At 35.2% G+C, this 144,179-nt stretch overlaps 1 protein-coding gene across 2 annotated transcripts; it reads left to right on the top strand.

The window, feature by feature from the left end:
* Positions 1 to 23,456: 23,456 nt before the first annotated feature.
* LOC149779811 (sal-like protein 3) lies at positions 23,457 to 132,817 on the top strand. Of its 2 annotated transcripts, XM_089936475.1 has the most exons (5): positions 23,457 to 23,584; positions 44,179 to 44,259; positions 74,699 to 75,760; positions 106,644 to 106,760; positions 121,793 to 132,817. In XM_089936475.1, the coding sequence occupies exons 1-5, from the start codon at positions 23,512 to 23,514 to the stop codon at positions 125,023 to 125,025; spliced, it is 4,566 nt and encodes a 1,521-aa protein (XP_089792601.1). In that variant the 5' UTR covers positions 23,457 to 23,511; the 3' UTR covers positions 125,026 to 132,817. The 2 variants fall into 2 exon arrangements, with proteins under 2 accessions (XP_089792601.1, XP_089792602.1); XM_089936476.1 differs by lacking the exon at positions 106,644 to 106,760.
* Positions 132,818 to 144,179: the final 11,362 nt, after the last annotated feature.

The raw sequence follows: 144,179 nt of genomic DNA, 5'->3' as shown, positions 1-144,179 counted from the left end.
GGCCTCGGTTTACCTCAAACATCAGTCGCCATATTGTCTTGATGCAAACAAAGTTGCTCAACCATAAAATATATTTATAAGAAAGATAAGCACCAATTATTTCCTGACTAATACAAACTTATTCCGACAAAGTCAACTGAAGTCGAAATAGCCAATAAATCGCTTAATTGTATGTAGTTCAGTCTCTTCATTTTCTTCAGTCTGTATGTCGGTTGATCATTTTGTTAAGAATTGTTCGTTTATATGCCGATGTTACAATTAGGGGTCGATTTTATGACTTTTGTCCATATGAACATTTGTCTAGTGAATCATGTTGTTTGAGGTATCTCTTCGTTTGATATGTCTGTGAATTTATGTAGATTTGTATAACTTTAAAGTATTGAAAAATTCTAAACATTCCTCCATTGTGGATTTCATTACAGAGAAAAGATGCTAACTAAACACCTGTAGGTTCATAAACAAAATCTTACCCTTCTTATCTTTGTTATTAATTTCTTTGTGCAAGTCATTGAATGGGAATTTGATAGTCTTTTTATAGCAATGAGTATTCGGTAATGTCAGAATTGTATCTTATTTAAATGAGAAACATATTATCGAGCTTAAACTTTGTGTAATATAAGTCTAGTAATCAACGCAAGCTTACGATCACTACGTTATTATGGTATGAATCAGAAATGTCACCCCAGAGTCGAAACTTCACAATTTATTCCAATAATACCCATACAGAGAAACAGTGATTCACACAACAAAGAGAAAAGTGTTCAGGATTTTATTGCATTTAGGATGAAACGTAATAGAATGCTATGTTTAATAATCCGATTTTCCCATGGAGAGAAAAAGGCCGCGTCTTTATTCCAGTTCAATGGCAGAAAGATTTATTAGAGCTGTCACATAATTCGATGTGCTGCATCTTATTATGACAACAAACTCTTTGGCGTCCCAGCAATGACACTGAACCCTTTTAGGCGTCCCAGCAATGACACTAAACCCTTTTAGGCGACCACAGCAATGACACTGAACCCTTTTAGGCGTCCCAGCAATGACACTGAACCCTTTTAGGCGTCCCAGCAATGACAATGAACCCCTTTAGGCGTTTCAGCAATGACAGAACCCTTTTAGGCGTCCCAACAACGACAATGAACCATTTTAGGCGTTTCAGCAATGAAACTGAACCCTTTTAGGCGACCACAGCAATAACACTGAACCCTTTTAGGCGTCCCAGCAATGACAGAACCCTTTTAGGCGTCCCAGCAACGACACTGAACCATTTTAGGCGTTCCAGCAATGACAGAACCCTTTTAGGCGTTCCAACAATGACACTGAACCCTTTATGGCGATCACAGCAACGATAATACACTCTTTTAGTCTACAGCATTGACGATGAACTCTTTTGGGTCCACATCAGTGACAATGAACTCTGCAGAGTCTACAAATGATAATTATTTGGGGCAAACGGCAATGACAATGAACTCTTTAGGGTCTACAAATGATAGTGAACTCTTTGGAGTCCACATCCATCAGATGAACTCTTTAGGGTCTGCCGTGACATGAAAAACCTCTTTAGGTTCTGCCATGACAATGAAAGCATTGGGGTCTACCATGATATGAACTCTTTGGCGTCCACATCTATGAGATGATCTCTTTATGGTCTACCACGACAATGAACTCGTTATGGTCTACCATGACATGAATTCTTTGGGGTCTACCGTGACATGAACTCTTTAGGGTCTACCATGACAATGCATTTTTTAGAGTCTTCCATGACAATTAATTCTTTAGGGTCTACCATGACATGAGCTATTTATAGCCAACCATGACAATGAATTCTTATAGTCAACCATGACATGAACTCTTTAGAGTATACCATGACAATTAACTCTTTGGCATTCACATTAATGACAATGAAATCTTTTGACGCCCATTGATTTGTTTGCAGAGAACGTGAGAAACATACAAAAAATGTATGGATCAATATGTTTGAAGCTTCAGGAAAAGTGTAATAATGTGAAATTAAGTGGTTTTCATCCATTTTTTGTTGTGTACTTCTTTTCATACAAATTAAATAGCATATTGGTCCATATTGCACATGTTGCTATTAAAGTATAAAATCTCACATTTTGAATTTAAAATATATCAGTAAGATTTAGACAAGTCACTGTGAATTTAAAATATATAAGTCGCATTAAGACAAGTCACAGTTTGAATTTAAAATATATCAGTAAGATTTAGACAAGTCACAGTGTGAATTTAAAATATATAATTCGTCTTAAGGCATGTCACAGTATGAATTTAAAATATATCAATCGCATTAAGACAAGTCACATTTTGAATTTAAATTATATCAGTCTCATTAAGACAAGTCACAGTACGAATTTAAAATATATCAGTCGCATTAAGACAAGTCACAGTTTGAATTTAAAATATATCAGTAATATTTAGACAAGTCACAGTGTGAATTTAAAATATATAAGTCGCATTAAGTCAAGTCACATTTTGAATTTAAATTATATCAATCGCATTAAGACAAGTCACATTTTGAATTTAAATTATATCAGTCTCATTAAGACAAGTCACAGTACGAATTTAAAATATATCAGTCGCATTAAGACAAGTCACAGTCTCAATTTAAAATATATCAATCGCATTAAGGCAAGTCACAGTATTAAGGTCTAATTGCCACGTTTCTTTAAACTTTGCATTTGTTGCAAGCCTCGCTGAATCGAAAAGAATAATTTATTATAGTAGTGTTACCATTCTATGAAATACAGTTGTGTAATCTGTGATTGACAGAGTGACAAAATGAGATCGAGATAAATAAAGCACAAACATAAGTACGTATCTTTATTTTCAAACATATTTTATTCACATTCTATAAAGTGAATGACTTTTTTGTGATAATTGTATAGGTATTAAAAGTATTTTAAAACTTGTTATCTTCTTTCTGCTCTTAGATTGTGAGAGAAACGCAAGAACAACAAAAAAACACACATTGAATAATATACACGTGGAACGCATCTGAAGGTACGGGTAAATTACTTAATGACAAATTAATTAGCGATAATATAATCTACCGAGATATGTTTTGTGTAGAGTTATCTCCTCTTGCAGACAACGCTAACGGCACCGTTAAGTACGGTGTGTACGCTGAGAGATTACGCATCAATTTACATCCAACGTTTAGTTTAAACACGGATAATGGATACATTATATTAAAACAGGGTGGTCCAACATCTTCAACAATGCGGGCCACAGGGACCAAAAATGCAACCTTCGTGGCCATACATGATATATATAATATTAATTATACTTTAATTACAGAACAGACTTTTTGTATTAACGCGGGCCACACACAAATCGACGCACTGGCCTGTAGTTGAACAACTCTGGGATAAAGTACGAAATGTCTCTGGATGCAACTCGTGCAAGAAAGTAAATACTAGCCCCTATTAGAAACAATACAAAGATGTTCGTTTGTTTATTTAATCGTGTGTATTTCAGACGTGATTTATTTAGTACTCGCAATCTTATTTTTATTTTATTTTATATTTGTAACTTTTATAACTAGGCTAATTAGACTTTCGGTTTTCAACCAATCGTTAATTTTTTGTCACACCAAACATATACAGTCAAACAGTAGTTACTGCTGGTGATAATGGAGGTGTTGGTGGCAATTGTGGTAGTAGTTGTTTTATTTTTTGTTGTTGCTTGTTATTTTTGCCAATTACTTATTTGATAAAACCTTTATCGGTGAGCTATACTTGAAGTTAATCGTACGAATGAGGTAAAGGGTCTATTGATTTTGTTGAATTCAACAGATTAAGTCAGTATGCGAGGTAAAAACTACATTTAATCTTTTTTATTCCCTGTTCAAAATCATATGATGTGGAAATATATATTTTACAGTAAAGAATTTGCCGACATTATAACAGTTATATTCCACGAAATGTTTTGCACATCATTTTTATACCCGCTTTATACGTGATAATACGATTAAATTGGGCCTTGGATTCCTTTTGTTAATCCTATGCTAATAAGAAAGCCATGCAAAGATAATCTATTTATAAATGACATATCAAATAACTTGATCCATACATTTATAAGACTCTCTCTCTCTCTCTCTCTCTCTCTCTCTCTCACACACACACACACACACACACACACACATGCAACAGTTTTTGTTACTACGGCATTTCGTCACCGGGACCACTAATTTATATGCAACCCAGTTTCCTTCCATAAATTAAAATTTTTATACCCATTCATAAGCAATATCGAATTTTTCAAATAGCCGTATTATTTGCAACTCCTCGCCTTTCCATGGAAGAAGTTTTGAAATAAGTGATGAATAGTGGTTTTTTTTTTTTTTACTGCTATCTACCTTGTTATACATTTTGCCTACTTCTTTCTTCGTTTAGAAGCACAAAAAGATGAAATTTAAGTACATTCTTTAGATGCGACTATATGGTCGAAAACTTTGGTATACGATCCCGTCACATATTGGCGCGTGGTATAAGTCGTTTTACGTTGCGCATCGAGATGTGCATGAACAAGTTACCAGACACGGGGATTGTCATTATTTTTCTTTCCTCATAGTGTGATTGTATGGTATCTTACATCGAATACTTATGACGATAAAATCATGTTATTACTCTAAGTCTTAAAATATGTAACAAAAAGAAGTGAGACGAATAATTCAACTAAACTCAATATTTTTTTCTCTACATTAAAAATTGAAAATTCTAGGGACACTTACAGCATTGTTCATTAAATCCAACAACATAAATGTCCTATCATAGAGTCAAAAGTATAGAATGCACCGAATGAATTCGAATAGTCTTAAATGTCCTGATGTAACACAATGATGTCATCCAGGATGTCTTTGAACGATCTCACAATAATTCCAAAGTAGTCTGTATAAATCCAAAAGTGAATGAGCACTTTAGTGATTCCCATGAATATTTTAAATAAATAATTCATCTCGAATTATATCAGACAGACTGATCTAAAACATGAATAAATTATGTGAATATCATATCCCTATTTATACACACTTTCACTTGACCTCTGTGTGAATCAATTCAACCGAAAATCCACTCTAATTATAGACTAACCTAGAAAGGTCTGAACTCCAGTGCTATGTAAACAGTCTAAAGAGTTCATGGCTTGAACTTAAAACATTACGTTCATTGAGTGGTAATTATTATTTTTCTTTGATTAAAGTAGCTGTTGTGAAAAACAAGCATTCGCTGAATTGAATGACTTGATTAAATTTAGCAACTTGTCTGAATAAAACGAAATATTCAAGCACCGTCAAATATATTACTTTTCAGTATGTATGTATGTATGTATGTATGTATATGTATGTATGTATGTATGTATGTATGTATGTATGTATGTATGTATGTATGTATGTATGTATGTATGTGGGATAGATAAGCAGTAATCGTGTCTAAGTACATGCAGGTCGTAAGATATCTATCGGATGTTGATTGCCTGTTTATCACATTTGCTACAAGACCCTAATGGATGTGTCAATTACCCCCACAATAGCGCCATTGACAGGAACATGTCCCGGACAATAAAATCTGTTAATTAGCTTTTCTGTCCTGCAGAGAGGTCGGCAATTTAGAAAGAAAATACAAGTAAAACCCTATCTATATTTCCCATTATTTCCCATCCCCCTACCGGTTTTGACGAGGATAAATCACAAAATGTAGCTTTATGCCTCTGTATTTTCTACTTAATACGACAGAAGGCGCAACCCTGGCTTCCCTATAAACTGTCCAGGAATAGCATTCAAGAGTCAAGAGGGTGATGTATTTTGACCATTCTTGAAATAATTTTCCTTCCATAATTACAGGAGATATAAATCACGTTTCCTTAGCACGCAAACGTGCCGATCTCTTGAATTATTTCTGTTGTTTTAATTATAAAACTGCCTCCATGGCTTGATCTGTTATAATACACATTTTAGCATCGTTCTGCAATAATAAAACCCATCTTTCGTTCTTGTTCCAAGACAATTGTCTTTGATCATGCACTGGACAGATTTTAAGTTTTATGAATTCGTGCCATTATAGCCATTCCGTGCCTGATTGCAACTCTGTCGTCCTTCCGGTGAAAGTCAACGCAAAACATTTAATTCGTCTAGTAAATAATTTAGATTCCAGTTATTTCATATACAGAAAATCAAGAATAAAATTAGCAATTATCGTGCACTGACGTCCATCCGTTCGGAAAAATTGATTAGTTAAAGAGTAAACCGCCTATGAGACGAATAAACGTATGAAATATATTATAAACAATATATATATATATATATATATATATATATATATATATATATATATATATATATATATATATATATATATATATATATATAATCTAAAAACAAGAAAATATTTCTCATTTGTGTGCATTCTGATGAAGTCAGCCTGTGTACACGTCTATTCTATTGTACAAGATAATGTTCATTTCATTCGAAATACACGGATAGACTGATTGTGTACAAATCAATTATTCCCTCAAATTTGCAGTAATTTTCTTGTTATAATGCTTTTTTTGTAAGTAAACGAGAAATATTAATAATTAAGTAATTGAGTAATAATTATTTTATTTCAAAAGAACGGCAAGGGTATCAACTGGTATTACAATGTGGATGCCAGAAACAAAAGAGAAGAAAAAAAGACAAATCATATAGGCAGAAATTATTTGTTAGTAATAGCTATCATTGTACATGAAGTACAAGACATTTTCACGATCTTGTTTAAACTGTTAAAACTTATTTTTGCTGATGTGTTTGAACATAGTTAACTTAAAATTGACGTTTGAACATAGTTGACCTGAATTGGTGTTTGAACATATTGACTTGAAATTTGATATGTTTGCCAGGTTGTTAGTTTATTTGCTTGGAATAATGGGACTATGATATCTATGAACTTCTTCTTTAAAGTGCAAATATAAATAAAAAATACAAAGAAAATGCTTCTCTTTCATTCGGACGACGGAAAGACAATGTTCGGAACACCTTCGTCCACGGAATAAGTACAAAGACATTTTTAAACTAATGTTAACGTACGCGGCGTAATGGTCTCATGTACAAATTATGAAGCCACAAGATGTGATTTTATATATATATATATATATATATATATATATATATATATATATATATATATATATATATATATATGGAGCTTAGACATATATTGATATATATATATATATATATATATATATATATATATATATATATATATATATATATATATATATATATATATATATATATCAAACTCTTACTGAAAATTCGTGCAAATACAGGAAGTACTGTGTTTGTTTGTTTAAGCAAATGAGAGGTTATAACCCTTTGAGCCATGAAAAGTAAAGCACATTGGTCAGAGACATATCATACCGGCCGCTCCAGCCTGGTCTCGACATGACTTCATTACCACGCATCACCGCATCGCCATAATTTTAACTGGAAGACGAATTTTCCAACATGAGCTCCACATGACTATGTTTTTCTCATACGCCCAAGAGTGTACTAATGGGGGGTGGGTGCGGAGACGGGGCATTCCGCTCTCGGTGTCAGAGTTACTGGGGCGCCAGAACCCCTTTGGGCCTTCATAGTCGCCACAGGCCCCATTTACCCTTCGTATGCCACTACATGTGCCCTTGCAGTAATGTATCTCCTACACTAACCCACCCCCTTTGTATCTGACTTGTAAATTTTGAAAAATAACTTTATAGCTGAGGCCGCCTCCGCCGTCACCGCGGGGAAAGTGCTAACTATGTCTGACAATTCTTACCAATTCTTACGCAATTGGACAAAGATAGTTTTGTAGAGAAATGGTCTCGCCAATTAGTTCTTCTTCACGCTTTGTAAGAGACAGTATCTTCCTTGCATAATTCAGCACAATATAGCATCATTTTGAATGGCACGCCAATGAAAGTATAGACATTTCAAGCATTGTAATAATTAGATTTAAAACTAAAGAGTATAAATTTAACAAGTGGAGGGACAGCTATTATGATCATTTGGTTTTTTGGTTTAGTGTGCAGTTGGCAATATTCTTCGTTGCTGCAATTTTTCCTAAAATGTAACTTCTCTCTTTTATCAGTTTTATAATACACTTTGTAAAAAAGATATATATATATATATATATATATATATATATATATATATATATATATATATATATATATATATATATATATATATATATATATGTATATATATTGAGGAATGTCTAAGCTCCATTAAAAATTAAAAAGACACAATAATGACTTAGAGGAGGGCGGGGTGTAAAACTTTTCTTCTTTCATATTTGTTTCTTAATTAAATCTTACGTGATGTTATTTAAATTGTCTTAAGGCTGATACAAGAGGTATCTGATGAGAGAGAGAGAGAGAGAGTTTAATATTTATTCCTTTTTCTTCATAATATAATTCCATTTTATTTCCAATTGACACATGGAATGACTGTGCTATCAAACAAATTAAGGTTTAAGTGTGTGTGTGTGTGTGTGTGTGTGTGTGTGTGTGTGTGTGTTAGACTTTGCAAAGAGACACCAAAAGGAAATGTTTAAACGCACTTTAAAATTCTTTATTTTTAGGGGTAAAGATTGATTGATTGATTTATTGATCGATCGATTGATCGATTGATTGATTGATTGATTTGTCTTTAACATATGCATACATGTACAAATGTACGTGTATGTATGTATGTATGTATGTATGTATGCATGTATGTATGTATGTATGTATGTATGTATGTATGTATGTATGTATGTATGTATACATGTATGTATGTATGTGCATGTATGTATGTATGTATGTATGTATGTATGTATGTATGTATGTATGTATGTATGTACTTACGTATGTATGTTACAGGCTAGCTAGGAAGTTGTGAACCTATGTATGCATTAAAACAAGTCGGTTCACTAATCGGAATTATCCACTGTGTCCACTGCAAAAAATAATTTGTCAATCATTACAGTAGAAGTACTACACGATGGTGTACTTATGACGAAATTAATGAAATGGTAATACAAATAATTTGAGAATGACTGGTCTGATATCAAACACATAGCTCTAAATCTAAATGCTAATGGCGGACAACTATCCAATTATCCAAAATGACTGACCTGTCACAAAAATTAAACAGAATGGGTGTGAACCTTTTGCTGTTAGCCTGTAAATGTTATTAGGGAAGGTCTTTTTGTTATTGTTTAGAAATTAACCTCATGTAAATGAATGGAGACTGCAGTCATGTCATTAATTCGTATCCACGGCGCCATGGTTTCATAAAGATCGGATAATACTCTGTATCAATGAAACGGGCAAATCTAGATTGGAGATATTTGCATTTAAACAGATTGTCAGAATTTTTGTTTCTTCAGCCCACCTCCCTCTGCTTCATTGCTAAAAGTAGAATTTAGATATCCTGCTCCGAGTTACAATGATATATTTATTTTGATAGAGGCATAAAATAAAGTTAAGGAATCCAGAATCAAGACGTGAAAACTGCGTGATGTCATTACCTTTGTTTGTTACACGATAATCAGTTCCCCGTCGTGACTGTCTCCCTTTGTACTTGGACTTTGCGTCTTTCGTTATTTTTATGCCTTTACGTGGATTAAGGATGATCAAGCGTCAGTAAGAAGAATGTAGCAATTAAATTTATAAATGTTTGCATTGCAGTATAATGTCCTTCAGAACACAACTGGAAAGAAATATTTGGACACAAAAGTCAATGTATACTGTTTCATAAATCCATCTTTGTGCATCAGAATACAGATTTGTTTATAACATTCTTCTTTGTTAGGCATGGAAAAGAAACAGTTCATAAGATAAAAGATTACAGAAAGTTTCCTCAACAATAATCTGTATAGTTGGTTCTCTGAAAAATTAAATAAAACCGGCGAATAAAGTGCAATTTATCTGCTCCAGGTGACAAATAACGCCATAAAAAAGTAGATATGCATAGAACAAATTCACAATGCATCCTCCCCGGCACTGTTGCCTAAAACAGTTGACACTGTTTGTTTTCACAGGCATGCGTTGAAACAATGAACTAAATAATCTTTATTTTCTTTTTCTTTTTCGTTGTTGACAGTAGATGGATTTGTACCCGAATATGCGCATTATTGTTGTTGCTGTTGTTTTTGTTGTTATTGAAAGTGGTGGTGGTGTTTTTTAAATTTTTCTGATATATATATATATATATATATATATATATATATATATATATATATATATATATATATATATATATCTCCCCTCGAGGTCTGGTTCTCACCTTCTGGTACCATTTTTAATATGCTGACTGTGTGCAATAAAGACCTACACCGTTGTAAGACAAGGGAGATAACTTTGAGCTTTAATTATCGAGACCGAACTAGTGCTGTGCCAAAAGATTTATAGAGTTTCAAGCGTGTTTATCTAGCTTTCAGAGCTTATTTTAATGGCAGATCTCGTATCGAAATCTTGTAAATGAGCTTCGGTTAATACGGGGTAGTGTCAACCGTGCAGTCAACACGATGGCAATAGAAAACTGCGTATATTCACGATGGCAATAGAAAACTGCGTATATTCACGATGGCAATAGAAAACTGCGTATATTTTGTCGCACGACCATCTACACTTGTGGGCGAAATGACAACTCCTAGTCATCAAAATGTGAAAAAGGTTCGGCCAGTTAAAATTAAATATTTTATTTCAAATCTGTTTGAAAAGGTATGGTTTTTTTTTTTGGTTTTTTTTTTAATTCACGTGCTCAGTGTAGTGTCTTTGAGTCTCTCAATTAACTCTAAAAACTTTGTTTCATTTTCTTATAATTACGAAGCAGACGTAATCAGACTTCGAACGTACACGAACTAAATTACCCCGTCATCATCACGTTGCAACAGCAAACTTTAAATTACGTTTGACGGGTTGACCAGGAAGTTGACCAAGAATATACTTGGTTGTCCAAAACATAAGATATTAACGTAAATGCTATGAGTCGATGGTTTTTTTTAAAAAAATCAGATGTACCTGTGTGCATTGATTTATGAAACAAAATTAACTAATTTATATTTTGAAACTTCCAGTTTCCCATCTGAGCCTTTTAGTGCATTTCTTTGTTGATGTTTTTTTTCTTCCCTTGGTTTTTAATTTTTTTAGATTCAATAAACTCGTCAGGTTTAAATTTAATACCTCTTCTTAAATCTGTCTTAATCATTACGGTTATAAATATGTGTCAGTTTTGACACTTACATCCCATACATTATAACATATATACTTTATTCCCTTTGTATATAAACTATGGGCTGAACTTTTTCAATCTGTAGGAAAGTCATAAATCGTAAAATGGCAGATTTGATCTCCAGTTTAGCCCATCCCATATCCTGGGTCAGGACTCAAGGGGGAGATTTTTCCCCAGTTTTCGACAGTTATAATAGCGGGCTTTCCAATGTACCTGAGGGATCGGTTACAATTACAAATGCAGACTTGCTACATAAATTATTTTCGTTATTAAGAGCTCGCCTCAGCTCGTTAATGTGGGCCCTATCAGTTTACCTCAAGCTTCGTCCATCTTGTATTAGTATTTTGTCAAGTTGCCGTATGCACAAGGATTCTGAGAGCCAAGAACTAACATACCCAACAGAAATTAAGATAGTTAGGGATGAATGGACTTTGATCTGATTCAGTGTATAGATAGGAGGAAGACTGGCGGAAAAAGGACCGATGCATACGAACACACAAACAGCTATTGCAAACAGCTATATGCATATCTCCATCTATTTATCCATACACACGCATAAAAAAGACAGACGGATAAGTAACCTCACACACACACACACATATATATATTCAGATGTGGTCCGACAAACACAGCTGTCCGGTACGTTTCTCACCTATATGCTCGGCTAAAGTAGAAAAGTTCAAACCGGTGTCAAAATAAAAACCGGCAAATATTATGAAATAGATACTGGTACAGGCTTTTCACCTATTCAATTGGAAAGAAACTATACGTTTGTTTAAACATTAATTTACAAAAATGACTCATCTCGCAGGTGTTTGTATTATGTGATATACACGCTTATCGGTCTCTTCTCGCTTTCATCCTTCAAGAAATGAGGTCACGAACAACGGAATAAGTTGCAAGAAACATCTTACAAGCATCAAGAATGGTACATGAAACACTAACACCACTGCAACAAAGAGAATATATACCTTCCACCTTAGTACGATGAAATGATAACCGGAAACAATGGAAGCGGTATTATTTTAGGCACAACAACAGCAACAACCATCGTCGTCGTCGTATAAAAATAATCATTGCCGTTGTCATCGTCGTCATCATCACTTGTTAAAATTCCACACCCCGTCAGAATATTACGGGAAATGCAGCGATCATTTTAAACCCAACACGTCTGCTATGAGCGACCTTAATTACTACTAAACTTTACCTGACACGGCGTCATTAAAATATATATCTCTTTCAGTATATCATGCCGAGTACTTGTCTTTCATCGACTGCTTTCCAATTAGCGCAGGGAACTCTTCCAAGCGCCTATCTCCTTCTCTTGACCCCTGTTCCGCGGGCTGTAACCCAACTGTCCATCTGAAAATTGTGATAAATGCAAAAGAAACAGGAATTAAATTAGCATAAACTATTCTGCATATAGGTACCTCATCAGCATCTGGTGCTAAATGTGAAAAAGTACCATGTCCAGTTCTTGACATTTTTATACCTTTACTCGCACTGGAAAAAATTTGATAAATTTTGAAGTTTCATTGCTGTCCCTGATTTATAGAAATGCGTCACTTTAAGAAATGCTTCACTTTAAATAAATTGAAAAGGTGCTGATGTTAATGTTGCATTCAATACGGGGACATTTCAAGGTCCCTTTTTCCATGCATTAAATAATAAAATGACGTCTTTGAAGGATTTAACGTTCCATGTGATTTTGAGTTTTTAATTGAAAATTATTATTAATTACAACAAAAACAATGGATAAATTACTTCACATACACATACACACACACACACACACGCACACGCACACACACACGCGCACGCACGCACATATGTATATAAATGAAACACGAAATATATGTCCATACAGGTCAAAACTGAATCATGACACCTACATGTGACCATAACAAATTAGATAAAGTTCCATGACTCTGTGTGAAATACGTTTAGTACGACCCTACTGAAATACACTGAGGAATGACTTCAATATTTTAAAGTCTGAAAGGGCCATAACTTTACTAAGAGACTATTGCGCAATCCATGAGAACATATAATAGGATCATCAATATATGACCATAAAAGGTTTGCAAACTTTCACCTCTCTAAATTAAATAAAATGTCTGTGATTTCGATGAAAAATACATATACACGTCATTGGAACATTCTGCGTACAAAGAGCTATAACCTCTTTACAAGTAGTGAAACACATATGCAGATTTAATGAAATTAGATAATTTTCAAACGTGTATTACTATTATGCATATATATTGCTCTAAACTCATTAGTTTTTGTGCTATCGGGCTAAATGGATTTTGGAAGGACACCCAGACATCCGGACGGACAGCAGCAAAACGTTATGTCCCCTTCTGCTTTCCGCAGTGGTGGCATGCAAAAATACAAACAACAAACATATGCACAATCAAAATGTATCTCGAATCAGTGAGTGGATTGACTACAGTAGTTAAAGTTATCCGCTTTCAACAGAGTGACATACCTGAATATACCTGATTAGTTAATGTGTGTTCTTTTTGTCTTTTCAGTTTACCTTTTTATTAGACTGAAACTTTGTAAATTTTCAGTCTTTGGTCTACAATAAGAATACTAAAAGTCAACGTCATAAAAAAAATAAAAAATAAATCATGTTGATAAGTCTGAAAATGAATGAAATACCAATTCATCAAACAGTTCAGGACTGATTTATAAATAAAGATCAGATATAGGTTGTAAAAAAACTCTATCAATGAAGTAAATATAGTATAATTTAAATCGTAAAAACAGTTAAATTTGGATACTTGCAGGTTGGAAGATGAAGCTTGATGGAAAGGATGATAAAAAAGGCAAGGACAGAGCGGAGAATAATACGCTATAACAAAATGTATGTTGACGATAAAAGACAAGTGTACAAAAAGTATTTGGGATTATTGTTTGGACTTTCTGCCATTTACTGGATTTGCGTTGGTGAATAGCTATGGTTTTGCATGATTGGTGAATAGCCATGTTTTCACATGATTGGTGAATAGCCATGTTTTTACATGATTGGTGAATAGCCATGTTTTTACATGAAGCCATGCTTTTACATGACTGGTGAATAGCCATGTTTTTACATGATTGGTGAATAGCCATGTTTTTACATGATTGGTGAATAGCCATGTTTTTACATGATTGGTGAATAGCCATGTTTTACATGATTGGTGAATAACCATGTTTTTACATGATTGGTTAATAGCCATGCTTTTACATGATTGGTGAATAGCACGTTTTTATATAATTGGCGAAATCTCTAACTGTAAACTTTGAAAACTGAAAAAAAATAATAAAAAAAATAAAAACAGAAAAGAAAGACGGCAAAGTCTATTGCATTTTCCTGACGTGACTGACATGAGACATATAATTGTCTGATACTGAAACACGATCGACCTCGTGGCGAAAAATTTCGTATCACAGGGTGGGGTTTTGTGTGCTTTTTAAAAAAAAAAATATTTGGGGGGTCGGGTGAGGGTAGGAAATAATGAACCCAGGAGGCCTGCTCAAAAACAACTTTCCTCCGACCTCAGCAAATAAATGAAGTAATGTGCCCAAGAAGCAATTTTTCAACACCGACTCCAGCCATAGAATACAGGAATTAAAACTAATTTTCTCTTTTTAGCTGGTTTCTTTCATGTCCAACCACCCTCATTTTGTAGTTATAGTGTAATGTCATACCAGTTCGTTTGAATGGAAATTTATTATCATATTTATTTGGAAAAAACAAACTTTAATATCCCATCCTCCCGCCCCCCCCCCTTTCTCTCTCTCTCTCTCTCTCTCTCTCTCTCTCTCTCTCTCTCTCTCTCTCTCTCTCAGCTCTGTAATATGTTATGTTATTTATTTTTTAAGGAAAGAAACACCCAGACTTGAAATCTTTCTCGGCTGTCCCTAATCACCATAACATATAAAGACAGACAAAAATGAAATATATTTTGACTGGTATGTGTAATACATACATACATACATACATACATACATACATACATACATACATACATACATACATACATAGTTAACTTTCGATGGGGACACTTCTGCCAAAATCCTTGAATTTTCAGGCTCAAGCGTGTCAGCTGTATTACCCGTCGGCATGTCTAAATTGCTTGCTCAGGTGCAAAGGACAGAAATAATTTCCATACATTATAGATGTCCTTTGCATTTCACAATTGTTTTTGCTCTCAAGAAAAGATTAAATAAATCATGCACTTCAGTCCGGATCATAAATATGTGTTCACTTGGTTACAGAGAATTACCAAAGATTTGGGTAACAAAGCGCAATGCTGATTTATTCCTCGAGGTATTATTTAAGCATTCAAGTAAATGTTTACTTTTCGTCTTCCTTTTGAGAAGAAACTCCCGCTATATCATTACTACGTGAGGTTTCATCGAGCCCTATATAACTAAACATTCATAAATTGGATTATGCAAGTTGTAACAAATGCCGTCTAGCTATGGTATAAATACATTTGTAACAATAAATTGGACATTATTCTTAAGAATTTTGGCCATTTAGTTTGAGTCAACAATAGGCTCCGTGTATTAATATTGAAAGCAAACATTTAAACGTCTCTCAGAGACTTTGCGCAATCGTAATAAAAAGACCACAGGGGTAGGAAAATGACAAATTATGGGCGCACTGGTTTGACATTGAGTTATAATTGCTCGAGTAAACTAGGTTTTCTCTACGGCAAGCCGGGCACGATATCTACATGGTTTATTGATAATATTCAATATGTATCAGTAACAAGTCCCGACAGGGTAATCTAAACAGAAAATATGAAGTTAAAATGCCTGATAGTTGTCATGTTCTGTGTAAGTGATAGCGACTGTAAGTACAATCGTACGTAAAATCCCAGCCCCCTTTATTCACCTTATTCACATACTGACTGGCCATACTATAAATTTACACAAAGTTCATGGCATTTATTTTTTAATAATAATAATAATAATAATAATAATGATGCGTGTAAGATGATGATGATGATGATGACGACGACGATGATAATGATAACTGTATCAATGTGGAAACAACAAAAGACGTGGTGTAAAATCTTGTGTGCTCTTATTGTTTGCTTTTTAGAAGTATTAGCAGGAGCTTGTTTATAAGGTAGATGACATTGGTAATAATGTTGTGGATGACATTGGTAATAATAATGTATATGACATTGGTAATAATGCTGAAACTTGTAATTATATGTGTTATCACAACTTTCATTATCAGATCACTGCAGTAGCAAACATTATTGGTGTCATCATTATCTGCGTTATCGTCGCCATATCTTCTTCTTCTTCCTCCCTTTTCTTGATATTCTTCTTTAATATGTTAGCAGTTGAAATCTTTCAAAGCATTTTATAATTTAAAAAATGATTAATCATAGTTATATTACTAACAATAATCGCTTTTCTTATTCTTACTATTGTCGTCGAAATTGTCGTCGTCGTCATCATCGTCATCATCATCATCATCATCATCATCATTTAAAATAAATTAATTGACTTAACATTACCGCACACTAGATCTTATTAAAACGTCATGAGAATAATCGGTCAATTCTCATCTACTATATGGACAGTTAGGAAGTAAATAAAGGCATAGTTTTAAAAAAAATATTACGAGCAAAAATGAAGTGGATCTAATTCCATTGTGTTTACAAGGCTCATAAACCACACACTTGTATTCGTCGTAATGGACAGGTTTTCATTTCAAACCGCAAAGCTGTTACATGTGATCGAAGGTAAGAGAACCAGGTATCGCAATGATGGCCTCGCGTTGCTCCACTTTGTAACTTGCCCTGTTGCCGACTACAGCGGTATGGACCCAGGGGTGAAGTAAACGGGGATGGCGTGGAAGTTAAGGTGCAGACCAGCTGATCCAAATTTTACTCTTCCCTACACCCATCATAGTCACCAGTTTCAATCCCCTTAAATTAACTTAATATAGAGTGTGAGGTCAGGTGCTGAACCCCAACCCTTTTTGATGACGCAGTTTGTCATGGTTCTTCTGACTCCTGTCCAAACTCCCTTAAAATTCCAATCAGACACGATTATGTTTAGGTCAATTTCGGGGGGGGGGAGGGCACTGGAACGGTTAATAGACCAAATATAACATGATTTATTTTTTAAGTTAGAACGAGACGTAATATAAAAAATAACATATCCAAGAACAGGTTCGGTAATATAACAATCATAAGAAATATTTAAATTTGATAGAACAGCGACTCCCTTGAACTCGTGTCAATTCGTGTGACATAGTTACATGAGGATATGCATTTCTCGATTTCAACAATATATCGTATGCGTATGAATTTTAAGTTAAATATCGATACAATTTATACACAATGAACGATTTCCGTTACAATTAATGATACATATTATTCAAATCATCCGTTGGTTATACAGGAAGTTCTAAAATGACTTGTAACGTTTGCGCTGAACGGCTCAGACGTCATGCTTTTAAAAATGTAGGGGGCCAGGTAACCGAGAATTGGAATGAAAACATTCAAGCTTTGATGGGCGGCAACACGTCCTTGGGTTCACTGGCACCCAGAATCGAACATGCGTTCTCGTGGATGCAATTGAGTGCGTTATAGCTGCATCATCCATATCTTTGTCAACTGTGTATTTTATTTGGAAGCAAAAACCCACTCTCCACCCACACAAAACCCCCAACATAAAAGACAAACTCATCTCGATTCGATTTTTAGAATGTCGATATTGAGCAGAAATTTGTTCAGTTTCAGCTCAGATTTTCCAAATTTTAGAGACCTCTCCTGGCTCTCCGTAAGTGGTTATATTTGGTGCAATACAAAAATGACTCCTATTTGCCAGAAATGTATATACCATATTCTTTGGTAGTAAATATCAAATACTTCCCTATATAATAATTTTCCTCAAGAAAACTCGTTTGTACACACATGCAGATCAAAAAAAACAAAACAATATTGATCCGCTTTTTATTGTTTTTCTATTTTAATTTCTTCGTTTCTTGAAATGTGTCATAAATCTATAAATCTAAAACGCCAAGCTAAAGCTTCTAAATAAAACTGTATTGCCTTGACCCGTTATGCAAAATAAACAACGAAAATACAATGACAGTTAAGATGCTTCAAATGCATATTGGACATAGGTATATTTGACGTAAATGTAATAAATATTCTAAATTTCTCTTTAAATTTGTTTGATGTTTCACAATCGCATCTACACACACACAGCAAAATTTGGTACTTCAAATATTACTAAAATAGTCGCTGTTTGTCTGTCTGTCTGTGGTATTATAAACCATGGTTAGTTATAATTAATAACACTCACAACTGTATTAGGAAGGAAATATGAAAACAAAATTTGTTTTTGTTTAATAAAAGAAGTATGTTTATGTGGATAAAATCATTAATTTTGTATGTGCATATATTTATCCTCAAAATACGTAATTTGTTCAATGAAAACGTCTAATACGACATGTCACGGTGTTGCATTTAAAATATATAACTGTGGGATTGGATGAACTGATAAAGAAAATAAAAAGATCTGAATGTGATTGCCATTATGAAGTTCTATATCATCTGGTGATATGAATTCCTAAAACGAGTATTCTCCCTTGACATACATCTCTCTCTCTCTCTCTCTCTCTCTCTCTCTCTCTCTCTCTCGTAGTAGTAGTAGTAGTAGTAGTAGTAGTATTACTAATAGTAGTAGTACTACCAGCAATGTTGATGGTGGTGAATGTAGGAACTGCAACAAAAACAATGACAACAACAATACAACAATACAAACTAAAACTACTACTACTTCAAAAATAAACAAATAAATACATAGATAAATAAATAAATATATAAATAAACTGACGAGGATGATGCAAACATTCAGAACACCCTTTGAATCTAGGTAATCACCGTCAGAAAAGAATTTCTCATCAACAAGGAAGGCGCCAAATTATGATGTATTGATTCGCTTTACAATTAAGCTGTTATTAATAATTCAGCAAATATTTCGTGACATCCGAGTTATCAAATTAACAGGAAATAATGAAATTATGTTATTGCCCTTTGTCTCGTATCCCTGCGTGATGCATCCCATGTGCACGTGACTTTGACATTAGTAAAAGCTAAGAAGCACGTGCGCTCATATAGAAAGACGGTCCAAGTAACAAAAGACCATGAACTAAATGAAATAAACATTAGATTTTACAAGAAACACATATTTAATTAATTTACGTTCTGTTCCTGCATTCCAGCTTTTTATCTCTTCGATCTGCATAAAAATGAAAATGTAAAGTTCATGATATACTCACTAGGTCGTAATTCTTTAAATTCCCACTCCCAAATTTTCCTTCATATTTTGAAGAAGAATCGGATACAATTTTGCATCCATCACCACCACCACAACCATTATTATTATTATTATTACTAATATCGTCGTCGTTGTTGTCCAAACCATACATTTTGTGAAATAAAGACGCATACAACTGGTCGTTTTCCCCCAAATTGTTGTTGTTGTTGTTGTTGTGGGGTTTAACGCCATTTTTTAGCACACGATAGGCTATACATGGCGGCCAGTATTAAAGGTGGAGGAAGAACCCGGGAAAACCCCGGAAAGAACCACCGACTTACGAGAAGCTACTGGCAAGCTTTCTCACATACCCACAATGGTTCCCCCAAATATTTGTATTGTTAACTTACTTTTGTGAGGTTTTCATGTAGAACTTAAAAGGAAATGTTACTGATATAATGTATTTTAAATTAAGTCAGGAACAATCAGCAGCTTTTGGCAATTATAAATCTCCATTTCTCTACTTTGTTTTCCTAAACACGTTCCATATCACGCCACATTTATATTAAATAGAATTTGGGAAAACTTATGAGTGCTATCAACTGATTCAATCTGAATTATTCAGATGTGTTTCCGGCACGTTTACAGTACCTTTCCCCATCCTACCGGTAACTGACCCTGAAAATAAACATTAACAACTTTCTAACGATGAAATATTTTGGTTTTAATTTATTTCGATGTTATGTTAAGCATGAATTCCTTTGAGCACATATTTACAAGTATAAAACGTAGACTATATATATATATGTATATATATATATATATATATATATATATATATATATATATATATATATATATATATATATATATATATATATATATATATATATATGTGTGTGTGTGTGTGTGTGTGTGTGTGTGTGTGTGTGTGTGTGACTTCTACACATTGATAATACCCAAATTATATAAATTATTTACATATTCATGTCAGTATATCAGTCCGTCTGTCTGTCAGTACATAAACACATTCAAGGTAATAATCTAAGTGTGCTAACTAAACTATGTGGACATTTATACATTAAGTAGAAAGTAACAAAAATAGAAGTAAATGCAACACTGAATTTGTTGTTTTGGATTTAAAGCAAATTCTCAGCACAAGATATGTTATACATGGAGGCCAGTATAACAGATGGCGAAAGAACGCGGGAGAACACTTAAAGCAATCACCTATCTACAAGAAGCTACCATAAGCTTTTTAACATAACCACATTGGCCGAACCTGTGACTCGAACCCATGGAGACAGAGGTGACGTCGCAATAATTGCTAAAGGCAAACGCTTTAGACCATTCCGGCCCCCGCCCTTCCCCCCCCCATCCCCCCACCCCCCGCAATATTGTACAATAACGACCGACAATACCAGGTAACGTGAACAAAAATAGAGACAATTGGTCAGTTTAAAAAAGGTCAGAAAATAGCACAAGCCATTTTGTGTTCTTTTTAAGTTATAAATTGAAGAAAAAAAAACAAATGGCGATCTGAGTTTGACAGAAGTGACCTTCCTTTCACTACCCCCCCCCCCCCCGTATGTGATAGTTTTCTCTCTGCGGCCTTCCCTGTTTATTACAGTTCCGATTCGTTACTCTGAATGTCATAAGAGATAACTAATGGAGGCAGGAGCCAAGTTGGCTCAGTGGTTTGTGTGATAGACTCGAGACCGAAAGCGTGCCGGTTTGAATCCTACTGCCTGGTTAGCCCGAGTCAGCAAACATGGTTTCACGTTCTTTGTTACTATTTCCTATTTGCGCGTTGAAAACGCATAGTTAGTACAATACGGGATTTCGCTACCGTACACCTCTGCAGCGTGTGTTGATAGATTAAATTATATCATTTTGGGCTTAATTTTTTCCACACTTTTTTTTTTTTTTTACAAATAACTTACTTTCGGAATTGTATTTTATCATTTTATCTAATCACATCTCATACACTTTGGTGTTTACAGACTTATATTGAGGTCATATTTCTCATACGGAATTGTATCATTTCCTTTCATCTCATATTATATCACATCACTATATATCATGCCATATCACACAAATTATATCAAAGAATCTTTCTTTCTTATGTTCAGCTCTTTTTATACAACAAATCCCGCCCCCCGGGCATCCAAGCAAATATGAACTTCAAAGGTGTTTAATTTACTGTTTTTACCCCCATCCACTTCTCAGTCCAATCAAGCAAATGTGTCATTTTAATGACATCGGAAAAAATTAATGAATAATTGCCGAGAGCCTATTTAATGTCGCTGTTATGCGTTTTTCTTCGCACCTTTAGAAAGTGTCTTATATAACAGTTTAGATAAGTTGTACCTTACTCTGTATTTATTCGCCACAAGACGGGTGAGACGGACAATAGTTTAACACTCGCTCTGCCCTAGGCTGATGTCACAGCCATAATAATTTCTCCTTCTAATACCTTTTATTCCCCCGGGCTTAGATGAGTCTTTTGACTGAAGACGGAGAGAAATAGATAGCAAAATCCTGGTATATAATAAAGAAAATTCATCCCGGTGGAAATGAATAGGTACTAGAATTTCTGACCGCCGTATGATAGGTGGATAATTATATAGTTCCGCCCGTATCGTACCGGGTTCCTAAAATTGAGCCCATATCATAGATGAGCGATGGGAACCTATCCGATATATGTGCCTAAAGACATTAATCGCCTAAATAATAATAATAATAATAATAATAACAACATCGTCGTTATAATCATATTCGTAGCCGTCCTCATCGGTTACTAGGCTCTGAGAATTTCAGTTCGCTTGTTTTTGACATATGAAAGACTGATGTAAATAATACTCATATTTTTTTTAATTTAAAAAAAAAGATATGCCATTCTCGTAACAGTGTTAAAGATAACCTATGAGGAAAACCTTGATAGTTCATTCTTACAAATATCTTAGTATGTGTTCAGAAGTCCCATTTTTAACGTCTTTAAGACACTGATCAATTGTAGATTATATTTTCTCAAATTGCCCTGGATGTTTAAAGAATTTGTTTTACACTGTTTCACACCACTACCGCTTTTGATCTAATTTCGAGCATCTTTCTCAATTGTTTCACTAAATACATCTTTGTGCCGTTTCCATTCAGTAAGCTTGTATTCTCAGTTACATTGCATACAAAAGCGGTTTATTCTCTACCCTAAATCTCTGGCGGCGGACCCACATCACTCGACAAGAACTCACATAAATCGTATTTTAATTATGACAAACGTTTCCAGGTGAGTGGCGGAGGCGAAGCTTTGACAAATTCGCTGCACAACGTCTTCTAAAGATTGGATACATATTTCATATTTTCTTTTTCTTTCCCCGATGACTCAGGCGATAAACTTGGCTCACATATCGTGTTGCGAGTGCTCGTTTTAAGTCGGGATAGAAAATCATTTATAAAAATTCAGCCCGCGAGGCGATTAGCTTCTTTCCATCTAAACCCTAAATCTAGATGTAATATCTTTAGTTATTGATAGTGTTTGCACACTTCGTTGAGCACAGGGCCGTTTTCATCCTGGAGGGTTACGTAACGGCGGATCTTGGGGTTATACCCTGCTATCAAAGCCGTGAGAGTCTATACTACGCTATAACTACAGCGCGGCTGGACCGCTCATATTTGATATAGGAACGAATTACAATATGTTTTTATTCTGTTTGAATAGCCAAGGCAGTGAGTTGAAATCGCGGAGCTATTTCATCCTCTAGCTGTCAGCTGACACAGGCATTCAGGGCCCTAATTGGCACATTGGATCAAACCCAATCAGAACGCTTGTTACAATTTGATTATGATAATCAAGCAGCATTATTGATAATCATATTTGTGACATGCGCAGAGGGGCACGGAGTGAATAAATCAGAAATTTGCTTCTCGCGAACTTGTGTCATTGTACACACAGACTTTTCATAAGGATGTCTCGGCGAAAACAAGCACGGCCCAGACACTTGGATGCAGAAAATGACCTTACTTCTTCACTTCAGAATGGTAAGTAGGTTTAACCTCGCCCATAAAGTGAAAGTAACACTTCGCTATGGGAGATGTGGTACTTTTTGTAACAGTGGTGGGTACAGCGGAATTTGACAAGTTGTGGAAACATTATGTGGAAGTTCTCGTAAAGTAAACACACCGCACCGAGGATGGGTTTTGATTTAGTTTGGAATTTACCAGAGAAGTAAACAGTATTTGGGAATATTTTCCAAGGTGGGTATCGGAATGTATTGAAAATCAACAGTGATAAGGTAGGCTTCTCTGTGATGAATCGTATTCAATACATGTATAACATAATCACGCACATGTCGAAACCACTTACCTATTTTTCTATATTGATTTATCCTTCCAGATATTGCATTGGAATGTAGACGGGATAAATATTTGTGCTGCAAAATGACTTTTGGGGCATTTTTTTCCCTTCATTTCTCAATGAGCAAATTATCTCTTCAATGATATCGATTTTCTGCTGGAGCGACAGTAGTTTTACTAAAACATTTGATTCCAGTTTTATCAAAGGACTATTGAGACTGAAGTGTTCCAATCGGACCGTTTAAACACTCCAAGATACCTCAAGTAGCACTATCTACAACACTGCACGCTTGTTCGTTTCACCTTGTACATTTCCTGATAGATTTCTGTGCGTGATTTGAACAACTCGTACGCTAGCACGTGATAGACTTTTTAAGAATGAAAGGGGGAAAAAAAAACATTATGGGAAGATTTAGGTTTTATCTTTTGTGGTATTATTGACAAGGAACTTAATTTTCACTTGGGCATTACGTTGAATGTGTCACAACACATCAACGACAGTGGTTACAAACATGCATTTGTTTAGTGATATTGACACACACATTATATATATATATATATATATATATATATATATATATATATATATATATATATATATATATATATATATATATAGTGTTACTTATGTATAGATATTAAATAATTATTAAAACTATTATCATCTCTGAACTTCTCCTTCCTGGACCACGTCTCATAAGAACCACACTCACTTCGGCAATGAATATCCAAGTATATTCCTTGAACCGACCACCTCTAAATTGTTATACACCCCTTGAAAATCTCGTGCTCTTCATATTTACCTAAATTATCTTCTTTTTGGTGTTATACTAATACATTATTGTTATTATTATTATTATTCCGTTTCCACCCGTATGCTTCCTGAAAAAAAAATGTGACGTATATACACATTCCATGATTTTTAGCTAATTGGGATACGTTTGCAACAGCTAGATGTAATTACAAAGTCAGAACTGGCCGTTGAGCCAATTTTCTATTCCTTTGTTTGGTAGTTAGCCAGGGGAATATCTCTAACTTACTTGATAAAAGCAGAGATGTTTGTTCAAGGACTAGGGGATCAGGCTTCACGTCATTGTATCCATTGTCTTGTTTTCCCCGTGTGACTCGTAGCTAAACAAACATCTTTTCTACTGGGCTTATTGATATCAGGGTAGAGGTAATACATGCCCCCGGGATGTTGTTGCTACCTGTTCTTAGGGGATGAAATTTTAATATTAAGAAATCCCAGAAGTAGCTTAGAGAAACACTGAATACTTAACAACAATCTCAGTGTCAACTTTGACACACAAGTATTATTTTCTAAGTTTAAATTCCTATTAAAATAACCTGAAATCTTTGTTATCGAGTGAGATTTTATATTTTAACATTTGTAATGCCGAACTTAAGTTACGCAAACGTTAATTGACGGCAGTATTAATTTCTTTTCACTACAAAACAAACAATATTTAAGCTAAGAAACAGGTATTTTGTGTGCATTTTTGCTCTTTTTTATAGTTAAAACTTGCAGAAAGTTGACATTGTCTTGTACATGTTTTTTTTTTTTTTTTTGAGTTTTCTTTACGGGTGTTTGGTACTCTGGAGGAAAAAAAAAACATCCCCCCAAAACAACCTTTTGCGTGAGGGAAAACTCTTATTTGTGAAATTTTAATTTTGTTAGCACGGCAACTGGAATGTTTACTGACGGTTTTAAATCCACAAGGTCCATCTTTTAAGAAAAGATTAAAACAATCACCTGGAAATAGACGCACTTTAAGTATCTTCATTTGTTTAGAACATTGATGATATCAGTTTCACTACCTGTCAGTCAGTACACACATGACAAGCCAGCCCTTAAGGACAGATAAAGTGAATTCGTTGATTCTGGTACAATGGACTCGTAGGTTTCGCAAGGAAACACGACGTAGAAGTAATTTTAAATGTCAACCGATTTTATTTTCAGATATCCGAATGTTACTTGATTTTCATTTTTAGGTATAAAAACTTGTATATGTAAACTTTTTCGTAATACTCATTCTTTTATAAATGGAAATAAAATTACAAGTTACATGAGTGTGTGTATATATATATATATATATATATATATATATATATATATATATATATATATATATATATATATATATGTAGACATTATCTTATCAAACTATACAATTGCTTTGAATCGTTTTTTTAAAGGAAACATGTTTTCTGAGAGATTGATAACTTAATGAATTTTATATATATTTAAACTAAACATGTTTTATGAGAGATTGATAACTTAATGAATTTTATATATATTTAAACTAATATACTAAAAATTAATATTAAATGCAAAGTAGGAAATGATTATAAAATGAAACAAGATCACATAATCATAGTGCATATCAATCAACTAGTTTACACAGCTGACTTTAAAGTGAAATTCTATCCCAATGTAATAACAAGTAAATACATGAGGCATGTTAAACTGGTAATTAGCAACTAAAATACACTCTTCGATATAGCTAGCTGTAAATCAGTCATTAATGGTGGGTTGGATTAAAAGTAGAAAATGGACCATCTTTAAGATGAACAAATGTCAAACAATTAGCTGATTAAGCTAAACTCATATTTTCATATTATATTTTTTAAATTATAGCCCAACATATGTTCCACTGATTTTGCCAGCAATATGCAATATACATGTATAATTTACTTATGTAAGTAATTAATATGGTGTGGCAGAAAGATTAAATTTTCATTAAAACTTGGAGTAGATTAAATTTAATCTCCACTTCTGTTTCACACACACACACACACATATGTATATATATATATATATATATATATATATATATATATATATATATATATATATAAGCCTAATTCTTTTTGTTGTTGTTTTAAAATGATTCACATAATCAAAATATTTGTCATATTCATTGTGTCCATATTATTAAGAAGGTAGGCAAGGATAAACTGGGGGGTGGGTGGGCATGGATAGATTAATAGTTAAAATATACCTGGAAGGGTTGACAAAAGCATGCAGTTACCTTTTGAGCGAGTGTTTTAGTAGAGGCTGCAAAATGTGGGAAGGTTGTTCTTATTGTCATTGTTTCTCATTTCAAACTATTATGGTTGGAATGCCAGGAAGAGACCTAAAGGCTTGGAGATAAGAAGAGAGATTGCTTTGTGATCTATGAAGGGAACAATCTTCCATTCCTGCAATGGAAAATACTAACAGCTGTTCTAGCTATAGAAATTTAAATTTTTTGACAGATTCAATTTACAAGGAGCTCCAAATGCCAGAGCCAATTTTATAAGTTCATTTGATGCTATATCAAGGTGAAATGTTAGCCTAGGTTATGTATGAGAGAATGCATTTAAAAAAAAACATGGAGTTCAGGAGAAAATGAGGAATTTTTACAATTCTTTGGCATATGTATGTTCTATTATTTCAGTCTCAGGAAGAAAGTAACAAAAAGTCATAAACAAAATAACAAATTCAGAAAGGTTTATCTTTGTCCAAGTCAGAAAGCAGCATTTGTTTTTTTAGTGAAAATTCTGGCCTCACTAAACAAAACCTGGAAAAGGTCTTATTTAGTCAACAGCTTTATCCACTATTCTATATTTCTCAGCATTTTTGTGATGACTTGAAAATGAACTTCAATGAAAATAAGAGAACTTTGGAAATGGATCTGTTATCATTGTTAATGAGTATAAAGACAAATGCATCCAGGAGTTTGAATTTTAATCCATTGACTGGGTATGAAACACAAAACAGACAGACTGACTGCCATTATTGATGTGATTTCCATTATAACTCACATGTATCTGATTTTCTTTACATAGAGCCGCAATCAGATGATAACATGGAAAGGACATTAATTTTTGACAAACGACTGCCGTTTATATTTTCCTCCCTTGTTCCTGAAAAAAAATATCCAGATGTTTTATGATTTGATTGTCAGTAGTTTTGTTAGATTTATAACCTGAACGGTAAAATGGAATTTCCAGCTTTTATATCAGCAGTAATCTTAGACTTTAACTACAGATGCATTTGACGATATATCATTATTAGCAGTTCTTATTACCTTTTTTTGGGCTAATAATCAACATTTCAGACATTGAATATTATGTGACACATTCATTTCTTCAAGCTTACACTTCCACGGATAGCTAGAAAAAAGTTAATAAAATAACAGGTGAAATTCCAATTAGCCACATTCTTTTAAGGTGTGTTTATAATCATTATGGATGAGGAAATATCTATTCAGGAAGATAAGTTGTTAGATTTAATCAAAATTATATCCAGTTTTTAGACATTTAGATAATATGTAATTTAGTATAATAGCAAGTAAAGACAGTAAAGAAATATAAATTGAATTTTTTACCTGAGGATATAAAACTAGGTTCCAGCTTTGACATATGCCTGAAGTTACACAGCTAAATGTACATCATATCTGCATTATTTCAGGATGCCAAATTTATTAAACGGTTGTACAAAGGCATTTGCAGTTTTTTACACCCTCGGGTTACATCATGACTAAACCATTATAACTGCAAAGTGCATATAAATCATGGCCTTGCCCTTGGGATGGGAAAGGGTGGGGTGACCATGAATAAATAAGTAATGTTTATACCATAAGTGGAAACTGTCAAATTAAGTGCAAAATATTTGTTAATTAATTAAGAAAAACGTGTTGATGTACCACTGAGTCAACTGAAATAAAGTCAAGATTAAAGATGTATATCAAAAACATGTCCACTACAAGGGTTGTTATAAGCCAGACCATGTAAAAAAAAAATCATCCAATCTTTTTATTTTTTGACAATCAACTCATACCTTGACCCTGAAGGTCATATTTCCTATGAATTACAATGTATAACTAATGACCTGCCATACTACCCAGACTAATGTAACACAAATAATCTGTCATACTAGGACACTCTAGGAACTAATGTCACACCAATAAGCTCTAACAGTAGAGTCCCTACCGGAAATAATGTAACACCAGTAAGCTGCCATGCTGGGACTTGACCCAAACTAATGTAACACCATTAAACTGTAACTGAAGTCACACTGTTAAGCTGTCATACAACAACTCTATGAGACCAAGTGTCATGCCAATAAGTTGCCATAGTAGGACTAGACTACTGTAACACCAATAAGTTGTCATACAAGGACTCTACTGATGGCACAACAATATCAGCTGTGTATGCAGATGTAAAAATGTTGCCTAAAATGGCAACTGATGTATAATGACAAATATATGGAAGCAGAGGTTGATATTAATAGTTATACAGCTTTACCTTTTATTGATTTTTTTTTATTAAGTATATATCAGAAATTAGGTTTAAAAATACTGTCAATTTTTTAGCAACATAATGTTGGAGTTTCCTCCCTTCTATGCAGGATTTGCTAAAAGACAGCAGTATTAATCCATTTCTGCAGAATCAGTTAAGACACTTATTCAAGGATATATATTACCTTTGTAAGTCACAAGGTACTGATATGGTTTAGTATTAAGTTGAACCAAGTTTAGCATCATCACTGTGCTTTTTAAATATATGTTACATCAGTCTGTCTATAAAACTTTTATCATAGGATTTTTAATGCTGGTAACTATGGTAACATGTAGAGGACACATGTTCTTTAAAGCTGTGCCACTCTTTGCACAGTAGTGTTTATTCAAACTGCCCAATTTCTCAAGCAAGTGGCATTAATTTACATTTAATATAATCAAGTGTCAAATTTCTTCTCTCTTGTAGATTTTGTAAATAAAACTTATTACATTGTAAGTGTCGGATTCTCATTGCAAGATCTAATTTCATAAACAGTGACATCCTTGCATATTTTTAGGAGTAATTGGAAGTAAATATGTATGCAGTGAATAATATTGTATCAATTAGCTTTCTACAGACTAGATAAATATTATATACATGGTGTTAACTTTGACACATTGCCTTATACTGATTGATGAGCAGTTTGTAGTAATTTGATTATAATAACGAGTATTTATATAGTTGGTGTGTATACATAAACACACACACACATACACACACACACACACACATATATATATATATATATATATATATATATATATATATATATATATATATATATATATATATATATATATATTGATGAAAGACTGTCTGTGCATGATTGATATATTTTAGGTGCATGTTTGACTTTGAAAGGAGTAGATCCAAATCTTTTTAATCTGTTAGATCATCAATTATTTTGATGTATATAGATGCTTAAAGTTAGTTATATATATATGTGTGCCCAAACCATGTGCAGACTGTATTGATTCTGATCTGTCACATAATGTGCAGGCAGATCTGGATCTCTGCAGTGCGTTACAAGTAATCAGTACAGCATATGGTAGATCAAGGTTGACGTTGTTTGCTGTTAGATCCATCTTGTAAGTATTTATGTATTGTAGGTTTACAATCATGCGTGGTATAATTGAAACTGACCCATAAAAGTCATGTTTTTCAAGAAGCAGTGTACGTGTTTTTGTTATAAAAGCAAAAATCTTCGATCTTGTGTAAGAGCCACATATGGGAGATAAGACCAGGCGATGGGCTTTTCTTTTAGTGTTCTGTGTATTTTTACTACCATAATGGAATATTTCTGTACCATTTCAGTTTTTTTTCTTCAGTTATTCATTTCTTTGATATTTACTGCTCAGCTGTGTTTGTCAGAGGTTTGTTTATACTTTATAATTGGATGTTCTTAAGTCCTGCAAATAACAAATTGGATTTTGGCTGCAGATGGGTTGAAGTGTTTATACAGTTTAGTTGATTATATGAAAAATCGAGCATGCTACTTTGGTTTCCAAGGTAATTAAGGGGAAGGGATTTCTGGGAAATATCATAATTATAATAGTTAGGGATCCAGAATAAACAAGCCAGATTGGTTTTTCAAGAAAAATGTATCCAATTTGCAATATGTTTTGTGATTGTACCGACTTTTGCAGCATTATCAATTAATCAGTGCATGAGGAGTTTGTACAGCAGCAAGTTCTTGATGCCAATACAGACTGATCTGATATACACCCAGAATTTTGTAATTTGAAGTGTTGTGTATGGAACTTAGTTCAAGGTGTGCCAGTGGTACAAATTATTTTTTTTTTTATTGATTTCTTTTGAGTTGAAGAGCAATGATAACAACAATAACAACAACAACAATAATAATAACAATAATTTAATATTGGATCAGAACACACTTTTATTCAAGTAATAATTATTGGTCACGTCAAAGGTGGCATAGTAAATAATAATAACAATAGCAGTAAAACCAGTCTTGAGTGACCACCCTTCTGTCTCAGGACAGTTTGTCTCCCAGCATATGTTTGCTCATTATATGTTGTTGTTTTTTATTATTAAGGTTATTATTATTATTATTGTTATTATTATTATTAAAAGTGTAATAATCTATTTTAGCTACAGTCAGACCTTCAGTTAATTATTGGACTTGGATAATTGTGTTATTGTATTTTCTCATATCAAAAGCTGAATCAAACTTTAAGGATGAAATGTAATGGCATTGCTTTATTGCTTGGTTTTAGGTCGCTAATTATCTCTTCTAATCACAGAATTGATGTTAAAAAGTTCTGGTCTGTGTCAAGTTATTGTGTTTACAGGGAAGGATCTCCTTTACTGAACAACCTTTCCTTTCAAGTTTTAATCCATCATTAAAAATGCACAGTATTTCCTGTGTTGTGGTTCATGATAAACAAATTAATCCCATAGACAGCTGATAAGTGAACCAACTTCAATGCTGGCACTAGATTTATGTGTAAATTAAATGTGATTAATTTGAACACTCAGGCTATGTAATATTTCCTCCCAGATGGAAACAGGATGGGAGTTGCATCAGCTTGAGCAAATTTGAATGGTTCCAACCACTTTTTATCTTTTAGACACTGATGAGAGATATTAAATGAAACATATACACAGTCCAAGGAATTAATGGCATTGCAAATATTGACCAAGATGTAAGTGTTAAGGGTATTTCAAGATGTTCCTTGTTGAAACAGCAAAACTTGTATAAACTGGAAACTGTTTGGACCCAAATTTGTGCATTTTATAGAGGTGTCCAAAATAGAAAGACTTGAATAATATAAAAACTGTTTTACTGGGACAAAAATAATAAGCAGCCAGTATTTGAAGGATGTAGATTACAAGATTAGGAAGTTCAGGGAAGTTTGTATTTACAAATTAAAGAAAGTGTGGAACAAGTATCATTCATAGCCAAATGAGTATTCAGGGCTAGATGAGATTGATGGCAAGATGAGTATTCATTACTAGCTGAGTATTAATGGCTGAATAAGTATTCATGCCAATATGAGTATTCATGGTCAAATGTGACTAGATGAGTATTCATGGTCAAATGTGGCTAGATGAGTATTCATGGTCAAATGTGGCTAGATGAGTATTGATGGTCAAATGAATTCATAGTCAGATGAGTATTCGTGCTTAGATGATTGTTCATGACAAGATGAGTATTCATGACCACATGAGAATTTATGGCATGATGAGATTTATGGCAGAATGAGTATTGATGGCTAAACGAGTATTCAATGGCAAGATGAGCATTCATGGCTAAACAAGGATTCATGGCCAAATGAATTTTCATGGTCAGATGAGTCTGCAAGATAAGGACTCATGGCTGGATGAGTATTAATGGCCGAATGAGTATGTGTGGCAAGATGAGTATTAATGGATGGATGAGTATTAATGGCCAAATGAGTATTCATTGTCAGATGAGTCTGCAAGATGATCATTCATGGCTCAGTGAGTATTCATGGATGGATGAGTATTAATGGCAGAATGAGTATTTGTGGATAGATGAGTATTCATGGATAGATGAGCATTCATGGCCAGATAAGCATTATTCTAGCATTAATTGCAAAATGTGTAATTATAGCTCTCATTTCATGGTGCTAGTCCTTTTCTCAGGATTTTCATCAACAGAAACACTGTTACGATTATTTTCAAGATTTATGCTTTTAAAATAATGTACATAAAATGTTTCTGTTAATTGTTGATACAGCTAAATGTTCTGACTTTCAAGAACAGCAATACTAATGCAAGTTTTAGATGTAAACTGTTAATATACATGGTACAGGTGATTGCATATCTCAGCATCGTTAGTTTGGCAAAAACAACATTTTGTTTACTTTGCACATGTAATGGGAGAATGGTACAAGTGTTGTGGCATTAGTGATTTGGCTGATATATATATATTTTTAAAAATTATATATATGATCATTTGTTTGAGAGACCGATGTATAACTTTGAAAGCTTTAAGGTGTGTCCTTACCTTTCTTGTTATTAATAATCATATTTAAACACAAAGAAATGTTAGTCACAGGTCCCCAGGGCATTACTTCTCATGACATATGTATTGGAATGTAGCAAGCCTTAAGTCCTAAGCTAAAATGCATCAATTTACTAACATCAGATATCATGTATCATTTACTATCTTTTCAGTCCTGTATGAATTATTTTAAGGGGCTTCTCACCTCTAAAAGTCAGCTTATCAAAGCCCTTTTATTCGAAATCATGTAAACCATCATTTTTCTCTCTCTGCTAATCAAATAATAATTGCAGGTAATTATTTGTGGCAGGTGATACTGATATCTAGGTTTGTTTTTTTTTTTTTTTTTTTTTTTAGGCCAAGGTCTTAATATAGTATCAGTTCATTGTTTATGATAAATCTGCAAGGAGATTTCATTATTTTCCTGATACAAGTTGTTGTTGCTGACATTTTGCAGTACGGTCATAATTCAGTGATATTTTAATACATACATAAAGATCTGACTGGTGCATTACACTTAATTTATAGAGTTGAATAGTCATGTACATTTATTCTTTGTAGCAAACTCTTTTCGTGATATTAAACAACCAAGGAGACAAACTAAAAAAAAATCTTAGATTTTATCAGTTAAAACAAGAACGTCCTCTAATCCCTTCATTTAACATTTACCGATACCTTAGAAATTAGTTATCGGATATAATTTTTGGTATACTGTTTTACGCTTGCACTGCATATTAGTGTGTCACGTATAATTGTGTTACGTGGGGATTAAATTGTTGTCTTTTTTACGCCTACTAACTTCAAAATGAAGTAAAAATGGCGCCAAAAGACAAACTTAGACCTGCCTAAAGGCACAGGGGCTCGTTACAAAGAAAATCAAGGGATGGCGGGTTCTAATCTGTAATAATATTACAGGTTAGAACCCCCATCCCTTGATTTTCTTTGTAACGAGCCCCTGTGCCTAAAGGAGGTGGGGAAACTAAACCGTGTAAGTGTACCTCAGTGCCAGTGGTTCCTAAAGGGTCCCCATAATTTTGTTGTTGTTGTTATGGGGTTTAACGCCATTTTTCAGCACAAGATAGACTATATACGACGGCCATTGTCATTGGTGGAGGAAGAGCCCATGAATACCGCAGAAAGAACCACCGACCCACGAGATGCAAGAAAGCTTTCTCATGTACACACATTGGCTGAGCTCGAGACTCGATCCCATACAGACAGGTAAGATGGCAGTGATCCGTAACGGTGAGTGCTTTAGACCACTCGACCACTCATTCCCCCCCCCCCCCCCCACCGAAACGGGGTCGTGAGGAACAGACTTTTTTTAGGGTCACGAAAAAAAAAAGGTCTGGGAACTACTGTTCTGTGATTTACATTTTCAAACACGCATCATTTTGATTAATGATTTATGCTGCATGACAATAATCCAGTTTTTGCTATCTTGCGCTGTTTTGGGGGCCAACCGTCTCACACCTCCGCTTTAGGCAAGTTTCGGGTCCTGCCTCTATTGTATGTGAATTCAATTTTTAATGCCATGAATGCATTCTACTGGACTTATATGTATTTTAAGCATCATCACTCTCTGAGCAAGGCTTCGGCTAAATAATAAATTATATTGCTATAATATATTTTACATATTTGAATTAAAAGGAGACATCAGTACCACTGCTTGAATGAAAACTGTCATATTGATGTCATGCTTTATCTATCTGTGGTAACTACTTTAATATCTTGCAGGATGATGGATTAGAAAGGTGATAATGATGACCAGGATATTTCCTATTATGAATCAGATTGATCAGCATTTTAGCAACCCTGTCACCTTTCAGAAATAAATAATCATCTGGACAAAAAATAATATCAATCTGGGTTATATACTGTTTCCATTTTCCCCATCAGTTGCGAAAAATGAACTGATAAGGAGATAAGGTTAGAAAATTAACAGATAAATTTAATAATATAAATTATAAATTTACATATACTTAAGATATAAATTATTAAGAAGGTCAGGGTGACTTTGCTTATATGTCAACTCTGATCATCTACTGCATTAGACATTATTTCTGTTTGGTAAGAAAACGTGGCAGTTTTAAAAGTTCTTTTTGACGTGTAAATTTTAATATAAAAATATAGTTTTTTTTAAAGTTTTGTCAGGAAAGTTGAATTTTTTTTAATTGACATTTTTAAAGAAAAAGTTTGAACTTCCTTGTGACTGAGTTTTGATGTGCCATCGTGAAGGCATGTATGTACATGTTTGTGTTAGGCAAAAATTAATATGTTTTCTATTGCACTGGTTTTCAAATTAGGATTGGTATATTTTTTCTTCTTCAAAAATATAAATATTATAATAATTATATATATATATATATATATATATATATATATATATATATATATATATATATATATATATATATATATATATATATATTAATTTGATTAGTATATACTGTAAAACTGGCAAAACTGTCTCAGATGCAAAAACGGCTTTTGGGAATTTTTTTTTTGTTTACTAAGTTGGAAAAAGGTGCTAGGGTCGGAAATGAGAAACAGGGATGGTCAGCCAATCATAAATTCTTTTTGGCTTTATTTCCCTTTTTTTGTAATCTGTATATCTATAATGATTCTAAATGAGATTCTGAAAGTCAGTTTGTCAAGTTGGCAGTACTGATTTTAAAATTTCTGGTAAAGGACTTTTTTTTATGCTAAATAAAGTGATTATTTATTTAGCCCATTTTAAAATCTTGTGGTTTGAAGGGGTAGCATGTTGAAGTTTGACTGATATGACATGCATTTTGTTAAGTTTAAAGATTGAGTAACATTTGGTATTCTTTGGCATTATTAAGTAAAAGGAATCATGGGTCAGCATAACACATATTTTCCTATTGGCCAGCATGGTCAGCTCACATGGAAATCAAATGGCCCTGCAGAAATTCATGTTGCCCTCCCAATCAGTTTTAATAGTTACCTCTAAAATTTGACTGACCTTCTGGTCTTGCAGCTAGAGTATTAACTTGCCCTCTTCAGAAGTCCATGGGATGGCAGAACATCAGTTAAATTGACCCCATGGAATGATGTAAAGTAACATTTCATAGGTATTTGTCTTGAATCTAAAATTTGGTGGTTTTGTAGAAAAATGAGATTTTAATTTAAACAATTTATATTTTATCAATTTTTAATCTTGAGGAGTAAAAATTATGGTAAATGTTGAATTTGAATGCAGGTTGTGTTTGGTATCACTCTGTAAACATTAAATCAGTACAATGTATGGAGAGCTGAATAATTGTAATCAGTCAGTATACATGTAAATATTTTGATAGGAATACAAAATAAATTGCATAATGATGTCCGTCCTGGCTGCCAAAATGTTAAATTATGAATGTCTGACGACGCAACGGTCCATCAGAACAATTATTAGTAATTTTCCTTCCTCAGAGCATAAATATCTTTTGACATTTTTGGCAATATCACACTGCCTTCATCAGCATCTAATGTTAATCATGTGACTTATAAGGGTCATGTGATACAAGGAGACTGGTATAGATGGGTGGTACTTGAAAGCCCTCGTCCCTGTTTAGTGTTGTCCTTCACTGTAATGTTTTGATTGCCACTTAATGATCATGAACTATCATGAAAGCATCTTATTCAGTTTAGTCCATGAGAAGTACGAGATGAACACTGTCATGAATGCATGACATAAAGATGCAATTTTTGCCCCATTAGTGAAATTTACATTAACACAATTTGAACTTCCTTGATGTTTTGTTTTCCATATTATTCCAATCAAATGGTTTGAATAAAACTGTATAATTAAGAAGAAAAATGTTTTTGATGGAGATGATTCACCAGAAAAAAATGATAATATTGTAAACATTGTTCCAAACAAGGAAGTGAAGCAAATAGGCATCCCAATCATGTCTTTGCATATCTTCTAATTGTAGAATATCATAAATGCATATAGGCGATGTTTAGTACCATTTATTTTACACAAGAATACTATAAAGATAGTCAGAAGGGATTTTAGTGAAGAAAAAAAGACCATTAACATTTTGATAGACATAATGTAAATTTGATCAAACCTCTATTCACATGTACCTCGATCAGAGATCCCTCATTTATGCACATACCTCTGTTTCACACATACCTCAATTATGCATATACCTCTGTCACACATATACGTATATCAAGGGTCATTACGTGAAGCAGGTGATATGGGTAACTGCTTGAGAAACAAATTTGAGAATTATTAATTGCAAAATTTATAAACAATAAATTTTTTTAAAAATGCGCCCCCTGAAATCAGTGCCCTAGGCAGCTGCCTAGTTTGCCTATATGGTAGTGCCAGCCCTGGTAGTGGACAATGAGTGCCCAGGACAGTTTTGTCAACATCAAATTTGCGATAGCTGTGCCTCTATCACATGCACCTCGATTCAGTATGAAAAATATATCAATGCTCTTGATCAGTTTTATCTCCTTAGAAAAAAAACAACATTTTATCAATTGTAGCCAAAATAATTTATAATCGGACAGGAAAAAACAAAACAAGTGGTAGATAAAAGTAATGTTACGTAAGGTATATTTAACGATGACAGTTACACAACATGTGGTCCCAGTATCTAACTTCAGTAAGTACTTAGTACTGTCAGTAGTTAAAGGGAATTTTGAGTTGTCTGTGTGGATTAGAAAACTTCAATGTAAGATCATTATCTTTGGACCGTTTGATTATAGCTGATTTGTAGATTTTACAATGATTGGTGTTGTGAATCAGGATCATGACTTAGTCATATATAAGACACTAGGCCATCCATTTTATTAGGTGTTTTTTTTTTAGTTACATACGAATATTTGGACTTCTAATTTCCTGAACTAAATGAGTGATTCCTTATTGGGTTGTCTAATCTTGTGTGTGTGTAAAGGAATGGTACAATATATAATAGCAGATCGCGCAGGCAAATGCACCGTAAATAGTATGTTGTGCAGAACAATATTGGACTGTCTTTTACAAATGGAGGCAAACTGAGATTGTAACTGCAAATAGTGTAAGAATATCACGATTTAAAAAACACTTTTATATACCACCCACATTTTTAATGATATTCCCCCTTTCACTATTGTAGAAGGGGACACAATACATGTCCTTTGCTTTAAATAGATTGGTCTTTTTTGCTTCATGCACATACTTCAGTCAGATGTGAATTTTATAGTGTCTTCATAACTGCATTGGACACATTATAGGGCCATCTGAAAATCTAGATTGACATTAATTTTTATTTTTATTGTTAGTAGCTAAAATTAGGGGTGACACTTTGATGAGCTGTGTTTTTATATATCATAAATTTGATTAGATTTTGTTTTATCATGTATAATTCAGATCGACAGAAGATAATGAAACTTGGATTTTGTTCTGTGTAAGGGTAAAAAATGACATTAAAAGACTGACAAGTGTAGACATATGTAGGGGTTTCTCCATCTGATGGTAGAGCATGACTACAAGTAACATGGTCAAATCAGTGTGTAGCCTGGGATGAAAGTAGTAGTACGTAGAGATGCTGTCACATTTGTTTCTGTGATAGCAGAAAATAAATATTGCAGTCGTCACTTTGGATGAAATCTTTTTAATGCACCCTTATATATTCTCAATGAAGTGAAGCAGTTTTGGACTGCATTTGTAAGATCAGTAGATAAAGCTAGTAATCTTTTGTGTAATGGGGACATGGGAGTCAATAAATCTGTTGTGTACTTGGGACATGGGAGTCAGTAAATCTTTTGTGTAATGGGGACATGGGAGTCAATAAATCTGTTGTGTAATGGGGACATGGGAGTCAATAAATCTGTTATCTAATGGGGACATGGGAGTCAATAAATATGTGTATTGGGGACAATGGAGTCAATATATCTGGTGTGTAATGGGGACATGGGAGTCAATAAATCTTTTGTGTAATGGGGACATGGGAGTCAGTACATCTGTTATGATCTACTGTTATCTCTCAAGTTAACACATAAAATGTAAATTGTAGTTGTAGTGACCAACTTTTGGTAAAATGGCTATGCCAAGTTGTTGGATTACAGATAAAGCAAGTAAGACATAAGACAGCATTCAACAAAATTTACTGTTGGTTCCATTCTTAGGATAGGCTTTTAAATATGTGTCTAATTATAAGCATGAAAGGGGTGACAAATTATTTGGTTTGAAATTATATTTCATGCAATATTTCACTCATTCCTGATGAGTTGGATAGGGGGATCAGACAGATGGTATAAATGTGTATAATCTTGGGACTATTTCCTAGATTTTTTGGGTCCTTGGTAGCTCCTTTAGTAGACTGTCAGAAGTATGATCCAAGGGTTGCGGGTTCAATGCCCACCCGGGCCAGCCAGGTGAGCTTCCTTGGTGTGTTCTTGGGAAGAGCACTCAGCTCTTGTTTATTCAGCATGGTATGTCAGTTTTTTGTCAGAAGATACTATTTAAACCAGCATGGCAAACTATTGCATTTTTTTTTTATGTCTTCTTAATAAAAATAACTGTTTAAATTTGAATGCATTCTTGTCTTATAATTGCTGTAACCACACTGCTGCTGCAAACAACTGGTGAGATTTTTTTAATGTACTCAAAGATATATATTTTTATAATAAGGCACATTTGTCAGTTTCATGATCCCTGTAGGGGAGAACATAGAAATATCTTTGTAGCTAGGAACTATAAGGCTTTGGCATTTGGGATTTTTCCTTGCTTTGCAAATGTATTTTTGAAGTTGTCAAAGACACAAAAGAAATTGATATATTCGATTTGATTTGGACCACCAGACTTCCAAGGTTTGATCTATGGTTTGCGAGTTGTCAGTTTAGCTTTAAGAAATATAAATGTCCAGATTAAATATAATGGCAGGACTGATATGGATTATTTGGATTGAAGTGATGTATGTTTCGCACCCTATAATGGCCGATTTTGGGCGTTATGTGGATTTAATTTTATGTGAAAAATAGGAAGAAAATTGTAGCATGTTTGAGGAACTTATCGTAAATTTTATCAGGGAATATCATAACACAGTCAGTGGAAAGTGAAAAATGAATGCTTGCATAGTGTAGCTGGGGTGTTTTTTTTTTTAATCCAGGGATTTAGAGGAATTAAGAACATTATTATTAAATGGGTATTTTCATATCCACCGTGTTATAGATCCAAGTTCAGTTGCATTGTAAAGGTTGGTTGCATTGGCTTAAGGCAGAGACCAAGGCCAATGGGTCACAATGACTGATGACCTAATTATAGGTTCAATGTGAAAACACCCATTTCATGACATTTTTATTAATTAACTTGCATCATCCTATGCTGTGTTAAATCCCATGAACTCAGTACAATGTACCAATACAATCATCTTTATTGTTGTCATATAACTATCAAATTAAAGATTTATTATGACCATTTATGAAAATGAATAGAGAAAGGTTGTAGTTTTTACAATATATGTTCATGTTTGCAGGTGTGGATATCAATATTTCTATGCATTTTACTCGTAACTCTCAATGTCCTGAGTTGGAAACATGCTGAAATGTATAAAGTAGACAGACATTTATTTAATGAAATTGTATTTCTGAATTATGTACAATGTTTCGAAACTGAAATTATATTTAGTTGTAATTAACTGTAAAACAGGTATGTTTGGCAACACAGTCTGTATAAATGACTTTATATGGGGCCTTATACAGGGCCTTTATAGTTCTATCGTTTTAACATGAACATATAGGGCCTGTATATGGTGGAGGGGTGGTGGTAATGCAGCCTTATATAGTGCCTATATAGTTCTATCTACTGTTTTGAAGGAGTCGTATGGGGGGGCTTTATGAGTGCTTATACAGGATCTATCTATATCAGGATTCAGCAGCCTATTTTACATAGCGTGCCACTTTTTTCTGGAATAATTACAAAATGAATGAGCATGTGCCATCAGTAGGAGAGTAACACTGTTAAAACTGAGATATTTGGCTGCCCTTCATGAGCCACACAACACATCTTGATGTGCCACCTTGTGGCATACATACCATAGGTTGCCGACCCCTGATCTGTATAGTTCTATTAACTGTTTTAGGAGTCATATAGGCCCTGCATATAGGGGACATTATGGGGCCAAAAAGACCGATAGGATTCTGTCAAATATCCTTTTATCTGTTTTGCCGTAATTTGGTATGGGCAGTTTTAAATGTACTTTGTGTAACTGATTAATAATAAATTGCACATGCACCAAGGGGCACATTGGTAGGGTCAGAGTCCATGTAATGGAAAAGTTTGTACACATGCCAAATCTAAAGTAACGAAATCATATGACTGCCCAATATCGATATGTATTGCTATGCACAGTCTACAATATAATAAATACCAGTATCACAGTGTGTTACACATAAAGAATATGGAGACATTGGCTAATAATTATTAATGGTTGAAGATAAATAACATTTATATGGCAAGCATCATTTTGTATCTATTCTCCATCTTTAGTATTGATGTTGATTATTCAAACAGCAAAATTAATGATACACTGTACATTCTTTTACCCCTAATAACATTTTGGGCCCTAATAACGTTTTGGGCCCCTAATAACATTTTGGGCCAGCTGTAATATTTAATATTCTTCATTAGCAGTTGACATGTTTGAAATTTGAAGATGTTTTGTTTACAATTAGAAATTTCTCGAAAAGGGGCATGCTCATGTCATATACATGTATGGAGATGTAGGATTTCACACTCTAGGTTGAGAATTAGACTGAAGTATCGTTAAGTGATGAATTTAGATTTTATCAATGGTCATAGGATTTAAATTGTATTGCAGTGGTGTATCTGACAATTCACAAAAGGACAAGTATTATTATACTTAGTGTCACTTCCCATTCTTCTTCTACCCACCCCCTCTTCAGTCTCCACTGGAACACCCTTTTCTAAATTCTAGTTCCATGGATTGCATTGGGAACAATTCAGCAGGATGACATATATCCTAAATTTATTGCTTGCAAATGCATTTGGATAACCATGACTTTTTCTTGTTAGCAGAACGGGGATTGTTTAACTTTGGCGTGACAACGGCGTTTGCATTGAAAAGTGGTTGTAATCTTATTAGGCTGGCAGCAAGTTCATACTTGTGGAAAAATATCTCTTGTATTCACATCAGCTAATATTTCCTAATTTCCACATTAGTCTGGTCTTTCAGATTAATTATGAAAGGCAGATTTTGTGAATGTAGGCATAGATTTATAATTGCATTGAAAGAAGAAATTCAGGGAAAAAAGCCACTGGAAAAAAATGATATAAACGTTATAGGATAAAAAGGCAAAATTATAAAGTACAGTTATATTAATTTTTGTTTAATGGAAGCTAAATAATGCACTTTAGTAGCATTTTTGCTCCCCAAAAAACTGTTTTGCAAACTACATGAAGGAAGAAAAAACTTTCTGTCATTAATCAACATGACTACATTAATTATAATAAAAACAAATAAAATACTAGGTAGTGTTTATTGAGTAACTGTGGAAAATTTGCTTAATCAGTTATAATTTGTCAATTATAGGTTGTGATTGTGCTTTTAACATGTTATTATAAAAAAAGAAGAAATTAGAATTGACAATGTCTGCCCTGCAATTACATTATGAGTAATAAAGGCAAATTTTCTAATATTTTGTGACTTGTTATTTATTTCTTGTACTTTAACACTTGTCATTATAATTTATATTTATTAATAAACTAGTTCTTTGTATATAATTTAGCAAGGATTACTTGAAGTTTTTTGCTAGATTGGGAGTAATTAACTTATTATCAATTCAAGAACAGTACATAAAACAGAATTTGTATTTCTATTTGTTGTGAAGTCATGCTTGGTCATCTATGTTGTACCAGTACTGTAAATGTATACAACTAAGCTGATGTTCTTACATGTGTTAATACATTGTATTTACAAGTCTGACATAACCCAGATAAAATAACCCTGCCTTCCACACCAGATATCTACATTCCAAAATTTCAGAACACAAAGAAAAGTTAATTTCCTGTATATTGATGAGAAAATGTAGGGCTTTTTATTTCTGTAATCTATTCATGCTTGAAAATTAGTCCTTATAAACCTTGCCCCTTGTAAAGCATTTTTGTTACATAATCAACATAAATGAGTGACCAATTAGCACTGTTTAGTTGATAAATCTTTGTCTGGGGCTATCAAAAGAGGACAAAAGAATACTTTCATTTGTTTAGATAGGGCAAAGAAATGGTGCCTCCTGATATATAGCCCCCAACTAAAAAAAGAATTCTTCAGGGCTTAGTTATAAAAACTTGCATTGAAATGAAAGGGAGTGGGTAAATACAGGAAAAATTTGGCAGTTCTCTGGTGAGATTTCATCGCAGATATGTAAATATGTTATATTCCACTGAAGTGACACTATAGTAGGAGGATATGTTTGAATAAAATTCCATATATTAAGATAAATTGGCTTAGACCAGGGCAAGCAAGAAACTTATTGTTGAAGAATGTTTGCATTTAATATTTTTAAGCTTCTATTTACCTTGTTAAATATGATCCCCCACATGACAAGACCAATCTTTGTAGGTGGTGGGCAAACTGTTGCACAAGTACCAAGTATCAGCTATTAAAATGCAAGAAATTATTCAAATTTAAGATCTGTTTCAATATGGTTTTCATCCTTGTTACCTTAGTTAAACAGATCCCATTATTTACTGTTATACATTTGAAAATACCAATCTATAGAACAGTATTGCACATTTTGGAAAAAGGTATGAAGTTTGATTTCTGTGTTCATTTCATGAAATTTAAATAAAATTCCATATATTAAGATATATCACTGAAGGATTTCTTGTTTTTAAAATGTCAGAAAGTCTTCCTAGTTTATACCTTGAAAGAGTTTTACAATATATCCATTGATCTTGCAATCTTTGCTTTTTGAGGAATAACTTTATTTTTATTATTAGGTGCATTGTTAACAACAGCAACAGAAACTGCAACAACAACAACAACAGCAACAGCACCCAAGCAACCAATCAAGTATACAGGTAATGTTTGTAACAAAACAAATTAAAGTATGGAGTATGTTCAGGAATTTCCCATTTCCCCTAGGTAACCTCCTTCAGATTGTCCAGCACTGATGGAGTAAAGTTCCAGTCATAAACTTCCCACACTGACACATTTCAGTAACCCAACCCTAGCATTAAACATGTCCTTTTTCTGGCCAAGAATGAAAATAACCAACTAGAAAATAGATATAGATGAAACATCTCCCAGCCTTCATCTGTGACCTTTGACCTTAAGGCCTGGGTGGCCTCTGTCATGGGAAGAAAACACAATGCAGTGTAATTGATAACAGGAATTGGTAGATGAAAATAAGGGACTTATCAGTGGAAATGGGCTGGAAAATTACTCCCTATAAATCAATTTTGGGATTGACATAGTTTCCTCCAGCAGTTGGGCCAGTTAGGTTCAAGTTCCCAGTTGGCATGGAAGGAAAAAAGGGATCAGAAGGGGTTATGGGTCACTTGGGCTCTTGTTGGGGTAAGATGGCTAATTAGATGTGTTATTTGATACCACATTCAAATGTCTTAATTTATTTAATTATTCAGTTCAGATTAAGAAATTTGTTTTACCAGTTTGCATGTAAGGTGGAGCATATAACTGAAAAAGAAGTGTCAGGGTAGTAAGTAAATAAATTTTGTATGCAGTTTATATACTAATGCATTGAGAATCTTTCCAGATTTAAGTTAAAAAAAACACAAAAAGCAACCCATTAACCTGTTATGCCACAGTAGTTAATAGGTGTCAGTGCAGTAATTATACTGGCACTTGTGTTTCATTTATTAAAGATAGAGGCTACATTTAATAAAGTTTGGTGATGAATTGTAAAAAAGGGTTATTGTGTGTTCATTAGGATAGTAACTACAGTTGTTAAAAAAGGGTTATTGTGTGTTCATTAGGATAGTAACTACAGTTGTTAAAAAGGGGTTATTGTGTGTTCATTAGGATAGTAACTACAGTTGTTAAAAAAGGGTTATTGTGTGTTCATTAGGATAGTAACTACAGTTGTTAAAAAGGGGTTATTGTGTGTTCATTAGGATAGTAACTACAGTTGTTAAAAAAGGGTTATTGTGTGTTCATTAGGATAGTAACTACAGTTGTTAAAAAGGGGTTATTGTGTGTTCATTAGGATAGTAACTACAGTTGTTAAAAAGGGGTTATTGTGTGTTCATTAGGATAGTAACTACAGTTGTTAAAAAGGGGTTATTGTGTTCATTAGGATAGTAACTACAGTTGTTAAAAATGGGTTATTGTGTGTTCATTAGGATAGTAACTAAAGTTATTAAAAAGGGGTTATTGTGTGTTCATTAGGATAGTAACTACAGTTATTAAAAAGGGGTTATTGTGTGTTCATTAGGATAGTAACTACAGTTATTAAAAAGGGGTTATTGTGTGTTCATTAGGATAGTAACTACAGTTATTAAAAAGGGGTTATTGTGTGTTCATTAGGATAGTAACTACCGTTGTTAAAAAGGGGTTTTTATGCGTTCATTAGGATAGTAACTACAGTTGTTCAAGTTTGCAATCGTACATTACTTATATTTCATGAGTCATTTTATATAATATATATGTATTTATTTTCTCATTGCAAGAAATGTAATGTATAAATTAGAATGTTTTACATAATAGGTAGACAGACATAAAATAAATGTTCATTGAAGGGTTGCTTCCATCATATAGAAGAAACTGGAGATAAGTAATGTGCAAAATGCATATAGTGCACACATACCCATGCAGCTTGGTCCGAGATGAAAATAGTGTTGATCCAATATGGTTTGCATGTTAGAAATCATAAATATCTTAGTTGCCACTCCTCCTGAACAGAATGTCAGAGACATGGGGTTTCACCAGAAGACTAATTATGATGTCTGTCTAGTTGTCCAATAGGAAAATGTTGCTGCTTGGAAATGGGAGTCTTGAAAATCTTGTTATTGTTGTTTCTCCAGAATGGATCTTCATATCAACATGGGATTTTCACTGAAGGATTTCTTCTAGCTTTAATATTGTGTTAGCACTACTTCTGAATGAATTTTCTTATCGGCATGGAGTTGTCACTGAATCATGTCTGCTTGATCCTAAATGAAAATGGTGCAGATCTGACTTCTGATATGACCGCCACAATGGCCATAATGAGAATCTTGTTATAGCTGCATCTCCTACGTGGCTTGTATTACTAATATTGTGCTTTCACAAAAAAACAACTTGTAATGTCTAGTAGTTATCAAATGGAAATGGTGCCAATCTGATATCCATGGCAGCCATCTTGAAATCTTGTTATTGTTACTTATATGTAACAGAATATCATATCACCCTGGGTTTCCAGCCAGAATACTTCTTATTACAATGCCTATTTGGCACTATGGGATGTCTGATCTGTCCATAATGAAAATGATGTAAATTTGATATCAGTATATATATATATATATATATATATATATATATATATATATATATATATATATATATATATACAACATCAGTTAGTTTGAAAATCTTGCTGTCAATGAATAACACCAGAAATGGTGTCAACTACTTGGCAGTTAAAAGTAAGAAATGGTCTTGTCTTGAATTCCAGAAATTTCTTTTCATCCTTTAGAGTGCTACAGTCCCATCACGGTACTCCTTTTAGTAGATTTAGTGAAATGTTTTGCATGTTATGGTTGTCAGTAGAAGGTATACATGTTGACTATTAATTATAATCACAATGTTTTCAGAAGAGTTATACCCTTTTTTGACTACGCACTTAACTCAGTGGTACTGGGGTGAGATTTAAGAGAGGTTGTGTATATTTGTGTCAGCAAATATCTTACGATTCCTCTCATTTATTTTTGGGCATCTACCAAATATGTTATGTAGTTTGATACTAATGACACCTAGATTGTCAGCTTTCTATGTTCTTCATTATCAGAGTTGTAACCCCTTATTGTCCGACCCACTGATTTGGTTTTGAAACTGCTAAAAATACTGTTTGCCAGAAGGGCCAAAACAAATAGAAGCTGCTAAAAATACTGTATGCCAGAAGGGCCAAAACAAATGGAAAATGCAGTGCCATCATGAGAGTTGTAGACCACACAATGAAAGTGATTGAAAAGAAAGAGAGAAAACAAAGATTTAATTTGTTTGCAACACATTTGTTAATTGTTGCTGGTAATCATTAGCAGGCATGGAAAAAAGAAAAACATGTCATATTTATCGTTCTGATTCGGTAGTTTGATGACTTTCGTTATTGAATAAAGCACATGTATCAGATGAATGGGGATGTTAGGATAAAATGATATGCACATTTTTGGTGTTTGCACATCCAGTGCTTAAGACAAAAAACAGAAAATGTCAGAATTTAAAATCTTCAATTTAATTTAATTGAAATACAGTTTTTAAGCACAGGATTAGACAGAAGGACCTGAGCACCATGTCTATGGGCTGAAGGCAATTTGCATACCGACACCCACTGTCATTAATGCAGCATAATTTCAGTAATTGTTAGTGCATTTTAACCAGAATTGGTCTGCAGCTTCATGTTGAAGAAACCATAGCCAAGTTTGATTGTCAGTTTTTTGCATCACCATTTATTGAGGTTATATCCACATACATTCAGAGCCACACATTTTGCCTCTGCACAGTAACTCAGTATTATTATTGTATATCAAACAGAATTTGGTTTGCAGCTTAAATGTTATGACACTTTGGTCAAGTCTAAATATCCATGTTTGTCATCAGTTATAAATATTGACTGTCAGATCAACTGCATCATGATATGGGTAATTATTAGATTTCAGCCAGATTGTATGTTGATTTGTTTTCTTGGGGATTTTGGATGAGTTCTGTTATCAGTGTTCTGCATCATTTAGCAGATTTGATTTACAGACCCACTCACTTTCCTTTCCACACAAACACTGGATGATGGTCAGACAACTCCTTAAATTTATAGCTCCTGATGGGTAGACAACTTGCATCCAAAGTCCCCACTGGTGGTCAATTTTAGGATCTGATTGTAACCAGAGTTTGGTTGATGGCTTCATATAGATTGGACAATGTATGAGGTACACTATTTTATGTTTTAATTCATTAGAGTTATTGCTCCTGGTTTTCAGAATGATTCTTTTCAATTTCTACAGAGTAACTCCATTTTAATTGGATTTTAACTAAATATGGTGTTCAGTTGAATGTTGGTAAGACTTTTGGATGGGTTTTGTTGTCATTTGGCACCAACTTTGTTTTATCACATAAATTACACCCTTATTGGTTTCTAAACACAATTAGGAGGCACCTTGATATTAAGGACACCTCATTTATGTTTTTTATGGGTGGGGGGGCTATTGGTGCATGTTCAACACGTAACATCTTTTAGCAAAATTATAGTTGTTCTTTGTCCAAAGATGCCAACTTTCCTTCCTGTCTAATAATTCTGTTGGTTGTGAAACTTTATGTTCATGACAAATCAGCTTGGTTTGATATTTCATCATTTTATCTGCTTGAACATTTAGCAGAAATGTGGTAACTGATTGTTGGACCTACCCCCTTTTGTGTCCACACAGTAATCAATTTAATTAATACATGTATATGGAATTGAAGAAAATGTTATATTAGCAGCTCTGTGTCAGCATAATGTGTCATCCTTTATTGGCCTTACTGCCAATGAATGTTGGACCTAGATTTTGTGTATGACAATATATGGTTGAGAAGTCCGCTGTCAGTGTTTTGCATCATCACTAGTGTTTTCCATTTGAAATGTGCTAGAGCTCATTTAGTGTATGACCAATGTAACCTAACACTGCAACTTCCAGTGAAAAATTGGGGACTTCAGTTCCTGCAGTTTGCTTGTTACACATCAAATCTTTTGTCTTACATTTGATTTTTTATAATATGATGGAATTGAGGTTTGGTTTTGCGGGTTTAACTGCATTTTTCAACACATGAGAGGGCTATACATGGTGGCCCGTATAGAGTGGAGAAAGAACCTGGGAACACCCCAGGAAAAACCACAGACCCACATCAGAACCTATTGTCAAGCTTTTTCATATATCCATATTGACCAAGCCAAGACTCCAAGGCACACTGACAGAGGTGAGAATTGAATGGTCTGTAAAGGTGGACATCTGACCACTTTACCAGCTGGGATGGGTATTGAGACCTAGAGCCCATTGTTAAGGGGAATGCTTATGGTGAATTGTTTCTGCAATTAAAATCATTAACATCGCACCACTAACATTAGTAATTTTTGTAAAGTCTGTCATGGTGACAGGTCTTAGTGATCATTTTATTTGTTCGCACACCTGACCATCTTTACGTCTATGAGTCCATACATCCATCGACATCGAACATTAAGCAAAGTGTTTTTAATTTTATTAAAAATTAAATATTAAAGTTTTTAACTTTCAAACAAATTAAAAGGTAGATAGGACAAAGAGAGGCTGTCTTCTAAAATGCATAAATTTCTCAGTTGCACAGAAATGATTTTATACTTGAATACTGGGCTATTTTGGCCTCCAAGGACTGCTAAAAATGTAATATACAAACTACTATGTCCTGAATCCAGAGGTTATGTACACGTGTTCACAGTTTCATTTGATGAATCAGAACATTTATTCATTTAGAACTGAAATAAAATCATATAAATTTGTTGATAATATATTTGTTTGATTACTCATTGTGACTGAAGTAATATTTATGATTTAGACATGTTTAAGGTGGATTAGGGTATGCTGCTTGTATAATATTTAAGATAAGCTTTAAATATAGATGTATATAGATTAGAGAGTTTACAAATTGTCTGGGTGGTCCTTTTTAACACAGGAAGTTAAACATTTGGAATACCTTCATATCTAACAAAGTAACTCTGCTTCACTTGTCTAAACTGGTTTTGAAATCTGATAAATTGCTTAAACAGGAAATTGTTTTGATGTATTGAAAATTGGAAAGAAACTTCAAGTTGGTGTGCATTAAAATTCCAAAATATCTGTCTGCTCAGAGCTGATGGGAAAGTTTATTATCAGGTTTTACTAAACTGGAGGGCAGGACAGGGATAAAATTGACCTGTAAATGTTTTTTAAACAGTTGTATTCTGATGTGATGGAAGTGAGCAGTAAATTCATAGGAAAAGAGAAGAGTCACAGGTGTTACATGTTGCTCTATGCACAGTCCATTCATTTAGTTCTAAATGGCAGACTTTAATTTGTTTTTATTTGAAGGTTATTTTTTTCTACACATGTTGAAGCTATCAACATTGTGCATATTTTGTTAGTCAAAGATGGGAAAAGCAGTGTATTAATGCATTTTTAAAAAAATTAAATAAACTCTGAACTCCAATAGACCAGCCTAAAACAGGCATGGGCTACTTAGACTACGTATTTTCATAAAGAATTTTTTCTTTCTTTCTGAGCCTTTCCCCTACCAGTTGCACTACCTTTTTGCATGGCCATGGAGTCACATTAGGTTTTTAAGTATTATGTCATGTTCTGTCTTACCTGCAGCCCCCCCCCCATCTCTCGTCTCTCTTTATATATATATAAATGCATAGATTTTTCTAACAAGTCACCTTTTAATCTATGGGTCATGTGACTGATACCTGCCTAGGTCAGCGGCCATAATGTGGCTTTGGGAAGGGCATTTATCTTAGTTTTGATGTGTGGAGGGTGCTGTCAAGAACCAACCACCCAGCTTCTCTGATGGCACTCCAGTCAGATTGCATGTTTAGCAAGTTTAGTTTTACCTTGGTTCCTTTGTACACTAAATGCACACTCAAAGACAGGGAAACGAACCCTTGGAAATTGTCACATCATCTCAGTGACAGATTAAAATGAAAGGAGGCTTAATAATTTTGGACAATATTTATATGAACAAGTGGCAGCCATGGTGGTTTTTTAGGGGTTAGTGTGCCAAAAACTTGTGACTAGAAGGGTATGTGTTTGAATCCTGCCCAGACCACATTGACTCAGCAGCTGTGATATCGCCCCAGTGTTACTTCATTCTAATTAGCCTGGACTTGATACAGTGATACAATAGTCCTGTTTGTATTGTTGATAAATGAGCTGATGACTCGTGCAGCAATCCTGTATTTCTGGATGGTCTGTTATGTAAGTTGTGCAGTTTCACATGAGCTTTGTTATCATAGGTGGCCCTGTCATAGGTGGCTCTGTTCCCTACCATAGGTGGTCATGTCATAGGTGGCTTTTGCTCCCTATCACTGGTGGCCATGTCATAGGTATATGGCATGCCCCATTTTAATGTTCTGCCCAGTGGGAGAATATGGCCTTTTCACATGTGGTAAAAGTAACCATCCTGTATAAAGTTAGATCATTGCTAGCTGTGTATTGTTCAACTTGTATTACTGATGACCTGTTTACAGTGTTTTCACCAACAGGCATCTCTATGCCTTTTGGATGCTTGGTTAATAATGTCATTATTATAACTTCATACATTAATTATTAAATCATGAAAAATAAACAATATTTATGGGTTTTATCACATATGTAAATGAAGTGCTTTGGCACATTTTTTTTTTTTGGTATGTGTGTGTGAATACCTGCGCTAATACGGGTAATTAAATTTTCCCTCCATATTGTAGTAGTCACATCAGTGCATACTCAAATGTTCTTGTCATTCCCCTGCCTTTTGGAAGAAGCAGGAAATGAGAGGCACAGTATCAGTACTTCTGCCATTCTTCCCTGCTGTCATTAAAACCCCTTCCTCAGTATAAATTTAAAATAATCTGGTATTAAGGGATAAAACTTAGTATACTTAGCAACAGAAGATGAGTTGCATGCTACATTGAGGGGAGGGGGCTATCATCAGGGTTAAGCTTGTGACACAGAATTTTATATTTTGCCATCACACTCTCCTGTCCACTTTTCCCCATTCAGGACATCAGAAGAAAACCTGGCATACTTGTATGTTAACACTTGAAGGTGTGTTGTATTCCACATTGGGAGTCCTGTCATCAGTTAAGTCATTGCTCAATATTTTTAATTTGCATCCCAGTCCTTCTGTTGTACGACTTTAAAGTTGCATGTAAATTAAGGGTTGAAACTTCGTATACTTTTACATCATCACAAGAAGGTGTGTCACATTCCTGTATTCAAGGTCAAGATCACAACGTTATGTTTTCGTCATAATTTCTCTTCACTGTATTTAACTTAAAGCCATTTGAGATTGTGGGACAAAACTTGTTGTACTTGCATATCATTGCTTCAAGCAGTTTCAGTTACCACATTGGGGATCCTCTCTTTAAGGTCAGGCTTAATTTTTTTCAGGTTTTCAACTTAATTTCACTTCTGCTGTATAACATTAAAGCCGTTTGAGATTTAGGGAGGAAACTTGGTATACTTATACATGATCAGTAGAAGGCACATCACATACCAACTTGGGGATCCCATCATTAAGGTCAAGGTGACAGATCAGAATTACCATATCACATTTTCAGTTCTGCTAATAATTTAAGATTAAAGGTTGAAACTTGGTATGCATATACGTCATCATTAGAAGTTATATTGAATATGACATATGGTCAAGGTCACAGATCAAGATTTTACATTTTCATGAAGCTTTCCCCCTCTACCCCATAACTTTAAAGTCATTTTAAATTTAGAAACGAAACTTTTGGTATACTTGTACGTCATACTATGTTTTGTACTAAATTCAAGGGTTTTATTTCCAAGGTTAAGGTCACTGATTAGTTTTTTGCCCCTATCTTGAAGGTTGTCTGTGGAGAAAGAAACTTGATTACTAACTGATGTCTGTCCAGTTTAGTTTGGCCAATGCGGGTATGTGAGAAAGCTTGCCAGTAGCTTCTTGAGGGTCGGTGGTTCTTTCTGGGGTTTTCCCAGGTTCTTCCTCCACCATTAATACTGGCCGCCATGTATAGCCTATCGTGTGCTGAAAAATGGTGTGAAACCCTACAAAGACAACAACAACAACTGTCCAGTTTAGTCTTAAAGGTTATAATGAGATTTCATTTTTGGCAAGGGGCAAGGGGCAAAAAATTCACTCTGTTAAAGGATATCCTCAGATCATGATTTTATCTTTCCCTTTATTAATACAATTTTTGTGAAATCAGTGCCCATTAGCCAGGCCTAGTTGTCTATATATTCCCAGTTCCAAAGCTTTAGTGTATGTACCACACAGCTAGAACATTCTAAGTATGGAACCTATCTTCCCTAAAGATTTGTTGGCTTTTCATCAATCTTTTACTTAACTATCTTGTTATTTTTCTCATGTCTCTTTCCATCTCTACCATTGCTATTTGAGCAGGCTAAGTGATTTCATCAATTTATGTTGGAATCTGTGAGCATCACAGCTGGTTAATAAACAAATTTGTCAAACCCCTAGCCAGCCCATAGTTTCCTGCTGTTAAACTGCTGAGACCCAGTTGGCCTCAATATGATCTACAGCTATGGAGCATTGTAGTGATTCTGGAAAATTTCATCAACATCTTATCAGGGCTACAGCCCTTTTATCACATTCATTTCTCCATCAGTTATCAAATTCTGTTATGTTTATCAAATTCTGGCCTGCACATGTTGAGAAACATACAGGGGTGTTTGCATCTTCTATCAATGATAGGTCAGGGGAGAAAAATAATGCAGTTATTGCCCACAATACTAGATGATAGTTGTGATTTTCATACTTGACAGCCTCCATATTGGAGATTGTCTTATAAACAGCAGTGCCTGTTATCCCACACAGCTCTGGAATTGGCTAGATTTCTGATAGTGCCTCCACTCTTGTTAGAGCCTTGTGATACAAACATACACAAAGATATATATATATATATATATATATATATATATATATATATATATATATATATATATATATATATATGCACTGACATTTAAGCATTGAAAGAGATTTATTCAAGAATTGTTAGGTTCTAAATAATCTTTCTTTTCTGAGAACAAAATGAAAGGGAGCTCTTAATGCTTAATGTTATTTTCTATTAAGTTAAAATAATAAATTGTGATTTTTTTTCTTTGCTTTAAGCATTCTACAGTACAGTTTGATAACATGCTTTTTGTCTGTGAAAAATAAATTCTTTATAATACAGAGAGAATCATTTTAAAAACTGAATATTACTATTTCAGATCAAGGTTTTGAAAGCCACATATTCCTGATGAACCTGTTACTTAGGGTAATAACAGAACCATTCTTGCAAATTCAGAGTATTATATCCATGTAGGCTATATATTTTGATACCATTTTTGTGTTCCTAATTCTTTCTTCTTTAGCCTGAGGTTTTGGATGGGGCATTGATATTTGACTAACTGGGTTCTTAACCTGCTATGTTGTGGCCATTTGTAAGATGGGTATAATGTATGTGCTTCTGCCCAAGTGTCAGTGGTAAAAGGTCAGAGGTCAAGTATATGACATTTGAATTTACAATTAAATTTGCAAATATTTTTATGCACAGTTTAGCAGGTCAATGCACTTGTCAATAGACATAACAAATTGTAGGTCATGGTCAATAAAAAAGGAGGGGAGAGGGTTGGGAATAGGTTCAAAAACATCTTTTAATCTAGTTAAGTGTTTTTCAAAAAAATCTAATCAAGTTTTTTAACATCTGTCACAAGTCATATATCATTAGTTTATATAACCTCAAGATATGTACTCTTGCACTAAATATCCTGCAATGCTATTGATTTTTATTTTTAATACTCAGGTAGGAACAAAGAATAGATATCATAATTTATATCGCAGCCACTTATTCAGGGCCATAGATCTTATGAGCAAATCTTTTGATCGACACAAAATTATTTTTTCTAAAAGAAATGATCAAGGCTAAACTTGGCAAATGCATGGATTTATTGTACAGATTTTTTACCCCCATTCTTTGAATGGGTTGACCTTGCAAAGGTTATCAAATACATGTCAAATATTGGGAACTTTGAAGAATAAGGTGCCTCTGTGAGGTCCTGTGTAGTTACAATGTTGCAAAATTAGTTTTCCTTAGGACATTTGTATTATTTTGTTTGGTCATTTCTTTTGAAAGTAAAAAGATTTTTTTTCTTTCTCTTAATGCTTCATCATCTAAGTGGGTATGTCTTCAAAAACTTATATTTGGCAAATGTTAATGGAAAGTTGAAGGACATGAGCATATTAAAGGGGGGAAAAATCCTCAATAGATTTGATGCAACATTTTACAAATTAAAATATTTGTACTTGCATAGTCAATGAGGTTATTTCTCTCTCTCTCCCCCCCCCCTCTCTCTCTCTCTCTCTCTCTCTCTCTCTATAATTTTTCTAGACCGTGCTTTCTTTTGGTCACCTTCAGCTTATGAACCTCTGTATAGTCCATGAATTGTATTAAGAGGACACTTCAGCACTTTTGCTTTTGTTTCACAATAAACTATAACATGAATAATATTGCAAAATTAGATTTCCAAACTTTGCAGGTACATGCACCAACCTCCATGCTTCTTTATTACTTGTAATAATGTGAAGAACTCCCATGGACAGGTTCTCTAAAAAAAAAACCTCATCAACATTATGACTATCAGATCAGTTTCAGATTAAAATCATGGGGGTGGGGAACCTTTACATTTCATGGAATGTCCTGAGAATATTGAACAGGTTCTAAAATATCATCAGAAGAATGAAATTATGTATCATTCAATAGCCACAGTAATTTGCTTCAGGTCATTTGTAAAGAAATTTGATAGTTTTGAATACAGCTGAGAAATCATAACCACTTTTTATTTGTTTCTTCAAAACTGAACGAAAAGAAGGAATCCCCAGTCTCCAGAGCTACAGTATCAGTCCTTTTGTAATATAAGAAAACTGATTTTGTTCATTCTGAATGCAGCCATGGCACTTTTCATGGGTAATTCCATTCATTATAGAAATGTAATGCAAAACTATTCACTCATTTTGTGGGAACATTATAATTAATGCCACCAGAGTCTCAGGCTTCAGCACCTGAAACAAGTGGAGTTCCCTTTTTGAACATCCTTTTATTTTGTACTTGTCTCCATTGGTCTTACTGGTTTTCAACCTGGAGAACAGGGGGTGGGGGTGGGGTGGGCTGGAGCTGACGTGTTTTCTAGAAATGTGTGTGTGTGAACCGATGATGCAGGTAGTTGTTGTTTCTTATTTAGAGTATGAAACTCAAGCTTTTTATAGGGCTTAGTTAAAACCTTGACCTTTGTAAGCCTGAATAACCTATGGATGTTTTATTTGAATATCAATCAGCAAGTTAGACCTATTGATACCTTAAACAATTCAGCCATGGATGCTTATTGTGTTAATTCCACACTCTTATTGCTTGCGGCTACAGTGGTCTCTCACAATATTGCCCTTCTTTTTACCACTACCCCTTTTTTTAAAAGCACTGCCCAATGTTAAATGAGATTGTCAGGAATCCCTTTAAATTGGTCACATTTCGTTATATCAGTATTACTTTATTTCACTACGCTTTATGTTCTTGGTTTGTGAAACCAATTATAATGGAGCCTTCATAATTTTAAATCTGTATTTTTGTTTGAATGTGCTCTCAGTACACAGACTTCTTGGAACATGTCTTAATACAAAGAAACCTCAGTTATAAGGCAGGTCACTTTTAGTACTAACTCCATATTTGGTACCCTCACTTGTAAAGAAGGTTACTTGTATGGCTCCCTCAGAACAAGGAAATCTCAGTTATATGACCATCGCTGTTTAAGGTACTCTTTCTTATAATTTACCACTTGAGGATTCCCTCTCTATAAGGTGCCCTCATTTCTAAGACATGTCACTTTTATGACTTCTACGAACATTATTATAAAGAGGGTCATCACCCTTACTTATAAGGCAGCACAGTGTATAAGGCCCCCTCATTTATAAGACAGGTCACTTTTATGGTCTCTTTTGATCATCATTGTGGAGAGGGTCATCACTGTAATTGCTTTTTTAAATTTACCCTTATTGGAAGCATTTGGTGTGTACTTGTGGATTGGATCTGGATTGAATCTAGACTGGGTCTAGTTTTAGAAATCGTAGGCTGATAAAATTCACTCCATGACAGTCTAGAAGAAATGCATTTTAGTTCTAGGTAAATGTGTTTCTTTTCCATACTTAGAAAAAGTACTAGAAAGTCAATTTGAAATATGCAGAATGCATTGTTCAGTGGTAATAATGCCAGTAGGCAAGGTAATTCTTTATTTTCCTGGGAAAGGCCATTGCACATTTTGTCAGTTTAATCAGAATTCAGATGTAAAATAGTATGCAATTTTTTTTGTAATGATGTATAATCCATCTTTGAAACAGTGGTCATGGATGGAATATAGTTTTCCTTTGTCATTGTTGGCAAACGGTACTGAGAACTGTTCTTAAGTAACGTGTCTTGTTGGTATATCCGAGTATTCAGAAAAAAGTAATTAATGATGTGAAATTGTTAAAATTGGCTCTCAGGAGCCCAGCACTAAAATAAAGCGAAATAAATGAAGTAGCAGTAATGAAACCAAATTGAACCAATTTAATAGGATCTTTGAGGGGTGGGGTTAATAAGGAACCACTACATGCCATTTCATAAAGTATATTGCTATATGCAAAGATAATAAAACATTCACTAGCATTAATCTGATGAAATTAATAGAGAAAATTGCAGATAATAAAATTAATAAATCTTAACTGGCTGGGAAGTTCATGTTTTGAGAGCAGTACTAAAAAAAATGTAAAAACACAAATGTGCAAAAACTTGTTGCCTTTCAGACTGTTCTCATTGCTGTCCAGGTGTAAGTATTGACATAAAAATTGGTGACATTTATTAGGAGGGGGTTGGTGTAGAAGCCATTAAAAAATATTTATATTGGGTTTTGCGTACTTACCTTGCAGATATTCACCCTCCTAATATTGTTCACGATAAGCTATACGATTTGACAAAGCAATTTATGAGCCTGTATATCATGTCAAGAAATACAATGTAATTCACTGATTTTCAAGTTATAAGTCTGGTGTAGCTGTAAATCTAATGCACCATTTTGTGCGTTGTAATTGATACATTGTAATTCAATGCTCCTCTTATGCATGCTATATACTAGACTGGTCTGCAGTATTATTTTACATATCCAAAATGTATTTATTGTGAAATATTCTGTCAATATGGTTATAGTTCATAAAAAGGTCCCCAACAGTATTATTCTGTGATGGTTGAAATTAATATGCCAATATAATTACTTTGTGAAATACTTAATGCAGAATTCATGTAAAGTTGATGACTTCATGTCAAACAAAATATTATGTGTGTTCAGTGCTTATCAAAACCATCTAGAAGTTAGAAATTTAATACTCAGTAAATAAGAAACTATTAAGTTTTAAATATCTGCACCATTTTGGTATATATTATAAAATATATGAACTTATCTAGCCTTCATGATTTTAAGCTTGATGTAGTATATATTTAACTCCACTCAAAATTTGTAAAATATCTGTATTTTGTAAGTTTTAGCTTGTCAGGTTTCATTTTCAGAAATTTGACTAGAACCTGAGCAAGCTTGGTTAGAAAAACTTAAAGATTCAAGTTTGTAAGAAGTTCTGAAATCTTAAGTAATTACAAATTTGTGGCCATATTTGGAATATTGTGCATATTCAGCACTTGCAAAACAAAAGAAAAATAGACATGGGGACAAAAATTACTTGCTGATAATTGAATTTAGTATCCACTTTATTTCATATAAACAAATTCATGTTCCGTTCCTTTGCCCTCGAGGACTCCATGCCCTTCTCCAACCCCAAATATTCTTTACACATTATACAGGTTGAAAGTTTGGTTTTAGTTACTTAAAGTTAGGATATTGTGATGTAACGTCTGGGAAATTAAAAAGACAGTTTGAATTAATCTGTAATTTCTGAATGGTTCTTATAAAAAGTAATTAGTGTTTAATAACAGATACATGGATACAAGTCAGTTTCAGCAGGCCTTGCATTCCAGTGGACACCTTTTCCTAATCTTGGCAGGAAGCGCTTGCTACAGTAACAAATTAAATTATAATGGATTCCTCTAAACATTATCACAAGCAACATTCAGATGTAAAGATTATGAATGATCTTAGTCAAAGTTTAATAGGGCATTCTGTCATAAAGATCTTATCTGTTATTATACCTGGCATTTTATTTGAGTTTTGAACCTGTAACAACCACAGTGTTTATAATTTTCCTCTTTATCCCTGACAAAGCCAACCATTTTCATGACCTAGCATACCTAATCAGTCCTAAAGAGGGGCAGTCAGGTGGAAATGAAGAACAAAATATCACTTTTTGAATGTTTGGTATGGGATTTATCAGTCACAATGTTTGCTAGTCTCAGGTTTAAATTTATGTTTTGAATATACTGTATCCATTATAACATGAGTAAAAACTTGCTGTATATGGCATTGATTGCAATATACAGTTAAACCTGCTTCAGCGACCACCTGTATATAATGACCACCTTTGTGTAAAGGTTGTATCCCATAGGTCCTATTTAGGAATAACACATATTTATATTTATTGAAAGACCACTTGCTCTTTTAAAGACCACTTCATGGTTTATTCATTGTGTGTGTGTGTGTGTGTGTGTGTGTGTGTGTGTATTTTCATTAATGCATTGTATAAATTTGTAGGCTTATTGGGGGAAATTTACATCAACATAATTCTGGCCTGATGGAGCATAGCACCTGTTAATTTATTAATAATGGTAAAAGTAAAAACTTGCTAAAATTCTTTATGAAGCTCATCCATTTCAAATAAACCTGTATTCTTATCAGATAAAATTATATCCTAAGGGTGTAAAAATTTGTCTCAAATTCACCTGTAATGAAATTTAAAGGTAAAAAAAATTAGATTCCATAAAATATATTTCTTTCAAACAGATGGGCAATAATTGTTTAATCCAGAGATCTGAATCTAGTAAATTATGATTGTTTTCTATTCTGAAAGTAGCCAGTGTTTGGCTTGCATTTTATTTTGTTATTTATATATATATATATATATATATATATATATTTCTGTATAAACAATGTAAAATAAAATCAATAAAGACCAGGTGGATTGGATAGAGAGAAATAATCATATCCTCCATTTTTCTTATCACTGATTAGATTATATATAAAAAAAACTTTTTTGTTTGTGCTATTTTCTCAGTGCAAAAATTTTTGTTTTTTAAAAGTCTTTTGTTTCTCATTAGGATAAGTGAATGGGAATCAGTGTCAGATGATTGTAAAACTTGTATAGCAATTAAATATGATACTTCCTTGATAGGAGTTGTCTCGCTTTCCATAAATAGTAAAATGCCGCAGGTGTTAAATAATTGTGCTCAAATTACTCAGATATCATAGGAAGGGTACAGGCTTCTATAAAAATCATTTTCATGTCAGGTTTGTGATGGTCAGAGTAAGTTCATTACTTTTTAGCAAAGATAACATCCTTCACTAGGGAGTCAAAAGTTCACAGATATTCTAAAACTTGAATCAGGCCTCCATTGGGATATTAATATCAGTGATGATGTCACAGTCTGGGGTAAATATTTCAGTAGTAGGGTGGCCCACACACTTGGTGTCAGAACAGAAAACTGTCCAGTTCATTGTTAACAATTCTGAAGTTAATTTGACCCTCCACCTCTGCCCTTTAAATTACTCCTTTATTTGTTGATTTGCACCTTGGTAGCTTGCCAATTGTTGATGGACAAATTGGTGTCCATTTGATTGCCTTGATTTGAGCCAAAATGTACAAACTCCAGACTGAACACATGATGTATAGGTACATGTATTTATCAAGAAAAGTGTTAGTGTATTTTGAAAATCAATAAAAGACTATTTAGCCAGAACACAATTAGCTTTACCTCTGTCCTTTCCTTAAGTTAGTGAGATCCCAAATCTCGGTCTGTTAGAGACAACTGACTCGAACCCATAATCTACAAATAAGCATATTGGAAAGCAGAATATTCATGGAACAGTTACTAAAACAACCACAAAAAATTATGCAAGATTTTTAATTGTAAATGTTATTCAGTTATAACCAAGAGCAGATGTAGATGGTGTGGTTAGATGTAGATGGTGTGGTTAGATGAAATGTTTGGGCCATTTTAGTAGTTTCTCAATTTTTTTAAAGATTTAAACTCTTTGGACAAAAACTGTTTACTCAACGTTAAGCAAGAATCACTTGAAGTAGACAAATTAAACTTGGTAAACTTACTTATACTGTATGTATCCTGGTTAGACGTTTAGGCTATTACAGCCTTTTTCCCCATATTTTTAGTAAATACACATTGTTTAACTTTCTTCAGAAGCCTTTTGGAAGAATTTGTGTAACTAATTGAGGTAGATGGTTGAAATTTGACAGATTTATTTGCAGGCATATTTAGGTAACTATTTGACTTTTGTACCATTATAACAACTTCTATAATTTTAGTTTTACACCTTTTTGGTCATCGATGTTTTAATTTTGAACAAGATTTTTTTACACTATTGTTGCACTGCTGCTGGACAGTTTACTGACTTGACCTATCTGTACAAAGCATTCAGTATATTAAATAAATTGACTGAATTGTTTCTGTTATGAATCCACATATACTCACCTGTCTGGTTCAACTACAAACAACACAAACCATGATCTGCTGTCACTTAATGCACCATCGGATGAGGTTTCAGTGTTGTTTGTTGTACTGATTAATCCTAACAGACTATATAGACCCAAATCTGTAGGTGCATTATGCAGTGGTTTGTCAGGATCTATGCCATTTGCAGATGGTTCCTATTTGTATTAGGAAATATATGGTATTTGTATCAAAATTTAATTTTATTTGCCTTAATTTTGAATTTCCTTCTGTCAAATGTCAATTGCTGTAAATGATGGGGGGGGGGGGGTTTTAAAAATAAATTTCTTCAAGTGTTTTTCGGGCCAACTTTTTTGTGGAACTTTAAAGAATCTCTGTACATTAATGTGTTATTTGTCCCCTGTAGCACCTTTCTCTTGATATAATTTCCAAATGATTAATTAAGAGCAATTTATATTTCTTTTTCTCATGTAATGCTGATCTGTAACATCATAAAAGCTGCCACACTATAATTTCTTTGCCAGAGATGACTGATGTTCTTACATCTATCACTTAAGGTACATGGAAAATTTATGACAATGTCTGGCACAGGTAGGTATTAAGTCCAACCATGGAGGTTGCTATCAGGTCAATCTACTCTGTCAGCTATCAGTTTTCATCTTTAATTCATTTTTGTTGAAAGAAGATTATAGTTTGTTCAAGTCTTGACATAAAACATTTTGACTTGGATTGAAGGGCCCCAATAAAGAGTTGTCCAGGTGTGCTGTGTTGGAGATTTAATAATGGGGACTGAAATTGTTTATAATTCTATTAATTAACAAGTACTAGAATATCTTATATTACCAAATGTTTTTAAAGTGATACTTAGCTGTTTCATTTGAATTATTATTTTTATAATTGATATTTGTGGTCAGGCATGCCTAAATAAAGCTATCCCTATAATTTCGTTAAAAAATAAAGATTCCAGATAAATTTAAGGCTAGATATGAGTGACCTTTGCCCTAAATGATAACTGTTTGCCGTAAAGAAAACATGATCATAGGTTCACTTTCAAGCTTTTGAGTAAAATTGATTTATATTTGGACAGTATTGTCTTTTATGTATAACATCGACAGGAAAGCCTTTTATTGGTCAAAAATTTCCAATCTCATTGCATATGTATTATGTTGATAGAGAACTTCATACCATCTTGCTCCATCTAATGATCTTGGTGCAAGCTGGCAAATGTGAATTATTTAATTAGAAATTTCTCCATTGCACAGAGCATAATGAAATACAAAGTTTCTAAAGACCATTTAAGATAAGGAAGTACCCTGTAGATGGAAGTATGACTGCTCACTACGTTATATGTACTTGTATTATGTACTTGTATATAGATAGGTTTTAACGTGTTTATTGCTCAGTTTTTCAATTTTGCTTGGTTGACAGCAACAAAAATCTACACCGAACGAACATTCAACAGGCATCAAGAATTTAAAGACATCTTACAGTTTTCTGATTTGAGTGTTTTCATATCCACTGAGAATCTGAAGATTTCATGAATTCTTCAACTATTTTTGTTAAGATAACAATATTTCCACTTACGAACTTTTACACTACAGAGTTGTGAAATTATACACATTAGAGTTATTTCTAATCACCTTTGACAGAAGTTCAACATTTTAAACTCAGATGTTATCATGAACAAGATAATGTAAAATCTCTATTTTAACGGAGGATTTTGACAATTTTAATGAAACACGGGCCTGATAATACAGTTCAATAAAACCTGTCTTGAAAGACCACCCCTTCTGCCATAAAATTATTCTCTCAAGACAGGTGGTCTCTCAACAGGTCATAACACTAAGTAATCATTTCATTTGTGCATTGAGAATATGGTCTCTCAAGACAGGTGGTCTCACATTTCATTGGTCTTTCAAGACAGGTTTTACAGAATACGAAAATGTGCAGATACAAACTTGAATGTCATGTGTTAAAATATATATTTGCTTACCCTCTTGTTTGTTTGTACCCCCTGTCACCACGCTGATTTAAAAATGAAAAACACAAAATGATATACAAAATATACACAAAACTTAGTCATTTCATTCATTAATTTATAATTTCTAGCCTATCACCATGGGATCCCACTCTCGACATCTTGACGTTTCAAACCAAACAAGAATTTCTTTAATAACATGGTAGCCATATTTGCATGGCGCTTTTTTTTCTCTCCATGCAAGAGAGTTTCAAGAGAGCTGTGAATACTTTGGTAAATTTCTTTAACTTTGGTAGTTTCACCGATTTGAACCCTAACCCTAACCCTTTCATTTGTTCAGTTTTTAAAAATAGACATATTAAAACTAAACATTGCAAATAATGGATGCAGAGGACAATGTTTGCTGAAATTGATTGTTTTAGAAACAGAAAAGTACAGTGAGCAGTCTGTCTGGTTGTTTATGTCCAGCATGTGCAACTCCCTCTTGGGCACAGACTGGATAAGTGATTTTTAAACCACACCCTAAAGGGGTTGGGGAGGTGGATAAAACAGGAGTGTAAGCGAATACATTATCCACAGTCCACCTGTAAAAAAATGTGCTTTAGCATAGAAACATTTAAACCAATTTTTATGTAATCTTTCTTTAGTGGAATTTGAATCTTGCAGATGAGTGTTGCACCACATTCAGTATAGCAGCTATCTCATTTAAATTTCCCCAAAAGAGCCCCAGGTGAGCTACTCAAGGGAGGAATTTTCCCAGGTAGCATCATAGGGTATATCATCTTCAACTATTATTATGAGATGATCAAATATGAAGTTTAATCCATTGGAATTTGCTGATAAATTCATTCCTTACAGAGAGGCAGGGGCTATTTTCTTGAGCTACATATTTTGTAAAAGTATCGAATTTTGCAACCTTAGATGGATGTTGTGTGGTTTTGTGACTAATAGGCATATTTAAGTCTGTTAGAATGACATTCACTTGATCTTCCTGGGCATTCAGTCTAGAGTAATATGAAAATGATGTGACCCTGGACAAAGCTTCTATTCATCTCTTGAAGAATTGTGAAATTTAATAAGCAGGTACCCTGATAGGATGGATACCTGTCATATAAAACAACAATGGATTGCTCTTTTATTTTTTTAATTTTTTTTTGTGGAAAACTTGTGGATGTAATTTTTTGTATCATGGCTTGACATTTGGAGGTATTTCCCATATTTTCAAGAACTACACTTGAAACTGCACATTTTCTTCAGTTGCTCTAATTTTTCGTTTGTATTCTGTTTCATACCTTCATACAAGCTGATTTTACAACTATTTCCCTTGTGTGTTAACTCCAGATCACAGCTTTGCTTTAGAAGTTCCTTTTATTTTTCTTTTGATCTTTGAACAATGTGTTTGATGTTCAACCCCTGCACCAGGCATATAAATTATTTATGTCTGAAAATCTTCCCCATAAGCATATCATATGTTACAGTCATATGATTCATAGAGGCCTTAATCCAAAGTAGTACATTATCTCCTCAGTTGTGTGACGTTGCCATGTTAGAAATTGTAGACTTAGATCTCATTTTAAGGCCATGTCTCCAGGTGGGTCATCAGTCGAATACTCCATGTTATGGTGTGTCATTTTTGTTACGAGTTTGACGCCATTTTTCAGCACATGATAGGCAGCCAGTATATTTGATGAAGGAGGAACTCAGTGAAAACCCTAAGAAAGTACCACCATCCTACACGAAGCTGATGGCAAGCTTTCTCATGTACCCATGTTTGCAGAGCCTGAGACTTGAACCCACATATACAAATGTTAGATGTCAGTGATTGTTAAAGGCCAGCGCCTTAGACCACTTGACCAACCAGGGGCGGATGTCATGGTGTAACAAAGCATGTTGTGATGGAAACTGATGCACAGACTCGTATCGTTGCTTAAAATTGACCTGTCATACATGTACTATATAATAACTAATAATAACAAATAGTTATTATATAGTTCATTTATGACAGGTCAGTTTTAAGCAACGATACGAGCCCCTGTGAGATGATGGGGGTAGAAAAGTGAATATTTAGAATTGTCAGTGATATAACAAACATTATTCAATCAGATGTACTCATTAGAGTGTTAATCTGTATCATGAGGTGATCTGATTGCAGAGGGCGAATTAGCAATTGTACAGAATAAATGGGAATGAAAATATATTGCTGTTGTCAGGGAGTGGTCTCATTTTGGTAGTGTTTTCAAGGAGTTTACGTTATATATTTTCCAATCTCAGCCTATCCTTGTCCATTACTCTGATATGTTTACACAGGTGGTAAATTTTAAAAAAAATTGACATAATGGCTGATGGAGGAAAAGAAGAACTAAAACATGAGATGCTTCAGTTAAACAAAAGAGATTAATTGAAATTGATATTTCACAGTTGGGAATAGCTATTACATTAAATAAGTATTATATTGAATGGAGAACAGCACAGCCTGGGCAGCACCTGTATCAGCTTTGTTATTATGGGGTTAAAGCAAACACATCCTTGGGTTGCTGCTGTTGCCACAGATGCTGAAGCAGTCTGGTATTGCTGCTATTGCCACAGATGCTGAAGCAGTCTGGTATTGCTGCTATTGCCACAGATGCTGAAGCGGTCTGGTATTGCTGCTATTGCCAAAGATGCTGAATATAATGATCTTGATTTCTTGATCTTGTGGGTTTTTTTTGACAAAATATAGGCGATCTTGTGTCATTACTTGCAGGAAGTAGGGTTGAATGAAATCTTGAGCCCTTATTTACATTAAGGAATATGATTATTTTAGACTTTTACATACTTAAAATTGTAGTGCAGTGGACAGGTGTACATATATGTAAACATGCATTCATGCATACATACATTATTAATCTAGGGTTAAACATTTCATACAATTTTCAATACTGTTTGTGCATGAGACAGGAAACTTAGAAGTATATGCATCTTAACAAATACGGACTTTGTTTGGTTGGTGATAACTGTACAGTAAGTAGGTAATTGAGTAAAGTATCTTGTCCAAGGACAGATTGCAGACCTGGACTGGTCCTGTAGGACTTTTCAGATGCGATTTCATCATGTTAACCACTGAGCCACTGCAGCTCTTCAAATACAGAACCTGGTCCCTGGTTCCCCCCCTCCCATTATGCCAGACAGCCTGTTTCATACTTAATCTGCAAAGGAAAGTAAATACATGTAACATAAGCTGATAATACCGCCATGAGGTATTTGCATTTCAGTCTACAAGTAAAGCATTGTTATCAGCTGTATTACTTAGCATACACACACACACACACACACTGTACAAATGTGTAACTTTGCTTGTGAATGTTCTCAGTGTTAATGTCAACACAGTTTAATCAGTGTGATTTGTACAGATGCCTGGCATCAGACAACTAAATGAGACATCCATTTTGCTTTCATTTTAAGTTGATTTTATGGATCAATTTTATAATGTGTATTAGCTCTCTGGTCATAAATCATAAAAACTTATAAAAACATCTGCTTGTTGTCTGTCCATTGTCCGTCATCCATCCATCCATCCATCCATCCATGTGTTGTTGGTCATACTTGGAAATGGTGCCAATCTCTGAATCTGAATCTGACAGCCAGTATGGTCACCAAAGCAGCCATATTGAAAATCTTGCTTTTGTTATCACTACTCCTCACTGGAATGTTGTACATGTATTTACATGGGGTTTTCACCAAAATACTTCATATGATGTCCAAATGATCAGATATTGGAGTGCTTGGCACTAGTGACATCTATTGGTTTGAGGAGTTTACTCCCGTAGCAAGTAATGCCACCTAACCAATAGCGTGGAACTGGCAACAGAAAATGGTGGAGACTATTGACTTAAAAAGGATACTTTGTAAATTTAATATAAAAAAATCTGACTACATATCAGAAAGAAGCCATTACATATGTATTTGAGGAAAAGGATGTTTTTATGCAGATATGGATGAGCAGTGGAAAAGGACTTATTTGAGTCCATTCCAGTTGTGTGCACCCCTTGTCTTGATCTTGGATGAACAGTGTTCAGATTTGAACAACTTGATTTTGATTGTATGCAATAGCTTGTCACTGCATCAAATGAAATTTATAGACCCGAAACACTGAAATATCTGATTGAGCGACTAACATATCAGAACCTTGGGTATCAAAGATGGGTGTTTTCATCAAAAGAGACCTTATGGTGCCAAGTTAGGCCTGTGGTAAATGAAAATGACTTCACCTCAATGGTGGCTGTCATGAAATTATTATTATTTTTACTCCTCCCAAACTGATGGCTTTGTCAATATGTGGTTTTCCCCTAAGACTTCTTATGGTACCTAGATAATGAATGGTACCAGTCTCATAAAGCCAATATGGCTGACACACGATAGTCTTAACAAATTAATCCCTTGTGACGAGTTCACATGGCAGGAGGTAGTAGCCTATTGCATCAAGGTTATGTATGAAACACTAAAGTGGGTGGTATTATAGAAAGGTAGACAGATGTAGCTCTACAATGATACCAAATAATCTGGAAGTTCTAGACGTTTTTCCACCCAAACTTCGCACATGGTCGGAATCTGATTTTGTGTTTGGATTTTAGACTTTTTGGTCTCAGGTCTAAGGCAGACTGGTGTGAACTGCAAACATACAGATGAACCTTTGCAAAAAGTAGGATAAGATGGGGATTTGGAATAAAGAGTGGTCTTGATACAAAAATAATGGGTCTGTTAAGCAAAAAAAACACAAAAAAAACTCCAACTTGTACCCTTCTGCTCATGCGCAATGAAAATGTGCCTAACACAACTAGGCTTTAGGTTATTGGAAGTTAATGTATTAGGATGTATTCAGAAATAGCTTTCAAAATGTGTTTCCTACTTGAATTTCAGGCGAAAACCACAAAAACCTCCAGGGGTTAATGTGTTAAAATCTTTCTGTCACCATTCAACCTAAATGGATGATCATTATAACTTGGGGCCAAAAGACTTCCAATGATGTTTACTTTGTCTGAAATGAAAATGGTAACAAGCTTATGTCCAATACATGCTCCACTGCAGCTAATTTTTGAAAATCTTGTTATCACTGAAGAATATCAGAGATAGTTCAGACACTCAGCACTTAAAAATAAGAAATGGATTCCTGGAAGTTCTTTTTGTCCAGTTGAGCATCAATCCCTTCAAAGAGTTCTTGTTATTATAAAATATGGGATAAGGGACTAAATTTGTGCAATAGTGACTTCAAATGTCTTTTTAAAATATTAAAATTTCTTTGTTACAAATTTAATATTTTTAAATGATTCATTATCAATCATACAAATTGTACCAAGTTATCTGAGTTTAATTAAGAGATTTATTAACTTGAATTTATTAGAGATCTAACCTTTTCATAAATCTTTCAGAATAAATGATAATATTAGCTTTTGAAAGAACTAATAAACTCGCAATCGTTATTAAAGCTGATGTACACTGATTTCTATAGTCCAGGGGTGCACAACCTCTTTGTCCAAGGGCCAGATTGCATTTTCTAAGACCACTCGAGGGCCGCAAGCACTAATTTCTTTAACATAATTACTGTTCACGGGCCAGATTTGTTTTAATTTGCCCTGAGGGCCGGACAGAACAGGTTTGTTGTGCACCCATGCTATATATAGTCTAAAAGTTATGAGTTTTGCTACACTCAAAAAATAAATATTATATGAATGAATTAGAATAAAAGGAGAATTTAAAAATTTACAATGATTTAATAGGAATATATGTAATTTTCTCCTGTCAACTTTCATTTTCAATTTTTTTTTCTTTTATATAATCATGATCTGTAATCCTAAAGTCTTCAATTTATACTCTCTTGTTACTGCTAGTTTTAATTATTCATCTGAATTGGGATGGTTTTATTGCATTTATTTTTCAAAAAAAGTATCTTTTGTATTGTCTGATTTATATTTGCCAACATATGCATGGTGTCAACCTTGAAAACAACCCAGAAATGATATTGCATCATTTGCATTATATCATCAATTTTTATTTTATTAGTTTTGAATGAAAGAAATTTTGTGAGAGACTTGATGTAATGACTTAAAATGAGATCTACTTTTTAAAAAGGTTTTGGTTTTGGTTTGGTGTTTTACAGTACAACATCACAAGTAGGTTATTTTGTGCTGAAGCAATTGGAGTAAAGTGCCTTGTTCAATGACACACCCAGACCCAGACTGATCCTGGGGTAGGATCTGCACCCCATCAGTCACAATTCCGGTATGCTAATCACAGAGCTACCATAGCTCTTAAATCCATTAATTGATATGACTTCACTTTTTACCCTAGGTATATTGTAGCACTATGAACTCTTAGAGAGATTCAGTGTTTCCCCTAGGGGTACAAGACTAAGAGTAAAAATCCCCTTGGTGTCAAAGTTGGGAGTCAGATAGAGTAAAAAAACAAACCTTGGTGGCAGAACTTGGGCTCTTAAAATCTTGGGGATCTCTGATGTGCAGATGTGGGTAAATGGTAACACTGAAAAGAAAAATGCTTATAGTTTCCAAATTGTAATGCCAGTCCTGTGAAAGAAAATAATAAAGTTAATGAAAAGTATATAAGATCTTGGGGAAATATTGGGCAATACATGATCTGTGGTAAATTGACAGCCCAGGCTTTTGATTGCAGAAAATGAATGCCATCTCATTAATTGTGTCATAATAAAAAATTTGAATCAACAACATACTCATTTCCTTAGAATTTGATTAGAGGAGTTGAGGATCTCAACCTGTGTTAGTTTTTAAATATTTATTGAGCTATTTATTTGTGAAGAATTATTCACATCATTCTTTTCTCAAGATTAGCTCAAGAAACTTTGTTACTTAATAATTAATAGGGGTGAATAATCCACTAACATTGGCTCAAGAAAATGCACACCGTCTTTTAATTTTGTTTTTATGATTTGGGATTTCTTTGTATCATTAAATATGTAAAAGTATCAACTTCTTAAATGTTAAAGTACTCAAACATTTCAAAAGCTGTCGTGATACAAAATAATTGTTGTTAAGTCTCTTTTAGGACATCACTCTTTATCAGTATATTAATATATTTAAATTAATGAATGTAGGTGTTTACAAAGAAAAGATTCTTATCGACCAGCAGTATTCAAATGGTGGGAGTGAGTTGGAGGAGGGGAGGGGTTTATTAAATGGAAGAAAATTTAAAAAAAAGAAACATTTTTGGACCCAAAAAGTCATTTGTGGGCTTATCAGGGGAGAATTACTGTATATTTATAACTAATTTAGCTGTACCCCCCCCCCCCATTCTCCTTGTTTATACTTATTTAGAGATATTTCCCATTTAAATTTCATAAATGACCCTGTTTATATCAGCTGCAATAGGTGACAAGACAGATGTCTGTTTCCAGGGACATGACAAGATAGATGTCTGTTTCCAGGGACATGACTTGACAGATGTCTGTTTCCAGAGACCAGTATATCATCAGCATCAATATTGTGTTGATTATTTTAAAACTGTGAACCATGCATCATGTGCAGTGCAGACTTTTTCCAGTGGATACCCATTTTCCTAAAAACAGCTATTTTGGAGTTTCTTTATAGCCAGGAAGACTAATAGATTGAGAAATTCACTAATTCTGAGTCTCTACTAGTCCTTAACTAGCTGGCTGGCATCGACTGAAATTTTACTTGACATTCTACTACTGAAATTATAAAACTACTTGTCCAAGAGGAAATGTACTAGTTTCAGGCTAGCAGACTACTGGGTTCCTCTAGTTCTATGATATACTAAAAATCAAATTTACTCCACGAAAAATCTCCTTATGATATAACAGTATTAGCCACAATCGGTCAGTAACTGTGATCTGTCAAAATAATTTATTTCAAGCTTTTGACATTAGAAGTGAACTCCATGTGAAATCTGAACTGATGATAATTGATGCAGGATTTCAGTATCTTGTTGGGAGTTCATGTGGCATCCATCAATGATAGAGCCCTCTGATATGAGAATTATTAAATTAATCATCTTAAAATACATAGAGGGCAGATTTTCCTGGCCAGGAAGAACCAGAGTGACAGACATGATAAAGAATTAATGAAATCGCTGATCTATATGAATGGGGATCAATAAGGTTGACTTGGACTTGTTATTCTGTCAGCATTATTATTTCCTTCATAATCAAAGATACTGCTTCAGTGTTGTACAGCTAGACTGGAACATAAGCTTCAGATACAAATGAGATTTGCAAAGGCATGCCTGGTTCTCACTTGCATTCAAGTCGGAATATTAAATCAATTTGTCATATCAGCTTGTCAATAAAACCATATAAAAATGAATTGTAGCTGGAGATATTACGTTGTAATTTGGCTTTCAAATTACAAACTTTGCGGAGAGATGCAGCTTGGTGATAGATTTGCACTGTACGATTTAACACCTTCAGTAACAGGTTTGAAGAAAAACATGTGGGCAGTATATTGACATTTTCTACCTGTATGACAAGGATATAAAAATTTCCAAGAAACTCTCCATTTTCCCTTTCAAATGCAGTGTAACATCCATTATCTGACTCCACAATCAGAGTTCATCAGGGGATACAAGCAAGGTTTGTATGAATAATGGGGGGGGGGGAGCATTGAATAATGGTGTAACTATTTGTATCTATAACAGGATTCCTGTACAAGTTTGTGTTGCGCTGAATCACATGATATTGTGTAATAATTCATCATATAGCATTGATGGCATTGTTTACTATGACAATTATAACATTAGATGTGTGGCATCAGACAGAAAATTTAACATCAGCACAATCCTAGCATACATAGTACTGAGTAAAGTTTTGAATTATCCCATGAAAGACATACAAAACAAAATAATAAGGAAAAAACGGTAAACGAATTAAAGTACAATGCCATATTCTCTCAATGCATGCCTTTAAGAAGTCTCAGACCTTCACAAGACATTTTCCAGGGCAAATAAGTTTGCCTTGTAACCAGACACCTAACAGCATAAAGGTTTCCTCCATTTGGTCTCCTTACAACATGCAAAGTGGTACATAAAGCCTATTCTACTTCCCAGAGCTGGAGGGGATATGTATGGGGGTGGGGCAGGAACAAATCTTTTAATAAAACTGGTAAAATGTAAAAGATCTGCGTTTTGTTAAGCAGTGTAACAAGTCATGACCCATTTTGCTGCGGTGTCAATGAAATTTTGTGAACAAGGAAGTCCATCACCTTGACCTCAACTTCACACATCATTTATTGGTCATTTACAAGTTATCTACACACATTATTTACCTTAACAAAGGACTGTTGTATAGTCCTGGATTTGTTTGAATGCACACAATATTAATTTGGTGAATACAGATGCTCAGTAACTTAGATTAAGGCAGTGGAAACGCTACTGTACTAATTCTGTGGAAACAGTCTACTGTACTTATTAATTGGAAAGTCTTAACTATACTGCTGCACTTATTTAGTGAAACTCAGCTGCATTTGTACAGTGGATACAAATAACGATACATGTTCTGTCATAAAACTCCACTATAGTTGTACAATGGAAACACCACTGTTCTTCTTTAGTGGAAACACTCCATAGTACTTGTTCTGTGGAAACATTTGTAGTGGAAACACTCCATTGTGCTTGTTCAGTGGAAACATTTGTACAGTGGAAACACTACATAGTACTTGTTCAGTGGAAACATTTGTACAGTGGAAACACTACATAGTACTTGTTCTGTGGAAACATTTGTTCAGTGGAAACACTCCATTGTGCTTGTTCTGTGGAAACAGTTGTACAGTGGAAACAACACTGTTCTTCTTTAGTGGAAACATTCCATAGTACTTGTTCTGTGGAAACATTTGTAGTGGAAACACTCCATTGTGCTTGTTCAGTGGAAACATTTGTACAGTGGAAACACTACATAGTACTTGTTCTGTGGAAACATTTGTTCAGTGGAAACACTCCATTGTGCTTATTCTGTGGAAACACTTGTACAGTGGAAACACTCCATTGTGCTTGTTCAGTGGAAGCTCTCTATTGTACTTGTTCAACAAAAACACTTTCCTGTAAGTGTGCCAGTGAATAATATTTCCCTTCCAATTTTATATTGGAAAGCAAACTTCTGTACTGACAATTACTGAATCTGTATTGCTGTGTTATTTAAGGTTGTTAACAGTTTAATACAGGTTATAATCAGCTGTATGAAAGTTAATACAACTGAAAGCATTTAATTTATCCAGCACAGATTAGACACATGTTGTTTAGATTTAAAATGTTTATTGATCTCTCGATGTCCTGACTAAACTTATGTTTAATGATCTCTCGATGTCCTTCATAAACTTCCTGATAAGTGTTGTTTTATTGGGGGGGTGGGGAATAACCCAGGAAAACCCTGGTAAGAACCACCAACCCACAGGAAGCTACTGGCAAGCTTTCTCACATACCCACATTGGCTAAGTCAGAAACTTGAACCTATACAGAGTTGAGATGGTAGTGATCCTTAAAGGGGGACTACTCAGCAACCTGGGCCTTTCCTAATTAGTGTAATTTCTTGGTGACACATTTTCATAAATTGACCTTTATATATAAAATTATAAATCAAAAGAAGTTAGCTGAAATCTTTTATTGAAGCAATGTAAAGAATAATTTTATGTGCATTAGTAATTTTTGCAAGGTACATTGATGATAATGTCCCTGCATCTTGTCACTTGATGCTGGAGCAACCTCCCACAGTAATGCAGCAAATATATAATTTATTCCTCCATCCCAATCGGTGATTATTTCTGGCCAGTTGTATCACCCCCACCCCACCCCCATTGTGACCATTGTTGATTGATTTTTCCTTTCAAGATAACTTGGTTTTTCATCAAAAATGTGTTTGTCTAAAAAAACAAAAAGCAAATAAGGTTGCCAGTTCTTAGATATGGCAGTAATTCTTATTTGCCTCTTGCAGGAGAACAGACAGAGGCCCCATCTGAGGTGGTAGAGAACAGGGATGACAATGTTTGTGGAAAGTGTCAGCAAAAATTCATGGACTTTCAGAACTTCCTCATGCATAAAACCGTGTGTAATAATAAATATGACAGTGTTGTGATAGAAGAATCAGGTGATGTACAAAACCATTCAGATGAGTTAAATGGCACAAGTTCTCAATCATCACAGATTTCTGATGTAGACAGTATAGAGGCAATGTCCCAAAATGGTGGCTCTGATGGGGAGCAAGAGTTTGAGAATTTAGATGAAGAAAATGAAGAAGTGGATGAGGATTATGGAGATTGTGGACTTGATGACATCAAAGATGCTTACAACTTTCAGGATCTAAAGTCAGTAAATTCTGTGAGCAATGGAGAAATTGAGGCAGAGGAAGACCTGAAGGATGAGGATGATACACAGGACAGTGGAAGTGTTTCTTTCCAAAAAATGAAATTGGAGACAAGTTCCAGCCAATTGACACCTTACATGCTTCCGTTTGCAAATCTTTTCCATGATACAAGTTTAAATAACCTAATTCCTGGATCAAATAACGTTATGCTGGAACCTCTTGCAGCTACAAAAGCTGCAGTGGCCCAGTTTGCAGAGAATAATCTGCCATCATCAGACTTGTCCGTGCTACACACCACATTGTACAACCTTCAACAACAGCAGATTATGCAGCTCCAGTTAATTCACCAACTTCAGCAGCAGCTAATGAAGGGTATGACCTCTCCAACCAGTCAGACTACCCCAACATCTCAGGACACCACCTCCCTCCCTGCCTCAAGTGAGGGTTCACTACCTCCTTCCAAAGTTACCTCGACCCCTCCTTCAACCATCTTGAGTGAAGAGGAAAAGGAAGGGGATAAAGAGGCAGTTACCATAGCAACAAGTACAGCAAAGAAAGATTTGGATATGACCTCCTTAACATTATCTTCCACCTCTCATACACCATCAACCACTAGTACCTTCTCCTTGCAGGGAGGAATACCAGCAACCTTGATGACCTCTGTATCTTCAGATCACAACAGGACACCAAAAGGTTAGTTTTTATATTAAAATAGATCAATATTTGCTAACCAGAGGTTAAATCAGCGGCTACTACTGTTTGGAGCTGGATAAATATTTTTGAATCCCATTAATGTCAGCTTCTTAGGCTTTGTATGAACAAACCTCATCAAATTAATGTTGCTGTTGTTGTTGTTGTGGGGTTTAACGCCATTTTTCAGCACGATAGGCTATACATGGCGGCCAGTATTAATGGTGGAGGAAGAACCCGGAAAACCCCGGAAAGAACCACCGACCCTCGAGAAGCTACTGGCAAGCTTTCTCACATGCCCACATTGGCTGAATCTTAGACTCGAACCGCCGCAGACAGAGGTGAGATGGCAGTGATCCGTAAGGAAGAGCGCTTTAGACCACTCGGCCACTCAGGGCCCCAAATTAATGTTGCAAAAACAAATATGTCTAGCTTGCCTTCATAAAAACACAGGATGGTTCATGTTATGCCAGTGGTCATTGTTGTTGTTGTTGTTAACATTATTCCCATGCAGTTTGGGGGAAGAAAGAGGCCATGTCATCCTGGCCATCTGTTATTCTGTTTATAATTTATGCAGTGTGTCTTTTACACAGAACAAATACAGATGTGAAATTTGAGATACGATTTATAGGGGTGGGTGCAGGTCTTTAGTTGTACATAATGGTTTTAAAATTGGAGGTGTGGGGACGATTTATAAAACATTCAAACTATTTGTTAAAAACACTCGATTTAGATTGGAAAATTGGTGTTGTGTATCATCATTGATACTGGGGCTGTAAGATGTGTTATAGGGCTTTTGGATTACACCCTTGGTTTTTTTGCACCAAAATCATTCCAGCTTTTTAACCTGAATTGAATGTAAATATTATTTTAGCCACTGCTTTGAGTTGCCATGGAAATAGCTTGCTCAGTACAACATTTTTTAGTTCAAATTTTAAAAAAATGATGACCATAAATATAATTAATTTTCCAAGATATAATTGTTTCATTCAAGCATATGCTTGGCAGAATCTAGACACCATGTCTGGTATACCATGTACAGAATTTGAAAGCAGGTTTTGACTCATCTGGCAATCTAGTCGATGTTGGAATCGATGGTAATTCTACCTTGGCTTGTCCTTGTGTGAATTCTAGAATATGTGCATACATGATACTGTGTTTTGAAAGCACAAATATGAACACAGCATTTAGAAATTGTGGGGCCCCAGGTGGCCAAGTGGTCTGAGGCTCATGCTTTGCAGATCCTTGACATCTCAACTAGGTCTTCAAGGTTTGAGCCTTTGGCTTGGCCAATGTGGGTATGTGAGACAGCTTGTCATTATCTTCCTGTTGGTCAGTAGTTTTCACTGGGGTTTTACCCAGGTTCTTTCTCCACTAGATATACTGGCTTTCATGTAGAACCAATCTTGTGCTAAAAAAAATGTTGTCAAACCCACAAAGAACACAATTCAGAAAATGCTATTTCAAAATTACCAGAAACAGAAGAGCAAGTGTGGCTAAGTCTAAATTATAGAATAGTGCCTGTCCTGGAATTCTGCCATACTCCTTAAAGTTTATGTTGAAAAATCTTTTTATTGACAATTTTTCACTATCCAGCAAAAATTATTTTTCATTATTTCATTTAAAATTATATTAATATTGGCAGTAAACTTATAATTTTATTTATTCTTTATTACAGAAAAACATATGTGTGTGTGTATATATTACTACATAACTGTTTGCAATCTCCAAACCTTAATATAAAAAACAAACAAGAGATTTTGAATAGATTCTGCACCTAGAATGCTGAAGGATAAATAATGTTCCTACCAAATATAGAGTGGACTTGCCCTTGATTTGTAACTACGAATTTGTTGAGATCCCGACTCTAAACTGTGTGCAGATTTCGTATAGCGACCGAATTGAAGATATATTCCAATACACACTCTGGGTTGTGCTTATAACTTTGGATATTTGCCCTTGGGCCATAACGTTTTGAGATTGAGATTATGTAAACATATAAGGGTTTTAAGGGCATGAGCAGGTTCCAGTCTAGGTTGTATTTTTGTTGCATTTTTTGGCTGGTTGCCAAAACGTTGTTGATGGTGCACCTAGATATAAAATATATGTCCACACTGGATGGTGCAAAAGGCAGACTGTTTACTGACAGTTTTCGTTTGCCATGTTGTTTGTACATGGCTTTAACTAAACAATGATAAACTTTTGAAGAGTTTATAAAGAGAAAATTTTGATCATTGATATTCAGTTAAGTAAAATCATAATTGAAATCCCAGTCATTTGAATTTTTGAAATGTTTTTAGTCATTTTGATTAGTCTTGGCTATGTTAGTGAAACTACTTACGTCACAGACATTCGATGAAAAATGGTCTACATTAAAAAATCTAAGTGATAATATCTAATTAAACATATCAGAAGAAGCTTCCATCTCCTCATCTAATACAGAACTGATGAAAACTGAAATTTTGGAAAAGAAATGATAGCATTATTAAAACCCGCAGTATCAACATGGTGGCTTACAAGGAACATACCAAGTATGCGGTCGAGTTTTAGTTTGTACGCATTCCTTGATCTGGATAATCATAGGTTAATGATGTATTGGTAATTTTTAAAAATTATCACTTTACATAGATACACGGGATGTTATTTCTTAACCGTTAATGTCTTAAAAGTGCCATTAAAACCAAGATTCCTAACCATTTCCTGTCATGTTATGTAAAATGGACTCGGGTTATTCAGAACACATCAGCACTGTATTAATGACATTAGCGTACTAGCTAACACAAGAGTAAATCAGATTAATCAGCTTGAGAAACTTTTGACTTTTCTTCATTAGGTCTGACTGTGTTTTACAGTAAATCGATCGTAAACATTTGACTTTGCTGTGAATTGAATGGATTGCATGTTTGAAGAGTGCAGATAATGTATCACAAAGAATTGACTAGAGTGAAAAATTAATGTGTAGCATTCATCTATTTCTATTAAATATTATAAATGGCATAGTTTGAAATTACCAAAAATGGAAATACATAATTTTTAAGAAAAAATAAAAACCATACAAATTACTAGCCTTAAATTAGTCCTTCAAAACCTTACGTGATGCCTTCATAAATAACAAGGGGCCATTGATGCCATGGCTTCAAATCGCATCCTGCATGTGGAGACAAAATCAGACACATCCACTTCAAGCTGTCATCATGCCATGATGGTAGGGTATTTGCATATGGAATATAACTTTGAAACTGTTAGGATCCCTACCATGTTCTATGCATGGATAATGGACACAAGGAGATAAATAAACTTCTATGGCCAACATGGGCCCTGCTCCAGGAGTTGGGGACTTGCCCCATCTTTGAACCATATAAAAACAAACCAGACATTGAGGGGAAAATCCATAGTATTGCAACATAAGCCCTTGGGTCAGGCCTTAGCCCTTGTTGGAATACCTTACAAGTATGAGGATATGCATTTGTATACTATAGACCTCCTTTTAATTAGACCACTTCATTGGCCTAGTAGTTAGAGCATCTTCCTCAGATATGGGAGGTTGTGGGTTCGAACCTGGGCCGAGTCATACCAGAGACTTATAAAAATTGTGCTAATAGCTGCATCACTAGGCACTCAGCATTAAGAGGTTAGTGTTAGGACTGGTAGGCCTGGTGTCAGGATAATGTGACTGGGTGGGACATGATGCTACATGTCTGCGGCAATATGCCTGAGTGCTAGACATCACTACAAACTGACACACTGCAGACATCATAGCAATATGACTGAAAAATTGTTAAAGCTACGTTAAAAATCAAAATCACTTTTCCAAATCATTTTAATTAACGTTTCATATTTAGGTTAGGTTATTTGTACAACCATATACATTTTGGATATACCTTAGGATAAACTAAACAACCCAAATTAGGTAATTCTCACCAGTTTTACATGGTTCATAAAATACTGGTATGTCCTGTTTTTTTTTCCAGTTCAGGTCAGTCACTCAAACACGCTTGTATGATCATCAAACTTGATACATGTATGTGTGGGCGTTTTCAGATGTACACCACTAGACCTAAAGTAGGTCATTGTGACTGCCTGTTGACACTTGAGGCAATAACTCAGCCTTTTGTGTCATGGTCACTTTCTTGGACACTGGCACATTTACATTTGCTAAGCTTGGTATACATCTGTATGGTATGATCTACATCACTGTCACAAAGTGTCCACTGTATACCTAATATTTTGTTATGCCTGTGACAGATGTGATCAGAACCAATGCTTAACATGTTGTCTTTCCATCTGTCTTTTGAATATCCATCTGTGTAGCATCAGCTGTTGTTGTTTTGTTGTTTTTTTAGTCTTTGTTGGGGGGTGGGGATAAGTTGGTAAATATGCAATATCTTGTATTTGTATTAGTGTATTTATCACCAAGCTTTGTTTACACCGGCATGATCTCAAAAGGGAAAGCACATCCAGATATTATCAGCTTATGAGGTGAAAGGTCATGGTCATAGGAGCCATTAAAGGTGTGGGGGTGTCTGTGCTTGAGGTTGCTTTATCAGGCTGTTTCTCCTGTTTCCATGAATAAACCAACATCACACATTTCACAGGAGTTGGCCATGTGACATTTTGTTTTCTTCATGGCATTTCAAAAGAAATAATGGCAGAAGTCAAGGTCATACCTGGCAGTTTGAGTTATTTAAAGCTTTACAAGTAAACAATCTCTTGTTTTCATGGATAGGTTGTTACCAATTGGCAAACATTAATAATAAATTGATTTATGTGGGGAGCAGTGATTGACATTGGAGTTAAATGTTTTTAAACATGAACAAAAGCTTTGATGTGACCAAGTGCATAATTAGGCATTTATAGTTTAAATATATCGGTCTTGGTGATTCACCCCTGGAGACTCGTTGCATTATATTTTAAATTGTTGTCCAGGATAGAAAATGTTTTATTAAGCTAGACGTTTCAAAGTGCAAAAGTATACTTTTATGTGGAGCTTAACTTGACAGCCATAAATCAGCCAAAATTTTAATATGTGGCATTTATATTTAAGATAAACTCTGAAAGAAGGAGCAATAATTCTGTATTTGAATGCTTTGCCATTAATATGTTTGAAAGAGTGGAAATTTGTCAGTGAGTAAACAAAGCAGGGATAGAATTGGACAAGAAGGAGGCACAATAGTCAATAGAAGTAGATGGATATTAAATTTGGTTACAGCTTGAAAGCTATATGTGCACTTGATTGTCATATCCGTGTTTGTCTGGTTGTCAGGTTGTAGTTGATTTGCAAATGTTATATGAAATGGAGAACTTTGTTTAGACCAGCCTTAGTTTTTCCCCTGATCAAATTATGTTTGTCTAAGCAATGCATTAATCATTCTCTCTGTTGCCAAAGTTGTCATAAGCTGTTTGAGCTAGAAAGAGGGTTATCTATTACAAAGGAATCTAGTATGAAGTGTGAAAGAATTCCACTATGTAGGACCTGAAATATGATTCATACCCACATCAGATCAAAATTTATCGTAGCTGCAAAATTGCATCCTGCAGGCAAAAACTAAACATTTCCACAGCACGGTGTCAAAACCATGTCTACAGAAGAATTAGAACTTGCTTTATTTGTTGTTTAATGACACAGCAGCACAAGAAAGGCAGTGGAGTAAAGTCTCTTGCACTGGTCACTTCATATATTGTACCTCATGTTCTGTGATATAACAGTGCATTAATTGGTCACTTCATCTATTGTACCTCATGTTCTGTGATATAATAGTGCATTCATTGGTCACTTCATCTATTGTACCTCATGTTCCGTGATATAATAGTGCATTCATTGGTCTCTTATTGTCATGCACACAAGTGTGACAGATTCCCCAATATAAGCGTATTAATTTGTCCATCACTCTGGATACACCTCAAAGAGCATTTTCCCTAATATTTTGAGTATTCAGTGGTCGCTTACTCTTGATGCCCCTCAGAGAGCATGTTTCCTAATATTACAGTGTGTTTAGTGGTCCATCACTCTTGATGCACCTAAAAGAACATATTCTCTAATATAACATTGTATTCATTGGTCCATCACTCTGGATACACATCAAAGAGCATATTCCCAGATATTGCTTTGTATTCAGTGGTCCATCACTCTGGATACACATCAAAGAGCATATTCCCAGATATTACTTTCTATTCAGTGGTCCATCACTCTGGATACACATCAAAGAGCATATTCCCTGACATTACTTTGTATTCAGTGGACCATCACTAGTACACCTCAAAGAGCATATTCCATAATATTAAAGTGTATTCAGTGGTCCATCTTAATATGCCTCAAATAACATATTCCCAAATATTACATTGCATCTTTTGTACCTTGCTATAACACACCTCAAATTAGCACATTTCCTATTATAACACCAGTATGGTCATGGTCATGGATTGCATTATATTGTTTTTATTAGCTCTACAGGCCATACACCAAGAGAGCTTATTGCAGTTCCCAACCTTTTTTGGCCATGACCCTAAACAATATTTCTGAGCCTAAATAAAACTGGAGGTACAAGGACATCCAATACTTTCAACTTGAAAGATTGCCATGAGTATTAAACACATTCATCGATGGTCTACTTGGACCTGAATAAAACTGAAGGTACAAGGACATCCAATACTTTCAACTTGAAAGCTTGCCATGAGTATTAAACACATTCATCCATGGTCTACTTGGACCTGAATAAAACTGAAGGTACATGGACATCCAATACTTTCAATTTGAAAGCTTGCCATGAGTATTAAACACATTCATCCATGGTCTATTGGGACCTAAATAAAACTGAAGGTACATGGACATCCAAAATGGTCACCACACGATCCTCTTAAAAACCTTTTTGTTGCCATTTTTGAATTTAAAGTCATTGACATGAGGCTTTCACCAGAAGACTTCATATGATGTTTTGTTGGTCCTAAATGATAATGGTGCCAAACAGATGTTCAGCATGGTTGCCTCAATGGCTGTCATGAAAATCTAATTGTTACTACTCCAAAATGGTTGGTAATATCAACAGTGAGTTTTCACTACAAGGCTACTTATAATGTTTAGTTGTTTCTAATTGGGAATGATGTCAGCAAGATGGCTATTATGGCCACCAATGAATCAATCTTGAAAATCTTTTGGCTCTTCCTGAACAAAAGTTAAATTAATATGGCATTTTCATTCAAAGACCTAGTATGATGCTTGGTTGATTCAGAATCAGAACTGGTGACAATTATATGTCCAAACCTACTTCCACACCATCCATCTTGAAAAGGCTTATAATGTGTTCCACAATATAACAAAGTGGTCTCTAACTATAAAGTTTATCACTGCTTCTCTTGGATCTTGTTATATTGGTTCTTTTAGCTCCACAGGTCATATACTGTAGACTGGTCATACTAACATTTTACAGGCCATTTGCCGTAGACCTGGTCATACTAAAATTTTACAGATCATATACTGTAGACTGGTCATACTAACATTTTACTGAAAGACTTTTTATGACATTTTGTTGTTTGCAAAGTAAAATTATGCCAGTCGGACCTCCAATATGACTGCCACAATGGCCATCTTGAAAATATTGTTAGTGCTGCTTTTCCTAGACAGCTGGTCGTATTGACACTGTTTTCAGCAAAAAGGCTTCTGATGATATATAATAGCTGGCCACAAATGAAAATGATGCCAATCTGATAACCAACATGGCCACCATGACAGTTATCTTGAAAATAAAAGGTCTTCTTAAGATGTCTTCTTGGTTCTAAATAAAAATGGTGCTGATTTGACCACCATGATGGTCATCTTGAAAATCTTTTTATTGCTGCGATGAGTTTTTCATGAAATGTGTTTTTACGATGCCTAGTTTGTTCTAAATGAAAATGATGCAAACTGACTCTCAGTTTGCCCACTGGGATGATCATATCTTGTCAAGGACATGCCAAGTTCGCCTACGGGATTAAGTGTCTGTTGCGGTATCCAATTGAGTCATCACAGCAACCCGACAGAAAAGAAAACTTGCTTTAAAAAGTGGCTGACTTTGCTGTGGTTGCTTGAATGTTACCTTTGATCATCTGTCAGCAAATGCAGCCAAGACACAAATTTTAACTAAGATGATTTTGATGTGCAATTCATAATTATTGGGAGGTCTCTTTACAGCAACATCAGTTTCATTGATTTGCGGATGTAGGTGGGGTCTTAACTAAAAGAAATAGTTGGGGAATGGATGTTGTGGGAGAAGCATACAGTGTTTGAATTGTAACTATTTTTTTTACACACAAATTTGTGCAGTTGTAGCTGATGATAAATAGGACCATGGGTTTCTGGGTGTCACCTGCATGAACTTGTAAAGTTTCTTCAGTGATTGGTTGAAATTGATTTTCTTTTGATTTATATTTCCCGTGTTTTGAATATGTTTGAAGTGGTAAACCGTTTCATATTTTGTATGCTTGTGATTCGAATTTATGCTGATTTATACTCAGAATATGTGGGATAGGTCCTTTTTGATCTTAAAGAATCTAAAATGTGATTGATGATAAACCAGTATGTAATCAATATTTGTAATGAAGCATTGAGACATTTCTACAAAATCAGTCATAAGATGCCTTAAAAGCTGGTTTTAACATTTTTTTTACTGATAGCTGTCATTAATTTCAATGATTTCAGCGGCAAGTCATCTGTCAAAGCAATGATATATAGATAGATATAGTGATTTTTTACAGTTTTGGGAAATGCTACTTTTCGTGTATTTTGTAGCTGCTACAAACCTTGAATTTAAAGACCATGACAAATAATACATGCATGTCAGCAATGGAATTGGCCGTCCCGAATCAAGAAAGAACAATATTTTCAAAACATTAAAAATTGATACAAACGAAAATACAGTTAAACTTGACTTATAAGATCAGTACCATTAGAGATCACCTGTCTTATGAGACCATTCTCTCAATGCACAGATTTGTTGATTATATAGCATTTAGGCCTGTCATGAGAGACCACCTGTTTTGAGTGACCATGGAATTTTGGCAGAAAGGATGGTCTTTCAAGAGTTTCTGTTGTAAAAGAATGCAGTGTGTATTCTACATATTTAAATGACCTAACATAACTGTTTCTTTTTTCTTCTCAATTATGCGTGTTTAGATAACCTGTGCATGATAGTTTCTTTCACATTTATCCGTATTTAGAGGACCTATGCATGAGTGTTTATTTCACATTTATACCCATTTAAAGGATGTATACAGGAATGTTTATTTCAGTTAAACCTATTTAGAGGAGCTATTCATGTTTATTTCACATTTATACCTATTTAGAAGACCTATACATGAGTGTTTATTTCAGTTATGTTCATTTAGAGGACCATACATGGTGTTTATCTCAGTGTTATACCCATTTAGAGGACTTGCATGTGTTTAAGTTGTACATATTTAGAAGGCCATGGGTGTTCATGTCAGTTGTACATATTTAGAAGACCATGGGTGTTCATGTCAGTTGTACATATTTAGAAGGCCATGGGTGTTCATGTCAGTTGTACATATTTAGAAGGCCATGGGTGTTCATGTCAGTTGTACATATTTAGAAGACCATGGGTGTTCATGTCAGTTGTACATATTTAGAAGGCCATGGGTGTTCATGTCAGTTGTACATATTTAGAAGGCCATGGGTGTTCATGTCAGTTGTACATATTTAGAAGGCCATGGGTGTTCATGTCAGTTGTACATATTTAGAAGACCATGGGTGTTCATGTCAGTTGTACATATTTAGAAGGCCATGGGTGTTCATGTCAGTTGTACATATTTAGAAGACCATGGGTGTTCATGTCAGTTGTACATATTTAGAGAACTAATTATGAGTGCTTATTTCACATGGAGTTTATAAAATGAGTTCAGTAATGTAACATTTTTTGTGCCTTGATTTCATGTTTTATTTGGAATTACATGTAATTCAAATATAAGATTGTATTTATAAGATTGTATTTATCTATGTGAAAAATAATGATATTATTAATGAAATTGCACTATAGCTTAGTTGATTGGACTGGTATATCCATTAGATGCCTGGATATTACACCTTTGGTTTGTATAATGTTGTGAGGTGTTCAAAAATAATTTAATATAGGAGGTTTAATCATCATGGTACTGTTATATATTTTTCTTTTTCTGAGAGAACACCTGTCTTAATTAAGGCACCTGTCTTTGGTTGTTATAGTGTATTTTCAACACAAGAAATATTTCTGCATTTGTCTCAGCTTAAAGATAATAATTAAATTCATGTACATTATTTTTACTACATTTATTCTATTGCATCAGTAAAGAGTCGATTTGATATCAGTTATATTAGTTACATTTAGTAGGCAAATTTCACATTCAGAGACTTTATAATCAGCAGTTTTGGCAATGGATTGTTGAGGTCCAAATGTATCCACTGAAATGAAGTTAAGGTGCTGGGGACATAATGGCTTAGTGGTTAATATGCCATACTCGCCTCCTGAATGTTCCAGATTCAAATCTTAATATCCAATCAACTTTATCTCATAGGAGAGCTGCCATATTGTGTCACTGGCAAAGGAACTTTATTCTACTTGTCTCAAATGGTATAACCTTACTTGTGTTGCTTAGCTATAAAAAAAACCCACTGTACCAACTGTGGCTTAAATATTTCCTACAAAGCTCTATAAGAAAAGCTAGTTTGCCACCAAGTTGTTTGGGTATCTTTTTAGTTCTCACATGCATGGCATAAATTTATGAAATGTGAAGTTTCTGCAGCTCTGCATTTTAAGATTTTCTATCTGTCATGCCCTTGTATGAAATTTCTTCAGATAACAAAATAATGGCCTAGAGGTTAGAGCGTCCGCCTCGGATGCAGGAGATCGTGGGTTCGTGTTAGGACTGGTCGGCCTGGTGTCAGGATAATGTGACTGGGTGGGACATCATGCTACATGTCTGCGGCATGATGCCCCAGTGCTAGACATCACTATAAACAACCACACTGCAGACATCGTAGCGATATGACTGAAAAATTGTTAAAGCTACGTTAAAAATCCAAATCACACACACACACACACATAACAAAATAAAACATGTATTAGAATCTTTTCATACCTTTGAGGAGTGGGGGTGTATTTTTTGGAATGTGGACATGTTGACAGTGTACTAAATCTCTTGTGTGGTAGTAGAGAAAGCGATCAATTAAATACGTTTAAATTTTATGACAAGAATAGATCTGTCTATCTATAAACAAACAAAAATGCATCATCTAATATATCCATTGGCAAAATCACAATGTCTCATCTACTCTGAATAATAAATATTCACATTTATTGAGATCTGAAGGTTATACTCAAATTTGTTAAAATGGCTAGTGTCTCGAATAATGCTTTTACAATGTTATTAATTAGTTTTGATATTCCTTTGTGTGGATTGATGGAATGAGATCAATGTATGGAAACATTCAGCTCTGTCATAATCAACTCCAACCTGTCAAACTTGATGGATTGTTTGAAGTTATTGGGTTTTCTGAAGAAAAAAAAACATGTGCAATTAATAACTGTTAGCCACAAATGTGGAATTATCAATCATCACATTGGGCAAGTCTTGATCTCGGGGCTTGTGATTATACATGTGGTACAATCTTGTGTGAGACAGTTGTAAAATTATTTGTAGTTTGTCAGATGAAAGATAATTATCAATAGTAGCCATATTTACTGTCATTTTTTATTACAAAATATTCATTTTAGTTCGTATTAAAAGTATAATTTGTGTCATTATACATGAATGTAAAGCAGGTCTCGGGTGCCGAAAATTCGTTACGCCTGAGGGCTGGGACTAAATTTCGAACTTGGTCACAACAATTGTTTGGACGCACGGACCCAGCGTGTACCCATTGATTATTACTTAATGTAAACAGCTGCATATATCTCCTAGGTTTTGTATATTAAAAAATGAACATGAAAGCTCCGAATGTGGTTTAGGAAGGACTCCAGTGAAGATTTACCTTGTCCCTCAGCTATACACCATGCACAAACTGTTAAGTAAAATGTATTTACTCGCAGTTCATCAGTTATATCAACACAATATAAAAATAATCATCTTTGCGATTCATTCAGTTTATGAAATAACTCAGCATGTGAGATCCCAAACGGAAGGTCCTTGGCCTTTCCCGTTAAGACGAGAAAGAAACCTCGGATATAATTCGACGCTATTTAGAACACTATTCCTAACTACATTTGTTCACAAATCAAGATATGACTGTGGAAGGACAGTCATGATTGGAACTTTGTCGGCTTTTTCTGTAGTAACAAATATCTGTGGCGCACTCCGCCAGATTTGAATAACCAAAGCTACCTGATTGATGTTTGCTCCTACAGGTACATCCAGGTTCTTTCTTGTTTTGATGGAAATGGCCGAGCAATCTTCCGATTCCTAGCGACCATGACATGCTGTATAGGTCGACATGTGATTGGGAAATTCTTCGACGGCTCATCACAAGCGTCTTTCGTTTTTTTAAATGTCCACAAATAAAGATGTCGATTGTGCAAATAAAAATGGCCAAGTCGTAGCAACATGCACTTTGTAGCTGAGGAGGAACCCATTCAAGATATGACAAAGAGAAACGCACAAAAAAATTCTCCACTGAAAAGAAAAATGATACTGAATTGAATTTGGGTCAGAAAAATAGTGTTATGTAATTTTGTAGACAGTTGTTTTTATATTACCAGGGGATAATTATAATTAATTTTGTTTTGTTTGTCGGACTTTTATATTTATGAAACTTTAAAGAAATCAGGAAGCTTACAAAAATCGCATATTTGGTAGGAAACAGCTCAAAACATCCATTTTACATTATTCTGTTCAAAAAGTTGGACGTTGATTTTTTTTTTCCAGTAATCTCATTGTAGTTTTGGTATTTATTGACAGATCAACAATTATCCCACCATTTTGTAAAGGAAAATAGACCGCTTCTGTGGCCTAGTGGTTAGAGCCTGCCTGAGATGCTGGAGGTCGAGGATTCGAACCCCGGCCGTGTCATACAAATACAAAATTGTACTAACAGCTGCCTCGCGTGGCGCTCAACATTAAGAGTTTAGTGTTTCGATTGGTCGGCCTGGTGTCCTGATAATGTGACTGGGTGGGGACATGATGCTGCATATCTGCGACATGATGCCCCCTAGACATTCACTTTAAACTGCCACACTGCAGACATCGTAGCGATATGACTGAAATTTTTTTTAAAGCTTCGTTAAAAATCCAAATTACACGCACATAAAGGAAAATACGACTTTGTGTTTGGTCTGTCTAGGTCACACATTTATTGGAGAATGGAGATTTTGATACTAGAAAGATCAGTTGCTGCAAGTCTGAGATTACTGGTATATTTTATCATCGGAGATGTCTTGCTGGCCCAACGCATGTGGAGAAATAATTTTACATCTCGAGTCTGTATTTACAGCAAAATATCGAAATCAATATTTCATTTGCGTCTTGTAAGCTTCTTTTTAAGAATGACCTTACAACCCGTGGGAGCTTAACAGGAGAAGTAAAATGGTTCCAAGTGTGAGGTGGCTGACAACTTGCAAATTCTGCTTAATGGGTTCCTGTTGTTCTAATCCTCTCAATATTCCTTAGTCATGTTCACTTTCATAATTCACTTATTAACAATATTGCCCCAAGCCAATATGATTTATTTTCTTGATATGGAGATTGGAATGGGTCCATCAGCCAGTATTAGAAGCCTTTTAGTGGAGTGATCGCAAATAGAGTAAGCATGGATACTCGTGAATGAAGGGATGGCAGCTTTTTTTTGTGGGGTTTAACTTCAAGGATCCTCTTGTAATCAAGTTTGTCATATGTGATACACACCCATCAACTTCTGTCAATCTGTTCGTTGTCTCCTTTTAACCAGCATTGCAGTATGACATATGGACATATTTTGTAGGCATGGTGTTTTTTCGGCATTGAAGGACTTTGTTTATTGCAATAAAGTAGCCGGAGGCAGTGGCGGTTTCAGGGCTGTGTGGGCCTGGTGCGAGATGAGGACAAGGGACCCAAAAAATATACTTTCTATATAACGGAAGTAATTCTGTGAAATATTTTTAGAACAATAGAGGTTTGTTTTTAAAATTAAATATATTGTTTAATTACCTGCTTTAACTATAATGTGTTTTAAACAAACTCCAAAATTTTCGACGCACCCCCACCCCCTGCACCTTACACACCTACCTGGCTAAGGTCGCCACCGCCGGAGGAGATACTATAAGAGTTAGTTCCCTTTCCAGCCTATCGATGTGATACAAGATGCACATATAATTACTACTCAACGCATGGTTTTAGAGTATAAATAACAGTGAAAATTAAACGTAGTGTTCGGTCACCTTTGCAATGAAGGACACGGTTTGAGTTAAATTTTTGAAAGGGTTCTAGACTGGCATTATGGAACATGATCGTTCTTGAATTTAAAACTCGTAATTATAATGACGGACCTTCTGAAGTGTTGCTTCATTTCTTATTTTAAATAAAATAAACATTCATAACTGCATGTAATGTAAAACAGCATTCTAGTTGCGAGTGTATATAGACCATTTGCATTCAAAAGTTCCGTTTTTGTGTCCATAACAAGTCCGAATTGTTTATCCCGTTTGCCCATGCTTGTCTTTCTTTCTGACATCATTATACACACGCATATTAATGAGGTGATATTGCATCGAATTGTCTGAGGTCACTATTTTTCATCCGATTTTGACCAGATTTGGATCATTGTTATGTGTCATCAAGATACTGAACACGTTCGAGAATGAGCGAGATCTGTGCATATTAATGACGTGATCTGATTGGCTGAGCATTTTAATATTTTGGTAGCCATATGTATTTTTTATGATTGAACTTCCATTATAGGCTTGCATGACGAGGAAGTTCGGTGAAGAGCAAGATTCACGCATATTAATGAGGCGATCTAATTTATAAATTTTCGAACTTGTTTACAATGTAGGGACTGATCCGATTTTGATCAGTCTTGGAGAATATTCTTTAAGGTACAAAATAAGTACACTTATGATTGAGTTCCATGCATATTAATTAATAAATGAGGCCAGTTTGCCTTTTATTGGCTGGGCTTGTCAGCACCTTAACTGTTCTATTTCAACCCTCCAATCCAATATGTACCCAATGGTGACCATATTCATGTCAGTACTTCTTCTTCCTGAACGGATGGTCGTACGGACATTACGTTTTCACACATTTCTTTTTGGGTTTAACACCATTTCCAGCGCATTATATGCTATATACGGTGGTCAGTATAACGGTGGAAGAAGAACCTGTGAATACCCAGGTCAGAACTACCGACCCACGGGAAATTAATGTCGGTATTTCTCACATACCCACATTGGTCGGGTTCGAGACTCGAACCCACGTGGAGGGAGGTGAGATGGCAGCGATCGGTAATGGCGAGTGCTTTAGATTGTTTGACCACTCGTGGCCCCGTTTTCATACAATAAATATGTAATGGTGCTTTCCCAACATAGCAACATTTTGGCCACATAAAAAGTCTTCCTACCTCTGCTCTTCCTGAACCAATGATATTGACATTGGGTTTTCACTACATCACTTCCTACAATAATAAGAAATTAATTCGGAATGAAAATGGCGCAGACCTAACATTAGCGCGACCGCACTGTTTTGAATGGTTTTGAAAAACATAGTTGATCTTGAGGTCAAGACCAAGGTCATTGCGAGCATTTTGTTATTCACTGATCTTTTTATTTTGTTTTCTTCGTATACAAATGAATCTTGACCTGGTCTTCTACTTTAGTTGCATTCTGATAAACAAATTGATATTTTGATATTGACTTTAAGGTTAAAGGTCTTGATTCGGGTAGTTTGCTGTTCCGACATGTTTATGAATAAAACCCAGTTTGTGGATATTTGTATAAAAAAAAAAAATACCCCGAGTGATCCCAGATAATGGATTTATATTCTTCTCCAAAAACATTAATTACTGATTTAACCGAAGAACAGTATCCAAGTATTCTTTACCCCCTGTACCATTAATTCTGTGAGCTAACTACATATCTGTGTGGAATAACGATTGTAGCTATATTTGGGGGGGGGGGATTATGTTCGTATAGTTTATTGGCTAAAATCACAAAGCCACAAAGGAAGATGGTTAGACTTTGTCTCACTTATTAACCTTGGATTTTTTTCAAATCACCACAGATTTCTGATTTGCCATCATTGCCATGATTATAACCAACGTTAGTGCAGGCACAGTATCTCAACTCGTACAATCTTTCTTCCTATGGAAATTCCTATGGAGATAGATATAAATCTTCAGCGGATGGTGTTGCGTTACATGTTCCTTAATACGGCATTTTAAGCTCTGTCCATGCAAGTGAACTTTCTGAATGTTTATTTTTAAATGTTTCTGTTGAGATGTTTTGCATGAACTACTTTATTCTGTAAGAAGAGCATTGCTGTCATAAAGGTCATAAAGGTCAGTCTGTTGCCTCTTCATTGATTACTTGTCGAAGGTAAAGTAAACCTCCTGCTCAAAACGTAACTAAAGAGTTTGTTTGGCTGTGTTTTTTGCAGGTAATTTAACAGGGAATTAAAATTCTTAAAAAAATGTAGAGTTATGTTATTTCCAAGAAATTACCGAGATGTGGAAAGACGAAGTGATGGCTGAAAACATGGGCAACCTGACGGGAATCAAATTTGTCTCGCGTGGTTGTAAATTGATGAAAATATGATTATAGGGCAGCTGTCGGAAGAGTCTCAATAATGATACCGGTCTGTTCAGCAACATTTGTCTTGGCAGATTTGTCAGGTCACAATCATGAAAGCTTTTACTGAAAGGAGTAAATTCAATAAACTTGCCCCAGGGGTGCAGCAGGGGAATGAGAATTAATATTAATTGCATAAAAGAGATATTTTTGCGTACAAAAACGTCAAATTGGAGAGAAATATACGAAGCTATTTTTCTTTTTGCAGTCCAGTAAGAAAACACTGATATATTTTAATAAAATTTTCTTCAAATTCTCTAGTATCCTGGCGTTTACTAGTAAATTGAAAAAGGACGGATTTTTTTTTTTAAATCGGCTCAACGAGAAAGTAATAGTATGTTATTACAAACCACATAGGAAAACCAGAGCAATAAAAGTAAACTTATAGATTGTTAGAGTTTCACACTGAAGTAGAGTTATCTCTCAGTTTGTACAAACTACCAAACGAATACATTAATGTAGGCTTTTAGATGTCATGCAGAGGTACAGTATTTTCCGACAACCTTATTTGAAAGCAGTCGCCTTTTAAAATCAGTTTGTACACTGTTATCTTACCTTTCACTGAACAAAGATAGTTGATTGTATCCAGATTAGCTGCAGCCTACAAATCGGTACTTTTTATTATTTTATTGATATTTAAAATTTTAAAGAAAATCAAAAAATGAACCGAACATTGCCTTCTTGTGGCTGTTTTGGACGAATGTTTTATAACACCAAATCCTTCAGCATGGCACACCTCGGCTGCCATGACAAAGGATTAATAAGATGGTAGAATTTGAACGCGCACCCCAGTCGAGTAGCAACCGCCTAAGCTACCCCTTAAAAGCCGAATAAGGGTCAGTCACATCAGATAATTATTTTATGGGAAGGGGGCCACGTAATCGTGCATTCCGGGGTGGGTGTGGTGATGAGACAATTTCTTGCAATGAAAAGACTCCTCTTGTAGCTGAAAGTTTAGATAACACTCACAGATATAATTGAGAAGTCAATTTTGTCAAAATGTTTGTGAAAACCTGCCGCCGTAAGAGCATTTTCTTGTACATTCTTAGAACTCTTTCTTTACTTTTTCAGTTTGGTTTCTTAAACGTATCGCGTATTTAGAAGAAAGTTTGAAATATGGTTCAAAAAGTTTGCAAATAAATTAAGAATATAAAAAGTTCATTAAAGCGCAGAAAGGCGTGGTAGTTCTATTGGTGAAGTGTTGGATTCCTAATCTAAGTGTCTCGGGTCGATACCCGCATTTGTCAGTCCAGTCGGCTGCCTCGCCATGTCCTTTGCAAAGGCATTTGCCTCACATTCCTCGGTATTATGTAGCCTGTAATGTGTTGGAAGTAATGTTAAAGCCATTGGTTTAATTTGTGAAGTAAAATTGGAATGTTAGATATTTTCAAGGTTATTTCAGATGACGGATACTGCTTATTCAGATCTTAAGTAAATAAGACACTGTCGGTTCTTTTCTTAATTCATTTTTTTCCCGAACAAAAGTAGGCGTTTAATGAACTGGGAGACATTTAATTCTTTTCGTCATTGAACCAGGCTCAATAAACTTCTCGGATCTTCTAAAACCCTGATCTCTTTTGAAATTCAATCTCTTATCACTTGAAGCTATGTGTTATATATAATGCAGAGATTACATACACTTGCTTACAAGATTTTTGAAATTGATACAATTTATATTTTTATTTTATCTTTCCATTTACATTGTTTGCTGGATTGCAAAAGATAGACGCGAAATTCAAAAGATAGACGCGAAATTCAATATATGACATTATCATACAGTGACTGGCCTTTCAACGCAGGCACTCGTTTAATCAGAGCTTAAAGGATCCTTTGCGTGGTATTAGAGCCGTATTCTATCTGAGCCATATACTTAAGTTGTCAGTAGCTAACTTTGATAAAGTTCTGAAAGTTCTGAATATTTTGCAAACATGCAGTGGACAACCTTTCAGATAGTTCTGTGAGTGTGTTATCGTGGTAATATGGATTGTATATAACTTTATTATTCTATATCAGCACAATTTGTTTGCATAATTCTTCAACTAATATAAATCTTCGGAAGTATAAAGGATCAAAGTGAAGCACATGTTGGCCGAATATAATAAAATATTATTTTATAACGACGCAAATACAACTGGGGGTCTAGTTATAGAATTCGTGATGATATCAATCATGTTTTTGGCGACAGTTTTAATTGAACTTGCACTGAGTATACTAAATTTGACATTTGTTGGTTGGAAAAATTGAAGTTGTAAGAAAATGAATTATCTGAAGACATCATCTTAAACATTGGTCCATTTATCTGCATTTGATAGCTCTATTCCCTATTTGCAACAAACAGATATTGTAACAAGTCTGAATTACCGCTCACTGGATTCGATAAGTTGAATTATGCACATGTGAAAAGATCCTTTATGTGTCATTCTTTTCCATTTGACCTGAGCAAATAAACCCTGATACGAAGAGAGAGTATCATTACCTGTTTAGAAGCCATTCAGATCTCAGGTAATAACAAGCAGTTGAAACTTTTCGTTACTCTTAGAGGAGATGAAATGTTTCTTTTGTCTGAAAAACACCGATAGCTCTCTCTGAAGATGACTGTACTTGCGTTATTAGTAGTAGTTGTAGTTTAACGACATATCAGCACACTACTGGCTATATTATATCAATTAAAAGTAAAGTTCGAAAAATGTTAAGATAAAGAACTGGTCCCATATTAGTTGTATCAGGTTTGATACAGTAACGTACATTAAATTTTGTACTTCAGCCATTGACGTCATTGAATGATTGGTTGGTATTTAACGGCACATCAGCACATGAAAAACTTTAGTGCTGCGCTACTGGCAAACTGCGTTGCATAGGGACACACCACGGTAATTGACGCGGGCAAGCATTGGCAGGTTTCGAAACCACAACTCACTTAGTGTTAATGTCGGGATGCTGATCACATAGCCATTGAGAGAATTTAAAATTAAAACTCGGGACAGTTAGGGTTTTGAGCTCCTTAAGTTCATATTGGTAGTGATCTATTATCGATCACACGGGGCACATTTCACACGAGTTTGATATAGGTGGAGGGAAGAGTATTTAATTAAGTGGTAGTGATCAAGGTTAAATCTCTACTTTAATCCATTGAATCTCAATCTGTCTGACATGAACTCTCTACAAGAAAGACATGCTTTCTTCATAACGCTGTGCTGTGCATGTTATATGCAGTAGTACATAAGGACACTATTGCCAGCTGTATATCATAAGTACTTTTCCTTTGTTACTTTTCTCACAGAAAAAAAAAAACTTGCACATGCAGAGAGTAAATACTATCACTTCCATCACAACCAGCAGTAAGGATAATAATGCGATTATTACATAACATCAATTATTGCTCGTCACTTAGCATATTTATAACTAATTTTATCGATGCAATTTAAACATTTTATGACTACACTGCCTACAGACGAAGATTCTTGATTTGGTTCTCTCCGACCGTCTGTCCATCAACCCTTCTGTCCATCCGTCCCAACCGATAAGCTTGTTAGCAAGATCGCTGAGAAACCACTTTACATCTTGATAAATGACCAGGCTAGATTTCTACGCAGATCAAACTTTATCTTGATTCCCTTCCCCCCTAAACACCTTTTTGGAACAAATTATAAGGATCGTATTTTCCTGTCTGTTTGTGAATTGACGAGAAATGTCGTGCAACTCTAGCTACGCCGTCTCAGATATGGATATGAAATGAGGCAGTCTGTAGATTTCCACCCATGTTTTGAAATGTTGATTAGTATTGTGGATGTGGCGCCAGACAGGGTTGGACATTTTTTCGTGGATGGTGTAATTGTGCATATTGGGAGATGTAGATGTGGAACGTTTAGGTATACATGGCACTAGGGGAGGGGTGAATACTTAACATGTGTATGGAAGGAGAGCAATTATGCCACTGCTTTGTTGCATAGTTAAATTTTAATTTGGTTCATATTGTTGACTTGTAATGTTTTTTTGGTGAAAACGTTTCTGGCAGTTATATTACAACTGCACGAGTTAGGTTATAGGTATGGCTGTTGTGGAGGTTAACGCCATTTTCCAGCACATGATAAGCTATACATGGCGGCTAGTATAACTGGTGGAGGAAGAACCCGGGAAAGCGCCGGAAAGAACCACCGACCCACGGTAAGCTGCTGGCAAGCCACCTTTTCCAAGCCAGAGACTCAAACTCACGTGGCCACCTTGTCCAAGCCTGAGACTCGAAAACGCAGAGATGAGATGACAGTGATTCGCGAGCGCTTCGGCCACTAGGGGTCTCGCATGAGTTTCGTAATTCGAATTACTGGGCTTGCTTATATGCTTATAATCATTTGTCATTGTCACAATTTTTGCATTTGTAATGAGTTTTGTTCCTGACTTTTTGGACTTGAATTGTTTTAGAGTGAAGATTGGTATACTGTTACAGAGACCGCTCTAATTTGCATATGTAGGTGAACTGTTTAGATTTTTATGCCACTTAAAAGATATTTCCAAGCTTTTTAAATTTTCTCATTTATTCTTCAGACCTGGAAGTTTTTGTCAGCATTTGGTTCATGATATGTGTATTTCAAACAAACGTCTCGTGTATACGCAAGGCATAAAAAACTGACAGTGGTGGAATTAATTCAACTTTGTAAGCGCAATCTGTGCATCTATCTGTATGGTTCATGTACTTTTGTTCCCATAACTATATGTTTCGAATATTTGGAGCACTTGTTTATGGTGCATTAATGTGGATGTATTATTATTATTATTATTACTATTATTAGTAGTATTATTATTAACCATGACATTATGCACATACATATGTTTAATAGTTATTTACATTAAAAACGCACTGAATGTGATATCAGTTTTCAAAACTTTATTTTACTGGTTATTATGGATACAAGAGCTTTAGACATGCAAGCTTCACACACATTTACAGATAATATCAAGGTTACTATTTGAAGAAGATAATTGCTTTGCATGAAACAATTTATTTAAACTCCCAGTTCTTTCCAAGCCTACGTCCTTGATCAACTCCTGATTAAGGCAGATTTGATTTTTTTTGTGGCATAAATCGCAGTTAGTGTGCATTGTGTGCCATTATATCAGCAGACCTTGCTCAGCGTTGTGAAAATGATGCAAAGAATTTATGATCGGTTCTTAAATACACTGTTCTTGAATGCATTTACTTTCTAAATATCTCAAAAATTGCTGCATATAACATTTATCAGTGTAAGTCATCTATGACGATATATAGGTTGTATAAGATCAAGATTATTACCGTAACTGATTGACGAGACGTACAAGGCATGTTCATTTGTTTACAGCGTAGTGACAGAAAGTTCTTTTGCATGAAAGGACACAGTTTCCATTCATTGCGCATGACATAAAGCTAACTGAGATGTTGATATTTGTTTTAGAGAACATTTCGATAAACTCTCAAAATGTTTGCCTGTGTTAATATCTTCAAATAATTTCATTTTGTCATAGTGGGTTACCCGTTGGCTTTCAAAATGTGTAAGCTAGGTGAATAGTGGAAGGCCCGTCTGAGCCTCTTGATGCAATCTGCAACACTCTCGTATTAACCTGTCGCGTGTAGACACCCATTGTCTGTTGATATTCAGCCAGGTGCTTATATAAATGAGATTTTGATGTAATGACTTTCATGTTGGCATATCGTATGTGAGTGTCCAAATTGTTTATCATGATTCACAAAAATCTAGATATTGAAGAATAGTGTGTACCGGTATGCATCCGATGCCTAATTATTTTATACTCAGTTTGCAGGTTTTATTTAGGTGGATTAATTAAAATTTCAAGAGTTCTCTGCTTTGAATCAAAAGTTTAGACGAAAAAGTTCAACTTCCAAGCAAGCAACTCCATGTGTTAGTCATGGATCGGTTCACCTACTCGGCATGGACTCGAAGGTCTTACAGTTGTATATTTCGCTTACAGTTAATAAACGTTAAAACGAGTAAATTTTGCCCCTTGAAAGTTTAAGAATGGCGGTCAATTTTCTTTAGAATATGCTGTTCTATAGTTCTTTCTGAATTAGAACGACTTTTGTTACTGTATTGCTTTGGATCATTTGTAGGTTAGGTAAATTTCATTTATCCTAGCTGTTGATTTTTAAAAAAAGTGCAATCACTGGATTATTTTGGTCTAATTTTTACAGTGCAGTCAAGGTCAGACGTGCAATTAACCCCTTGATAATCGACAGGTTCTGACATTCCGACTGAACAACCATCACTACAAACAAACATTTATCTGGAGGCCGGTCATCTCTGCTATCCAACGCTTCTTGGTTTACTATTCTACATTACCACTGAGGCCGAGTAATGCATGTTTTAATGATTTCAGACTCGCCTGTCAGTGCTGGGACCTAGGCATCACTTTTCTGATGGTGATGTCGGCATGGCGGCAATGGCATAGTCGTCGTCGTCAGTAATTTTTTATGATTATGTGTTGACAGTTTTGAAAGTCACATTATTGATGGAAACTTTGGCTTAATATGTTACAAATGCCCTAAATATATACCCATATACGCTTGGGTTTCCTCGTCAAGTTGTTTATCGACTCCGGGTAGCTGGGTGATGAAAGGCGCTCACTGCCATCTCACCTCTGTCCGAGTGGGTTCGAGTTTCAGGCTCAACTAAGTCGGTGTGCGAGAAAGATTGCTAGTATCATCCCGTAGGTCAGTGGTTCTTCCCGAGGTTTTCTCGTGTTTTTAAACTATGTTATCATATCTGACCTGGTCCGATTTAGTGATGCATCACAGAGGGTTTATCATTATTGTCAAGGAAGTAAGGGGAAATAATTTCATAGAGACGCGAACGACGTACAGTCCGATTTCTTCAGAAAAAAGTCATTTGCATGTCCGAAATGCAGTGCGGTTTTTATTTATTTATTTATTTATTTATTTATTTATTTATTCGAGCTCACAGTGTTCATTGTTGCTAAAGGTATAACTTCTTTAGGCACACACAATCCAGCATCGCATGGCATCAGCGTTCCCTCTAAGCGAAAGGTGGACGTGCGCGCTGCATTGTGCAAGCATTACGGTGGCTTTAGCAAAATCTTTAGATCTTCGTCGATTGCGATGCGCGGGGCGCGCAGCTTAGAGGGAATGTTGCATGGCATGATGGGAAATCTTATATTTTCACGAGAATGTAATGTTTTTTCTCATGTGAAAATATAGGAATGAAAAAATTGTGAACATTATTTTGCCAGTATGTTACTGTTTCACACTTAAGTATGTAATAAATCTGTATATGCTTCATGTGCAAGAACGTTGACAGAATCGTCATGTCAGTGATAAAACTGGCCCAGTGCGTAACATGCCAGTGCCACATTTGGACCAATGATTTAATCTGAGGGATTGCAAAATGGCTTCCCTGATAAATGATTTCAGGCAAGATCTTGAAGGAAGACGGGGATAAGTATAATATAAGTATATATAAGTATCATATAATATAATCTTATTTCATGTGTCAAGACATTATATGAGTAATTCTTTTTGTTTTATTTCTGGTGTAATTCGTCTGCACAGTGGTAAGTGGATTTTGCTATTGTCCTTAATTCATTTTTGTGAGGCTCTTTTTAGCCCTTATTAGAGTTCTCGTGGAATATATGTATAAACGTACGAACGTATATATGTATTTATTAGCGTTTGACGGAACCTCGGAACAATAATGAATATATGGTACCATCTCATGATATGTTAAATCTGTTAAAAGCCCTTTAAAATAACTGTGGCTCGTTTTTATATATAATTATGTATATACTAATATAATTTCAAGAGGAGTGACTAATCTATTACTTTATTTCAGATTAATGCTTTGAGTCAATATAAACGGATTTCTAAAATCTGATTTGTGTAAAAAATATGTCTTTTTAATGACATTTTATATATTCTCAACGGAACTAATGCAAGCTCAAAAAGAAGAATGGAATTTATACGATTAGACTTTTGTACACCGCTGTCTGTCTGTCGGCTTGACTGGCCCATATATTTACTGGCTCACGGTAATTGTCGACAGTTCTCGACGAGTTGTGTGGTGGCAACAAGTGTTCAAAGTTTATATATCTCAAGCACTATCCCATCCCATTTGGGCCCCGTTTTCCTTATCATGAAATCTGACAGAGTTATGGGGCTACCTTCTGTTCCCGAGCTGTCATATCTGGCATTCGGCAGTTTTTATTTCAGATTCCAGATATATTCTCTCCTTTCCCCTGAAAGTTCTCATTAATAACATCAAATTGGTAATTTGTCATATCCATGGCATGGTAGTAATGTTTACAAGGACATATGATAGAAGTTGCAGTGAACGATCCGCCTCCCGTCTCCCAGCTGGTAATGGGATCCAATCTGCATGCTGGTGGATCTGGAAATAAATTTTTTATTGGTGGCTTGGTACACGTTTAAACTTGATTTTTGTTTGTAAAACACCCATGCCCACATTGCAGAAAAAGAATGTTACGCCGGAAAGTAAAATTACAAAGAAACAATTAATGAAAATCTTACCTGGTCAGCAACACGTGTATACAATTAGGTTTACCCAATTCCAGTTGTCTGTTGGTTGTTTGATGTTTTGGGGAAAAACGCCATTTCTCAGCGTAAGAAAGTTATTTGCAAGAGAGAACGAAAAATTCATGTAAACGCATGAAAATCTCATATTAATCGCATAAGCCTGTTTTGTACAAAATGTACATTGGTCTCTTCATTATATGTTTTGTGAAAGAATGCAGACAATGTATTTCACGGCAGAGAAATACAAATTAAACAATGAAAGGAAAAATATTTCTTTATGGAACGAAAATCTAATCTAAACATGCCAGCCGCATATGCCTACAAGCTTGGCTATTCAGGCCGTGGTTATGTGTTTGTATTACCAAATTTCTGCTGAATGATCCAAACGAGATACCCTGGGAGAGGGATCCAAAGAAAGATGCCCCTGCTGCAAGCAGTAGGGACATACAATGTATCAGGCCTCTAACTCGGTATCTTTTTTTTTTTAAAGTACCACAATTGTTTTAAAAGTCAAAAGCTGTTAACTTTGGTTTTACTATGTCGAAACAGTGGTCCATAACATTAGATTAATCCAAAATTAAATATTATTTAATTATTCATAGAATATTAGAAATTTAAAATATGGTTTTACATTAACATATATGCAATAAAAATATTGTCTTTTGGATTTTAAAGCAAAAATGTAATAACGAAAAAAGTTGTTGGGTCAGCTATGACATTTTGCTATCTTTATTTATGCCCCGCCAAGACGGCATATAACAGTACCTTGTTTTTTCATCCGTCCGTCCGTCCGTGTCACACCTCAATTAGATTTTACGTTTAGGTCATATATGGCACTGTGATGGGGTATTCGAGGTACATGAAAATATTTATAGTTAACGAAAGATATCCCTTTTTGCAAAAATTCCCAAATGCACGTTAGTTGTTTATGCTAATAAGAAAATGGATTATGTGCTAAACGTAAACGTTATAATAATCTAGTTAGTCACTGTCAGCTTATGATTATGTTGCTGCCTTCATTGTATTTGTTTTTTTAGGAGCTGTGTAAGGAGATGACCTCGATGGTTTTATATCCATAAACTCTAATAATAATGTATGCATAGTATGTAATATTGCTTCATTTTCGGGTACCTTATGTTTACTATTGAATGTTGATTGAAGTCGTCTATTTTGATTTCCACTAAAGAAGATCAGCAAGATGAAATTGTCACTCAAACTTTATTTTGGTAGTTATATGACTTCATTAATGATGTGGCTTCTGAAAGGAAAATAAAAATAAATGTAATAATCATCGAAAAGCTGTTTATTTTGTATTAGATCTAATTTGATGAAAATTTGTAATGCATTTTATCTTTGGTCTTTGACTAATATTTGGAACAGGGGTTTGTGGGATGACTTGTATTTCATTGTTCAGCTTTCAATACTACGACACGCTCTATATGGTTGTTATTAGCTTGAAAATATTTATAAAAATGTAAAAACGCAATAACAGCACTTAACAAATTATATGACTGTGGATTAAATGTTGCTACAGTAAGACCTTAAAGTTGCACCTCTCGCTCTCTCTCTCTCTCTCTCTCTCTCTCTCTCTCTCTCTCTCTCTCTGTGCTTAATGGTTTAAAAGTTATCTGGTTTGCTGTAACTAAGTGGAAGTCAGAAGCCATTGCATTAGTACAAATTACATTACAGACGTAGTAGAAAAGTGAATATAGTTGAATTTTAACATTTTAAATGAAAGCAAAACCCAATATGAATCTTGTAATGCTTCAGTTCTTCGTGCAGTTCTGGTTTTGTTGCCTAGATGGTGGGGGTGGGAATTAAAGTGTTCCCAGACAAATAAAATGCCTTTATGAACACGCCACGGAAGCCTTAAGGCCAAGAAAAAATATGTGTGTTTCCTATTACACTGTTTTAAAAATTACGGTAAGAAGGTCGTTTTTAAAATAAAAAAATATTACATATATTTTTTAATGTGCATTTTGGTTGAGGGGGAGGGAGCTAGGATCGGCAGTGAGAGAAAGGGACGGTGGGCGGACCTGAACCACACATTTTTGTTTGGCTTAAATTCGGTGGTAAAAATCGATCATCTTTAACGCTCAGCTACCTCGGTTGCTTTATGCAACCCTTTGGTTTGATCTGCAATTTATTATTTCACATGAGACTTTTAACACGAATTTTCATTCCAAAATAATTTTATAGAGCACGTGTAATAATTTCCACGTGTTGCTAGCCTTGGCGATTGAAGGATAACAGTGTTGATAGCATACTGAGAACTACTGATTTTTTATATAGTGCAATGACTTGGAAGTACATTAGGAAACCTGGCTTCTAGGTCTCAGCATAACTTTGTTTTACAGGACAGAATGATGTCATGTGTGACATCATGTGCTGTATACATGTATCTGTATATCTCAACACGCGTATGCCATTGATACACCAATGATTCCATTCCAGGTGTGCAATACGAAAATATGAATTGAAAATCAGTATCAAAGGCCAAAAGTATTAAAGACGAATTGTGATATGCGCATACTTAACTAAATAGCAGAGTAGATTTGTGATAAAAATACTTTATATAAAATATCGCCCATTTTAGCAAACAAGTTTTATCTGAAATATCTGGAGTGGAGTATTATTAGAGGTAACTTGCAGTGCATGTGTAAAAATAATAACATGAATCTTGGGAGGGGGAGGAGCCGTAATTAGTTGTAGCTTTTATATGAATCTTTGGAGGGGGATGGGTTGTTATTGAAGGTAACTTGTATACCTGTAAATAATAATATGAATAATACATTCATCAATATTTGTTCATAAAAATATTTTCCCTTATATAAAAACTTTATTGATCGCGTGGCTTATGGATGTTACGCTGTATTTAGTTGTATTGAAGTACTTATTTGTTTATTATGTGTTTTGCATTTTTCCCTCGCTTTTGGATGTTTTTAGGGATCATGTGAATATAACAAAAGACGAAATTGTAAATGACATCTTTCAACATGCAAGGTTTTTATTCAAAGATAAATATACGTTAGTCATAGACGTTATCATTTATGTCACTGACAGACCAACTTTCGGAAGAGGGGTGATTGTGTCATGTTTCATTTCTGGCACAATCAGAAATACATAAGTTATGGAATTGCAAAAAAAAAATATTATGAGTAAATAGAATCTGCAGTTTTTATAATATGCACGTGTTTGTTATCGAATGGCATGCTGGGCACGTGTATTTTGATAGGTGGAGAATATAGCAACATCAAGTCGTTATGATCAGATATGATTTTGTATTTCATTTATTTTTGAGGTGTTTATTTAGTGCAGAGTACATTAATTGACACGACCGTTGAATGGAATTATTTAACGGATAATAGCCCGAACTGGCTGATATTGTAAGTCATATTAGACATTGAAAATTGAACTGCAGACCCAGCACTGATTTAGGTTAAGATTGTGAGAAATTACGAACTCGTAAAAAAAGCAAACTACTCGTGTCATCGCTTTTTCCAGAGGTTTGTAGTATGTATAAATAGTGTTTTATCATGACATTTTTAAAGTTTGGCAGATATGACATGCAAGGAAACATTGCGCGCAGAAAGGGTGGGACGAGGGGGGGGGGTCTGAAATACCTAAATCTCGCCACCTCAGCAACGTTCCCGTCCAGCTCCCTGTCTAGGTATTTTTTGACAGCTTGTGTCTGTTTATGCATTAGACATACTATATATGACTGCATACAGCTCAGGCACCTTCAGTTATCAGTTCAATATGGAAGTCTCGCTCTCTTTGACTTGACGTAGAAGCGATGTCACGAGAGTTGGGAACATTGTTGGTTTTAATAGTTGGGCTGCTTCGGTTGAGGCATAGTTACGTAGAAGCGATGTCACGAGAGTTGGGAACATTGTTGGTTTTGATAGTTGGGCTGCTTCGGTCATTTTTTGTCTAGGTACGAGTTTGATAAATGAATTGGACAAGTGGATGAATCTCGTGAAGTGGTGAATGGTTAAAACAAGTATTATACATTTTCTTAAATTTGAGGTACCATGTCTTTATGTTTTCATTTCTTATAGCAGTTTTTTGAAGGTCTTTCAACATGATTATGAAAAAATGGGTACAGTATTTTTTCTTCGTCTGTTCGCCGTCTTTAGGATCGCTTTGTTTTTTCTTGATATGTTGATAAAAGGGTAGAAATGAAACAATCTGACATGAACACTGCAACTTAAAGATTTATCTGTTGTTGTCAAAGATAATCGGAACCTTACCTGACAAAATCCAGCAGATGCCGAGTGCTGACCTTCCATTATTGCCATGACGATAGATGTAAATGTACCAGAGCTGATCTTTCAATCGCATCTGCCATACCATATAGAATAATAGCATACATTACTTGCACGGACAACTCTCACCCGGGGATCAGAATTTGTGGGCAGAAATTCAGTAAAGCCTTGTACCTACCCATTAATTCAGATCCCGAGGATGGGAATCGCATTTCCCACACCAACACATATGATAGATTGTTTTAAGTTTTTTCTTTCATGTCTCACTTGGAAATGGTATCGGGGTGTAAAACAAAACATGGTGTATAGTTTTTCTCTAAAGGTTTTACGTCATTAGAATGAGTATACAAAGTTTACAACAGATGCTTCATGTGCCTCATTAAAAAAGATGACAAAATGGTCGTGCGATACAGATAAAAATACCTCATTTCAGATTTAAAAGCTATCCGATGATCTCTCTGTCTCTGTCTCTCTCTACTCTTACAGGCTCCTTACTCATCTTTTGTTTTATTTGATGAATCGACACACTCGTTCGCAATTTTCAAACTCTCCGTATCATGTTTCGAATGCATGCAGACTTTTGCTAGTTCGGACCTCCTCGGCTATTTACGAAACTGAGAGTGAGAAGTTGCGAATGCATCAAACTTTTTTCCATTTACAACTCATCGAACTTGTTTGTTTTTTTATTCACAACTTCTTGGTCAGTCATACAGTCTCCGTTCCCCCCCCCCCCCTCCAAAAAAAAAAATTCCCGCGAATAAAATGCATGATTATTTTTTCCCGCTGAATTACTGCGCTGACATTCACCCGCGGCATAGTTTTGTCTCGCAGAAATAACAGAGTTGGTTCCATTGGTATCGACTTGATCTCTGTCCGCTCAAATATAGACAAGGTTCATTTAGGCATTATCCGTCACACTAGCCTTTTTAGTTTCTGTTGTAAGAGCACTCCTTGATAAAACTTGTAATCTTTTTGTAGACTTGACGCAACCATGAAAAGTGAATTAGACCTTTGTCATTTGACAAACGATGCATCTCATCCAGATATATTCCAAAATCGATCGAAGTTTAAACTTCAAAAAGTCTTGTTCAATAAATCTGTTTTGATAATCCGGAAACGTGAAATGTCGTACGGCCTCACCAGATTGAGTCGTACAACAACTATTATTCGAATCCAGTAAACACTTTTTGATATACATGTATTCCAGTAATTGTTTATCTTTTGTCGACTACGCTCTCTCTTTCATAAAAAGTCCAAACTCTTACATTTTCCCCAAAATAGCTCGGGACTTTTTTTTTTCATTCCAGCAAATGATAGAGGCCAAATAGCCGCCGAGGACCCATTTTTCAAACACAGGTGTCGACTGTGTCACAAAGTTTTTGGAAGTGACAGCGCTCTTCAGATTCATTTCAGGTCCCACACAGGTAAAAATAATCAATCATTCATTTTCACAAGAAAGTAGGATAAAGTTAGTACTAATTGTACAGATTAGTTTGCTAATGATCTGCGCTTAGCCATATAGGTGTGAGAATTCCCTTCTTGCGATTTGATACAAGCTCGGTATATTGTTTAACTTTAAGGCATATAAAAAAAATGTTTTCGGATTTACTTGATCGACTTGAGCAGTTTTTTTCAGTGTTGAGAAATTGAAAGTATCATGAACACAATAAAAAAATTTGTACGAGTTTCACGTATTGCAACAGTCCTGCATTTCGGGTAAATTTGTCTCTTGGCCACGCTCTACTGCTTTATTTACACAATAAAAACTGATATTTTCTTAAGCACCAATTTTTATATTACCATACACGATGCTAATTGTGTGTTAAATTGTTGTGTATATACCTGCGATCAAAGTAATGTGAACGTAATTTACCTCATATTTTGCATAAGGGCGTAGACATAATAGGTCCAGGCTCACAGATCAAAGCTAAAGTGTGGGAAATATAAACAAGGATTAGATTTTTTGTGCTAATCCAACGTCCATTTTAAAGGGGGAAAATTGATTATGTGGCCAGAAGCAAGGAATTTATGTAGAAAAAGAAGGAATTTGTCTGAAAACAGATTCAGCAAATTGTTTGAATTTCGAAGAATGATATCGTTGCTGCATATGTTTCCATTTTTCATATCTTAGCTCACCTGGGTTTAAAGCCAAGGTTGCTTGTGGTATGTCCCTGTCTTACGTGGTCAGTCGTGTCACCATTTCATATTTTCAACTGCTTTTCAATAAAAGACCTGGCCTCATTTCAAAAAACGTGTCAGAGAGCATTCAGCATGAAAGGGCTTTCATGTTTACACGATATAGTGGCCGGTCCACCATGCAGTATGGCCGCCGTTACTTAAAACCTTTAAAGGCAGAAAGAACCATCACCTAGAGGGCTTCATGCCGATCCACCGTCAAATGTGGTTGCTTTTACAAAGCATGCAAAATATTTCTAAACGACTTATTAACAAAACCGCTTAGCAGAAGTTCATAGTTTTAAAGGATGTATCCATGTAGTAAGGGCTTTCCAAAATTATGCAAATGATGTTGATCCGTAATTATATATATATATATATATATATATATATATATATATATATATATATATATATATATATATATATATATATTCTTTCTTTCTTTCTCACATACCACTTAGGAGAATGACCATTTGTGACTAGAAGCATCCTCAGTGTGTGCGTGATTTGGATTTTTAACGTAGCTTTAGCAATTTTTCAGTCAAACCGCTACGATATCTGCAGTGTGGCAGTTGATAATTATGTCTAACACTGGGGCAGCATCATGTTCCACCCAGTCACATTATCCTGACACCAGTCTTTGGTATGACTCCGCGGGACTTTCTAACCCGCTACCTCCCGCACCCGAGGCGGATGCTCTAACCACTTAAACCACCGGATCTGTCAAGGAAGCATCCTAACCTGATGGGCTTTCAGATTGATGCACGTTATGCTGATTCATCCTTAAACATGGCCCCATTAGGTAATTGAAATTCTTTTGAACAACTTCTCAGAAACACACAGCTGAATTTGACCAGATTTGTCGGAAAGCATCCAGGATTGAAGAGGTTTTAAGTTTTTCAGATGATGCGCATCAGCTGTCAACTATGGTTCATGTTACTAATAATAGAAAGACCATTAAAACCGCTAACAAAAATTTTCAGTTGTTACAGTTGAAAGAAAGCGGCCTTATTCGAAATCCTTTGAGATTTACGCAAATGATGCCAGTCTACCACCAAATAATTCTGATGTTACAATAGATAGAACAAATTAACTCCTTTTGAAAAGAAATCCAGTGGAAGTTAATTGTACCGACACTGACAGACATCATTTGCATAAAGACCTTTAAATGTTATACAAGTGATAAGTTTTTAAAAAAAAAAAGAAATATTGAAACAGTTATTTTCATAAGAGTTACTATAAACAGTTTTGGAAGAAATTTGTAGAGAAGTCGTGTTGACCGTGATTTCTTGTATGTATGCTCTTTGCGGTTGTTTTGTAGGAATATGACAGGTGAACAGTCTCATGCCAGTTTGGGCTTCGTCTTGTGTTTCAACGTCATTTTAGCTGTAGCTGAATTCTGTATTAATATTGATAGGTGTATTTTAGTACCAAGGTCTTCATTCTTTTCAGCGCTTTAAAAACGTAAACCTGCTTAATTCGGTTAGGAAAAAATAAAATAAATGCTAAATGAATTGAAAGTATGTTCCGCAGTTATTATTTCAAGATTTGTATTGTTTTGTTTGAAATGCAGTTGGTTATGGAAACACGAGACGCACATTATCATGAAACAAACACTGTTGCTTATTAGTGTCGAACGTACATTCATGACTAAATTTACGCATTGAGGTGCATTTTCTTTACATTTACTACGGAATTCATCCGTTAAAAGCAAAATGAAAAGTGTTTTTTTGTTTTGTTTTGTTTTGCTATGGGTTTTGGGTTAATTGCGACTTGCAGCGCCCCCCCCCCCCCCCGATAAATTTGCTTTATATGTAAAACGATGGAGAATTTGGTCAAACAGTTACAAAAAATCGCAGGCAGTGCTTTATTTCCAGTAATATTTTGTTTTCTTTTTCAATGATAATTTTTCACAAAATGAAATGGCTTTCTAAAATGATAAGTACATTGAAAGCGTATATTTCTCGTTGATTAAGGCTGCTTCAAGATAGGTTCAAAGTTCGTTCAGAATCCTGTAATTGCGATAGAATATCACAGGAAAATAATTCCTCTGGCTAATAAGTATCACAATTCAGTATTATATCCTATGTTGTAATAAACTTTATCCTGAAATAAAGCCAGTTCATCATTGACTGCAGCGGACTTGTGACAAACTTTATTTTTATTGGCATTCTGGATACCGTAGGATTAGTCGAACTCGTCGACATTTACGATATGGCTGTGAGAAATAAACCTGATGTTATGCAGATTTGGACTTAAATGTTATTTTCCGGAATTAAATGGAAAAATATTATTCCCTGGTGTGAAGTAAAACTCTGATACTTTTCAGTTTATTAGTATTTTCTTAATAAAATAATGGCATTACCAGAATAGGTTAATTGAGAGCATCTGACATCGGGTCAATAAAATGTGGTCATTTAATCAATGCTGGGAAATAGTTGCTTGCCTTAAACGTATTAGTCACAACTTTACGTGATTAAGTGAAGTTTGTTTCGTTCTTTTCTGGTGTGAAATTAAGTTTCATGATATGTGGCTTTCTTTCCCTTTCTTCTTCATCAGCCTTAATGGGATTGCTAGCATTCAAATGTTTACAAAAATCAAACTGCATTCCAAATCAGAAGTGATACATTTGGACTTGAAATAATCCAAATATGTTACGCTCATATCTGATTTTCTTTGAGAGTATTAACGGACGTTTCTACAGTACAGATACGATGGCTTGATAAAAGGAATATATGTCATACTTCAAACGCTCTCAAACCACGTACAGCAAACCCAACTACTTCAGACATCACACAAACCTCCGTCCATTTGTTCTGATACATGGATTGAGTGTGTATGTGTGTGTGTGTGTGTGTGTGTGTGTGTGTGTGTGTGTGTGTGTGTGTTGGATTTTTAAGGTAGCTTTAACAATTTTTCAGTGATATCGTGCGCTACGATGTCTGCATTGTGACAGTTTATAGTGATGTCTAGCACTGGGGCATCATGCCTCAGACATGTAGCGTTATGTCCCACCCAGTCACATTATACTCATACCAGGCCGACAAGTCTTAACACTAATCTCTTAATACAGATCGCCAAGCTGCCAGTGCCATTATTTTTATAAGTCCTTGGTTTGACTCGGCCGGGTTCGAGCCCGCGACCCCATGCACCTGAGGCGGACGCTCTAATCACTAGGCCACCGGATTGGCGAGCGATGTACGCTTTGTTGTAGTTGGGCGTAGCCACAGTTAACTGTTTTGAGTTCGAACTGCCCTTGATTATTATTATCATCTTAAACAGATGAAACTTGTGTGGGAGCAGTTTCTATTTAAAAAAAAATTCACACCACTTTTGTGCCGTTCCCCCACCCCTTCTTTGCCAAATGTTTGCTTCAGCTAAACCCAAGCATTCCTGTTTAGAGTTCATGTCATGAGAAACATCTTGGTGAAGAACTGGGTTGGGAATTGCTGATTAGTGGTAACAAGTGTTCGAATAATTATCATGCATGACATAATCTTTATAAGCAATTGGTTTGCAGCAAAGGAAAACAAATTAGTAAAAATGATTCAGATATGCATTATGCGACATTGTAACATTTTCATTGAGTCAGATTAAATGCTAAAACTGTTATTTGACCAAAAAAATACCCTCGACCCCCCACCCCAAACGATCCCTCTCCACTAAACTAAACTTTATTTTAAGGAGCCGAATCTTTGCTATTTATAGAAATGGTTGATTGATTGATATGGGTTGAACGCCATTTTTCAGTACCAGATAGGCTACACATGGCATCCAGTATAATTGGTGCAGTTATTATCTGTGTAAAGCCCAGGAAGAATCACCAACCCACGGGAAACTACTGGCAAGCTTTCTCATATACCCACGTTGGCCGAGCCTGAGACTCGAACCTTCGCGGAAAGAGGTGAAATGTCAGTGATCCATACAGGCCAGCGCCTCGGTCACTCGGGGCTCCTGTGGAAATGGAAAATGGCACTGTCATTAACAGCAGGTAAAGACAGGGGAATTGTCAAGAGGGTGTTTGTGTGGAGTTGAGGATATACATGTACGCTGAAGAAAATAGTATTGCACATGCGAATAATTTGTGTGGAAATACCAGCCTTTAAGGACGTGAAACGTATGTCATATATAATAAAGTGATATACAGTTCTGCTGTGGAAAGCACAACTGTACAAGAAATGTATAGTTGTTTTTACCAAATTATGAGAGAGAAAGTAATCTCCAACGCTATAAAATTGTCAGTGAGCTGTAAGATCTTCGGCTAATACCAGATGGGAAGAATAGAAATGGGTCCAGTTAATCTTTTTCTTATTAATCTATATACCCCTTTGTATCGATATCAGGAAATCTACTTGTTATTACAATTGATTAAACGAGAATGACTTCCACACCGACCTTGTATATGCTAGACCGATTGAACATCACGGGAGACTAAATTAAATCGTTTGTTTTTTGGCATTTGCCACTCGACTCTCTTGCCCGAGACGAATTGTGTAATACTTCCTGTCAAAATACTTGACCAGGATCTAGTCATTGTTGGTTATGACCGATTTCTTCAGACATGGAACAGGGTGTGGTATACTTTGGTTGTGTGTCATGAATAATGATCTGAAATGCCGCGTCGTTTTATTATGCCACATATTTTATTTGTTATTATAAAGGTGGATTTACCTCCTTCCCCTGACTCAACTGACCAGCCTTGCAATTAGTCGCTACCTGGGTAATCTGGAGTTCAATCGTGGTTATTTTGCCTGATTGTAAAGCAATTGAAGTTTGTTGATTTATAATGTATGCCCGCCCGACCGGCATCAAACGGAGGTTAGAGTTCTTGTCTAGGTTATATCCTCGGGTAATATTTGTTTGTAGGGTCACATGACTTTATGCGGAATGTTGCATGAGGAGTTTTACAAACATTGGAAACTGGGTCAGTGTGACCTATATTTTAAGATTTGCAGTCTGTCCTTAATGATTTTACCGGTTTTCTGGTCTCTATTGAAATTTTGCAACATTCATCCACCCGTTTATTCATCCCATTAATTTCATTAATGCAGATTGAGTGTTCGGCTTTCAGTTATGTGATGAATTGGCTGTCGTCCGTTACAAATACTTAGAAACGTTTTACCAGATACAACCAAAAAGGCACCCGTTAATTAACAGGTACCCGCTTTTATTTGTCAAGAAATGCATTACATTTTGCTTGAGTTTAGTGTAAAAATGAGGATTTGGACCATTGTTTTTTTAATATTTTTTTTTTACTTTTCTCTCTGATCACCATATTTCGTTTTCCTTAAACAAGTCCAGAAACGACAGCACTGCACCGTTCGTGCAGTTTTTATCTCGACTCCTATACGTTGTTATCATATTTACACTGGTGGCGGCGTTAGCATTAAAAGTATTTTTGTGCCTTTGCACGAATGTGGCGGGGGCACATATCCTTAGCCGCTCTTACACCTGTTCTCTTTCTGTCACACTTAGGTTAAGTTTTAAGTTAGGTCATTTACTATTCCATTGTAAGTCCGAAAGCCACACAACTCTTTATGTAGACATAATCACACATACCAAAGTGAGACAGTCGGCTTCCGAGTCATCATAGCTGATATGTTGATATTTCTTTGGGAGTGTAATACCATAGTATCAAAATTAGGTCACAATGACCTCAATATCAGTCTTCATTGACGTTGTGCTTTGCTTTAAAATCAGTTTCTTAGGCATCGTGTAAGCCGTTTGGAATATATATGGGTCTCGGTGCGTTGAGCACCAGCTTACCAAAAGTAGGCTTCTGTGGCCTATTGTAATACTCGGAAAGGTAAATGTTCACAATTAATGCAGACAATTATGGCCAATTGTTGCTTCAAAAGCACAGAGTTCTCATTTATTCTTTGGTTAAAGGTTTTTGAATGAAGTGATGTATATTTAGTCATATGCTTTCTAGGCCTCCATTCATTCGGACTCCAGAGGCTGCTATGGTTGTAAATCTCAGAGCCCACAAATTGTGTGATTTGCACACATTACGTAATTGTAAACATGGAGGAGCGGGTGTTGTTTGCTTCCATCAAAATCATACACCCTTGTTTTGTTGGGCTAAGCTGTCTTTAAGATATATTGCCCAAATCCTGATTGTTTCGTTTCCTCATTTACTACCACAAAATTCATGGATACCTGTCTATTTTTAAGCTACAAATTAGTATTGGCTATATGTTAAAAAAAAAGGTAACAAGATATTTGTGTTCTTCAAGAAAGGATGTAAACTTAAATAGATTTATATTGAATTTACATGGTTTGATCAGAATCATGAAAACATAAGTATAGATAGTTATACGATTCACGTATTAGACAGAACTAAAAATCATCGTGATTTTTCCTCAAATTGATCATTTAATTTTTATCGGACTATCACGGTTGCCTCCCCCTTCCAAGAAACAATTGCACTGCACTATTGAATACTATTGTTAGCTAGCGATTACACGAGATTTCAAACTTAGGAATGGATAGACGTGACAAGTCAGTGACATTGAGCAGAATGTGACATACTAAGCAGGGGTACCAACCCGCAACTCCAAGTATCATTAACATACCGTGTTTAGTTGTGTTCTGCGTCATAAATTTGTATTTGCACAATCTCGCATATAATTACAAATTTCAGAGCTCTTTCGAGCGGGAGTTTCAAAATGGAGACCGTAGATTCGTTACGTAACGTGCGAAGATTTCTGAACGCTAGTATTTCATATTGGTACAGTACACGCACCACGTATGAGCCAAAACGTGCCCTTGCGTCATACTTAATCAATTATTTTACATAACAATAAGAAAGTTCACACGCCGAAGTACTCTGTGCCATTATGCTTCATGTTGATGTTACGTTTCTCAGACATTTGGGCTTGCATTTTGGTTGGTTGATGCATCCTGGTGAGCACAAAACCACCTTGCCAAAATGTAGCACACCGTGGCCGAACTTTTATGTTTCAGTGACCTGGAGAGGGGCATGGTCATACAATAGGGACAGGGTATTTGTGTTCTATGAACACATTCTATCTCTCTCTCTCTCTCTCTCTCTCTCTCTCTCTCTCTCTCTCTCTCTCCTTTTTGGAGCCTTACGGCAGGTTGGGTGAATGGTCGTCTTGGAACCAATCAATCGTCTTTTCTGAAAAGAAGACTAGTAAATTTCATTACAGATAATAAAAAAAATGCTTATCCCTCAGGCATGAGGTAACTAACGAAATATTTACCTACGTTGAATGAATATTGCATATTTCGTTACAACGCAATGAATCCTCACAGTTTTATTTTTTTTCCCTATCATTGAATTTACTATTTTTGGGGTGTGTGGATGGGTGTCCAAGAAATAGCCATTCCAGTACGCAAGTTAAATATTATGATGTTGGGAATTATTCCTTTTTTATTTGAAGCATTTTAAAGGGAGCTAAGTCAGTGTACTTGGATTACAATCTTTAGGATATAAATGCCTTTAATTATTATACCTATATATTGTACATTGTCACAGCGTACGATTTTATGTATAGAATGCCATGACCTCTAGTGAGGCACGTGTAACTTGAGCTGAAGTGTACTTGGTTTATCTGCTGGTCCAGGGATGGGGCGAATTTCTCTCCTACCATATGTTTGACCTATTAGCCTGCTTCATATATTATTCCATGTAGACGTATTAAAAGTTATAAACTTGACAAACACCATATGCCTCAGGGCTGGCAGAGAAATAAACATTCTCGGCTGGTCATTTTTAAATCAAAAGAAAGATAATGTCTTTGCTAAAAAGCTTCATTCTTTCCACCCAAGGCTTGCTTATCAGACTCGTAAATTTATAACATTGTGCTGTAATTAATTCAAAGAGCTTGGGAAGAATCTAAGGATTATATACATAGTACGAATAAACCTTATTATATTAAGGTTTCTCGAGTCAATTATTAATTTTATATCAATAATTCCTTGCAACCTTAATGTACTAGATCAAATAAAGTGATCAGAGAGGAAAATGATGAGAATACCAGTAGATTTATCTCAGGTCCTCCTGAATGGATATTTAAATCAAATGTGCTTTTCAATGCGACACTTCTTATGATGTCCTTTTGGTCCTAAATGATCGGATATTAACCACAGTTGCCATCTAAAAAAAACCTTGTTATGACCACTTTACCTGAATGGATGATATTATCGGCACAGCATTTCACTAAAAGACTTCTCGTAATTTCTAGTTGGTCCTGAATGAAAATGATGCTGATCCATTATGTTCGCCACTCCAGCCATTTTGAAAATATTGTTATCGCTAATCCTCCAGAATGTATGGCGATATCAGAATTGGCTTTCACTAAAGGACTTACGATATCTAGTTGGTCCTAAATGAAACTGATGTGACATCCAGTATGGCCGCCACGGCAGTCTTGTTGAAAAGGTATTTTCAGTTACTCCTTCTGAATGGGTGGTCGTGTCAGCATGTAGATTTCGTTTAAAGACTTCTTATGACGTCCACGATGGCGATCTTAAACATCTTGTTATTACAACTCTCCTTGAACGTGAAATTAAATTGATGTTGAGTTTTTGTCAGGAGACGTTTTATGATGTTGGTCTTAAATGAAAATGGGGCCGATCTGATGTCCATTATGGTGCCATAGCAGCCACCTTAAAAATCTTGTTACTGCTACTATTCCTGAATGGAAAGTCATATTTTGAAAATATGGTTACCTCTTCACCAAATGGGTGGATATATCAGCATGGGGTTTTCAGCAGTAGACTTTTTAGGATACCTAGTTGTTCCTACATGATAATCGTGCCATTCTCACGTCCATTATGGCTGGCATGACGTTTATCTTAAACATCTTGTTGGCACAACTCCTCCTAAAAATGGATGATTATTATGACCTGGGGTTTGCACCAAGACTTATAATGATGCCTACTTTGTCCTCAGTGAACATGGTACGAGTCTGACATCCAGTATGTGCAACACATCAGCAAACTTTAAAATCAGAAATGGTTTTCACACTCGACAATTTAAATGAAGAAATGTTCTTATCTTGAATTCCCGGAAATTATTTTCGCCCATAATATCGCCAGTCTCTTTGACGGAATATATCTTTTTTTGTTGCATTCTTTGTCTTATTCTCTTTTCTCGTTCTACGTACCTGTCAACACTTTATACCTGATTATTATGCAAGAATACATTCCGGCATATATTTCTTTCACCCTTAGATATTGTTGAAAGTCATCCATGTCGACAAGAAAGTTGTAATGCAGTGAGTTTACGTATTATAATCAACCTGAAGTTTCCTTCTGTGTGATTTTACAAAGAATACATTCTCCAGAAATATAAAGTAAAATTGTTTTGTGTATATTCTAGGAGTCTGATACAATGGCATAAAGAATTTAAGTGTGTGGAAGGTTTATAATGTATCGTGGAAAAATAGTTTTCCATACAGATGACTATCTCGTTTAAGTATGATTCCTAAACTCCATTAGGTCTCTCTTTTTTTCTTCTTCTTCAAACTGAAAGCAGTATCTGTCAATATGCATTCCAAAGCAATGTAAGTTTAATCTTCCTCCACACATGGGAGGGTTCGTCAGACTTGGCATTATCAGACATGTTCTGACATAGAAATATGCTAGATAGTGCTGTAGTTAACAAGGGGATATTTTTAGGACTCGTTCATGGGTGGTAGCAGTTGTATTCTGACAGCTTCTGGCCATTTAGTACGTGCAACACGTATACATCTGAGCGTTTCGTCCAGCAATGGATATGCTTAGGAGCGATAGCTTTTGCCAGGTGTTGTCAGGTGTAAAGTATAAATATGATGAAGAAAAAGTAGGGGTAAAATGGGAAAGATGTTGAAGAAGAAGACAAAATTAAGATTATTTAAAATGTCGTAGCACATAATCTTTGAAGGTAAAAATAAGTAGGTCGTTATAAAGCTACTGTTATGCAGAACAATAAATAAAATGGAGTCGGTTTTTTTTTATATAAATAAAAAACGATTAACATAAAATCATACTCAGAAGTTTTAGCATAAATAGATCTGATACATTTTAGTAAAATAACATAATTACAGTTTGTCGCAACACTTCTCCGATTTTTATTGAATCCAGGGTTATTTATCACTTTAACAATCAGTTTCAAATTGTACCTCTGGTGAAACTGGAGCTATAAAAACTAGATGGATATTTTATTTTCCTACGTTAAATCTGGATATATTTCTTCGTATGATTTTTTTATATATACAAAAACACGATATTTTAACGAGTGGTCAGAAAGATGATATGTAGGTGGTATTTACAACGGGAAAAAATCTCTAGTATTTACCAGACTTACTCCAGAATATAAGCTTAGAAAATTCAAATAGCGCTTCGCCACATATCGTTAACCTAAGAGAGCATTCCGATTTCGGTTGACCTAATCTTTCGCTTAAGTTACATTTTTATATTTTCTTAGTTATTTTATCAGATCTGACCACGTAGGTAAGTCTGATTCAGCGATGCGTCACATCGGGTTTTCTTCTTGTCAAGGAAGTTAGGGGAAAATAACTCCATAAAAATACGCAGTCGAGTCAGATTTCTTCGGCAAAATTGAATTGTCTGAAATCTATCGCAGTTTCTGTTTATTTGTTCTAGCTTGCAGTGCGCTCAGTTTTGATTCCACAGAGGTAGTTTCTGCAGTCACACATAATCTTGCGTCGCATGGTATAGTAGGAAATCTTGTATTTTCACGTGTGATTATAGAAGAATATATTTTCACATGTGAAAATATACGTTTTATTGCCAATAAGTGTGGTTTCTTTTCGCACTTGAGTAAAAAATAAACACATTTATTTTTCCACTTCGCAAAGTATGCAGTATTGAATGGAAAAGGTCATTCATATTTTTCCATGTTGTACACTTCAACCCATTTTATTTTGGCGATAAACTACCTTCACGTCGCTAGTGGCGACTTTACCATGGAATGCGATCCGTGATATTAGTCTTAAACTTTTGTAGAGTACGGTTTATGTTTGTTTTTAAAATGACATTTTATGGATTTTACCCTTTCTTTGCATATAACTTTCTTTTATACCTAAGCGAGACAGTCATTTTCAGACGGCGTCATCATTTAACGTTTTAGTTACAGATTTTCATTTGCATACTTGTCCTAACCCCATGGATAGATTCTCATCTTACTTTCACTAAATGGTTTCTTATGATATGATGTCTAGTCTTAAATGAAACTAGTGACGATACGACAGTCAGTACGGAAGCCATCTTGAAAATCTTGTTATTGCTACTCTGCTTGAACAGAATTTTAGCATGGATGGTCGTATCAACGAGGGGTTTTATTAAAGATATTTGATGTCTGGTTGGTGATATATGAAATCTTTACCGATCTGACGGCCAAAATGGCCGCCACGGCAGCCATCTTGAAAATCTTGTTATCACTATTCCTCATGAATTGATATTCGTGTCAGCATGTGGTTTTCACTAAAAGACTTTTTGATGTTAGTCCAAAATGAAAATGATGCTGATCTAACATCCAATATGGCCTCCATGTCAGCCCTCTTGCATGTCTTCTTACCACGACTGTACTTTTATTTAATTGAGGTTTTCGTCAGAAGACTACGATGTCCAATTGGTCACGAATGAAAATGGTACCGATCTGACGTCCAATGTGGCCACCGTAGTTGCCATCTTGAAAATCTAGTTATTACTACTCCTGAATAGAAAGTCATATCTTACAAATATTATTATTTTTTCTCTGCAAATAGACGGCTATATCGACATGGAAAATTGCAGCAGTACTGATACCTTGGTGGTCCAAAATCAGAATGCTACCGGTCGTACATCCAATGTGTTTGCCATGACGACTACCTTAAAACTCTTGTCACTAGTCCCCCTAAATGGATGAATTATTATGATATGTGATTTTCACCCAAAAGACTTATAATGGTGCCAAACTGACATTCAGTATATGTAGCACAGCAGCAGATTTGACAATCTTGTTATGGCTGAAGAAAATCAGATACAGTTTTAAGAATGCAGTTAAAACGGAAGAAATGGTCTTATCTTGAATTCCATGAATTTCTAATCTTTCACCAGATCGTCATTCTCTTCGAGGGACTTTAGTTAGCTCTACTAGTCATTGACTGGAAGAGCTTAGGAGATATTATGTTGTCCGTCAGTTGACACAGGTTTGTTGTCACTAATATCCTATACTACTTTGAGGATTGCCATGAAACTTGTCACGTACATTCATTCCACGGTCCTAACGGAATACGGTGCCGCTCGGACATCCAGTATGGCCACCACAATGGCCATCTAAAAAGTCCTACTAACCCTACTCGTCCAGAATGAAAGTTCAAGCCAATGCTGGATTTTCGCGAAAGGACTTCTGATGATGTCTAGTTCAATCTCAATGATAATAATGCCGATCTGATATTCAGCCACAGCGGCATCTTGAATATCTCGTCGCTACTCCTCCGAAACGGAAAGTTGTATTGACATGATGCGATGTCCAACGCCACGTTGACCATTTTTGACCACAGTGACCATTTTCAAAATCTTGTTATCGCAACTCCTCCTTAATGTATGGTTGTATCAAAATCAGAATTTTACTAGCCAGCCTTGTTGTGTTGTTTAGTTGTTCTTAAATGAAAATGGTGCCATGGAGACATTGAGTATGCCAGCCACCGTGGCCATCTGGAAAATCATGATCTCACTATTTCTTCTGAATGAATGGTCATATCAGCTTGAGGTTTTCACAGAAATTCTAATCTTGATACCTAGTTGGTCGTAAATGAAATTGATGACTGCCACAATGGCCAGCTTGAAATGTTAGCACTGCTTATTCCTGGTGGCTGTTGGCATTGACATTTTGCTTTCACCAAAAGTCTACATATGATATCTAGCTGGCACTAAACAGAAATGTGCCAATCTGATATCAAACATGGCCACAGTGGTACCCATCATGAAAGTCTTTGTTATCTTTTATCATCCAAAATAGAAAGCCATATTACTATGAGGTTTGTACCAGAAGGCCTCACAGGTTTGTCTTGTTGGTCAAGAATGAAAATGGTGCCAATTTGCTATCCAGTATTTCCGATTTGACATGGTTTTAATGTGCTAAAGACTATGAAAGATGGTTTCAACACTCGGCAGTTAAGAAAGAAGATATGGTCTTATCATTAATTTCTGTAAATTCTTTTCAAATTTTCAGACTCTTAAAGGGGCTCGTGTTGTATATTAATTTCTTATTAAGCCACATTGTAACGCAAAATCTACATTTATGTTAACATGCTTTGTTGGAACAACATTTGGTGCATTAATTTTTTAATCCAAAACCACCACCTGTTTATTTTTCATATGTAAAAATTGTCAAAGCTGTCACATCACAGTGAACATCATGAAAGCTGATTTAATGTTCTCTCCATTTATGAAAAATATGCAGCCAAAAAATAAAGATGTTCAAAGCAAAGAAAATGTACTCACTTATAACCCAAATCGAGTTGCACCTATTCAGAGCTGCCATTACAAATGCAGCAACAGAACTGGGTATGTGCAGTTTGGGAGGAGTAATCAGTATAGGACAACCAACACTGACCCTGATCTGCTTGTAAATTATGCAATGGCAGATCAGGCCTCTGTTGTTTGAAGTTGGACTAGACCTATATGCGATTATATATGGTAAGAGGAATATTTTCTTAAATTAACTCATTTGATAACTTTATAATGGGTGTGATGATGTCCTGGAGCAACAGTGTTATGGAGAGTAACATTAAATTACAATCTTGCTCTATAAGATTAATCTTTTATGTATGTATAAAGGAGGCATTGCACTTTTTAGTCTAATCTCCCTTTGGCAGCACAAGATTTATTGCATGGCAGGTTATCTGATAGCATAGTATTGTTGATAATGAAGTTGGCTTGAAGAGCAAACAGCAAGAGCCTTTGCATTACATTGTTGTTTTGTCATGTATATTACCTGAAGAGTGTGGGTTCGAATCCTACCATCGTTTCAGTCAGCTCGAGTCAGCTTGTATGATATATCCCTGGGCAAGGCACTTTACATTGAAAAGGTGTTGGTTCGAATCTTGCAATTGAATTGACTTGGGTTCAGTATTGTGCAAGGCACTTTTCTGCACGTGCCTTATCACAAAATAACATTCTTGTGCTGATGTGCCTTAAAACATGAAACCAAACAAAAAGAAAATGGCCCTGTATGTTGATAATTAATGTCCAGCTTTTTGAATCAGAAGACTTGGATAAGTTCTGTACCTGCTGTCATAAAGATTTGTTTCTTCTGTTTCAGGTGAGAAGCCATTTAAGTGTAATATATGCGGAGGACGATTCTCAACCCGCGGCAACCTAAAAGTGCACTTCCAGCGCCATAAATCGGAGTTCCCACACTTGGAGATGAATCCTAATCCAGTTCCAGAGTATCTGGATAAACTGCCTCCAATGGCAATGCCGTTTCCAGGAAGCATACTTCCAATGTCCATGCCATCAGGATTTATAGGCGGAATGATGGGACTGATGAGCAGCCCAATGCCTCCACCTCCTCTGCATTTTCCACCGATTTCATCACCAGGCAGCCTACTTCATCCGAGCCCCAATATGCAGAGTAAGAATACCAGCCACAGACATCCTCAGCAGTCTACGAAGCCAGAAGCTATAAGCCCCGAGCCCAAAAAACCTAAACTGGAGTCTAGCCCAGTCTTGCAAACCTCTGAAGCATCAAAGATTGGAACCCCAACAGCATCCAATGGCAGCATTTCAAGTATAATATCCTCGACATCGACCCCCTTTTCCTACTCTGCTTCAGTTTTATCATCCACAGCCTCTTCCCAGTCAAGTCATCTTCTGAGTACACCGCCCAGCCGCTCGCTGCCCAATCACATGATTCCAATCACGAGTATACCACTAGTCAGCAGTTTTCCCGTCGCAGCACCCCTACCTTCACAATCATCATTTGCCCCTCTCCCACCAAGTATACCCCCATCCCCTCAGGTTGGATCAGAATCAGTCAGACCATCAATCTTGCCTGCAAAGGTTATTGACAATGATGATAGCCTGGAACAGTTCATGGAGATTGACAAATCTGAGACCTCCAAACTACAGCAACTTGTAGACAATATTGAGCATAAGATGACAGATCCAAATCAATGTGTGATATGCCATCGAGTGCTAAGTTGTAAAAGTGCCCTCCAGATGCATTACAGAATCCACACAGGAGAGCGTCCGTTTAAATGCAAGATTTGTCAGAGATCTTTCACCACAAAAGGCAACTTGAAGACCCACATGGGCGTTCATCGTGCTAAACCACCACTTCGAATGATGCATCAGTGTCCAGTGTGTCACAAGCAGTTCACAAACCTTCTTGTTCTGCAACAGCATATCCGTAGCCACACAGGGATAACAGGTTTGTCATCAGCACCAAGTATATCTCACCTGAACTTATTTAGCAGACCACTGACCAGCTGGCCACACCACAATGTTACACAGCAACATTATCCTGACAAGGAACTGGATCTCAGTATGAAGAAGACAGGTACTCAGTGCGAGGAAAAGTGTGATGTAAATGGCGAAGAGACCATTGAAAAGAATGTAAAAGAAGAGGCAAACATGACAAACAGAGATGAGGACCTCAGTGATGAAGACAAGGATGATTGTGAAAATAACATGGAAGACATGGAGGACTCGATGGCTGGTGTAGATCAGGATTACAGTACATCTTCAAATGAAGGAAGAACATCTCGTGATGGAGGACCATCACAGACAGTGGCGAAAGAACCAAACAATGAGGACACAGGAGAAAATCATTTGAAGCCAGTGCCAACAAAGGAAGAGGAATGCCCCCAATCATCCAGTCCAAAATACCTCCAAGAGGACTTAAATCCCATGTCAAGTTCTTACAATGGGTTAGGACCCTTATCCTCCTACTCCACATCTTTAGCAGCATTGGAAGAGAGAGTCAGAGCAATAGACAGTTCAATGGCACACAATCCCCTTGCCAGGTTTCATACATCACCATTCTTGTATAGCAGTAGTGCAACAGGAATGATAAATGGTGACAGATCCATGACCTCACCTGAGAGTCGAACACCATCAGAAAGTGGCTCTGACTGCAGTGCAAGAGATGATATTAGTAATTCTTCGAATTCAGCTTTGTCCCTTAGCAGTGAAGGAGGTGTTGGAACTAACTTTATGCTTGGTGCTTTAGATCTACGACCACATGGAAGTGATTCGCGAACAAGCACAACTTGCAACATATGTTTGAAGACATTTGCTTGTAGAAGTGCATTGGACATACATTATCGAAGTCACACAAGAGAGCGTCCTTATAAATGTCATATATGTGACAAGGCATTCACTACAAGAGGTAACATGAAGCAACATATGTTGACACACAAGATCAGGGACTTGCCTTCACAGGTATTCAACAACAATAATAACAATGATACTACTCCCAATAAGAATGACAAATGTGAACTATCAGATGGTGATATAAAAAAAGATGCCCCAAGCCCTATATCTGTGAAAAAAGAGCCAATGACACCATCTCAGGTAAAGAAAGAACCAACAGACCAAGCAAAATCAAGTGTTAGCTCTTCGAGCACTCCATCGTCTTCCCCGCAAGGTAATGGTAACAGCAGTAACCACAATGCTGACAGTTCTTCCCCATTTTTAAGGAAGACATTTTCCAAGCACATGTGTCAGATTTGTGAGAAAGGCTTTTCCAGTGCAAGTGCACTTCAGATCCATATTAGGACACACACTGGTGACAAGCCCTTTAAATGCAATGTTTGCGGGAAAGCATTCACAACCAAAGGGAATCTCAAGGTCCATATGGGCACACATATGTGGAACAACAGCCCCTCAAGGCGAGGACGGCGCATGTCCATTGAACCCCCATTCATCATGGCTCAGAAGGACAACCCCTATTTTTCACCAGGATTCCATCCACGTGGACCAGATTTCTATCCATTTCAATTTAATCCTTTTTTAAATGGGCTTCCTCCTTCAAAAATCAGTGATCTTGCAGGATATAACAATGGACTTAGTCAGATGATGTCTCGTCAGTCATCTGAGCGGGAAATGCTCTCCCCAAGGGCAGGTTCATCCAAGCCTTCAGGATCCACAATTCATGGTCTCAGTAATGGAATGGGGCATGTGTCTCCCCCACAACAACAAACAAACTTAGAAAAGAAATCTCCCAAGATTGATTCACCGAAGGAGAAAGAAAGGCCATCTTCCACAGAAGCCAGGATTTCCACCTCTGCTGATTCAGGAGAATTAGAATTGGACTTAAGTATTAAGTCCAGCACACCCTCAATATCTCGAGCAGATTCCATAAAGTCTCCCATATCAAATGTTTCAATCTCAGGCTTTAGTCATTCATCCTCCCAGAGTTCTTCTCTGGGATGGGGGTGGAAGGCCTCATGCCATCTGTGCAGCCAGACATTTCCCACCTCCAAGGCTTTGGACCATCATATAAGAATTGTGCATTTGGGAGGTGATTTCCACAAGACACTAGTATCCTAGACTCAGCTTTGCAGCAGATCTTTAGAGTATGGTTGTGCCACATTTATAGTCAGGACTGATTTCTCATCAAATTTTGAGTTCCATCTATCATCTATATATGTACTGCAGTCTTTGTGTATTTGGTGTTTGTAGCTGTACAAAGGATTGGAAAATAACTTTTCATTCATTTGAATCAGAGGTAATCAGTGTTTTATAATCATGGAAGACTTTATCTTGATTTCTTTATAATTACCAAACTTTTCTCTACGTAATAATGAGATGGAGGCCATCCTGCAGAATGGGTCAAATAAGAATTTATGGGTTTGGTAGACGTTTTCTTGAATAATTATATAGGATGCAAGATACATATAATTTCCTGTTGACAAATTAATGGGGGTGCAAATCCTTACTTTTGCATCATAACATTATTGTAGCCTTAACAACAATATTTTTCATCCAGTTTGTATACTTAAAGAGATATGTGATAAAACTTATGACACTTTCCTAGAATCCCATGGAATTTATCATTTACTTGGAGATACATGTATTTCCATGTTTCTGACTTAGTAAATAAAAGTATTAATGGTTTGATATAAACATACGTGCCAAAATAATGGAGTGCGCTAACACTGTAGCACAGGGATCAAACTTTTTCTTTTGCGTCGCAAAGGCCACAGGGAAACTTGGAGCCATCTCCTGAACTAGGCTTACCATTGCCGACAAAATTTAAATGAACTTAGCAAGATGAACATCGGATGAGTTGAGCAGTTGAAACAAAACTTTGTGCATTTGATTGCTGTATACAGAAGAAATATATGCCATATGATCAAAATAATCCAGAATTTAAATATAAAATTAAATATTAAACTACAACATCTTTCAGATAAAATTGGTACGATGTATAACGTGAAGTAATAGCGATACAACGGCATAAAGACAGTTTATGAAATTTCAGCAAATACATTTGCTCCTTCGTCAAGCTCATTATATGTTGTATTCAACCATAGTCGTATCACAACATCTCTTTAAAAATCTAAATAATGACAATTTGTAATAAACACGTGATGTTTGAAGAAGATTTTATGCATACAAACTGTAAAGTAGCTAATGATACATTCTTTGGGGGTGGGGTGGGGTGGGGGTAAAAACTAAGCGATTGAAGTGTTTTGTTTAAGGGTCATTTGGTTGTAGATTACATCTCAGATGTTTGCTATGCTCGCAAAGCATAGTATTTTCATGATATCAGTTAGCTTTAGAAAAGGCTGAGACACCAAGTTGAACATATCAGATTTGCATAAAATTGGACAGTGGTAGTTGTTTGATCTGTGTACTTTTTTAATTGCATTAGATTTATATATACATACTGTTTTTCGATTTGTACATTTATAGTTTAATATCTTGTTACATTTTTATTTCTAATTAACTGGTGACACAGTATTTATTTGTGAGTCAATTATTTGAACAAAGAAATAATTGAATCCAAGTATTCCGAAATCTTCATTATTTTTATGTTCTTACAGAAAAAAGAAAAAGTACCTGTTTGTGTTCGCTATTTTCATGGCCTAGTCAAAACCGCGGAAATTAAAAACCCGCGAACATCAAATAGCAACATTTGCGTTTGTAGTTCATCAATACATCTGTTACTTAACATTCATTCTTTTATTTGTTCCAACAGATTAAGTCTTAATAAGGTTCAGGCAAACAAAATCATCGTTTTCTGCATCGTTTTTTTTTTTTTTTTTCATCTTAAGATGCAAATTTTAGCAATCTGTAATGAACATTAAGAAGTACCAGCTATGAAGAGTATCCCCTTCCCAATCTGATTAAAATTAGATCTCCGCTGTCCTGGGTGAGGATCTGACAGCGACCGCCAAGGGGTCATGCTCTGGTGACCTTTTGATTTAGCCAGTGGAGATGCAGCTTTCAAAAATCTGAAAGTGAATCAAATTGTTCTCAACACGTTAATGCGCTTCAACCACACTGCTTGGTCTCCGAAAAACGAATATATCAGACTTCATCTGATTGGCTGATAAAATTAGCGATTATGATAACAACATGACCGCTGAGCAGTCGCTTAAGATCTTCACGTAGAACAGTGGAGATCTGATTTTAATCAGACTGATCCCTTTCCATTCACGAAAACACTTCGTCATGCAAAACCTCAAGAGAAATTTTCAAAACTCCATAGTACACAAGACACAAATGAAAGTATGACAAAATCTCAGAAGATTCACACTCCTTTTTGTGTGTTTCAAGTTATTTGTGTAAAAGTTCACATTTTATTAATCGATGACTGTGCTGCGTATATTAGTAGAGAGGAGTAGGTGGAATGAAAAGGTTGGACGTATTTCTGCATTTATTTCAGTATTTTTTGTGATATTTCTTCTTGCCAGTTAGGGAACATTTTAACCTTTTCTTTTATCATTTTGTAGTTGTTTATTTTCCATAGATGATACCAAAGAAATGTACATAACTATAGTTTCTCAACATATCAACGATTTTGTTATATTTTTTATTGATAATTGTATTTGTTATTTCGCACATTTTTCTTTAGTATGTATTATGAGCAGATGAAGGAAACTTACCATAAATATTGTCCCACAAACACTGTATCATCTTTCATAATAGGAACAGATTTCTCAGTACACTCTGTCGAAAATGTATTGAAGCGGTTGTGAGCAAAGATTTTTGTTTATCCAACGTTTATTTTTTATTTTTTCATCGGTTCCTTTTTTCAGTTAAAAGGGTTCCTAACGTATAAACATGTAAAAGAAATGTGATGTATTTTCACTGGAAGCAGATGATATATTTGTACATTTGTCATTTGAAATACTTGTATCGATTTGTATGGACTAACTACTGCTTATCCCGCTAGTTATCGTTGTAGAATCGTAGAAGGCAAGTAAATAAAAGTGTTCTCTAGTCGGAAGCATTGGAATAACTTTGGTTTTTGACTTTCTGACATTAAAGGCATAATAATTAAATGTCCAACGAAATGACTGCTTATGGAAACGAATTTATTATTAAGATGAAATGAGAATTTCAGTATTAACTAGATTATACAAGATTATGAATTCGATCAGACGGGTTTTTACATTTATTTTCTTCTTTCTTCCTGTATTTAAATTAACAACAGCAGAGTTTCCCTCACCAGAGAAGTTTCAGATTTGTCAGCGGGATAACTAATTTGTAAAATAATAACTTTTTAAAATATCCAGTACTGCCCATATTTGTTTTTTAATTCTTTTCTTGGCTATACAGTACTGGATTTACAATCGGACAAAATTAATTTTGGGTCAAAGGCAGTTTAAGAACTGCTTCCAGATTCTAACTGGAGTTTTATCTTCAGAGAACTAGTTGTGAAGACGATCAGATAGGGGTGATAAAACTAACTTTTTTGGCGCTTTCAACAAAAAAAGTCCATAAGTATTGCCGTTAATGAGCCGTTTTTAATGACAGGCATCCTAGATATAATTAACGGATTTTTAAACGGCTAATTTAATGCAAGCGGTCATCCTCGAATATCACGCACTAAATCCAAAATTTTATCATTTAAAACTTAATTGACTTCATTGTAACTATTGGCGAATAGTAGGGGATCTCATGTGTATCAATAACAATCCAAAATATATGACCCAATGTAAAATACTTGTCGCCATCCGATTTGACATGTCCACAAATTTGTCGCTTAGTTACGTACTGCTGCTTCATTGAAGAGATCAGCTGATCATTGCTTGGGTCCGTATTGCATATCAAGTCCAGTTTGCGGATTACTGATGTCTGTCCAACTTCCGTTTTCATTTCGTCCATTTGGAATATACACTGGCTTTAAGGGTTTCATGAAGGTCATGTTTCCAGACTATCGTTTGTCTGGCATAGACACTGGCTTTAAGGTTTCATGACGGTCATGTTTTCAGACTATCGTCCGTCTGGCATAGCCACTGTCTATAAGGGTTTCATGTAGGTCATGTTTTTAGACTATTGTTTCTAGAGCAACTTGACGTCGTATGTAATCTTTCATGAGATGTACTTCAGTCTTCAGTGAAAAATATGTCACTGTGACCTGTATTGCATGGTTTGGAATTCGGGTACACTACCATGTGCGGTTTCTTGTTAAACATAGATTTACAAGAAAGAACTAACAAGACTTTACTTACTAATGCAAAGTAGTCTCTGTTTAATTTATTAATTTAGCAGGGATTTAGTAAAATAAAATATAATTTGAGACGTCGGGCATAATAAAAAAAATTCGTATATATTATGATAAATATTAAAAAATGTTTCCATAATTTGTTGGCACTGATTGATAACATTTAAATGAGAATTTTGAGATAAATAAATAGATTGATAGAAGAAATTCACCGTTTAAAGATTGCGTAGTTTATATCTCATCTGAAGAGTTTTGGGATAGTTTTTGTGTTCAAATGCGGCCCAGTATTGGCCTCGTTAGTGAAAAGAAAATATCAAATCTATACTACCAAAAATTAGACATAAATTTGGACCAGAAAAAGCGAACAAAATAAAAAAAAAACTGATAAGAATCCTATTAGAATGATCGCAATACCCAAATTATTTACATGCTGTGTTTTGACCTTAAAATGTTACCAATTCCGAGAAAGTCACTATAATTATTGATGAAAATGACCAGTTCATAAGCAGAGAAGAAATATTTTTTAAAAATTTAATCGAATTTTTTTTAAATATCAACATTTATCTGAAAGATTGTGAAATTGTATTTTTGTCAACATGTATCTTGGAAACAAATTAGGACAGTTCTTACTAATGTAATTCAAAAATACGCTCGTGTCCATTCCGTGCTTGGATTTTGTAGAAGAGAAGAAAGGAGTGTCGTACTAGTTCCACAATACATTTTCAATATGCTAACGCGTAATCTCGTTTATAGGGGAATCTCGTAACTACGTTCTGTGTAATCTCGCAACTACGCTCCGTGTAAAGGTTTACCTTGCTGCTACTTATGATGTCCTATTCAAGTTACGTTATTAGTTGTTTGTTTGACTGATAGATTTGTAGATTTAAAAAAATTTAAACGTCTCACTTTTTACAAGTACGTTCTGTGGGTCCGGTTATTTTCATAGGTTTTACTTAAATTTGTGTCAGAATGTCTCAGTTGGAATTGGATTAAATCTGACCTTGTTATGCTCTTGCTTTCCTTTTCCTTTGTTTTCTTCGCGATCATTCAATTCTAATGAAAGAAATGCGCTACTTACCATTGTGTGGACCAATAAACTACTGGACTAATGCCTGCCACCAATTAAATTAAATTTACTTTTGTCTCCAAAGTTTGCTTTCGATGCAGAATCTTAAATCGCAATCTATGTTGAGCGTTGCATTAGGTACACAATTAGAGGTCTGTGTTTGTTTGGTTGATAAGCGAGGTTGTGTTATGTTATCGTGCTTCAGACGTGCTAAGGTTGTAGTTTTATTTAAAAACACTCAAAACGTTGAATATATATTCATACATAAAACTGAAATTCTATTATTTTTTTTTAAAGTTTATTTATTAAGATTGGGATCATAAGGTACCATTAGTCAGCGTTTGACGACTTTTGTGATTTTGCAACCATTTTCAGCTTTATAGTGTTATGTTAAAAAATGAAAAATATGTAACATGCCATGCAAAAATGAGGTTAACATTAGAATCGTATGCATAATAGATGATGTAAGTAAAATTTCTGATATATATTAGTTTGCATAGACCAAATTAACAAAATGTTATTTTGTTAATTAAGCTTTACGACTCTGTGTGTTGATTCTGTCTTTTTGTCTTTAAAAGAATAAAATCACAGAGTAGCGTTGAATGATTACTGTCGAGATCATTTAATACTAACATTGAAAGCCAAAAAATGTCCCGATGTATTCCATTTTTTTAAATATGATTGGCGAAAAATAGGCCTTCAGTGGCTTCTTTTTGGTTTGTTTTTGGTTTGGTCATAATAATCATATCTGTGATACAGTGAAATCCTTGTTCCGCTTCTTCTATTCACCGGCGCAGTAACTTCTGTTTCTTTTGCCCCATAAAGCCCAGTAATTATAAACCCAGTTTTTTTTTTTCTTTCACTTTCAGTCTGTCAAAATATACAGTCAAGGATAGTATATAGCTCGGCCTATATCACTCGTCCGTTAGACCGGGTCTATCGTGCAATATTCTTCTCCACCAAGAAAGCAAAATAGTGATATGCGTGCACTTTGCGTTCAGATTCTAGAGGAATTGTCTCGTGTGCATGTGTAATGCAAAGTGCATACTTACTACTATGCATTAAGCGAATTCCACAGAAGTCTCAGTCGGACCTGTCATGATGGTCGAACTAAATGGATTTTGTTTAGGAAATTGTACATAATTAACCGGTAGTTGATGCCAGTTTCTTAGCTGACTCCAGCTTTTTTGAAACGCTGTATTAGTAAAATTAAAATTTTGTGCTTTTGATAAGGAAAATTCCTTGATAGATTGATTCACAGTCTCACTAGTAGTTTCGTCAGGTTTTTCTACAGACTGATTCTGATTTCCATGACGATTTTTAAAAATCGCAAGTATTGTTGGGGTGGGTGGTAGGAATGGAGTCTAGTGTAAGAACTTATAAGTTGTTACACATGAGCGGTGTTATGGATCAAATCTTGACTCTTTATATTTAGCATGTATTGTATTGTAATTGACAATGTACCACCGATCTGATGATACGCTTTTAATGTTTACTAGTCCAATACATTTTTCATGAAAAAGACGTCAAGTTTTTTTGGGGAATCAAAATGCTGTTTAAATCAAAGGGCTTCTTTTTTGCTCGTGATATTTTTATACATTATCCTGGAAAGATATTGCTGTCATATTATATGTTTGTATATATGTCATTCGTTTGATCATGTCGCCCTACGGATTATATTGTTCGTCATTGCGCATCACACTTTTCTGTGATGCAGTGGCATCAAGTTGGATGTAGAAATTTAGAGTCCGCCATTATGTCTGAATTACAGCATCAAAGTCGCTGTGAAGATGCGACCCTTTGCCCCCTTCCTTTCACCCCGCGATACCAAACATTACTGTAACATCTTGTATTCATATACATGTAATATAGTTGTACAAAATACAGCAGTCAGTAAACCGAACCGTTACACAAGTAATTAAATCACAATGGGCGGGCTAGTTTGTCTTGAAAGTGTAAAAGAACCAAAATGGATTGGTTCTTTAACGGTGTAAAATATGATGCTATCTGCGATATATATATATATATATATATATATATATATATATATATATATATATATATATATATATATATATATATATATATAAACTTGAACATCATTTGTAAAGTTCAGTAATGTGCATATTTGACTGCGTGTAAAATCGAATAACCAAACAGTAATTATACTCAGCGAGATTTTTTTTGTCCTAGATATTAATAATCTCAAAAATGAATTTTATTTTATTCTTTTTTTTTTTTCGGTTTTTTGTTATGCAACATAATCAGCCTAAGTAAATGGACAACAATAGATCAGGACTGTGGACATTCACTGTTACAGAAAGGGGCAGATTCTGTATGAAACGCAAATGGCATTTGTATTTGTGTATATCTATAGATATATAATGAATTATACATGTATTTGTATTTTGTTTGTGTTTCATGTCTGGATGTTTTCATCCGTACATCTGTTACCATCACAGTGTCTTCGTTTGAGAGTTTTGCAATGTTCGTGTAACTTTCCTTGTATATGTGGATTTTGTTGCTATCATAAAAGAAATTAGGTAGCTTATTCATGCTATATACTGATTTATCAATAAATAAATTACTATTCGATATTCTCGTATTTTGACATCCTTCTTTTCTTCCAATACGTGAAAAGTTAGAGAACGTTACTTATGCCTGACAATCCATCCGTTCCAGAAGTAGTATTTATGTCGTACATTTTAAATCGAAGAGTATATGTGATCTTGATAGTTATCTCCCTTTTATGATGACGCGCATGTCTTTAGTTGTTCAACAACAGCATTTAACATTCACTGAAAATTTTGGTGGGTTCTATCTTCTGATGGTATTTACTTTGTTCTGCAATTCACTCGCGACGAGTTGTATTGGAGTTATGGTTCTTGATGCACTCTTGCAATACGCGACCTGTCGTGGCAATTTATCTCAAACGTATTGGTCAGTATTTTTCGGGTAGTGGGGGCGGTATTGAGTAGAAAGTCTGTTGGCGTCGCCATTGTAAATATTCTAATGAAGTCCGTCTACTAAGGATAATAAAGAAGTCACAAATTTTGTTGAAAACGTCAAAAAATTAAAGTGTTTGTGAACGTTGTTCATTAGGAACAATTGACATGCACGGAGGTACCATTTACGTCAGACCAGTGGCCAAATCACACACCAATTACGTCAACAGAATGACGTGTTAGATCACGGGAAAAAGATTTGCACAGCTAAGAAACGGGCAAGTTAAGAAACGGGAAAGTCAGCACTCTGCGTCATAGTCACTAAATAAGCGACTCTGCTATCTGGCAGTTTGCTATCCAATGTTGGATATTATCCCTACGTGCACCAACTCGGAGGTCACGTTTGTATGTTAAGAGGAGCAAATTAGTTCCAAATACGTGGCCCCATTACCTTGTTAATTTTCATGACAAACTGAAGTCAGTCTAATACGTCTCTTGGAAGTAGTTTTAAACTAAGCACAATTCTTTCAACAACAAAAAGTGTGTTAATATGTCTTTTTGCAAATTGTACAATTGCCGATGCTTCTTGCAGCACTTCCGTTGTCAAATCTTTATTTTCGGATGTGCTTAGTTTTGCACGTTGTAAAGCTCTTCAATTTTGGAAGTAAATCTCTCTCGTTGGTTGCAATCCCGTAATGCCTAAACAATTGCGATCGGTTTTGAATAAGACCGAAACTTGTGACGTTTGGCAACGCAGCACACACGATAATTGATGCACAAATGGTCACGTGGTTTCGACTGACACTGACTTGGGGGAAAACAAAAACATGTTGTAAATCAAAGAAAATTACATTTTTTTTTGTTGATAAACTTTGTTTTAGATCACTAACATAAATGATAAACTGCTTTGAATTTCGAACTGAGATTTAGATGGTGTAGGACTTTTCTCTGACCGCCACCTCTTTCATGAAGCTGTGTCTATGGGTCTTTTTTGTCCAGACGATCATGACGGAATGTATTCGAGTACAGGATATATATATATATATATATATATATATATATATATATATATATATATATATATATATATATATATATATATATATATATATATATATATATATATATATATATAAGTGTGTGCGTGTGTGTGTGTGTGTGTGTGATTACTAATGGAGATTTATTTTAAAAACTGCTATTACGTTATGAAGATACTGTGTCATAAATCTACGAAACGAAGTCAATTAGTTTTTCTTCATGTACTTAGTACCGTATCAAAATACGTACTATTTCATATTGAATCGTTTCAAGAAGTTACGAAATATTTTTGATATAACAAAATAACACCGTAATATTGGATAAGTCATTTCCAAGAAGTGTTTAACACTATATTACTAAACATAACATGATTGGATTTCAATCGTTGAAATTTTATTATACGCTTATCTTTAAAGAGCGTAAATAACAGTTTCTTATTATGAAAGGTACGCAATTTAATTTTTTTATATAAAATTGTTGTTTTCTAAATAAAACTGGAATTTTATGCTGAATTAAAAGGTACATTGCAGAATTAATTTGATCAGATCATCATTTATCTGCAAATGCTATCGATTTCTGAAGTAGATACTACATTATCCATCATACATTTTACGTGTACACAATCAACCACGGCATGATTCATTTAAAAAAAAGTGTCTTGACGACTTTGAATTCCTTACATCATGGGTGCTACGTACGAATATCTTTGCTTCCAACAGCTACGATATGACTCTAACCAAAGGCCCCGATTATGATAATATTTATTAGATAGGAATTTGAAAGTTTGTTCCGGACTCTCTCTTGTCTTGCGCTTTGTTTGACGGTATGTTGGTTAATGAAGATACATTGTGACGGAGCGATGGAACGTTGTTTGTGATATCACTAGAATTTAATGTAATGTACACACACCAATTCGTCCATCTAACATCTGGAAGGCGAACATTCCCAAATTCCAAATCGATACAAACGTTGTTTGGCTCTAATTTATCGTAATAGCAACACTGCCGCGATTTCGTACATTTATAAATATGCGTAAACATACAAATGATATCTGTGACGCTCCGGGTCTTTAGGTGATATTAGTGATCATATATTAACGGTTGAATTTTCCACTACTTATTAATTACTAAATGCTCTCCTTTCTTAAAACTAGTTCTGAAGTATCAAACTTGAAAATCAGACATGTAAATAAGATGTAAATGAAACGAAACTCGGAGCAAATATGTTTCCTTTCATTTATGCAGTATTTGCTTCCATAATTTAGTTTTTGCTTCAACATTTTTTCATGTTATTTTTTATGTCTGCCAAAAAACCCATACATTTTCTGGTCAAAGAGTAATTCTAACTGTTTATATCACAAAGGATGCCTACTTTGTGTTCGAGAGGGGCATAAAGTGCATTATTATTTTAAACCCCCCCCCAAAAAAAACCCCAAACAATTGAAAATGCCTACATACAACATAATATATTTACTGACAAATAGACGGACATACACCAACAGCTGGACAGATTAGTAAGTAGACAGGTAGGCAAACAGACACTGATAGGTATTAGTATATGAATACCTTTGTATAAATTTGTATATGCAATTTACTTTTTATCTTCTTTTTCTAAACACAGATCGTTAATGTATGTTATGCGTATGTATATATGTTATATGTATGTATATATGTTATATGTATGTATATATGTATATATGTGGCTATATATAAAAAAGCACGTGCTTGTCAGCAAGAAATCACTGGTAACTCATAATGCAAGTTCTATTTATCTGGTATTCTCTCTCTCTCTATCTATCTATCTGTAGGTAGCGCATCTTATGTAACTCATGATACATCATATCTGTTTCTGCATTTCTACTGGACAGCACAAGATGAAGCTGTTGCAAATATCGTCATGCATTTCTGCTGGACATCACACGATGTAACTCTTACAAACGTCGTCATGCATTTCAACTCGACATCACACAATGTAGCTCTTACAAGCTTAGTCAGGCATTTCTTCTTGACATCACACGATGTAGCTCTTACAAACGTAATCATACATTTCTACTGGACAACACACGATGTAGCTCTTACAAACGTAGTTATGCATTTCTACTGGACATCACACGATGTAGCTCTTACAAACGTAGTCATGCATTTCTACTGGACATCACACGATGAAGCTCTTACAAACGTAGTTATGCATTTCTACTGGACATCACACGATGTAGCTCTTACAAACGTAGTCATGCATTTCTACTGGACATCACACGATGAAGCTCTTACAAACGTAGTTATACATTTCTACTGGACATCACACGATGTAGCTCTAACAACCGTCGTCATGCTTTACTACTGGACATCACACGATGTAGCTCTAACAACCGTCGTCATGCATTTCAACTCGACATCACACAATGTAGCTCTTACAAGCTTAGTCATGCATTTCTACTGGACATCACACTATGTAGCTCTTACAAACGTAGTTATACATTTCTACTGGACATCACACGATGTAGCTCTTACAAACGTAGTTATACATTTCTACTGGACATCACATGATGTAGCTCTAACAACCGTCGTCATGCTTTACTACTGGACATCACACGATGTAGCTCTTACAAACGTGGTCATGCATTTTTACTAGACATCACACGATGTAGCTCTAATAACCGTCGTCATGCATTTGTACAGGACATCACACAATGTAGCTCTAACAACCGTCGACATGCATTTCTACAGGACATCACACAATGTAGCTCTTATAACCGTCGGCATGCATTTCTACTGGACATCACACAATGTAGTTCTTATAAACATCGTCATGTATTTCTACTGGACATCACACAATGTAGCTCTAACAACCGTCGTCATGCATTTGTACAGGACATCACACAATGTAGCTCTAACAACCGTCGGCATGCATTTCTACAGGACATCACTCAATGTAGCTCTTATAACCGTCGGCATGCATTTCTACTGGACATCACACAATGTAGCTCTTATAAACATCCTCATGTATTTCTACTGGACATCACACAATGTAGCTCTTATAAACGTCGGCATGCATTTCTACAGGACATCACACAATGTAGCTCTTATAACCGTCGGCATGCATTTCTACTGGACATCACACAATGTAGCTCTTATAACCGTCGGCATGCATTTCTACTGGACATCACACAATGTAGCTCTTATAACCGTCGGCATGCATTTCTACTGGACATCACACAATGTAGCTCTTATAAACGTCGGCATGCATTTCTACTGGACATCACACAATGTAGCTCTTATAAACGTCGGCATGCATTTCTACAGGACATCACTCAATGTAGCTCTTATAACCGTCGGCATGCATTTCTACTGGACATCACACAATGTAGCTCTTATAAACGTCGGCATGCATTTCTACAGGACATCACACAATGTAGCTCTAACAACCGTCGGCATGCATTTCTACAGGACATCACACAATGTAGCTCTAACAACCGTCGTCATGCATTTCTACAGGACATCACTCAATGTAGCTCTTATAACCGTCGGCATGCATTTCTACTGGACATCACACAATGTAGCTCTTATAAACATCCTCATGCATTTCTACTGGACATCACACAATGTAGCTCTTATAAACGTCGGCATGCATTTCTACTGGACATCACTCAATGTAGCTCTTATAAACGTCGGCATGCATTTCTACTGGACATCACTCAATGTAGCTCTTATAACCGTCGGCATGCATTTCTACTGGACATCACACAATGTAGCTCTTATAAACGTCGGCATGCATTTCTACTGGACATCACTCAATGTAGCTCTTATAACCGTCGGCATGCATTTCTACAGGACATCACTCAATGTAGCTCTTATAAACGTCGGCATGCATTTCTACTGGACATCACTCAATGTAGCTCTTATAACCGTCGGCATGCATTTCTACAGGACATCACTCAATGTAGCTCTTATAACCGTCGGCATGCATTTCTACTGGACATCACACAATGTAGCTCTTATAAACGTCGTCATGCATTTCTACTGGACATCACACAATGTAGCTCTTATAAACATCCTCATGTATTTCTACTGGACATCACACAATGTAGCTCTTATAAACGTCGGCATGCATTTCTACTGGACATCACTCAATGTAGCTCTTATAACCGTCGGCATGCATTTCTACAGGACATCACACAATGTAGCTCTAACAACCGTCGTCATGCATTTCTACAGGACATCACTCAATGTAGCTCTTATAACCGTCGGCATGCATTTCTACTGGACATCACACAATGTAGTTTTTACAAACGTAATCATGCATTTCTACTGGACATCACACAATGTAGCTCTTATAAACATCCTCATGTATTTCTACTGGACATCACACAATGTAGCTCTTATAAACGTCGTCATGCTTTACTACTGTACATCACACAATGTAGTTTTTACAAACGTAATCATGCATTTTTACTGGACATCACACGATGTAGCTCTTATAACCGTAGTCAAACATTTCTACTGGACATCACACAATGTAGCTCTTATAAACGTCGTCATGCATTTCTACTGGACATCACACAATGTAGCTCTTATAAACGTCGTCATACATTTCTACTGGACATCACACAATGTAGCTCTTATAAACGTCGTCATGCATTTCTACTGGACATCACACAATGTAGCTCTTATAAACGTCGTCATGCATTTCTACTGGACATCACACAATGTAGCTCTTATAAACGTCGTCATGCATTTCTACTGGACATCACACAATGTAGCTCTTATAAACGTCGTCATGCATTTCTACTGGACATCACACAATGTAGCTCTTATAAACGTCGTCATACATTTCTACTGGACATCACACGATGTAGCTCTTACAAACGTAGCTATGCATTTCTACTGGACATCACACGATGTAGCTTTTACAAGCTTAGTCATGCATTTATATTGGACATCACAAGATGAAGCTCTTAGAAACGTAGTCATGCATTGTTACCGGACATCACACAATGTAGCTCTAACAACCGTCGTCATGCATTTCTACCGGACATCACACGATGTAGCTCTTATGACCATTTTTCTTCTGGGCAGTACACGGTGAGACGCTTAAGCCCTTGTCGTACAGTTCTAATGGAGATAACGCGATATAGCTCTTACAACTGTTGTCATGCATTTCTACTGGACATCACACGATGTAGCTCTTACAAACGTAGTCATGCATTTGTACTGGACATCACACGATGTAGCTCTTATGACCATTTTTCTTCTGGGCAGTACACGGTGAGACGCTTAAGCCCTTGTCGTACAGTTCTAATGGAGATAACGCGATATAGCTCTTACAACTATTGTCATGCATTTCTACTGGACATCACACAATGCATCTCTTACACCTGCCGTCAAGCAATTTCTTCAGACAAATAAGGACGCTAGCAATGGGAATGGAAGTGCTTTTTTCGTAATATACTGTTGAGATTATTAGTTAATATTTGACTGTTTGATTACATGTCGCGATTACATGTCGCAAAATTGATTTATTATTAAGATGAACTGTTAAATATGCATAATCCATAATTAAATATAAGGGATCAACACTTCTCTACATATACTGACTAAACAGTTAATCGATAAACAGATTAATGGGTTTACTAATTGGTCAATTTATCTATAGATCTGTTACTTGATTAGTTGATTGATTGATTGGTGGACAGATTGATTGATTGATTGAAACTTTATTTTTTATATATCGATTGATCAAATAATTACTTTCTGGCTAATCGATTTATTGATTAATAGATTCATATATTTGAATGTGTCCAGTGAAGTTCGTAGCTCAGACCAGACTGGTCTTTTTTAGTTTGGAAGGGGTCGGACATTCTGTCCACTCAGTTTGTCTTTCTTCAAAATAAATACAAAATGTTCAGCCTCTTAACTTTCCTCTTCTTCCAGGAATAACTGTAAATTAACCTACAATGATTGTCACGGTCGCATCAAATTTTATATTGAATAACTCTCCAAAATTAATGACTTGACCAGGTCCAAAGGTTAAAATATCCTCTTTGTCCGGGGTCATAATTAATTCGCCATAGAGGGTTATGCCAGTCCTGATAGCACCGCAGTTAGCAAGCAAATTCCTTCAACTTTCTAAAGGGGGAGATGCGCGTTATATAATTTGAAATATGCCTCGGAGGAATAAAGAGAAATTAAATACTTAATCTTCTCCAGTATCGACATTTCTAAGACATTTTTGTTGTTCTTCACGGTAATGGCCTGCAGTTTCACATCTTGGGAATTTTATGAACTCTTACTTTCTTGCATAACAAGGGGATGGATTACATATCACGTTTAGGAGTAAGAAAATTAGAAGAAGGATCAAATGCAATATGTGCCCAGTCAATCAAAGAACTAAGGATGGGGGCAAACAATAAATTGGGACCAGGGGCAAACTTTACTGCTATTCAAAGAGCCTGAGAATTGTAGCCTTAATTATGAACCAAATAAAACCTTCAACACAGTTGCTTAAATAAAAAACGTAAGTCAGAACGCTATTTTATAGTTGACCCTATAAGTGAGTAGTTAATCAAATTTGTCTGGGGAAGTGGGTGGGGGTGATTCTCTCCGTCGCATATATATATATATATATATATATATATATATATATATATATATATATATATATATATATATATATATATATATATATATATATATATATATATATATATAATAGTAGGAGAATTAATATTTAATACAAATAATACTATCATACAGGTCAGAATTTTTCATTTGTGCTCAACGGGAATTCGAACCCAGATCCGCGGGTAAACGGTACCCATCGCCTTGCCTGCACACAAGAGCCCATATTCCCTCACAACTAAGCACACATCAACAAAAAATGATGTTACTCAGTCGGTGTTATCTGCACTCGTGTGTAGCAGACACACTCGCATGACGACCCAGTAATTAATTCTCATCTATCTACAGTTATTCCGGATTCCTATTATCAAGCATTGTTCTATAGAATCCAGGGATAGCACCTTACGTTCTGTCTGGTGTCAATTTATAATTCTCTTTAATTAATTCTATATACCTTGATTTCTTTCATAGGAATCCGGAATGACTGTAGATACATGAGAATTAATTACTAGGTCGTCATGCGAGTATGTCTGCTACACACGAGTGCATATATATATATATATATATATATATATATATATATATATATATATATATATATATATATATATATATATATATATTCATACACATACATACATACATACATACATACATATTGCTGTGGAGTGTGATCAGTAAAGGACACAAGGAAGTACATGCAATTTTTACCGACGTAACCCCTTCGATATTAAGCTTTCATTATTCTTATTTTCGAAGTAACCAAAGGCTTTTGTATCATGAATGTAACATTCCTTCTGTAAGTACTTAGCCAGGCAGTCACCTACCCAACTATCGAAAATTCACCATGCATCACAATAACCAACCAACTATGCAACATAGGACACTACCTAGTAAACTAACCATCGAATACTGCTCTACCTGTTGTACAATAAATAAAAGTAGCGGTGCGATTTAGAATGTGGCCTGTATGTACTAAGCAACAATGCGAACAATATGAAAAATCCGTATTAGAACTGTTTTTGCCTCCAGACATTTAGTTTGTGTTTTTTACAAACTAATATTTTACAAACTAGTATTTTTTTAAACTAAATTCTTACTCTGTTAAATGTGTGAATATGTGTAAATATTCATTATGCCAGTTTCAATACATATTATGGCCTGCAAATAATTCAAAATATTACCCCTGCCATACGTGGAAACTCATAAAGCAAAACAACAGATGAAACGTCCAATACAATATGTAATCACACGGTGATAATAAATATACGTTACATACAAACATTGGAACTAATTGGTAGGTAAAGTTCTTTGTGTTTTTCCAAAATATATACCTTAAAACAGGCTTGTTTCATTGAGAGATGGGCGCACCCAAGACTCCTGTAATTGTTTAAGATACGAGAATAGCTGATTTGTCATAAATTGGGCTCAGATCGTGACGGGGTCCATTAAGGATTACAACACACACCCAAAATTAACACCATGGGTGTTTTGATGGCCGGAATTAAGACATTATTCATCCCAGACAACTCTATGGAAATTTCTTCGTCTCCATATTACAGCGGGATAAATAAATGCTATCAGCATATGGTGATGTACAAGTCATGAATTAACAACCGTCGCTTATACTCTCTCTCTGTCTCTGTCTCTGTCTCTCTCTCTCTCTCTCTCTCTCTCTCTCCAGTCTGTCTGTCTGTCTGTCACGCCCTCCATCTCTCTCTTTATCTCTGTCTCCGTCTCTCTACCTCTCTCTCTCTCAACACAATCCACTCGACCTCCACCCCACACGTTTTCTCTGGTGTTGTTTGTTTGTGTATTCATGACAGATTATGACTGCATTTGTTTGTCTGTTTGTCTTTCTTTCTGCACATTATTTTGTGTATCTGTCTTTCTATATATTAATATAACTGTGAATAAATAATACGTATATATCGTTAAAAAAAATACTTCCAGTCGTCATCATAGATTATATCAAGAAATGGTTATATTCTCTATGCAATATATTTTTTATTCTGGTGTGATTTCAGCTGGCATTATGTTTTATCTTATTATTTGTCCTTTGTCTAGTCTCATCGCACGAATCACGCCGTGCAGTTCCGGAAATAAAAAGAATGCACGGAATATCGTTATTTCTTGTCATGTGTTCTCCGATAGGGATTATGAATATTATGCCGAAGCTGAAAGCTAAATGGACGGAACCATATTACATATTGCATTTGGCGTATTACTGTGCTCCGGAAGTACGGCTTTTTGTTGAAGAATGACAATGAAGTGATACAGAATCGCAGGAGAATGTTAATGAACTGAAAGCGATGGAGATTGCGAAACAGACGGCTTTGTATCTAGGTCACATATTTCATTTCGCTTTATGCTACAAACTAGTGTAAAGTCGTAATATTTCTTTAGAGTTGCTATTAGATTGAGTAAGATTCCTTGAATATTGTCGGCAATTACTTCTGCTGATGTGGAAGACACTGAAACAAATGGTACTGGCAAAGCGCTTCGTATAAAAAGAAATAAACATAAAATAAACCATTGTTTTGGAAAGAGATGAAGGTTTGTTAGATAAACCCTGAATTTTATCAGTGAACGCCGAATTACTCTTCAATGTTCGAAGTTTATAAAAATGGTTTAGAATTAATATCACACTGTCCCTGTTGGAAGACTCTGATATTGTTTAAACCAACCTCTTTTTACAAGGCTTTTGAAATTTATCCGAAGGCTAAAATTTGAAGCTAAATATTGAGTTGGTTTTATGTTTCGAACTGCATACCATGTCGTGCATTTCTGGGGTTACTTTAAGAATATGCAAGGAATGCAGTTAGAATAGGCATAAGAGTTCAATTTCATATAAATGTTTACGAGCTACCATCTTTCAGTGGCTGTAGTTTATTACAAATAATTAGCTATACTAAAGAAAAGTTCAGCAAATAAGGTAAACGGACACTGGAACAATTATGTATGCAAAAACTAAATACTGATTCTCGCAACACGGACTTTCTGTTAAGTCAAACGATAAATATGAGCTACTAGAGAACCAGTCCATGGCTTCAGTTTGTGTAATGAGTTAAAGTTATTCGTTTTTACATTTGCGTTCTCTTTTACCGCTATGACATGCGGTAATACCAACTTTCATTCATTCGTGTTTTATTTTACCGCTATTACACGCGGTAATACCAACTTTCATACATTCGTGTTTTCTTTTACTGCTATGACGCGCGGTAATACCAACTTTCATATATTCGTGTTTTCTTTTCCCGCTATGACATAAAGTGATACCAACTTTTACACAATTGTGTTTTCTTTATCGCTTTGACATATGGTATTATAATCTTTTACCTCTATGGCACGTGATATAA

Source organism: Sinohyriopsis cumingii, chromosome 16 (genome assembly GCF_028554795.1).
Source record: "Sinohyriopsis cumingii isolate HCF-2022 chromosome 16, ASM2855479v2, whole genome shotgun sequence".
Taxonomy (NCBI): Eukaryota; Metazoa; Mollusca; class Bivalvia; order Unionida; family Unionidae; genus Sinohyriopsis; species Sinohyriopsis cumingii.
The sequence above is the reverse complement of the archived record's forward strand: the minus strand, read 5'-3'. Positions and strand labels throughout refer to the sequence as shown.

Bases quoted from the DNA above. Each gene is read 5' to 3' on its own strand.
- LOC149779811 (XM_089936475.1), top strand. From the start codon at position 23,512: ATGTCTCGGCGAAAACAAGCACGGCCCAGACACTTGGATGCAGAAAAT. The intron at 44,260-74,698 runs GTAATGTTTGTA...TGCCTCTTGCAG, and splicing joins GCAACCAATCAAGTATACAG to GAGAACAGACAGAGGCCCCA. The intron at 106,761-121,792 runs GTAAAAATAATC...CTTCTGTTTCAG, and splicing joins TCATTTCAGGTCCCACACAG to GTGAGAAGCCATTTAAGTGT.